The 121,081-nt window shown below is 52.3% G+C and overlaps 5 protein-coding genes across 10 annotated transcripts; 4 read left to right on the plus strand and 1 right to left on the minus strand.

Annotated features, from left to right (window-relative positions):
- The first annotated feature begins 1,992 nt into the window (after positions 1–1,992).
- Positions 1,993–45,972, plus strand: KCNIP2 (potassium voltage-gated channel interacting protein 2). Of its 5 annotated transcripts, XM_069019867.1 has the most exons (9): positions 1,993–2,077; positions 40,122–40,221; positions 41,266–41,437; positions 41,832–41,901; positions 41,999–42,069; positions 42,602–42,709; positions 43,101–43,205; positions 43,443–43,505; positions 43,836–45,972. In XM_069019867.1, exons 1-9 carry the CDS (start codon positions 2,005–2,007, stop codon positions 43,881–43,883), a joined length of 810 nt encoding a protein of 269 aa, XP_068875968.1. In that variant the 5' UTR covers positions 1,993–2,004; the 3' UTR covers positions 43,884–45,972. The 5 variants fall into 5 exon arrangements, with proteins under 5 accessions (XP_068875968.1, XP_068875967.1, XP_068875966.1 ...); XM_069019866.1 differs by lacking the exon at positions 40,122–40,221 and having other exon boundaries at positions 41,313–41,437; XM_069019865.1 differs by lacking the exons at positions 1,993–2,077; positions 40,122–40,221 and adding an exon at positions 31,158–32,102 and having other exon boundaries at positions 41,313–41,437.
- A 2,696-nt stretch (positions 45,973–48,668) lies between these two features.
- On the plus strand, positions 48,669–71,302 carry OGA (O-GlcNAcase). The gene is made up of 16 exons (XM_069019870.1): positions 48,669–49,206; positions 52,789–52,840; positions 53,166–53,263; positions 54,458–54,588; positions 55,255–55,426; positions 56,309–56,407; positions 56,562–56,846; positions 57,375–57,533; positions 58,792–59,402; positions 59,795–59,969; positions 63,490–63,575; positions 64,430–64,534; positions 66,145–66,230; positions 67,185–67,377; positions 68,185–68,344; positions 69,029–71,302. Exons 1-16 carry the CDS (start codon positions 49,020–49,022, stop codon positions 69,163–69,165), a joined length of 2,736 nt encoding a protein of 911 aa, XP_068875971.1. The 5' UTR covers positions 48,669–49,019; the 3' UTR covers positions 69,166–71,302.
- Positions 71,303–72,586: 1,284 nt separating this feature from the next.
- NPM3 (nucleophosmin/nucleoplasmin 3) lies at positions 72,587–76,919 on the plus strand. The gene is given in 7 exon segments (XM_069020438.1): positions 72,587–72,691; positions 72,694–72,805; positions 74,449–74,534; positions 75,234–75,353; positions 75,583–75,676; positions 76,089–76,212; positions 76,329–76,919. Coding segments are annotated over 6 exon segments (609 nt in total). The 3' UTR covers positions 76,181–76,212; positions 76,329–76,919.
- Positions 76,920–88,386: 11,467 nt separating this feature from the next.
- Positions 88,387–98,914, plus strand: FGF8 (fibroblast growth factor 8). 2 transcript variants are annotated; one of them, XM_069020439.1, is made up of 6 exons: positions 88,387–88,651; positions 89,301–89,434; positions 89,519–89,555; positions 91,597–91,777; positions 96,003–96,109; positions 97,106–98,914. In XM_069020439.1, the coding sequence occupies exons 2-6, from the start codon at positions 89,403–89,405 to the stop codon at positions 97,391–97,393; spliced, it is 645 nt and encodes a 214-aa protein (XP_068876540.1). In that variant the 5' UTR covers positions 88,387–88,651; positions 89,301–89,402; the 3' UTR covers positions 97,394–98,914. The 2 variants fall into 2 exon arrangements, with proteins under 2 accessions (XP_068876540.1, XP_068876541.1); XM_069020440.1 differs by having other exon boundaries at positions 91,630–91,777.
- LOC138112773 (collagen alpha-1(I) chain) lies at positions 88,982–89,392 on the minus strand. Its single transcript, XM_069020370.1, has one exon. It carries the CDS (start codon positions 89,390–89,392, stop codon positions 88,982–88,984), a length of 411 nt encoding a protein of 136 aa, XP_068876471.1.
- Positions 98,915–121,081: the final 22,167 nt, after the last annotated feature.

Consider the following 121,081-nt stretch of genomic DNA (forward strand, 5'->3'; position numbering starts at 1 on the left):
GCCTGGGGCTGCCCCATCTCACCCTGTGATACCCATCAAACCGCCCAGCTTCCCCCCTCTCCCTAGCCTGGCAAAGCATCTCTTGCTTGCCTGCCGGAACAGGAGCACTTAGCTAGGATAAAAATAGCCATGTTTGCCTCCCAATGGACCAGGGATGGCAGAAGGTGAAAACTTCCCTGTTGCAGCTCTGCTGGGCTTGCCACATCCATTGCAGGATGGGCCCCGAGGAAGGTGAAGTCAGTGGATGAGCGTGGGCACGGATCACGCAGCCCTCCCAACCTACTTCCCTGGGACACTGCCGGTCCCTGAGGACGGCGAAGAAAATGTGGCCAAGCACGTGGTGGAGAGGTTGGAGGAGGGAGGTTGAGGAGGCCAGGGAGCAGCCGGATGGACCAGCCCAGAAGTGCAGGGGATCTGTGGGCTGGCCAGGCTCCAGCTTTGCTTCTCAGGCGAAGCGGAGGGGGCATTGCCAGAGCTGTCCCGGGAGTTTCTCTCCAGCCAGTCAGTGCATGCAGGCTCCGTGCATTGGCCGGGCCACAGGGAGGGCTGGGGGAATGTGTTTAGTTCTCTGAGCATTTCTCCACTGCGTTTTCCTTGCTAAATGGCTCTTATTTTTAGATCCAGGCAGTTGCTAAGCATCACTGCCTCGCTAAGGCGGCTTCTTTCATGGCTTGACACCAAAGCACGCTGACAACACGCTGCCTCGTGAGCATGGCCCTCCCTCCTCGCTGATCTGGATTCCCTTCTGCCCCGCGGCTTCTGTGGGCCGGGCTGGGCACAGGGATCAGGAGGGATGCTTTGCCTCCTCCCGCAGCCGCTGCTCTCCTCTGTCTCTCTCTGCATGGGTGAGAGAAGGAAGGGAGGAGCTCTGGGAAGCGATGGGAGGCGGACAGCCCCCGAGATGTGCCCAGGACCCCTGCCATGGTGCAAACAGTCAGTACTCAGGCAGTGGCATGACAAAAGCCCCTGGCTTTGTCCATGGAGGGGACTCTCCAGCACAGTCTGCATCTCCCGGGGATGGCATCGTGCACAGATGGCAACAAATCACCAGGGGCAGCAGCGGGACATCAAGTTCCCAGTGCCAGATGTACCGGTGGGCTGTGAGCTCCTCTCTTGGCAGCACTGTGCCTCTGGAAGCCTCCCCAAGTATGCTGCTGCTTCAGCCTTTCCCTGGGGCTGCCGGGGATGGGGGTAAAATCCTGCTGGAGACTCCAACTCTGCGTGGAAAGCCATGCTCGGGATGGGGACGGCAGTGGGACCCGCTTCTGTGCTCGGCTGCAGGCAGGGGGACCTGGCCGCCCTCCCCACACCTCTCCTACATCTCTTGACCCCTGCCCATCCCCTCCGTCTCGGACCGATTTCTCATCCAGCGTCTCCCCCAAGGCGGAGATGCAACAGTCCCGCGGGACTGGGCAGGGCTGGGTTTCCGTCCCTGGGGGTCCCACGGCGCAGCCCGGCATGGGCACCGACACGCAGGGCTCGGGGGATCCTCGCTCCCCCGCAGTGGGCTGTGGGGGTCGGAGCCCCTCCTGCCCCACGCCTTCTCCATCTCTGTCCCCTTCTCCGTCCCTGCGCGGTGCCTGACCCCCGGGGCTCTCCCGAACCGCCGGAGACCGCACCTCGGTGCAGTCCGGAGCAGCTCTCCCCCTGCCTCTTCCCGGGAGCGCCCCCGCTCTCCGCCCCCCCCCCACCCGTGCCTCAGTTTCCCCGCGGTGGTGGGGCCGGGCTGGCGGCTCCCGGGAGGAGGCGGGGAAGCACGGGAGGGAGGGGGCGGCCGTGCCCAGCCCCGGCGGCGGCGGCGGGGACCGGGGCGGCTGCGCGCTCCTGCTGCCGTGCCGAGCCGTGCCGAGCCGAGCTCCCGGCACCGCCGGCCCCTTGCCGCTGCCGCGCTGAGCGGCGCGGGCGGCGGGGCGGGGGGAGGCGGCGGCCGCGGGCCGCCCCTGCCCGCCGGCGCAGCCCGTGCGCCCCGTCGCCGTTCCCCCCGCCGCTTGGCGGGGCGGGAAGATGCGGAGCAAGGGCAGGAAGGAGAGCCTGTCCGACTCCCGCGACCTGGACGGCTCCTACGACCAGCTGACGGGTGAGTGCCGCCTCCGGGGAAGGTGCAGCAGCCACTCGGACCACGGCGCGGGGCGGTCCCGGGCACCCGCTTCCAGCCCCGCTGAGCCCCGCTCCCTGCCCGCTCCGCTTCGCCGCACGCCTTGCTCGGGGAGAGGGGGAACGGCCGCGACCCCGGCAGGGGGACAGTCCCGACCCCCGGGGGGGAGGATGCTTCGAGGGCGATAGGGAGGCAGAGGTTATCCCTAGGCAAGGAAAAGGCCCCGGAAGGGGGGTGGGATGCTTGGATCGCTTTTGGCCATCCCCCAAGCTCACACTCCCTCACTGTTACTCCCAAGCCCCTCGGGACACCAGGGTCTGGTGCTGGGCTCTCTCTGCCATCCCTCGGCCCCCCCCCCCCGCACCCTGGGGTGGCACAGCAGCATCCCAGCAGCAGGTTCCCTAGGAAAGACAGGCTCACTCCACTCAGAAAACCCCAGCAGCACCACGGTGCCTGGTGTCTTCACCGGTCACTCGTTGTCCCCTAGAGCCTTCCTTGAGACGTCCTGCTCGTGGATGGGGGAGCTGTGGGACAGAGAGGATTAAGAGGACTCATTTGTGATCCTGTTGTATTCCCCTCCATCCTCTGCCCCATCAGGGAATTGCCGACCATCCCATATCCTGCAACATCTGTCCACCCGTCACACCTCATCCTCCACTGTCCGATAAGGAAGCAGCTGGGCTGGAGCTGGCAACACCCCTCCTTCCCCACGTGTTCTCCACAGATCAGGCCAAATCCTGTGCCCTTTCAGGGCCTCTGTCGCAGCAGCTGTGAAATGGGGCAGCAGTTCCCACCTGCTTCCTGGAACCCACAATGGAGCTGAACCTTTCCTTAGCCAGTGGGGTTCGGTGTCCTTGTGCCGCAGGCACTGTTGTGTGTGCACAGGCGGCTTCCCTGAGTCCCGGTGATGCTTTTTCTCTTGCTAAAGTCTGGGGTGGATTTCAGGATTTGCTCTAGAATTTCAAATAATTGGTGGTAGCAGGGCAGGACCCCTGTTCTGCTTTCCTGAGCAGCCCCACACATGGGAAATGCTGCTTACTGTCGGCCCAAACGTGCTGCAGGGAAGATATTTTGAGCTGTGTAGGAAATTGGAACCCACACACAACTTTTGGTTTCTCCGGTAACTTTAAAATGTCCATATGGATTTAAATCAAATCAAAGTTAAAAATAAATTCCAGTCTCTCCAAGCCTGAGACCTTTTATGCCTGGGCTTACCTCTGAGCCAGCTGTGCAGCAGGAACCTGGATGGAGTGGAGCTGTGCCACCATGCAAGTCCCTGCCCGCAGGGATGGGGCTTTGGGGAAGTCTTTGGGGAATAAGGCTGGAAATATCTGCCCCATTTCCCAGAGTGGGAAACAGGCCCTGTAGGGCATGTCACTCATTTGCTATCACTGTCAAGTCAGTGACCTGCCAGGGCAGAGCCTGCAGTAGCACCACGGAGGAGAGGGAGCTGGCCCCAGTGGCACTGATTTCCCCTGCGCTGGCTGAATGCGCTGAAGCTGACCCCCCTGTGGAGGGAAAGTTGTCCTTCTCCCAGAAAGTGTGGAAGCGATGCAGGCAGGAGAGGCGATGCAACCTTAGCTCTAGGGAGCATTTACTGTCTTGACCCCATGGCTTCTAACCTGATCTTGGCTCTCCTGATATCCTGGAGATGTGGTAAGGAGCCGGGACCTCCACAGTGCTGTAGCAAAGCCCTGGGGTGAAGCCGGCAGTGCCAGTGTAGGCTGTCTCTTCCTGCAGATGGGAGGGTTGCTGCTGGCACCTGCTGTTTGGTAGCTCAGCTCTGCTTGGGGTCAAGCACGAGCAGTTTGGGGTGTTCCTGCAGCTTTGGGGACCCCCATCCATCAGGGTGTGTCAGAGTTTAGAGGACATCTGCCATGCAAGAGTTGTTAACTGAGAGATGATTTGGTGTCAGGCAAGGCGACACCCCCACGGCAGCTCCAGCGATTGCTGGTGTGTACAGGGACAGCAGTCAGTCCTGCTGCCTCCCCATCACTGCCCGAAACCAGGGGTAAGCAATGTGATTCCCACCTATGCATGCCCAGAGAAGGATCAGCAGTACCCACTTCCAGAAGAAGGAGAGGGGCCCACAGGAAGCAGGGCCCCCAGCCATGCTCAGGGTAGAAACTCTCCACAATGTCCACTCATTCTTAATTTTAAAAAGCTGTTGAAAATGAGGGTGCAGTGACAGCCCCCACTCCCTGCGGCGTCTCCAGCGATGCCTATCTGCCCCGGCTATGTGGGCACGTGGATGTGTGTGTGAGAGGCCCGAGTGAATGAGAACTGCCTGCGTGTGAGCAGGGGGGAGAGCAGCAGCGCTCCCTGTGCCGGGGGAACACGGGCTGGCTGCTCTGGGGCGAGCCGGGAGTGCCCCTGCCTGTGCTGGCCCCGGTGCGGCGGCGCGGGGCAGAGGCAGAAAGCAGCTATGCCTGCCTGGCTGCTGAGCCTGTGGCTGGGCACCCACCTGGGGGTTAAGGAGAGAAATGTTTAGGTTACACCACCAGGAAATTAAACTGGTCAATTTCTGGGATATTTAGATGACGCTAGCGAGAAATAAAAGCCATCCATAAATCACATTATTCCTCCAGCCCCTAATGGCATGAGCGATTAGTGTGCAAGCAAAGCCCAGAGCCACTGTCTCAGGACGAGCCCAGAGCCACTGTCTCAGGACTGCTCTGGCCATGGCTCTCCATGCAGCAGAAATGCGAATCCAGTGCCACTTTGTCCCGAGAAGCGCAGGTACTACATTCCTGACCCTGAATGCTGGCAGTGTGAGAGGTGAGTGAACTCGGAGGAGGGTTTCCCTCCTGCCTGATGCTCCATAGGGATGTGTGGGCATCAGGGCTGCCCTAGATCCAGATGGGGAGCAGGGGTGGGTGGCCTGGGACTTGTCTTACCCCATTGGACAAGCCCCTCCAAGCCATGCTGTATCCCGTGAGTGGGACAGCATGTGCCAGCACGGGGTCAATATTCTAGCCTGTTTGGGGTGAGGCAAACCCCCTAACTGCCTTTTGGAAAGATGAGGGATTCATCTCCAGGGCTGTTTGGTCCCCAAAAAGGGGTTAGGAGGCTCACTTTTCACCCTTGCTTTTTCACATCTGCTTTTTTCCTCCAGTTGTCATGATCTGGGGACTCAAGCAACCGCTTTGCTCCACCCCAAAGGCAGCCGCAGCATTTGCAGGGTTGAGCAATTGCTATAGAGATCATCTGCAGAGCTTTGGGATCCTCCTGTCTCCAGAGACACAGCTGATGGATGGGGACTCCCCAAATCCTAGCAATTTTAGAAGCCCACCCTGTGAGATGAAAGCCATAGGCAGCAGCATAGCGGCAGCGCAGCATCTGGCTGAGCTCTACTCCCTGCCTGGAGGGAGGGTGTTTCAGAGGTATTTCTCCCCATGGCAGTAAGAAAGGAGAGGTGGAGCCAAGCTGTCCCCCACAGACACATCAGAGAGAGAACAGGCCAGTCGGGTCGATGGGAGGACAGTGGGAGCAGGTTCCGGTTCCTGCCATGGGATAAAGCTGAGGAGCTGCGTCCCAGCAGTGCCGTAGGAGGGTCCCAGGTGATGGGCAGATCTAGGGCTGTGCCAGGGGCTTGTTCTGCTGCCGGCAAACCTGGCAGCTTCATCGTGTCTGCTCACAGCCCATGATCAGCCAGGTGGGGGGAATATCTCCACCAGCTTGCCATAGCGTAGGACTTCCATCTGCACGGGGGATAATTTATTTCCCAGAGTGTGGAGGAGGTGTCAGTACTAGCCTGTCCCAAATAATAGCATGTGTAGGGGGAAGCGCTGGGGTCTGCTGGAGTGACAGGGTCACTGGGTGGGAGCAAGGGCATGAGCAGGCAGGGGCTGGCCAGGAGCCTGGCTGCAAGTGTGCACGGCAGGTTGTGTGCTGTGCCTGTCTGCTGGGTGGGTCCCAGGGAGGGGGCTGGGGTGGAGACGGTGCCCAAGACCAGCTCGCCCACGTCCAGAATAAAGGTCCTTCTCTTGTCCAGTTGCTTCCTCAGGAACAGCCCTGGGTGCACAGCCCTGCCCTCATGAGTCTGGCAGGGCCAGCTGCCTGCATCCCTCTGGTCTCTGCCAGGCATGGGCTGTCCCCTCCTCCTAGGAGCAGCCCCCAGGAGGGGTCACACCCACCAGTGTCCTTCCCCTGGGTGTCTGACCTGTGGAAACGGTGTGTTGCCCATCCCCCTGCTCCCCTGCTAACTTGCCTCCCCTCCTGCTGCTGCCCCATGCGACCTCCCTCTGCTTGCCCCTTCTGTTCCTGCAGTCTGGCAGTGAGGCTGGGCTGGAAGCCACGCTGACCCTCGAGCCAGGTCCCCAAGCTCCCAGGAGGTCCTGTGTCAGGGTGGGGTACTGTAGGGAAGGGTGTCCCCGTTGTGTGCCAGGGTTAGGGGCTCCCATGGGTCATCTCTGTGCCAAAGCGCCTTGCCCTCAGTGGCTGCTGCACCTTCTTGGGGTGATGGGACTGTTGCCTGACTCTGCCTCATCTCTGTCTGCTGTCTCCCTCCTTCTGGCATCTGTACCCTCTTCCTCTTCCCTTTTGCTGTCCTGGCTTGTCTGCAGTCCTCTGATGCTGATGACTCCTCTCTCATGGGGTGTTGTGGCATTGCTGAGATCCTGAGGGTCGCTGATGGAGGGGATGCTGCTCCTAGCCACACATGGGGCAAGCAGCATGTGAGTGATGCTGCTGGGTACCTCTGCTCATGGGCAGGTTGGATTTCGCAGGTGGAAAGGCTGGAGCTGAGGTTTTGGCAGCCGCTGCTGTATCCCTGCAAGCAAAGGCAGGTTGGAGTCCATGGGGAATTGGTGGCACAGGATTAATTGACAGGAAGTTCTCGGATTTGGTTGGGGTGGTTAAACGGCTGATCGCTACAGATGCTGATGCATAATTCATGGACTGTCGCAACTTCGGCCAAGGGATACAGCTCCTGCTGCACCGGGCTGGCCAAGCACAGGCTCTTTCACCATTTCTGTGTCTGGGCATAGAGTTTTTCCTCACTGTTGGCCATGTTACAGCTGGAGAAGGTGTCTCGACTTGGTGGTGCTGTTCTCATACTGTGTGTTGTGCTGGAACCAGTTGCCCTCACAGCTTTGGGAGCCAGGACATGAGGAGATTTGGTCCCTGGAGCAAACTCTGGTTTCTTCCAGGCTGTATTGGGTCCATATGTCCCAGCTGGAGCTGAGCCTCATGCCTTAACAGCCTGGACATCAGTGGGTTGTGCCAGCCCTGAAGGACAGGAGAGACCCCATCCATGAAGCTGCCCCTGCCTCCCTTGCTGGCTCTCCTCATTAGTGATGTTTTCATTAGGGGAAGTGGTTTGGTTTTGTTTAAGCCAAATTGCTGTGCTTGGGAGATGATAAATCCATCTGCTGGCAGATCGCTCTCCTGCCGCCGGGATGGATCCCAGCCCTGCTCTCTAATCGTGCCGCAGATAAATGAGCCTTTAGTGAAATGAATCTCCGTGCCATCCCTCGCCAGGGGGAGGCTGAGCTGGGTGGGATGATGCCATGGTGAGGGGCTCTGGTTTAAGGTGGGGAATCACAACCCTTCACTAACACTGTAGAACTCTGAGGGTGCTTATTGCTGAGCAGGTGAACTGCTGGGGCTGTTGGAAGCGGCTTCCCTAGGAGCAAAGGGGCAGAGGAGCCCCTTTCTATGGGGCAGGGTCTGTGGATGGGAGTAGGGGTCATGTTCAACCCATTGTCCATGCCAGAGTGCTCTGCTGGCAGCTGGGGCTGGGTGCATGCCATGCCATGGGGGTGAGTGGCAGGATATGGGGACGAGTGGCCCCGCTCCCAGCAATACCCCCCTGAGGGGGGTTCTGTGGCAGCCGGGCTGTGCTGGGTGGGAGGCTCTTACTGGGGTCCTCCTGTCCCCCAGCTGCCGTGGCTCTGGCTGCTTCTGGCTTTTAAGTAAATTTGTCTTCCGCTTCAAATGAAAATGGGTGGTGCAGCCCCTGGGGAGCAGTGAGAGTAATTAGCTTGTTTGGAGATGGAGCCCTGCGGGAGGGGAGCTGGGGGCAGGATACTGCTGCCTTCAATGGGATTTGACAGGGATGGGGGGTGTGGAGGGCTGCCACCTCCACTGCCTCTGAACCCGGGCTTCCTTGAATGTTTCTTCTCTGGTCCACACAGGGCAAGTCACTGATGGACACTCCTGGGCAGGGAAGGCACTCACTGGCATTGACATGCACTTATGTGTCCATGCCTTGCTCACCTCTCCAGCCCCAAAGGCTCAGCTCCATCAGGTTCCAGATGACTCCAGCCCCATTTTGGCAGGAAGCCCTCTGCTTTTGAACCTGTTGAGTAGGAGATGCCTCCTGTTCAGGGAGCTGGCACCCCTCCCAACCCCAGGCTGGTGTTGGCATTGCTGCTGGGGACTCTGGGCAAGAGGGTCAATGTCCCATCCATGCTGCTCCTGCTCACTCCACCTGGGGACGTGGGGGCCCTTGAGACCCTGAGGTCTGCAGGACATACAGGTAGGAGCCCCAGCTCTGAGCCTACGTGATTACCCAATTCCTGTGCCAGCTTCATCTGCAGTGAGTGTTTTAGGGGTTGTGCCTATGCAAGTGGGGGCACTGCACACCCCTGCATGCAAACAAACCCGATCCACTCTCCACTTAGAGAGCCCAGGGCCATAACTGGGACAGGCAGATGGCTTTGTTCTGGATGGGAGCCAGGTGTGGGGTCTGACTGCTCACAAACAGGTCCATCAGGGACCATGCTGCAGCAGCAGCAGTGCCCATAGGAAGGCAAGGAACACTCAGAGCCCCAAGGGATGGTGCCAGGCTGGCAGTGGAGATGGACAGCTTCACCTGCAGTCCTTCTCCAGGGAGCAGGTCAGGGACAATGATGGAGTAACTATATCAGCAGGTGGGATGGTGGCACAAATCTGCTGCTACAGCCACAGCTCTGCCCTGCAGAGACTTGAGAGCTGGATAGGATTGGACACCCTGGTCTGTCCTGCTGTCCCTGTGAGACACTTCCCATGGCAGTGACATTCCTGCTGGGGAGAGGCTCAACAATCTGAAGCAGAGGAAGGTTTCTTGGCAAGATGCTAACATGAGAGACTGGCATGACCCTGTCACTGAGCCTCTGTGGGGTAGAAAGTGGGACCCTGCTCCTGGCTTCAGGCACTGCCCCCAGCAGCAGAGCTGGGATGCACCAACTCCCTTACCTGTCCTCTTCCCATTACCAACCACACATCTGGACACCAAAAATGTGCTTTTTAGGGATGGAGTATTATTGGTGATGGTCTGGCCAGGATCTGAGTCACAGGGAAGAGGGGTTTCCTTGACCCACCTGGGGAAGGTGTAGCCCTGTGGGATGCAGGGAGGCACCAGAAAACTCTCACACCCATCAGGAGCCAGGTCAGGAGCCAGGGAAGAGCCGTCTGTCTGCTTTCACCGGTTACTGCAGCCCATGCAGCTGTGGTGCAGTGAAATGAGAACCGGCCTGCTCGCTAACGAGATTAGACAGGCGAGCCATTGCTCCTGGCCCCTTTGGTTAATTGCTTCTTCCTAGATTGAATTTTTTAAAATTGCATTGCTTACAGAAAGCCCCTGAATGGGTTTAAAGGCAATAATCCACCCGTCACTGCAAGGACCCCCCTGGGGCTACTTGGCAGTGGGTTGTTGAAGTCCCTGATGTGTCTCTCCACGTGTCTCTGGTGTCCCCAGGAGGTGGCTGGCAGCACTGGCCCTTGACAGCTCCTGATTTATTCCAGGAGGGAATACGCATTAATTTTTAATGGTGTGATTTAGTGAAGTCAGGGGTGAGGAGAAGGGACTGGGTCGGATGCCAGGCTCTGTACTGCAGCCCATGTGACAGGTCCCTTTTGCCCCCACCACTGCTGCCTCAAGGACTGTGGCGGGCAGCTGCCCATCCTGCTGGACTCCTAAGGGCATGCTGGATTTGGGTGGTTCAGCGCCCCCAGCCCTGGCTGCACTTGCTCGAGGTCTCGTCTGACCCTAGAGCAGGGAGGGAGAGCCGCTGGTGCCAAGTTCTGGGGTCACAGCACAGGTGGAAAAGGGATGTGGGGCTTGGGCAGCACAGTGACAGATGACATAATACGCTGTGGTTATGACTGATCCCAGCACCTCTTGGGAGCATCTCAACTCTCTCCTGAGTGGTGGGATCTGCCCTTAAGCACCTCTTTCTTTCCCCCTCACTCTGCTTCTAGAAGTTGATCTTCTGAGCCCATCCCCAGCCCTCTGCTGCTCATGCTGACCCAAACAAATTTCCCCTGGAGCCCGCCCTCCTTGCTTGCTTCCCCTCCGTCATGCAAAGTGAGTCACTCCCAAGCACCAGGAATCATTCATGTCATTTCCCCCTTTGCCGCAAAGTCATTAATGCGAGTGGAATAATTTGTTGCATAACGGAGAGGATCAGCGGGAGCGCTGCTCCGGCAAGCAATTACTGGCCCTGGCCACCACTACCCTGGGAGAGGGCAGCTTGATGGGATCCTGCTGGTTCCACGGCTGCCCCATGCTGGCAGCAATGGGGTCGGATCCCTGAGGCATTTTTCCAAAACCCATCAAGTCCTGACTGAAACCCAGCCGGGGGGGATGGACCCGTTTGTCATGGCCTTGGTGTCTGCTCACCCTCACACAGATCCTCCGAAAGGGGCGTGTTCCAACTCCCCCACAGTGACACAGGCAAGAAGTGTCCCCTGCATTGATCCGGGTGTGTATTGTGGCACCCTTCGTTCTGGCCACATCCCTGCCTCTTACCCACTCCAGCTCCTCTGAGCTCCCCAAGCTGTGGGGTCACAAGTGCTTCCCACCAGCAGCCAAATCACTCCTGGCTTCTTGCTCCAGAACTGGGGACCCCAAAGCGTTCTGGCAGAGGTGCAGGCAGCTCTGGAACTGCTCCCAGTGAGTTCCCAGCTGGCTGTTTTTGGTGTAAACCCAAGCACAGCTGGCGGTCTCTCCTGGGGACCTTGCAGCCTCCCAAGTAGAGGGTTGGCTGGAGGGGGCACTTGCCACCCCACCAGCTAAGGGGTGTCGGTGCTGAGAGCCTGTGCTTGAGTGATGCTCGCTGTGATTGTGGTAGATCCAGTGTCTCCCCTGCATGTCGAGTGGGAGAAGGGCAAGGAAGAGTGCTTTAGGTGATAAGAGGCATTGTGGAGGCTGCTCCCCCTTGCCAGCGTTAATTTCCTTCTATCCGACACTTGGCCCGGCATTAATTTAAAGATGCTGTAATGGGAGAGGGAGAGCATAAGAGGATTGGGCTGAGGGCAGGAGGATTTAATGAAGGGAAGGGATGGGGCTGGGGCTGGGAGCTGCACAGGGTCTGATGGTGCAGGATAGGCAGGAAGTGCCGTGCACTCCTCAAGACCGAGCCACCGTGACGTGTCCCAAGTGCCACTGTGGTGGTACCCGTGGTACCCTCCAACCCCTGGGAGTGAACATGGGAGTGAAGCTTTTTCCCTCCTCAGGGAGAGCTGCTGGTGGCTGGGTGGGGACGGGGCTGTGAGCTGCTTGTTTGCAGTGTGCCCGTGCCCCACGTTCCACCCCTGTTTGTTCTTTGCGTGAGACACCAGGCACAAGTTTCAAACCCAAGCCTGGAGTAACCCAGCAGAAGGACATCGTGCCTGGCTAGGGAGAGTAGGGGGGAAGGAGCAGGCAGAGCCCCTCTGGGGTGCCATGTCCCAGCTGGGACTTTGTCCCCTTGCCTCAGCTGGGCAGCAAGCCCCTCGGTGCAGGGGGATGCCCTGAAGCAGAAGGGGGAAGAAGGAGATGGTGTCTAATATTTCAGAATGACCCACTGAAAACCTGCTGTTCCTTGGGGCTGCTCGTCCCCCAGCATCCCCAGAAGGGGCTGGGATCGAGGCCACCCCAGCGTAAACTGGAGGGAGAGGCTCTTTTGGGACCACACCCATGGAGGCAAAGGAACCTTTTCCCCTCCTCCATCCCTCACAGACTCAAGAGCCCCACCTCTGCCCTGGACCCCCGTGCTGGGACAGGGACGCGGGTCCCAAGGGATTGTGGTGTCCCTCCAGCCCCGAACCGTCCTGTGCCTCCCTCAGCACTGTTTGTTTTCTCAGCCTGCCCTGCTGTAATTACAACCCGCTGTCACTCTCTGGATAATACATCTTCTCTTTTATCGCTGCTTAATTAAATAACTGTGGGGAAGTGAGGGGCTGGTAACCCCTCGTTTGCTGGGATGAACAACCCAGTGACACTGAGGAGATCTCGCAGGGCTGGCAGAGGAGCTGGATGGGAATGGCTGTGCCCTGGGCTGGGCAACATGGCTGAATGTGGGGTACCTGCATGCCCTTGGGAGGGATGAGGTGCTGATTTGTTGTTCATGGGCACAGGACTCTGGCACAGATGTTTCCAGGCCATCCACCCTGAGGAAGTGCCCTGGATGTGACCACTGACACCCTGTGTGTAATTCTCCCCTCAGCTTGGAGCCTTGCCCGCTGCCAGGCTGGGAAGAGTGTGCTGCTAGGCCAGCCACCTCTGCCCACAATTAGTTGGTGCTAATGAGTGCCCCTGGCAGGTGCTGCCAGGTCAGTGATCTTTGGCTGAGCATCTGCCAGGCTATCCCCCTGTGGGACCAGACACATGAGTCCCACTCCCTGCTTGGCAGAGCGTCCTTGGTTGTGCTGTTGCTCTCCAACACGGACATGGCTCCCTCTGCTCTCTCTCCATCCCTTGCCCCATCGCTCTGCTGTTTCTCTGCCTTTGCACCTTCCCCTGGAGGCTGGTCCCGGTTTGGGCACTGCCAGTGGTGCACCTCCAGGTGCTGCCCCTGTGTCTTTCTGCTCTGGGTGCTCTCCCCATCACAGCCACCCCACAAGTTGCTGTAGCAGTGGAAATGGAGTCTGCTATGACATCCTCAGGATATGGCCCTGTTTAAAAACACGTGGGCTGGGGTGGTAGGAGTACTCCCCTGGGCACTGCTCATCCTGCTATGATGGGTTGGGGATGAGATAGATGTACAACATGTCTGACTGGGGTAGACTGGGAAATGTCCCCCACTGTGAACAGCCCTGGGTGTCGGGACCCTGGCTTGGAAATGATCTGTCTGGAGATGGAGCAGTTTTAGAGGCACTCTGGGATTTTGTGGCAGGATGTTGTGGGAAGAGGAGTTCCATGACAACATTGGGGGTTGTGTACAGATGTGGGAGCATGGGATGACCTGCTGGCTCAGGGTAGCTCTCCTGGTGTGCTGCCCAACCTCACAGCCTGTCCTCCTGCCTGCCCTGGATTTGCAGCTCCAGACTTGACTGGCACAGATCAAAGCCTGGGGCCATCTCTCATCTTGGCTAACCTGGGTCCCTCCTGCCCCCAGCCCAGAACGCGGGGGAGGTTTGGAGGTAATCCTTGCAGACGAGATGCTGCTGGCTAATTATAGCAGAACCTCTCACTTCGTGGGAACCACGGCGAATTGTCCCTCGAGCCCTGGCAGCAGTGGTACAAATCTTCCGCTAATTAGACTTGAAAGTCCTCCCGTGAGCTCAGACACAGGATAGATATTTGATTATTAACATATTTATTTCTGCGTCTCTCAGCAGGTCTTGCACTGGGAGGCTGTACTCTCCCTCCATAATTGCCAGGCACATTTATTCCTATCAAGAATGCCTGGGGGCTCCAGGGAGGGGGGGCTGTTAGTCTCTGTGTGCTCATTTTTGGGATTGTCTCATTAAGGTGTGTAGAAGACAACTGAGAAGGTCTTAGGCAGGAGCAAGGTCCCCAGGCTCTGCCCTGTGCGTTCCACCACCCCTCTTCCACATGGGATGCTCCTGACCCTCCTGCCCAAGTGGGAGCCCAGGGATATCTCCCGAGCACAGCGGGTCCAGGCACTGGGTAGGCAGAGGAGGGATGAGGATGACCCAGTGGTGTGGAGCTGGTGCTGGGCGCCATAGCCCAACACAAAGCTGCTGGCCATGGCACCTGCAGGGAGAGCATCCCTCCCTCCAGTGGAGGCAGACAAACTGCAATGGAAACACTGCCTCTGAAACAACTGAAAATAGCTTTCCTGTCCCCAAAACGTCAGTTTTAAAAGGCGGTCTCTGAGGGCCCCCCTGGGCTGCCAGTGGGCTGAGTGGGTGCCCTGGAGACGCTGAGTGAGCAGCCCTGCTGCCCCATGGGGCAGAGAGCGCAGCAGGGTGGAGGGCTGAGCCATCACCCAGGGTACAAGTGGAGAGAGGGTCAGTGCTGCGTGGGGGGCCATTAGCCCAGCCATGGGGATGTGCAGTGTCTTGGCTAGAGGCTGGAGAAAGGTGCAGGTGAGCTGTGGACAGTTGGAAAGGCAGCACTGACCTTGTGTGTCTGCCCTTCCCTGAGCCACCCAGGTCCACCCAGCCACCCATCCAGGGGCTTCAGGCCAGTGCTGGGGTGTGATTGGCATGGGCTTGGTGAGGAGCCATGGGTCAGGACCTCAGTCCCATCTCCAGCACCACTTTGCTCTCCCTCCCTGCCTTGCTGCCGTGTTTCCCTGAGCTGAGGGCACGTTCCTCGTTGCAGTGCTGGAGTTATTAATAGCAGCAAACACTCTCGGTGCCTTCAAGCCAAGTCCATTTTGGGGGAGATTCCTGCCATTTGAAGTATGTTTCCCCTCCGGGCATCTTATCTCCCTCTCCCAGCTGTGCAGCCAGAGTGTGTCGGAGCCCCTGGATAAGCGCTGGTGCTAATAGCCCGTGTCACTCGGCACAGCAGCATCCGCCTGGGTGACAGAGGGTGTCCCGCTCCCTGGCCCACAGGCAGCCCCGGGCTGCCTGAACACGTGGGAGCCGAGGTCGTGTCCCAGCCTGTTCCCACTGTGCTTCCTCCTGTCACCCTGCAGAATCAGATCTGTTGGTGGCCAAGAGAGTGCTGATTGCAAGGAAATGAGCCTAGTGCCACCTCCCACTTGCTGGAGCCCAACCTATGTGTGATTGTGTGGAGCTCATTTCATTTGTCGCTGTCACTGTGGCTTGATGTTGGGGTGGTGAGGGTGGCAAGGCTGGAGAGATGCTGAGGACCATGTCCTCTCCTGGAGCAGACTTGGGGGCAGGGGTGGCATCGCTTGTGACCGGGCTGAGATTTTTCCCAGCCTCTCAATTCAGGAGACCCTGGTGAGGCTTGGAGTGGGCACTGGAACAGGGCTGGGGATGGAAATCCTTGCTGATTTTCATGGGGTGCCATGGGCATGGAGCAAGGTCAGCATCTGAGGGGCAGAAAGATTCGGTTTGGGATAAGGAGATGCCGTGTCTGTGCTGTGCCCCAGTGCGAGCTGTGCACCCCCCTACAGCAAGGTGCCCACTTGTGAAGACCATGCTCTTTGGAGGTGCTGGGGGCTGTGCTGCCTCACTGCCTGATATATCCTGATAAATGCCCCCAACATTGCTGTGCTTTTCAGACACAACAAGCTCTGAAATGCCCCCAGATGGTCCAGGCAGGTTATGGTTCTACTTGCTTACAGCTGCAGTCTTGATGTGTCAGCCCTATAACCAGGGCTGGGTTCAGCTCCTGGCTGCTTTCCCTTCCCTGTGCGTCTGTTTCCCTGCAGCTGTTGGTGCAGTTTTTAGCCTTCCCATTGCAGGACATGGAGACACTCGGGGTGCACCCCATGAGCCAGGGTGGGGGTTGACGAAGCCGTTCCCCCACCTTTGTCCCCTCCTACACGCCGCTTCTATCCTGTTCGTGGGGTCAATGAATTATTCATGCCCTGGCAGGCGCAGGTGTGTCTGTGGCCGCCTGTGTGATGCCAAGGGGGCTGACATGCCGCCGAGCACAGAGAGCTTTTCTGTGTAAATACCTAAAATATTTAGCAGAACTGACAAAAAAAATTCAGCTTGGGAGCAGTCAGTGTCTCAGGGCAACCTGGATGTCTGGGGGCCATCACGGGGGTTCTGGGGGTGATGGACACACCAGGGTGGTCCCTGGGGGGCTCTGACCTTCATCTTGGCCTGACACGCACCACCCAAGTTGGTGGTGGAGTTTGTGTCCGTTTGTCTGTCCAACCACCCATTCGTTGGGTCTTTCTGCTTGTGTCTGCCATCAGATTGTGGGGGTGCCTCATCCTTTCCCTGCATTGCAGAGGTGCTTTGGCATGTGCTCGTCCCTAGCGTGGTGCCACAGGCTGCTGCCCCGTCACCTGCTGCCTGCCAGCTGCTGGCAGGTGGGTGCTGCAGGACCAGCGCACAGCGCTGGGCTGAGTTCTTTCCCTGGCAGTGCCTTCCTGAGCAGACAGATCGCGTCACATGCATTTTTTAGCAAGATCCACCAGCTGAGAACGAGCTGAGCTGTCGTCGCATGTTTGTGATCAAAGCCAGACATGCCCTGGCAGCCCCGGGGAGAGTGGCCCTGCTTGCCATTCTTCTCCATCACATGGCCAATTTACTGGGCACAGCAGCCTGGGGATCCAGCAGTGTCACAGGTTGCAGGTGTGTTGCCCCTGCATTCCTGAATATACCAGGATGACCAGTGCCCTCCTGCCTTCTGGGGTTCAATGATTCCTGACCCGAACAGCTAAGGATGGGTGCTGTTATGATGCAGAGCTGTTGATGGTGTTATGCTTCACGTACAGTCCTACATCCCAAAAAATTGCACCTTCTGCTGGGAGTCAGAGTGAGCTGGGTTTGCTGGCAGCAAAGATTGGGGTAGGAAAGGATTTGTGCTTGTCCTGGGATGTGTTTTAGGCCAGGTTCACAAGGGACCAAGCAGATGTAAGGGATGCAGGGAGCTGTGGCCAGCTCTGGATGGGAAAGCACATGGAGCCAGCTGGCTGTGACATGGCAGTGCTGCCCTGCGAGGCAGCCTGGGCTGCTGGCAGCTTTTCCTTGGCCTTCACAAGCTCGTCCTTTCATGGATGTGCCTTGGCAAGGTGGGAGCTGTGTGCTGGCCCATGATCTGTACATCCCAGGGCCAAGCCGCAGGGTGTGTGGCCAGAGGCAGGAGGGGCTCATGGTTAGAGCACACAGCTCCTCCCAGGCCGTGTGCCCTGCTCCGAACCTTCCTCCGCCTCCTTGCTGGATTTGCTCCTGCCCCCCTCGCCTGCCCGGTGGTGGGGCGGCGGCTGCCTGCGGTGGGTGCCTGCGGTGGGTGCCTGCGGTGGGTGCCTGCGGTGTGCCCGCAGCACGGCTGTTTTGTGTTTCCCTCTGCAAGCACAGCAGAGCCCTCGGGCTGCACTTCGCTGTGACAGCACATCCCATGTCAGACCCGCTGCAAATCCTGACTGCTAATAGCTATGCAAATTACCTCATTAGCCGCCTTATTTATTTTCTCTGGCATCACGTTTTCAGCACTTCCCCCAGACCCGGAGGCTGCGGTTTCCCCGGGCTGGGAGGAGGCAGGAGCAGAGCAACAGCACGCGGGGCTGGCTGGGGCTGAACCTTCCTCTGCTGGTGGCAGCGGTGCTGGGATCCCACGGAGCCACCCTCCCCGATGTGGCGTGTCTGGAACCAGAAGCTCATGGCTCCTGAAGTGATCCATGCCGCCGGGGTGTTCACCTGCTTCTCCCTCATCATGTCCTGGCTCTGGGGTGAGTCCTGCTGAGCTCTCCCTCGAGCCAGGACCTGCTCTTTCCCTGCCAAGCAACTGTGGGTCTGGCATTGCTGGGATGTGTATGCCCTCCATCCCAAAAAAAGGGTGAGTTTGAATTATTTAGAGAGAGAATAGAGCATTTGCTCAGTCGCTGTGGGCTTGAGTGGTGGGTTGAGGCTTGGCACAGGGTCGCAGGATGTCCTGCATCCTTCCCACTCTGATTGTCCTTCCTTGGTAATGGAAATTTTCCTCCTTCCTTTCCTGATTGCCCTTCCCCATTACTGGAAATGTGCCTCCCACCCTGACAGCCCTTCCTCCCTGAGAGAAATGTTGGCATCTGCTTTCTGCCAGCCACGGGATGACTCCAGAGAGCCCAGAGATGCCCTGGCCAAGGTGGCCCTTGGCTGGGGCCCTGCTCTGGTTCTCTCCCTGGGCGGGGGGGGGTGTAGCCCAGGCTGAAATACTTTGAAGCCCAGGCACCATCCAGGGCTGGCACAGGCAGGAACAGCCTCTGACCACCAACCCAGCATGGTGCCCCTTGGTGATGTGCATGTCACAGGGCATCCCTACCCGTGCTGGACGTGCCTGCAAGGACTGCTTGTTTCCTGGCTGCATTTTCTAGGGGTGTTTATGTGCCCACGACACCTGTGACAGCGAGTCAGACTTTGCATGGACACCACGGGATCCACATACTGGTGTGATGACTGGTATAAAGACCTTGATTCAGCCACTCCATGGGCTTGTCACCACCGTGCTGAGCTGCCTGCAAGCATTGTGTCTTCTCCCCTCACACTCTTCTGTTTATCTTTTATTTCCCCCCTTCTCTTGGCGGCTGTGCTAATGAATATTTCATGGCCAGGAAGCAGTGTGAATTCCCCCGGCAGCTCCCTGCATTCCCTCGGCAGGTACCAGCCCGGTAATCGGTGGTTTAGGAAGGATGTATCTGCCAGGAAGCCATCTCGGGAGGAGAGGACCTGGGTAGGGAAGGAAGCAATGGCTCTGGTGTGGGCAGCTGTGTCGTGTCCTCCTCCTCGGCGGTGCTGTCACTGTCCCTTCAGCCTCCAAGGGACTGCCAGCGGACCGTGGTGGCCGCATGGCCTTTACGGTTCCCGTGCATCCTCTCACACGCGTGCAGGGCCACGCTCCGACACAACAGCACGTGTCCCCTCCTGTCCCCCGTGTGCCATCAGCTGCCACAGCCGTCTGAACGAGCCGTGTCCCCGGCTCACCTCCCGTGGCTCCGCCGCTCTGCTGCGCTGTACCGGGGCTCCTCTCAGCGTCAGGCAGCGGCACCGCGGCCGCACGGAGCGTGGGGCACGGAGCGTGGGCAGTCCGTGTCCCCACCCATGGCATCACAGGTGCGTCGCATGGCCTGTACTGCCTGTCCCGGCTCCTGTGCCTTTAAGCTGGAGGTGTCCCGGCACAGTCCGCAGGCAGGCATGGGACTGGGGAAGTGCGGGACAATGTTGGTCTTCAGTCTCTCTGATTTTGCCCTTTATCCCCTGCAGCGGGGAGCTGGGCTGGTCCCCAGCGGAGGCTCGGCATTAGGAGGTGCGGGCAGTATCTCCCTTTGCCAGGGTCTAATGGGGGGAGCATGAGCTGGAGACAGAGCCTGGAGCCATAGTCTTCCTCCTTCCCATTGCTGCAGCTCCAGCAACGGCATGTCCCCTTTGGGGGCCCAGCAGGTGCTCTGGGGGCCCAGGCTGACTCTAAGTATCTTTTTGGGAGATGATGTCCTTTGCCCCACAGTGAGGCACTGTGGGGATTGGAGTTCACCTGGGGCTGCAGCTGGGGCAGGGGCTGGGGAACCACTTAAGCAGGTCTGGGAGAACCACAGGCTGGGCTGTGGGGCAGGAGGCTGGCAGGATGCACCCTGCAGTGGCACCCGTGGTGGATGTGACCCAGGTGGGGTCTTTAGCAAGAAAAGTTGTGTAAGGGTGGCTCAACAGCTCTGCCTTGTGGCTTGCTTTTGATTTGTGCTGAATTCCTGCTCGGCTTCCCAGAGAGGAGCAGGGTCGGTGATCAGGATGGCCAACATCTGCTGCTCCGGAAAGGGACAGGAAATCCCCTGTCCCGCATGACCGTCACGACCAGGGTGCACAGGATGGCACTTTCATGTCTCACCCGCCCGGGACATGCTGGGATGGAGCAACTTTCCCTGTCAGATGGAGACTGGCTTCCAAGGAGCTGGGTATTGGGGTTTGGGATGGATCTGCGAACTTTGTTTGCTGTCACGTATTGTGGGCTCTGGCACCCTCCTGTGGCTGTTCTGTCACCTGTCCTGTATCCCGCGGGCCTTTGGGATGCTGCAGCTGCCTTGTTCTGAGCTGTGCTGGCTGGTCCCCGTGGACATGCTGCGGAGCTGCCCCTCTCCCCCAGCCTTGGGGACGGTGTGCATTTGCAGGATCTGGCCTTGCATCACACAGCTCACAGGACCTGATCACTGCAAAAAACTGTCCCAATGTGTGTTGTTGGGTTGAGCCAGGAGCAGAGCTCCTGGATACTGTGGGGTATCTGACGGTCCTAAACCCCAGACCTATCACTGGAAAGTGGCAGGAGTGGACTGGGAACTGCCGGCTACCCAGATTTCTGAACTTTCAGGTGGGGGGCAAGTGGTTCACAGGAGTAGATTCAGTCAAGGTATTGCATTCACAAATTATCTGTACATCTGTGTCTCTGACTGCTGAGCTGCCCACTCTGCCTCAGCTGGCCTGGATTGTCCCCTTCCCCTTGTGACGTCGATGTCCCTTGCAGCCTTTCCCTGGCCCGGGGCTTTGTGGACGCGAGTCCCTGCTGTGCTGTGTGTTGTGCCTTGTTTAGGATCTCTCCAAACCCCGCTCAGCAATGCAGTGACCAGTGCAGCATCCCCTGCTGTGGGTGCCCCCCACACTGGGACACTGTCATACCGTGGTGTGGAGACACTCTGTTGGGCAGCTGCCCCCCTTTTGCAGGGTCATAGCCTGTGTAAGACGGGGGGGGCTTGGTTTGGAGGGAATGACCCTTCTTTTGGGGAGCAAGGGGTGAGGTTCCACAGTACAGGGTTGGTGGGAGGTGGTGGTGCTCTTGCCCCTTCCCTTGGGGCTCCTTCTTGAGGTATTGGTAGGGACTGGACAGTCTGGCTGTTCCTGGCTGTATCATGGCTCCACCCTCTTTTCCATCCCCCAGAGAGTAGAAGCTGTAATTTCCATCAGGTCTCTTTTTGTTCACTTCCTTCCCTATTAATAAGAGATGAAATTTATGAGATTATAGAGCCTGGATGGATTCAGGACTGATAGAATCCTGCTGCTGTGGGGTGTGAATGCACTGTAGAGATGGAATATACCTGGGAAAATGGGAGTTGGGGAAGGGATGTTGTCTTGAGTCTGTACAGACCATCTCAGGCTGGCTCTGGGAGCAAGGAAATCCCACTGCCACCACACTCCAGTCTGTCTTCTGGCTCTGACATACTGTGTAAGTTAGCAGACTGCTGACAGGCTGAGTTTTGGATTGAGGAGCTCTTACCCTGCGTGGTCTCGGAGTCTGACTCCTCTTCCTCTTATCCTTGCACCCATCCTTGTCTCCTCCCTGGTGTGGAGCCAGCAGAAGTGGATGCCTGGAGATGCAAGACACTTGCAGGGCTGAAGGACTGATGCCCAGGGATGCAGGATGCTCTCGGTGCCGGCTTCCCTCCGGAAGGAGCATCCTTGCCTGCTCTTGGAGAGAGGCGGCCCTGGGATGCAGCGGTGCCTCATTGGTCAGCGGGACCTGTGGAGTCTGCGGGTTGCCATACCAACCTGCCTCCGGTTCCCGGCCAGCCGGGGCGTGAATTGCCGGGTCGAGCTGATGCCAAGGGGCGGATCAGGAGTCAGGGGCAACCCGAGGCTCTGCCAGCCAGGGAGGCGTCCATCCGCCTCTGCCGGAGAGCTGGCTGGCACCACCGGGCTCCCCGGCACTCCGCATCACCCTGACGTTGCTCCCCGCCGCTCCCCGCAACTTTGCGGCACGTAGGGGGCAGGCGGGCGGGCACGGCCCGGGGGGGCGAACCCGGACACCCCGCTCCCTGTCAGCGGTCAGCTTTCGTGAGCCTGAGCCCCGGGAGAGGCATCGCCGCCGAACCCTCTGTCCCACTGCCCACCTGCACCGGAGCATCCCCGCGCAAAACTTCCCGCTGCCCGCCGCCGGGGAGCGGGGCCGGCGGCTGCCGCGCTGCCGGGCGCTGCCGCTGCCCGCTCCGCCGGGCTGGACCGGGCGCCGATGCCCGCAGGCTCGCTCCGGGCAGAAAGGTTCAGTCCTCCACCGGGCATCGCCCGCTGCTCGGAGGAGCTGGGGGGCTGTTTGGCGGCCGGGAGGGAGTGCGGCTGGGTCCCTCCCCAGCGCTGGGAGCTGGAGCCATGAGCCACTGCCAGCAGCGCTGCAAGAGGCAGCTGGGCCGGGTGATCCGCTTCTTCTACCAGTTTGTCACCGGGACTCTCTCCCAAGGTACGTGCCGCCCTGGGGGACACGGGATCTCTGTTATGTGAGAGGGGGTGTCTGTCGGGTGATCTCTGTGGGGTTATGTGGGGGGAGAGAAATGCTGTTTAGGAGCTGAGTGCTTCAGCCTCTGGCGGAGTGGTTGTACTGAGCTCCATGTGGAACAGAGCTGAAGACGGTTCCAGGAGGCAACAAAAGCCCCTGAAGGCCCCCTGTGGCCCTGGGGTGAGGGGAACGTTTTATTTGGGGAGGGGACTGATGCAAAGTCGAGCATGAAAGAACTGCAGCTGGTCTGACTGTTCCCTGACATGTCAAGGAATCTGACTCCTCTGGGGCTGGAGCTGTGCCCTCCATCTAGCTGGGCAAAGAAGCCCTGGGTGTGCCCCATAAACCAGGGCACGGACACACCCTGGTGCCTACATCTACCGGTGCTTTTGTCCTGGGATGCTTGGTCCTGGGGACAGAGCTGCATGCTGTGTGCTCGTGGCAGGACCCCTCACCCCTGTGCCCGGTCCCTGCACTGCCCTGCCAGCTGCCCAGAACCCCCTCCTCTGGGTGTGAACCCAGAACCACCTCCTAAACCCAGTGGGCATATCTTGTGGAGGTCATCATGCACCTGTGTATGCTGGGACTCTGGGTGCCCTACTCCTGCCCCTGTGTCCCTGTGCAGGGACAAAGTTGCCATCCCCATGGCCTTGCCTTGCAGAGGACCTCTGGGCTGCCCCTCTGGGCCCCGACAGCACTGGGAAGGGATTCACTGTACTGTGAGTGCAGGGAAAGCCTTGTTAGGCCAATGTGGCAGCATCACGCCTCGGAGCAGGGCTGGGACTTGCCCTGCTTTTGCCAGGACCCAGCCTGCCTGGGAAACCCCTCCCAGGTTCTGTCCCTTCCTTGCATGGGGAAACCCCTGGGTCTCCACAGCCTGTGCCTATCCTTGGGGCCAGAGAAATGCAGGGATAGCATGGAGATGCACTTGGCACAGCCCTGGAGGCTGGGACGTGGGAGCAATATTTGACCTGTGAGCCATGCCCAGCTGGCATGCTACCTTCCTGCCCACAGGGACATGAGCCCTGGGATGGAGGCTCCCAGTCAAAGCAGGGGACAGCCCCCCAATCCCAGCAGCACGCCCAGCTCTGGAGCCTGGGTGTGCCGCAGGCAGTGCCAGGTCCATCCCCGCTAGTTGGCTCCATTGGGTACCAGCCAACTTGCCCAGAGCGGAGGGGGCAGAGGATGAGTCAGCTGAGTCCAGCCCAGGGCATGAGGGGCAGAGCTGCAGGTGATGGAGCAAAGAGGGAATGGGACCTCAGGATGCTCCCAAACCCCACCACCTGCAAGGATGTCCTGCAGGTCCTTCTCCCAGTGTCCTGGGCTTTCCAGCTGGGTGCTATGGCATTGGGGCTGTAGCAGGTGTCCCCTGGGACTGGGTCTCTGGAGTGGCCATGTGTGGTGCTGAGCAGGACCAAGGGCTTTCCCTACAGCCCTGCTGGGTGTGCAGGGGACTGGGATGGGCACAGAGGGCATGGCTGGCTATGGGGCTCTGACTACCCTCACCCTCTTCTTGGTGTTCTCCCAAGCTCTGGGACCGGCCAAAGTGGGGTGAAACCCAAAGCTGGGCAGCTCTGAGTTGGGTGTGGGGCTTGCACAGCCTTCTCCCCTCTGCAGCATCCCCTCTTCCCCAGCTGCTGCTCCAGTCCTTGGGTCACCAAGATACTGACCCCACTTCGGCTGCTATCCTACCCCATCATTCCCTTTTGGGGGGCAGTGACCCTCTGTCCTTCCTGCACAGGTGAAGGAGGTCCCATGGAGCTCACCGTAGAAGGCACTGGGTGCCTGACCGGGTGGGCCCAGGGTAAGGGGTCCCCTGGCTGGGTGCCCTGGGGAGCTGGCCAAGGACGGGTCGCCAGAGGGGAAAGAGAAATGACTCAATCAATTAACCAGATTAAAACTGTGACTTCACCTCCCAAAAATAGCATTTCACCAATATTTTAATGTGCTTATTAATAATCTGCTCGCGCTCTGATTAGCAGCAAGGTAATAAGGGATCAGCTTTAACCTAAATTTAACTCTCCCTAATGGATGATGGCCCCGAGAACCAAAAAAAAGGAGAAATTCCTATCCATCAGGCTGGCCCCCCAGCAGGTCAGGAGCACCCAAGGGACCTGGGCAGCAGCTGCCCAGCTGTGCTGAGGGACCATCACCTCATTGTGGCCCAGCAGGTCCTATGGCACATTTTGTGGAGGTAGTGCCCTAACACCCTGCAGCACTGGGTGAAGAGCACTTTAGGGGTAGCTCTCATGGAGGGCAGGGGTGGCTCTCATGGAGGGCAGAGCCTGGCCACAGTCAAGATGCATGGTCCCCTCCTGAAGAGACAGGTCCCTTGATGATGGATGATTGCCCTGCTCCGTCCCCATCTGCTCCATCCTGCAGCTGGGGACAGTTCCCCAGCTGCTGGTGGTGCTGGGAGGATGGAGACAGGGACCTGCTACCTGATGGCTCTGGGTGTTGCCCCATGTGTGCTTGTGGCATGCTGTGTGCATGGAGCTGCTTTTTGGGCAAGAAACCCCACTCCATAGGTTATTTATACACCACCCAGCAGGTGGCTGGCGGGATGTTTAAATTTAGCCCTGTGGCAGGGCTGTGCTGCTGGGCAACACCTGAGATCCAGGGTGAGGGTGGCTGGGTGGGTATAACTTCATGGCTGTTATTGTTACAGCCCAAAGTGGGACAGGCAGCATGGACTCAGTGCCAGCCTGGGCTGCCTGTCCTGGCATAGCTGGTCCTGGGGCAATGTTAAGGGCCTGCTGCTCTCTCCAGTGCTGAGCCATGGACACTTTGCCAACCTGTCCTGTGTCACCTGTGGATCCTCAGAGCAGCTGATCTTGGGGGAGAGAGAAGGGAGGGAGGGAGAGACGGATCTGGATGCTTGGATTCTGCTCCCTGAAAGGGGCAAAGCTGGGGCAGTGCTGTACTCCTCACCCACACCCGGGTGGCCACATTCCCTGGATGTGGGTACAGGGTAGAGATGGGACATCTTGTATGCAAAGAGGGTTTGGGATGACACACTTGGGTTCAGTGTGTTCCTCAGCCATATATCCCATGGGGCAGCAGATAGGGCCAAGTGCTGTGAAGTGACCAGAAGTGTCTCAGGCATGGGTGCAGCTAATCCCACGTGGTTTGGGATCTGTGAGTGAGTGTGCCCAAACCCACAGTGGCACTGTCTAAATGCACCCAGCATCACAGAGCAGGAACCAGGCTGGTTGGCTCTGACCCCAGGCTGGGAAAAACAGATGCTGATCGCAGACACCCCTGGGGAGGTGCTGTTGTGGGACACAGAGAATGAGATACCAGTGCCTCTCTGCCAGACCCAGCTCTCCAGGATGGCAGAACTGCAAAGACACCTTCCTTCAAGGCCCCGTGTCTGGAGCAAGGACGGACACAGGCATCAGCAGAGATCCTGGCAGCATCACTCCCAAGGGAGCCCCGTTTCCAGGACTCCCAGCTTCACCTGTCGTGTGGCAGCAAGGGGCTGAGCTCTGAGGATCCCAAGGTCATCAGGGAACTCAGAGCAGCCCTTGGGCTGTGGTGATGCCTTGCTGGCCCCATGGCACTGAGACACAGCCACACGTGTAACGAGCCCCGTCTGTTCTCTGCCCCCTGCTTCCTTCTCCTGGCTGATGGTGCCACTCTCCCCCCGGGCCAGGAGGGTTATTTTTAACTGTTTGCCATGTGCTGTCTGAGCACAATTAAGGTAATTGGTTTGGGAGCCTGGCTCTCACACAACGCTCCCAATTACCTGCCTGCCTGCCCGTGCGGCCCCCCGCCTCCCTGCCCGCGGTGGCCGGCTCCTCTGGCAGGGGGACTGCCGGGACAGGGCTGCCCCAGATAGCACGGCGGGGCTGGGTTGGGGGCGCGAGCAGGCACAGGGGATGGAGCCATGGAGAGGACATCCCTGCACAACGACAGCCTGCTCTATGCCTCCCTGATTGCCATCCTCCTCCTCATCTCCTATTGGTTCACCACTCGCTGCTTCAAAATCATCAGTGGCATTGAAGGTACGGGGCTGGGGACATGGGGGGACAGGGTGGCCCGCCCCATCCACTTCCACAAAACAAGTGGTGAGGCGAGCCACTTTGGTGTGGGAGAGGTGGACTGGGGACTCCCTCTCTGCCTCTCTGAGAGACCTCCATCTCCTCCTCAGCCACTTCATTTGTTCCTCCTGGCCCTTCTCTGCTGTGTGTGAGAGCAGCCGGTGGCAGCCCCGGGGCTGAGCTGTGGCTCAGGGCTCTATCCAGGGCTGCTCTGGGGTCCACCATGCTGCCTGTGTTTAGGTACTGCTGCCCCTTGCTGTGAGGTGGGGATGCAGATGGACTCTCTGGAGCCTCCCGCTCTTGTAGGGTGCCCAGGGCTCATGCTTGGGCCTCAATCTGCATTTTGGGGCTCTGGGTCCCTTTGGGCGTGACCCACATCTTTGATCCTCAGCTGGTGTGCTGGGGAGCTCTGGGATGTGGTGGGGGTCCCAGTTTCCCCGGTGAAGGGTCTCTCCAAGCCCCGCTGCAGGGGGGTGTGAGAGCCGGAGGTTTGCAGGGTGAGACTCCAAGGCAAGGAGCAGGGCAGGAGGGGTGAAACTGGCATCACGAGTCCGGGAACGTGCAGAGCCTCTCCTGCCCGGGGTGTGCATTGCTCCATCCATCCATGAGACTTCTCTCTGCACAGCTCAGCCAGGGCCTTGAGGCTCTTCGCACAGCATGGCCAAACGCTGACTGGCTGCAGGGGCAAGGAGCACCCCTGGGAGCAATGCCCCTCAGTGGGACGGGGGGCAAAGCCCTGTCCCACACTTCTGGTGGGGTATGTATGCTTTTGAGCATCCCCTGCAGGCAGCTGCGGGTCTGGCTCCATTGGTGAAGTCCCACGTGTGGTCCCATGTGTCTCCTCCATCCTGGGGGCAGCTCCAGATGGAGTAGCATCCCCAGGGACCTTGGTGAGGTGAAGGGGTGGTCCTTTGTCACACCTGGCTCATCTGGGGCTGCCCTTGGTTGGAGGGAATATGCTCTGGGAATATGCTGTGGGGAGTTTGGTGGTGCTGGGAGCTGGGCACAGTGTGTCACAGTGGGACATGGGACCAGTGCCGGGTGCCTGTGCCGGTCCTGGTGGGATTCTGTGTCATGCTGGCAGCAAACAGTGGAGGGTTTTATTAATGGCTCCAGCATGGAAATATGTAATCCTGACATGGTGGCCAGTGGGAGAATTATCACTGCTCCGCTGCAGAGGATGGCTGGCACGGGAGAGGCACAGGGGCAGGTGGGGAAGCTCCATGACTGACCTGCCACTGTGCCCTTCAGCCCCAGCATCCCACGATGCTGCCAGAGACACATGAGGGGCTGACGATGGCCCGTTCACATGGGCTGATCAGGTTCCCTTTGCAGAGAAGCTGCCCTAAACCCTCTGGATCAGGCTGGAAGGGCTCATCTCCCTCTATGTTTGGCCAAAATTAGGCTGCAAAAATAGACTCATGGCCTGCAGGGCAGGCATCGGCACTTGGAGCAGCTGGAGGCTTGAGGAAAGGATGGGTTGTAACTGGGGCTCAGCAGGAAAAGTGGCTTTAAAAATGCAGTTGACATCAGTGGGAAACTTCCTGCAGGAGTGCAACAGGTCTGTGCCACCCCAGCCTGGAGGGATTGACTGGAGGGCAAAACTGGGAGGCGGACACATGAAATCCAGTCTCAGTGCCTGAAAACTCACCTCTTTCCAAATAAAGGAAATGCCAGGTCTGAAAACTTGCAGCCTGAGGAATGTTTCCTGAGGGAAGACTTTCAGCTCTTTCCCCAGGAGGCCTCTGATGCATCTCTGGCATCTTCTGCTGGTGTTAGAACAACCGTGGGAGCGTGCCCCAGGTGGGCAGGAGATGCTGAGCCCAGTGGCATGGAGCCACTAAATAGCCAGGCTATGCCACAACCTGGGACTGACACACCAGCCCTCTCCATCCCCTGCCAGAGGACAAACCTGCAGCCTACTGGGCCGGTAATGGGGTTTCCTGGGAGACTGGCGTGGGGCAGCCCTGCTGGGACCTCTTGCTGGGGGTCTGCTCAATAGCCTGGAGATGGCCACCCCGCTGTAGCTGTGTCAGCTGGCCTTGCTCCTGGGGCGAACTGGGAAGGGTGGGGGGCAGCAGTGGCATGGGGGCAGCCCTGCTCCCTGCTTACCACACTCGTGCTGGAGTTAGGACTGGTCTTGCATCGTATGCCATGTGGGAATTATCCACCTGGAGATGGGCAGTGCCGGTGGCATCCCTGGGGGAAGACCACAAGGGGTGCTGACCCCTGGTGATAGGCAGTGACCGCAGGCACCTGGACCCCCGGTGGTCCCTGTGGCTTGTGATCAAACAGCCAGGCAAGGGCTGGAGTGCTGTTAAAAAAGAGCAGGAGAACTCAGTTTAGCCCCATTGGCTGTATGTGGATGTGCTCGAGCCACATGGATGCCAGGGTCACCCTCTGTTTCCAGCTGCTCTGTGACCTTGGCTGGGTTCCTAGCCCCTGCATCTCCTCCTCTCCTGCTCATTGCTGCACCACTTGGGGGTCTGGCAGTGTCTTGGGCATCCTGCATCAGAGCCTCTGCTCCCAGCCTGTTCTCCCAGACCTGCTCCCCATCTTCCCTTGGTGTTCGTAGCAAAACAGGTGGAGCCATCTGCCTGCTTGGAAATGGGGCAGTTGGAGTTGTTGCCCCAGACATTCTCCAGGAGGGAGACGTTGAAGTGTTCAGCCAAGCTGGTCCCCATGGGGCAGACACATGTCTGGGGCACAGAGGACAAACCTGAGTCATCCCCATCCTGGATGTTTTGCCAGTGCCCAGCGTCCTGCCCCTCCCCGTGTCCCCCCCTGGGAACCGAGTGCCTTTTAATATCTGTGGCCTGTTCCCTTAGCAACTGCATTAAGCAAATCGATGGAGGTGGTGTCATTGGAATGGGAGGGCATGCCTTCTTTTCCCCCTCGACCCCCCCATCCTCACCACCCCCCACGCCTCCCTCCACTTGGCCTCTCTCCACTCTTACTCACAGGCACGGCCCTGCTCTGCCTGGGCTCTCGGCCGTGGCTCCCTGAGCCTCCCGCCACAGCCCCGCGCTGACCCCTCACTCGCCCATGGCTGATGGCGGGTGCCCCTGAGTAGGGGGTGGCAGCTGAACCCCCACCAGGGACACAGGCAGGTGTCCCTGGGATGCAGGGTCTGGCGGCTGATGTGCTGGGGTGAGGGGGCTCAAGGGCTGTGGTGGGGAGGGCTGGGGGGTGAGGGGCCATGAGACACCCCCACCATGAACCTGGAAGGCCTTGAGATGATTGCAGTGCTGGTGGTCTTGGTCCTCTTCGTCAAGGTGCTGGAGCAATTTGGCCTCTTCGAGCCTGTGTCCTTGGAAGGTAACGGGTGTGGGCGGTGCTGTCACCTTCGGGGACACAAGGGGCAGGTGGTGGGTGTCCAGAGGTGCCCCCGAGGATGCTCCAAGGCTGCTGCATCCATGAGAGAGTCCTGGGACATGGTGTCCGTCGGCTGCTTGTAGGGGCACAGGGTGCAAGGAGCAGAGCATCCTGCCTGTCCCAGTGGCTGGGGATATGGGGAGGGGACAGGGCGGGCAGGGTGTCTGCTGTGTGGTGGTGACTTTGATGTGTGCTGGAGTGCTGTGGGCTGGGACTGTGCGTGAGCATATATGTGGGCACTAGGGTGTTTCGCAGCCCCTCCACAGGAGCAAGGTGTTCCCAGAGACCATGGTCACCTCAACCCTGCACACGAGATGTTGGACTCAGCACCAGGCTGCAGAGCAGCCAGGCTCAGGCAGGATGGGTGCATGCTGGGCTCCCTGCTCCTGGCTCTCCCCAAGGCCCCCTGTGACCCTTGGGCAGGGTGGGAGGACACAGAGGGAGCCGTCCAGCTATGGATGGGCTGTGCGAGGCGCTGAGTGGTGTGCATGGGACACACTTGGCAGAGTCTGGATCCACTCGGGGTACTCTGCTTTGTGTGTGGTGGGAGGGAGGTCAGGACTGCTTGCCTGGGTGCTCCCTGGGCTCCCAGGGTGTGAAGGGTCCCACCCAGCCCCTGCCCATGCCTGTACACTCCTCTCTGAAGGATGCCGCAGCCTGCCCAGCCCCTGTCAGGGCATGCACAGTGTGAGGAGGAGACAGAGAACTTCCCTGGTCTACTGGTGCCCTGGGATATTCCACTCTGTTTCTCCAGCACTGGCTCCCACATGGGCTGGGTGTAGTGGTGAATACTCCCCTCCACAAGCAGTGGAGCAGGCAGCACCCTGAGGCTGCACCTAGCGGTTGGCTGTGCCTGGGGATAGGGAGGGAGGGAGGGGGGCAGAGCAGGGGGATCTCTCCCTCTAACCCTGTGAACCTGATCGGACAGGAAAGATGGGTGCTTAACTGCTTGCTAAGTCCCTGTGCTCCAGCGGCAGATGCACTCCTAGGTGGATCATACCAGGAGGAAAACTGAGGCAGGAGCTGACCTAACTGACAGACATCCTGCCTTGTGAGTGCCAGGGGAGGGCATGATGACTGTGCCCAGGGTGGATTCCCCCTCCCCAGTTCTGCTGGTGATTTGGAGGTGCCTCCCCCAGATGCTGCTTTACCCCTTCCCAGTGTTTTTGCTTCCCCCTGTAGCTGCCCGAAGCTTTGTGCCAGAACCGGTGGCATTGATTGTAGCTGTTCTGCAGCTCCCAGGTGCAATGGAAAGAGTGGAGACAGAAAGCCCCCAGCCCCTGCAGCAACCCTGCTGAGGGGCTCAGGACAAGGCAGGGGCTGCTCCTTGCCTTGTGTGGCTCCTCTGTTTCCTGGGGCACACTCCTTGTCCGCCTGCAATTGACTTTTGCCTAGCATGGACCAGAGCGGGACATCCTGTGTCCACCCTTGTCCTGTGTCCACCCTGGTCCCGGTCATCTGTCACCCCTCCAGAAGGAACGGGGCATGCCTGTCCCCCTCCACCCACACTCTCAGGCTGAGGAGCCGCAGTTCCCTCTGGCTTTGCTGGAGATGCGCCCCAGCTGTGAGGGTGGGAATGGGATCCAGGTGCCCTGGATTGCCAGCAATTACTCCCATTGCCTAAAGTGGCCCAGAGGAGAGGGAAACATGTCACTTGAGGGACAGAAACTGGCTGAGGTTAAGCTGAGCCCTGGGCACTGTATGAGGAGTCCTGTGTGTGAATGACAGTGGTTTGGGATGGGGGTGAGATGCTGTTGCATGGGTTGCTTCCCCTCTTGACTTGAGAGGCAGCAGGTAGGATTTTGCTCTCCAGGGAAGGTCCCAGACAGTGTCTGGGGCTGGAAAATAGTGTGCCCCTCCAGGGGTTGTTTACAAGCCGTGGCTCGGTCAACAGTGACAGCCCAGAGACCGCAAAGAGCCTGAAACCAAACACTAATGGCTCGGGTCTGCTAATGGACACCAGGCTCTGCCACCTGCTCCGGAGCCATCGATGCTGCTGGCCATGCTTCCCCTGTCCCGGCTGCTGGCCCATGCTCTCCCTGCCCCATCCCTGCTGGTCCCCTGCCGTGGCTGTTTGTCTGCACAGGCTGTGCTGGTTGTATCCCATGGATAGATTGTGCTGGGAAGTGTCGTGACACCACAGTGATGGGCTGGGAATGGAGCAGCTCCAGAGGGGACCAAGCCAATCTCTCTAAGCCTGGGGAATGGTTCAGTGGGAGCATCTTGCAACAAGATGCTGGGGGAATTCCAGGCTTGCTGCATTCCCAAACTCAGCTGGATGAGGCCCCAAGCACCCCATCCTTCATTTGGAGCTGGCACTTTGCTGAGAAAGGGCTTGGACAGAAGTGCTGACTGTCTGCGACCCCTTGTCCTGTCTGCTTGGCGCTGTACCCCCTTGGATCCTGCCACAGGCTTGGTGGCACAGGCACAGCCATCGTCTGGCAGCAGCAATGGAGCACCTCCCATGAGTGCACTGTGCTCCAGGATCTTCAGGGTGATCAGTGCTGGAACTGACATTGTTTACCAGCTGGATAATCAATGATGGACTGTGTTACCCTGCCTCTGCCCTGTGCCATCGTGCCTGTCCCCAGCCCTGAACATCTCTTGGCAGACCCAGGTAGGAGGCTCTCAGACCCCTGCTGAGAGCCTGCTTTGGCCAAGTGCTCAGGATGGGGCAGGTGGAGAGAAACACTATCAATTTTGCCTCTTGAAGTGCAGCATCAATAATTCAGCGCAGAGCAATCGGTCCTGGCTGGGAGGAGGGATGGCAGGAGGGAAAAGGAGGGAGAGCCACCCGCGTAGCCCAGCCACAGATTAATATTAAATGAAGTTGCAGATTGCTGTCGGCAGGATAATTGGTGCCTGCCCGGGGCTGTTCCTGCCTTGGCTGTTCAGGGTACGTGCTGGAGGGCAGGCAGGATTTGGGGTGCCTTGGAGAGCCCCCAACATGGGGTGTGCTGGCCTCTGCCTTCCCTGGAGGCTGCTGCTGCAGAGCTCAGGATACAGAGAGAGAAGTAGGGCTGGGAGGGTGCCAAACCCTTCCAGAATCTGGGGAGAAACAGGAGGGAGCAGCATCATGCCTGGGTGCCACTGGCACCCCAGATGGTGCCAGGAGGGTGGTGGCAGTGAGCAGTATGCACACCTCCTCATGGCTGGCTCAGGGTGAGGGTCCCTCTGGAGAGGGGAGAAAGCAAGCATCCCCAAGGTGCTGGCGAGAGCAAAGTCCCGTGCCAAGCCCTGATTCCTCCTGCTTTCCAGGAACCTCTTTGGCAGGAGTGCTGCGTCTTGGCTGCAGGAGGGACTGGCCCTTCGGGGTTTGATGCTTTGGTGCCTGTGCTCAGGGCATCATCCAGCCTGGTGGGTTTGACAGACCCCAGAGGTCAAGGTGAGCTTGCTGCAGGGGGGTAGATCTTGGAGCATCGAAATCTAGCCCATAACAGCTGCAGACACTCCAGGCTGAAGTTTGGGGTTCCCTGGGCTGGGCTGCACCAGAGATTTCCCCATATGCAGTGGATTTAACCCTTGCCTTTCCAAGAGCTAGCAGGTTTGCCAGGCTCTAGGGCTGGGCAGGATGTGTTGGCTCTCCTGGCAGCCCTGAGCTCCCCAAGGTCCACAGCACCTGTAGTGCACCCTGTGCCTCTGCTGCTGCATGGTGACACATCCTGCTCAGCCCAGCCAGAGCTAATTAGCTTGTTGAATCTCTTCTCCCTCCGGCCTTGTGTTAATCACTTTTCACACTTCTTCCTTCCTGATTCCCTCTGGCCTGATTTGCTCTTACTGTTGCTGATGTGCCTGGAGAGGGGAGCAAGGGGACCCAGCTGGACACGGAGCAGGGCCCCCACTGTGTCCCAGGATGGGCTCTGAGCCAGCAGATGGAGGGGCAGGAGACCACTTAGCCACAGAGAAGTGAGAAAATCACAGGCTGGAGAAAAAGCAAGAAATCTAGAGAGCAAAGGAGCCCATTGGGACAGCCTTTCTTTATAGCCCTGCTCTGTTGGGGGAGGGTGAAACCTTCAAGTGCAGTGGGAGAAGTTGGCACTCTCTAGTGCAGGGTTGTGTTAGGCTGCAGGGTGCTGTGGGAGCTCAATGGGGTCTCCTTCACCTCTCCCCTGTGAGGGGCAGGACTAGACCCCAGGACTGGGCACAGGTGGGAATACAAGTGCCCTGGACTGGGCTCTAGGTAGTATGGAGTCCATGGTCCCCGGAGCGCAGGTAGCAGGACATCTGATGTGCCATCCATTCTTGGCTGCAGCATCCCCTCCCAGGGATACAGGAAAATGTCTCATTCCCCCATGGGTGCCTGCCCTGGGGCTTGTTGTGCTGCTGGGGCAGGAGGTGGCCTCGTCAGAAGCAGCTTTTAGGTGAGAGGTGCATAGACAGCTGCCAGAAAGAGACTTTCTAATAACCACTGTTGCCAGGCTGGAATCTGTCCTGCTGCCCTCAAAGCAGGACTTTGGCTGGGCTGTGGGGAGCACCCACCCTGGCTATCCCCGACGTGCTGCCCTCCCTCCAGGCAGCACCCTGTGGGGCACGTTTGCACCCTGTGGAGCACATTTCTCTCCAGCAGCAAGCAAGGTACCCAGGGCTGGCAGCCCCCAGCCGTGGCTGTGACTGACTTGCTGGTGCAGTGATGCAGAGGAAGAGGAAAGAGATGAGGGTTGCAGATGTCTGTGGAGGTGATCAGCAGACAAGGCTGAGCTCCAAGGCAGGGAACTCCTGCCATGCAAGGTGGGGACACTGTTGGGGGGAAGGTTTGATGGTTTGTGATGCGGCAGAGGGGATTTCCTCGGCAGAGCTGGTCCCTGGGCTGGTGGCAGCAGTATCCCTGTAGTGTGTGATGAGCTCGAGGGTCCCTGCAGACTGCTCAGCTCCAGTGCCACCACAAGCTGCTGTTGGGGTGGAAGTCAGTGCAGCTGATCCTCCTCCACCTCCACGTACCCACTGGTGCCAGTTCTGCACCCCTTTGTAGGTACCTGTGCCAGGCTGTGTAGTGCAGGCGTGCCTTGGGGAAGACCTGATCCCTAAGTCCCTTGGGAAGTTCCGTGGACTCTCCTTCTCTGCAGCCTGTGGTCCCGAGGGACCACAGTGGGTGCCAGGTCAGGAAGAGGGAGGGCCAAGGCAGGTCTCTCCTCCCCTGCCCTCCCCTCTCCTGCGTTGCTGGGTCTGTTGCTGCCAGAGCAGCTGCCGGCTGGGGCTGCGTGTCTGGGGGATGGCGGCTGAGGCACCCTGGGACCTGCAGGGGCTGCAAACGGTGGGCATCATCCTGCTGCTCTGCTCCAGCCTCAAGATACTCCATGCCCTGGGCATCATCGACCTCACCAGGGGAGGTGGGATGGGGACAGGGATGGGGATGGGGTTGCAGTGAGATGGGGATGTTGTGGTGGAAGTGCTCCTCCTATCCCAAGAGCTGCAGGGTGCTTAGGGGAGTTTTTAAGGATTAGTGTGGTTTAGGGCTTTTTTGGGGGGAGGGGGGCATTGGAGTGTCTGGCAGCATTAGGATGTAGGGAACTGGGGAAGTAGGGGTGTCTGGGGGTGTTTCAGAGTGTTAGGATATTGGGTGGGAATATTTGTGGACATTGGAATGTGTGGTGTTGGGTGCAGGATGCTAGAAATGTAGGGTGTCTGTGAGCATTAGGGTGGGGGATATCTGGGTCTTGAGGCACTGGGACGCAGTGATGTGTGGGGTGCTGGGGGATGGAGACTGTCTGGGCTATTGGAGTCTCAGGGCAAGGGGATGCAGAGGGCTAGGCTTTGTCAGATGATGGGGAAAAGGACTGCAGGTAACTGCGGCTGAGGAGGTAAGTGTGAGCTGGGAGAAAAGAGCCAGGGATGTGGGGTACAGCACCACGCAGGGCAAAGCTTTCCCACTGCTACAGGAACTGGTGGCTATGGGGGAAATGTGGGAAGAGAGGCTAGAGCCCCTTTGCCCTCCCTGTAGGGCTGTGCCGGGGCTGGGGAAGGAAGAGGATGCTGTGGGTGTTTTGCTTCCTGGATTGGCAAGTGGGTACTGAGGATAGGGCTGGATGTGGCCAAAGAAGAGGACCCAAAATATGTCAGAGCAATGGATACAGGACCTGTTGGTTGTGCCTGGTGACGGTGGGAATGCAGGGAGCTGCATGGTGCTGATGTCTTGTTTCCTTTGGCTGCCTTCCTCGACTGTGCCACGGACAGTCCCAGCTCAGACAAGGGCTGCCAACAGACTTTGCATGAATGTGTTTTGGGGTTGGTTTGCTGCCATCTTCTCTGCCTCCTTGCTGACACTGGGGATGCTGTGAGATGAAGGGACTGCAGATCACATCCACTCGGGTAGCCAGATCTCAGAATGGGAAGCTGTGTGGATAGGAGTGATCAGAGGAGCAATTAGTAGTAGAGCAGAGGGAGAGGAGGACATGAAGGTGCTATGCCCAGGAGGTATTTTCAACCCCCTTCTGATGGAGGATGTCCCTGAGCTGCCTGGGATCTGGCTGGGCTGTGGCTGAAGCACATCCACTCTTTGTCCCTGTGCCTTTCTGTGGAGGGTGTGGATGGCTGGGTAATGGGTATGCAGAGCACCAGCTCTCTTGTGGAACACACTGCTTGCAGCCAAGAGGAGCTGCTGCTCTGCTGAGGCATTTTTTTGGGTAGCTCCTCTGGCACCTTGGATGTGCTGGTTCCTGCTGCCAGAGGAGGTGCCGATGGGGGCAGGATATGTCCCTGTGTGTGGGTTTTGCAGCAGGGTGATGCATCTGGCTGTCCCATCCTGTCCCTTGGGGTGTGTATCCTGTTCCATTCCCTGCTCGCAACATTTTGTATGTGGTGTGGCCTGAAGAAATTATTATTCTGCAACATCTCCTTTGGGCACAGCCAGGCTATCTGGGAGCACTGTCACAGGCTGGGGATGGGAGTGGGGACAGCACTGCTGTGAGCCCCACTCGGCTCTGTGGCCCATTCTGGCCCGTGGCCCTACCTCCTCCCTCTGGGGTTTGCTCAGTACAAGGGTTGTGCAGCTGTTCCTACCTCTGGTACTGGGGAATATCCTGGTCCTGAGCCTCTGCTGTCCCATGAACCGCAGCTCACTTGGCAGCTTTGCTGCTTCCAGCTCTGTCCCACCCCCAGGACAAGGACTCTCTGGCCCCGGGAGATGGCAGCTCTGATTTCATTCCTCTGATGGATGACTGTCTGGCACCTTTGCTACACTTGGCTCTGCATTGCTGACTGATGAGGGTCATTTGCAGAGCTGCTGTTGGTGGGACACATCCTGGCCTCCCCAGGGCGGCTGGGGGGACTCACTCTTCCTCCTGCTGACCCTCATTGCAGACCCCAGAGAGTTGTGGTTGATGGCACTGCCTGAGGCTGGGTACTTCCCTGAGTGGCTGAGCCCTGCACAGGGATGACTGTCAGTCACAGGTTTTAGGGGCAGATGGGTTCAGATCAGCCTTGGGATACCAGCTCCTCCTGGCCTGCCAACTGACCCAATGCTGCCCCACGGGGCCAAGCAGGGGCTCTGGGTGCTGCGTGACTGGTGGGCTGCTGGTGCTCTGCTCCCCTCCTGGAATAGTGCTGTGCCCAGGAGCTGGGCTAGGGACACTGTGGGGGTCTTATCATGGGAAGCACATTTTCCACCCATCATGATCAAGCATTTATTGACAGGTTACTGACAGTGATGGGGGAGTTTTGGCACTGCCTGTTGGTTTGTTATTGCAGAGTCATTTCTAGCAGGAGGGTGCCATGGAAGGGGTGGGTTGGTCTCCCCATCCAGCTGTCACTGTGGGGGCACTGGTGGCTGTGGCTCTATGGGAGGACAGGGACATTGTTATGCATCAGACTGACTCTGTGTCCTGCTTTTCCTCTGGGGAGACCACGGAGCAGTCCAGGCTTGGCTCCTCTGTGGGATGGGGGTGTCAGTCCAGCACTGGGTAACCCTCAGCATGGTGGCATTGGCTGGATCCAGCCCCCAAGGACACATCAGCTGCTGGTGGCTTGATACAAAGTGGTCCGTGGCCATCCTGATGGCAATCATTGCTGGGGGCAGGGATCTACCCACTGTAGGTCCCCTTGGAGCCAGCCTTAGGGATTCATTTCAACAGCATGTGGAAGTGGGGATGTGAAATCTCTTCCCCTTCTGGTGCTGCTCATGGATGGAGTCTCAGTTTGTGTGTGTTTCGAAGTCGCCGAGCTGTGGAGTGATGCATGGGAAGCGACAAGCCACTTAACCCCGCAGACCTCCCGCCGCAGATAAAAGACTGCCAGCCCTTTTTGTTCTTTGCCAGCCACTGGATGGCCCTTGCAGAAGGGTGGAGAGCAGAGCAGCATCTGGAAAAGGAGCTGTTGCTGGCAGGGACAGGGCTTCGTGCTGCAATGTCCCTTGTGTCCAGAGTGGCAGCACACGGCTGGGCTCTGCTCCTCATCTTCGGGCAGAGCTGTTCCCCAGCAAGGGGGAGCTCCCAGACTTGCTTGTGGTTTGGATGCTGGGGACAGAAAGAGGCTGGTGTGTCCGACCCAGCAGAGCCCTTGTGTTCACTAAAGCCAGGACAGCAAAACCCCAGTCCTGGTCACCCCTCTCCTGTTGTGAAGCTGCATGTGCTGAATGTGCTCCCTCCCCTGCCCTGGGGACCCTGGAATCGGGCCCCCTTCGGTTTCCTCCTTGAGAAAACGCCCATGTTCCTTATTTTTTTTCTTTTTCCTTCTTTATAACAAACTAAAGTGTAACTTGCACCCGACCTGACCTACTGCACGTGCCTATACCTGCTGCCCCTGTGAGTCCAACCACAGTTTACTCTCTGTTGCATCTCTCTCGCTGTGTGGTTTCCCTCCTGCCCTGCTCCCTCCTGGGCCCATCACCCTGGCATTGGGTGTTGCTCTGCCCACCCTGTCCCTTCCCTCTCAGCAAAGGGGATACTTCTGCCTGCCAGGTCTTTTCCTGCAGCTCAGCTCTGCTGGAGGCACCTGGCCCCAGAGCATCCTTGGAAGGCTGAAAGGTGCAATTTCCCTTTCCCTCTGCAAATTAAGACCCTATAAGCATAGCTGGGACAAAATCATGGTTTATGTACAACTGATGCCCACTTCTAGGAAGGAAAAATCCTCTTTCCTCACCTGCCTGCAAACCCTGGAGCAGACAGGAGCCAGGTTGTGCTGCTCTGCCAGTGCCAAGATCCTGGTCCTCACCCTTGCCCCTGTCACTCCCTGACAAATGCCAGGGGGTGCGTTTGTTCATCCCTATACATTTGCACATCACTGTCGCCCTGCTGTGGATGCCACATCCCTGGGGAGAATTTACCCTCTTTGAGTGGCTTTGTGTGATGTCCTGCTGGAACCATGACCTCCTGGAGCTATTCTCTATCCCTCAGAATGATGGAGCCACCTTGGTGTGAGCTCAGAGGCTCCCAGATTCTGCCTGTGGGCTCTTTGGGGCCAACCTGCCTACCCATATCCCTGTCCTGGAGCTGGGTACCACAGAACACCATTTTCCTGGCATCTGGGGCTCAGCTTAGCCCCACAAGGCTGAGAAAGGGCTTCTGTGGCAGCTATCTGCTAGAACCCTAGAGAAACAACCCCAAAACCGGGGCTCAGGATGCATAGACATTGTGACCTGCTGCTTGCAGAGGTACAGGATGCTTGGAGCCAACACAGTGACAAACCAGAGCCCCAAAGGGACTTTGCACCTTTCGTCCCATTTGTCCCCATGCTGGTGCCTGCCTCCCCTTGGAGGCTCGAGCCCAGCATGGCCTTCATCCCCTCCTCTTCCTCCTTTCCCTACCTGCAGCATTAGTCCTGCGCTGAGTTTGCTGGCTTGAGGTACTGTGGGAAGGGAGGGAGGGGGTCTGCAGCCATGGGGCAACACCAGCTGGGAGAGATGGGGCTGAGTGAAACCACTGGGGCCCAAATGGGGGAACAGGGGGTGGCAGTGGGGTCAGTACAGGACCTACTATTAATGCAGGGCGACTTGGATGCAATGGCCATGGGCCAGGCTGCTGTGGGTAGTCCCTCACCCAGCCCCACAGCCTGGCCAAGGCAAAGCCCTGAGCCCCGTTCCCCGTCTGGCTGTCTCAAAGCAGGTCCCTGGGCTCGGGTCCCAGCACTGCACTGGGGTGGGGGTGCATGCTGCAGTCTGGGCTGCATGGGGGTTCCGGTGCATGCTTTGCCTTCAGCCCTTGGGTGCCAGCAGGATCAAACCCAGCCCGAGCTTGGGGAAGATGCAATGCCCTGGCTCAGCCACAGGCTGTTCTTGGGCTTTATCCTACCCTTTCTCCCTGCAGAGTCCCTCGGGGCAGATTCCCGGGGAGCAGGTATTTGTCCTCAAGGCTAAAGGACAGAGTCAGGCCCTGCCATTTCCTGACTCTCGGGGCTCCTGGGAGTCTCCAGTGCACCCCGGCATGATGGGGGTGTACAGAGGCGCTGGGTGTGGGTAGCCTAGCAGGGTTGCCCCCATCCTCCCCAAGGATGGATACTCCAGTGCCGGGTTTGTCCTGGGACTGAGCAGGAAGGCCGACCAGAGCCTGGGCTGGGTTTTGCCTTCCTGCTCCTCCAGCCTCACGCTGCATGTGCTGCCTCTGCTCAGATCACCCTGCGCCGGGTGCCCAACCCTGCTGCCCGTCGGGACCGGGGGCTGATGCTCTGTTAACTCTTCTTCTGCTTGGTGACTCCTTCTTTCTTCCAGGCAACCCGCCAGTCCAAACTAAAAAAGCGCTGAAGCAGCGATTCCTCAAACTGCTGCCCTGCTGCCGGCCCAAATCCATCCCCTCGCTCAGTGAAAGCAAGTGCTTCTTCTTGCCTTTGTGTGTGTTTGTCCCCGGCGGTGCTGCTGCCTGCTCTCCGCCCTGGCCCTGCCTGCGGGAAGGGGACGCCTCCACCTCTCCCCTGCCCTGGCTGTCAGGATCAGCCCTGCCCTGGAGGGGTCCGATCCCATGGGCTCTGCACCTACCTCTGTCTTTACCGGCTCACAGGCTGGTTTTCTCCCTCTTCATCTCCCTGGATCACTCCCATGGGATGCACAGCGGCAGGAACCGCTTGGGAGCTGGCTCAGGGCAGTGGGGCCCTCCCGGCACTAGTCTAAGGGGTGGGGGGTTGTTTCTCTAAGTTCAGGGTCGGTTTGGAGATGGAGGTGTGATGGGGGGATGAAAGAGTCTGAGCAGGGAGTGAGTGCAGAGTCCCCTAACCCCCTGTACTGGGTGTGCTTGGCCCCTTGGTGAGTCCAAGCCCCTGGTCAGGATCTCTCCCCGCTCCACAGTGCAAGCCAATTCCCCCTGGGAAGAGGTGAGTATGGAGGGGCAGGGTCTGAACCATCCCATAGAGAGGGGCTATGTGCCCCTCTTGGCTGAGTGGGGTCTAAGGGTGCTGGTTGCTGCAGGCAGGGGTTGTGCAGCTTGGCAGGTGGTGGAGAGAAGCCATCGATGAAGGTGGGAGCACAGTGGGCAGGATGGAATCTGGAAAGGCAGGGGGGGGGCAGCATTTGGGGCTGGGAGTTCTGAGGGGCAACTCTCCTGCAGGACATCAAGGGTCTGAACTCCACAGGGCAGATGCCTGTGCTGGTGGGAGGAGAAGGGCAGGCAAAGAGGGTTTCAGCACTGGGGGGTTTTCACACCTGTTTTCTGCCCAGCCTGGGCTGTACTGGAGGGGGGGTTGTTGCCCAGTGTCAGTCCCTGGTCTGCAGCCAGGGTGTCTATGAGTGTCCCCTGCTGGCATAGACCCAGCTCTGGCTGAGCAGAGCACCCCAAAAATGTGTCAACCTGGGCAGGTGGGAGACGAGGGGGTGTGCTGTGCAAGGTGCCTCTCCTGCCCCCTGGCATGACAAGATAGGGCAGGACAGTGCTGGCCTCAGCCACCCTCTCTTCCCCTGGGTTCCTTGCAGACAGTGTTGAGGACGAGTTTGAACTCTCCACCGTCTGCCACCGCCCCGAGGGGCTGGAGCAGCTCCAGGAACAGACCAAGTTCACCCGCAAAGAGCTGCAGGTCCTGTACCGAGGCTTCAAGAATGTGAGTACCCCTTGACCAGCTCTGATAGTCCCCACCTCTGCTGCCATGTCCACCTTGGGGTGGTGCTTTGTTTGTGAAGGTTTTTGGGACCTTGGGTTGAAGTTTATATAAGGCTACAGCCTGACCTTACCCGCAGGGAGCTCAGTGAGGAGACCTGATCTTGTTTTCCATTTCCTGGGGTGCAGAGAGCCCCCTTCCTGGGTGCCTGGGATTCAGAGCCCCTCCAGCAAGGGGTGCAGCCCAAAAAATCAGAGACATGCTCCAAGCAGCCTTTCTAGCCACCCCACCAGGCGCACAGGGCTGGGGAGGCAAGACAAGGGAGCCACAGGGTTTTAAGGGGGTGCTCAGCCCTTTTTTGCAATGTGGAAGTGACGCTGTGGCCTTGCCCTGGCAGGAGTGCCCGAGCGGCATTGTCAACGAAGAAAACTTCAAACAGATCTATTCACAGTTCTTCCCTCAAGGAGGTGAGTGCCCATCCCAATCCCTGTCCCCATACACGTGGGTGCCTCTGCGGGGCAGAGGGTCACACAGCACCCCCTCACGCTGTCTGCCTCCCTGCAGACTCCAGCACCTATGCCACCTTCCTCTTCAATGCCTTTGACACCGACCATGATGGCTCCGTCAGCTTTGAGGTGAGCTGTGGCCAGGGAGGGGGTGATGGGTTGCAGCGGGGCAAGGAGAGCACGTCCCTGCAGGGACCAAGGGCTGGGGTCAGCAGCATTGCTGTTGCAGATGGATGAAGAGCTTTGCAGGTCTAGTGGAGTTTATTGAATTCCCAGAGGCAACGGAAAACCAATGAAAAGCAACAAAAAAAGGGCTTTCTGTATTTTCTGGGTAGGGTTGTGTAGGTACCCAGACCGGCAAACACAGCCATGGCTGGGTCTTGTTCAGACTTTGGCTGAACAGCAGGTCGTGATGCACATTGTCCTCTTGGTTGCTGTGACCCAAGGGAGTAGTGTGGGAAATGTATGGGGTTAAGCAATTTTTTTCTCCCCAGACTCTTTTTGATACCCAACATTTCACCTTTTCAGCCCAGCCCCAGGGCACGTTGGCTTTGGGGCTGAGTTCCTCTCCGCAAGAGAATCAAGCAGGGCTGTACCCTCTGTGTCTCTGAGGCCCTTTGTGGCTGTAACTCCCATTTGCCTGCCTTGTCCACCCTTGCAGGACTTTGTGTCTGGGCTGTCCACCATCCTTCGGGGCACCATTGATGATCGCCTGAACTGGGCTTTCAACCTCTATGACCTGAACAAAGATGGCTGCATCACCAAAGAGGTGGGATGAAGGGGTCCAGACTGGTCCCCAGGGCCAGTGCCGGTCTGCACCTGGCAGGGACAAGGGCAGAACTTGGGGGTATTGGCTGAGCTCTGGAGGAGAGCTCAGGGGGTCAATATTTACTTGAGCTCAGCTTTGCAAGTGTCCCTCCTGGCCCCCTGGCACTGGTGGGACTCTGGGATGGAGGGTGGATGAATGGTGTGCAGCTTTGGGGCTCCACTGTGCATGCATGTGCACACATGGCCCCACAGTGTGCACAGAGCCAGCAGAAACACACCTGAGCACCCCACAGGTCCTTCAGGAGCATCAAGAAAAAGGTGTGGGTTGGGGACCAGGTGGAGGCAGAGCTGAACTGCAGTTGACACTGCAACTCTGTTCCCCTTCCCATCAGGAAATGCTGGACATCATGAAGTCCATCTATGACATGATGGGCAAATACACCTACCCAGCCATGCGGGAGGAAGCACCCCGGGAGCATGTGGAGAACTTCTTCCAGGTGAGCTGAGTACATCCTGGGGAAGCAGAGCTCCAGCACAGAGCTGCAGTGAGTGCGGTAGAAGACACCCCACTCAGGGGATGAAGCAGGGCTGTGCTGGTCCTGCTGGTGCTTGGGCATGCCTGGGGCAAGGGATGCACTGTGTCCAGTCCCTGTGGGATCTGGGCAGGGGGTACCAGGTTCTCCCTGGGGCTGGGGCTGGCCCTGCTATGCCCCCTGTGCTGTGCTTGTCTGCAGAAAATGGACCGGAATAAGGATGGCGTGGTGACAATCGAGGAGTTCCTGGAGTCCTGCCAGAAGGTAAAGTCACCAGCAGCTCTTCTCTAAGCTAGGTCACCACCCTCTTCCCTGGGGACCTTTGTCCCTCCTGCTTCCTTCCTGCAGAGAGGAGGTGAAGCCAGGGCTCCCAGGGGCAAGGCTGGAGCTCTGCCTTGGGAACTGTACCCATGCCAGCATCCCCGTACAGATGAGGAGAGCTGTGGATGCTAGAAGGGCTTGGGAACTGCCTGTAATCCCTGGGGATCTTGTCCCATGTGCCAGAGCTGCCATGAGGGTATAGCCAGGTTTGGGGGAGCTGCCCCGGTTGCTGTTCTGTGCCCAACTTGCCTGCTTCCCACCTGCTCCTGACAGGATGAGAACATCATGCGATCCATGCAGCTCTTTGACAGCGTGATTTAGCTCCCAGACCTGCCTCCAGACGAGCTCTCCTGACACTGGGCCCAGAACCTTCTTCTCTCTCTCGACTTTTCCTTTGAGACTCCCCTCCTCCGGCTGCACAGACACCCCCATGGAAAGGGGCCTTCCTTCCCTGAGATGCAGTCAGTGCCGAAATCTTCCCTTTCCCCTGGCCCAGCTCTGCTTTCCTCGGGGGATCCCAAGCAGGTGCTCCCAGATGTTGGAGCATGGGCATGGCTGGCACAGGATGAGCATTTCACCTGAATGGACCTCCCTGCATCTAATCCTGGTGGAAAAGATGCAGCCTTGGGCTGCAATAGAGATTTTCCCCATGCACACCACCCTGTGCAGCCACAGCTCCCCTACCCTGATCCTCCCCAGCCCCAGGAGCCCCCAGTCCTGGCTCCAGCCTGAACCCTCCAGCGACACTATCTAGAAACCAATAAAGTCTTGGAATGGGCACCAGTGCCTCGGCTTCCTCCCCTGCCCTGGCTGTGCCCTGATGTGGGGAGCGTGTCCGGCGTGTCCACTGTGAGCCACCGGCCACCCTTCTTGTCCTGACACTGGGCTGGTGGGTGGGCAGAGGGGGCTGTGCCTGGAAAAGGCAGCCACGTGAGCCCTTGGGGTTCATTGCTGCATGAGCTATGGGGCAGCATGCCTGATCCCAGGGATCCCAGTTAGAGTTAGGAGGCTTGCCCTGACAGGGGGAGAAGGGAGGCTAAAGGGACCCCAAGGTGACTTCTTGTGGCACTTGTCCCCCAGGATGGAGGATGCAAGCCTGGGAGAGCTGCAACCTCAGCCCCTGTCCCTCAGGTTTGGGGTGCTGGCACAGAGGGACCCCAGGGATCCACTTGGAGGCTCTGGTGGAGAGACACCCTTTCCAACACTTCCTGAGGACATGACAGCCAGGGTGTGGGGACACGTGGAAGAGGGAGATGGGCTGGTGCCTGGTGGCCATTCTGCCCCCATAGGGCTCACAGCTGTGTTTGTGGCATCATTTGCTGCTGACCTTGCCCTGCTCCTGTGCCCTGGCCCATCCCAGCCCACCTGCTGCCCGGGGGACTGGGGAATGAGCAATGAGGCAGAGAGGTGTTCCCACAGGCATAGCCCTGTGCTGGTGACATGGCTGAGCTAGCATCTCCTAGAAGAGAAAGTCGAGGCTGGGGTTAGACAGGAGTCGCTGCCATGCTGCTGGCAGGCTGGAGGGTCCCCTTGGGGCAGGGGGCTCATCTCCTTTCCCCAGCATGGCCATATGTGAGCCTGCTTGGAAACCTTGGGGATGGGGACCCTGGGTGTCTTTGTCACCACCAGCTCCTTGGAGCTGGGTGTGTGCAGGCAGGCCTGTCCTGCTCACACACCACTCCAAGTCACAGCTGGGAGAGTGATGCCCAGGGGCTAATGATCCCATGCCAACACCAGAGGCCCCTCACAGGCACTGGGAATGTACCCTGGCAGCCCCTAACTGTGGCTCCACTCTTCTGTATCCTTGGCCAGAGGTGGTTTGGGCTGGCCTGAGCTGCAATGTCTGGGATCAGCACCCATGCTGGGCCAGACCCAGGCTGAGCCCCTGGGGTTGGAGACATTAGAATTTAACCCCTTGGGCTCTGAGCCAAAACTACAGGGCTGCTTCCCAGGGGGACTGTCCCTGACCCAGCCCTTGCAGATATGATGTGTTTTTTAGGCTCATGCGACACATTATTCATCTCGCAGACATGATGTGTTTTTTAGGTTCATTCAACACACTGTTCATCTCACAGACCTGTTCCCGGGTTTGCTGTGGGGCTGAGCTCCCACTTGCATTCTCCTAAGGGTGGGAGGGCCTTACCCGTCCATCTCTTCGGCCCTGTTCTCCCTCCTCCCAGGCTCCCTGGGGTACCCACTGTCCCCTGCCACGTGGAACACATGCCACCTCCCCCCTCACGCTGTAGGTCGCATGGTGTGACCCCCTGACCTGGGGCATGGTGACCCACAACCTGCTTGGCATCTCCAGTCTGTATATTTTGTATTATAACAATTATATGAGTTAAAAAACAAAACAAAACAAAAAAAATCAACAAAAAACCAATAAAATCTAACCACAATCGCTATGCACACCACCGTTATGTCTTTGCATCTGTCAGCTGCCTGGGATGGGAGGGCAGGGAAAACAAGGGGTCTCTGCAGAGGGCTGGTATCCTTTTTGGGGTACTGTGGTTGCATGGGGGACAGGGGGCACACTGAGCTTGGCCAGTGGTGGCCCTCTAAATAGAGACTTTCCCCTGCTAAGAGGCTGTAAGTGTTAAGGTTAAGCTCTTATATCAAGTGTGTCACATTTCAGGAGTCAGGCTGCCAGGTGTGTTTTCAGCTTGTCACAGATGCTACAGGGTGAACCCAAGCTTAGGACCAGGTGGCCCTTGTTAGGATGTAGCATTTAAGGCTGAGCTAACAGGAACATGGTCACCTGCCACTTTGAGGAGGTAGGTAGGGACTGGGAAGGACTTTTTCTTAGTGACATGAACTGATGGGCAATCACTAGTTGTTGGAAAAGGCCAGCATTGAGAACTGGGAAAAACTAAGTAAAACAGTCATGTAAGTAAAGAAAGCAGTGGAACGAGAGAGTAATGGACCTGATGTGGGACAGCAAAATGGTCCAGCATTACACAGTCTGTGGTTCAGGAACTGAAAGCTCAATGCAAAGATCTGCCTGGAGACCAAACATCTTAAAAGGATGGGCTCTGGCCATGGGGGGAGTTACCATTGTGGGACTGGGTAAGCAGCAAGTCTGATCTTTCCAAAGCCTCTGATGCTCCAGGGACATTTTCGGGCTGCTGGCCATCGCCCAGGGCTGTGTATGGCAGTATGAATGGGCCTGAGCACGTTTTTCCCTCTAACTCACTTTCCCCGGTATATCCTATCCCCTGAGCTCTGTTTGGCTGGTTGCTATTTCGGGCAATGACATCCAAGGGCTTGATGTTCCCTCTTGTGGCACAGGGATGATGTGAGCCACTGATAGGATCCCTTGGGTCCTTGTCCCCAGGGAGAAGGGCAGGAAAGAGGCTGAGGTGACAAAGGGAAAAACAGCGCTGTGGGGCTCAGCCTTCAAATGCTGCAGTAGCCTTTTCACACCAAATGGGAAAAGGTTTGTGCAGGGATTGTAGCTGTTTCGGGTGGGGAAGCATCTCTGGGAGTCAAAAAGAAACTGTTTAGCTCTCCCCCAAACAGGCACTCAGGAAGGGACTTAGGGCAGGGAAGCCTGGATCAGCCCCTTTAGGTGTGCCATCAGCTTGCTATGAGAAGCTGCTGGGTGAGCCAGGGCTTTGGATGACCTTTGTTAGTAGGAGGTGGCATTGAAGGGTGGTAACAGCCAAGTCATTTGGTCTATGGCAAGAACAGAGATAAGAGCTGAAGGATCCTTGGAAAAGGGCAGCCGTGTGTTGTTTCCAGCCAAGTTTTTCCCAGCCTTCAGAGGAAAAATTATTAGTAGCTATGTGGTAAAACAGCTGAGTAACTGGATGAGGCAGCTGATGCAGCCTGGGGCAGTGATTCACTCCAGCATCCTGAATACTGCCTAGAAACACAAGCATTTTGTAAAACGATGAGATTCCAACACTGGGAGAACTAATACTGCAGGATTATTTTGGTATGATCAGAGATATCAGCACCCCTTCAGGGTCCTTTGTGACCCTGTAGTCACCGCCCAGCTCTGTAGGTGTATGAAAACCTGGGTGTTCTCCACCCAGATTCTGTGCATTTCTCCTCTCTAACCCTTCTGTAAAGTCTGGTCGTGTATCAATACAACTTAGCTGCTTACTATTTAGGGTATCTGCACAATTTCTATTTTTGCTCTTTGGAAGCTTTGGCCTGAAGATGGTGGTAACTAGAGATGCTCCTTGGCCACAGGCTCTGCTGCAGCTTCCTGAGCACAGGTACTGACGGTGCTGGAAACACAGCCGTCTTCAGTTTCTTGTCATGCCCGAACTGTCATCAGCGGGAATGTGGCTGAAACGGGATGTGTCTGCCCTCACGTCTGCAGGCATTCTGCAGCCCTTCCTCAGGAGCTGGGGTTTTCGGGAGCTCTTTGCGAACTTGTTTCTTGTTGGCTGGTACCTGCTGCAGCCTCCCCAGTGCTGGGAAGGCTGGCAGGATCACCTTGCCAGCCTCTCTCCATAGCCACAAGAGAGGTCATCTTCTCAGCCCTGGGGTCCCTGCCTCGTGCTCCCATGCGGCTGCAGCTTCTCCCTGGAGAGATGCTGTGTGACCTTCTGTGATCCACTGATATCATCTCAGCTTTGGATCCCACCCTGCAGCATCCTCGTGGCCTCTCCCAGGCATGGAAACCCCTCCAAGCGTGGCATCGGCCTTGCCGTGCCAGGAGGCTCGGAGCTTTCCCCCCCACAGCGGCTCGGTCTCCCCTCCGCGCCGCAGCCCCGGCGGGCCCTGCTTAGCTTGCGGGGCACCGCGAGAAGTAGGTCACGTCTCACGGGAGCCCGCGCGCCCTTCGCTCCCGCGCAGGCGCGCTCCCGCCGGGGCTCTGCGCCGCGAGGCGCGTGCGCAGACGCGAGGTAAACACTTAATTCCCCACCCTCCTTCCCCCCTCGGCGCCGCTTCCCTACACAAACCCCAGGGCGCATGCGCGTTGTCCCTCTGCCGCTTCCTCCTCGGTCCCCGCCGCCCCCCGCGCGTGCGCTGCGGGCGCGCGCTGCCTCCCCGCGCAAGCGCCCTGAGGCCGCCGCGGCCTCGCCCCTCCCGCTGCCGGCCCCGCCGAGCACGCGCAGTGCGCGCCCTCCCCCGCCCCGCGCCTGCGCAGAGCGCGCGCACCGCCCGCCCGCCTCATTCCCTGAGGAGTCTCCCGCGCCCCAGCCCGTTGTTCCCGCTCCACCGGCGCGGTCCCGGCCGCCCGCGTCCTTCGCTCTCTTCCCGCCGAGGGAGACGCTCCCCCGGCTCCCGCGGCGGTCCCTCGGAGCGGGGCGGCTGCGGGCGGAGCGGCGCGGACCGGTTGGGGCCGGTTCCCCGCGCAGGCGCAGCGCCCCGTAAACAGGAAGCGGCGGCGGCGGCGGCCCCGGAGCGGCGGAGACAAAGGGGCTGCGGAGCGGGGACGGCAGGGACGTGGCTCGGCTCGGCCCGGCCCGGCGAGCGGCGGCGCTGGCGGCGGGCGGCAGGATGGTGCAGAAGGAGGGGCAGGCGGCGCTGGAGGAGCCCCAGGGCAGTCCCAACCCGGCCGGGGTGCCCGGCGCCCCTTTAGAGCCGCCGGGCGCCACCTCAGGGCCGGTCCCGGGGGGTGAGGAGACCGACACCGAGACGGAGACGGCGCTGGGCTCCCGCCGCTTCCTCTGCGGAGTCGTCGAAGGTGAGAGTTCTCGGAGGGGGTCTCCCCTGGGAGACAGGGAATGCGGGAGAACAGGGGGTTCGGTATTCGCGGGAGGCCGGGGGTGGGCTGGTCCCAGCTGGCTTTGCTTCCCCGTTTCCTCTCCTCCCCCGCCCGGAGGAGCCCGCTCGGCGGGGAGGTGGCGTGCGGTTCTTGGCCGGGACTTCGCCAGGGTGGGGAGGAGCTGCGGCTCCCGGGCGGGGCTTCTGCCCCCGGGGCTTGTGCTGGAGCGGGGAGCGCCCTTTGATGGCAGCTGTGCGGCGGGGCGAGGGCAGGCCTGGCACCCCAGCGCGCCGATGATTCCTCAGAGGCTGAGGCAGTGCTGGGGCTCGCTTGCTCGTACGTGTCTAAAGGAGAAGTAGGAGAGAGAGCAGAGCTACCGCGCGATTATCCCGGCTGTACGTGGTCTTCCTGCACACTGGAGGCTCACATTCAGTCCTGAGTAGGGACTAGGTAATTCCGTAAATATCTGCTCTGTAATTAATATTAAAAGTACCTTGTTCTCTAAAGTGTTGTAGCTTATTATTTTAATTGTAGAACAGTCCTCTTTTAGCATAGTTGCTGCATTTAAAGATTTAGATTGTTGCTGAAGCTGCAGAAAAAAGGGACTTTTTGCAATTCTCAGTAATGTATTTCTGACAGATCAGTTAAGGTAGGTGGTTGAAAGCCAGCAGGAAAAGTGATTCATTCGCAGCGTAGCAGTTGGTTTTAAATTATTTATTTCCTGTGATCTCTTATTATTTCTTTACCTATAATGATTTTCTAGTAGGAAAACAAAATTATTAACAGATGGAATGGAGAGGGGAACAGGCAGTTTATCAAAGTCAGTATCTGCCATTGCTTTGCAGACTGTTTTCTGTTCATATCTTAAATTAAAAGAGCATTTGGCTTTGTAAATATCACTGTGAAAGGTGAATTAGGCCTACTTGATGCCTTTCTTTTTAGCACTTGGTAGGGTTTAAATACAGTCAGTGTGGAGGAAAATGCCTTTTCTTTGCTAGTAGACTTAATTCTGTGACGGTAGATGCCAGATTGAAGGCTTTGGAGACAGGTGACAGTGAAGAGAAACACAGATTGTAACAGCATGTTTTCTCATGTTCCTGCTGGTACACCTGGAACATCACTTGTTTGTCCAGGTTTCTATCTGAACCACTGAGAATACTGTAATAATCTTTCTTGTTGGTTGCCTCAGCATATATTTTGTTGCAGGTGTTCTTGAGTGTACTGTGCACAAAACAAAGCAAGAAAATGGCCTCTGCCCCATGAAGCTGTCAAACACTGGTTAGGAGTTACCAATCTAACAGTAATATGTGTATGGGGGGAAAAAAGGAATAGGGGAGTGTTAAAAAAAAAGACAAACAAAAAACCACTACCAACAGAAAAACAAACTTGTGGTGAATGAGGTAAAGGGTAGTGAGTGAAAACATCTGTCTCATTAATGACTCAAGGGTATTACAGAGTTAAGAGAAAAACAGGAATTAACTTCAGAAGTGTAGATAAATACTTAAACATAGTGTAGTAGTTAATACAGACTAAGGTATAGTGATATTAAAGCACTGAGATGGAAAATTTGGATCTTTGGTAGAAAAGGCAGAGGGCAATTGGCCAAATACTGGGTATGCACTCTAAGAATGTGAAGAGCCTATGTCACTTACCAAATTCACTGTTTTGCAGAGTAATAAGGTCTAAGAGATTGCTGAATGCAAAGCTTGGGTGCACTGCCTCTAGGACGTCCTGGCTTTTAGTGATGGAGAGCATAGTAATGGGATGAGGTATTTTGGCATGATCTGTTGACTTTGTATTAATCTGACACAGAGTCCTGAGGGAGTAATACAAAACCAGGTCAATTTTTTTAGTTGGACAGAAAGATCCAAGAATTGTCATCAACTGGTGACAGTAGTAACCTAAGAAATGTGTTGACAGATGAGAAAGTATCTCTTCAGATTAACCAGTTCTGTTCAGCCTTATTTGATTAATTTTTGGTAACTGATTTTCTTTCTTTTTATAATAGGCTGTCCTCTGCTTTAGGCTTGTAGGTCTGAAACAGTAGTATCATAAGTAAAGCAAAAGTCTTGTGAGCAAGTTATGAGGCATTAGGGGATATTCATTAGGTCTCACAGGATTTCACTTCTCTTGTGGGTTCTTCAGCTTCCTCAGGGCAGCATCAGTCAGAGTTAGGAAACCTAAGTGGAAATAAGAAATTCCTTCTGGGTGAAGTAAACTGGGAGGTTTTCAGGCCTCTCAGCTCTCTTGTTGTTCCGTGTTGCCCCTGGGCAGTTGTGAGGAGAAGTAGTTGCTCAGTTTTGCCACATTGTGGTGCCAGGCAGTTTGAGATCACTGTTTGAGAGAATAATTCTTAAAACTTGAGCCTCTTGCTTTAAGCTTCTTAAAAGAGCATTGTACACTTAACGTGTAACTGAAATACAATGTATAAAAAATGGCTTCAGTTTGGAGTTTAGAAAGGTGGAAGGGTGGTTTTAACCTCAGTGGGACTGAGTACTTACAGATTTATGAGGGTGAATCGCTTTGGAAATGAAGATACTGTTTAGCTTTTGAACTGGTGTTCTATGGGGACGTGTGAGCTTTGTGTATTAGTAGTATCATTCATCACTGAGTGGCCATGCTGTTTGAAAATAAGAGCTTATTAAATTTCATGTTATTTTAGTCTCTGGTCTTTGCACGGACTGCAAACTGAAGCTTTGTTTTGAAGTGCCCACTTGTGGTTGAACTGTTTGCACATAGGTCTAAGTGACTTGGCTTGACTAAGAGTGCATTGAGAGTGCTTTTTAAAAGTATTATGTTTCTAGAATGGAAAGATTAGATTTAAAGCCAGAAGCAGTTGCAATTTCCATGGAATTGTATGACTTTCAATACAGTCTACTTTAAAATCACTTGTGTAGATGCTTTTATATATGATTATTCACAGACATAGTACTAGCTTGTAAAATGTGGAAATGATAAAGTAGGATATCAGTTTGCAACTAAATTTTGACAAAAAGCCTATTAAACAGAATAAAAGAAATAAAATCCTAAGCATTTTGTTGGCTCACTTGCACATGTTTTTAATTACATGTCATCTCCTCCAATATGTATTTATATATTCTGTGTATATAAATTCTAGCCTGTACCACCAGTTAAGCATTTTTGAGCTGGTAAATATTTTCAGGTGTCTTCAGTGTTCACCTTAAAATCGAATCTATTTTGTAGGTGTCTGGAGTGGTAGTTTAATTAGGTTATAACTGCTCAGTCTGCTGCTATAATAATGCTGACTTGACTTGTCAAGGGCATATGCTCAGCAACACAGTTTGTATTCTGAAAATTAATTGCTTCAGTGGCCAAAATTATAAGACCTTAGATCATAAGAAATAAAACAAGTCATAATTGCATTTTAAATTTAGATCAGTTTAGGCTGTTACTATTTTATGCTAACTATTTTTTTTGCTTTCTGCTTTGGGAAGCTTTTTGACAAATGTAGCAAACGAGGAAGAAAATGGTGGGTTGTTATACAAAGTTTCATGGAGCAGGCATAATCTAACTGGATAATTCTAATGTTCTTGCCCATAGGATTTTATGGAAGACCTTGGGTGATGGAGCAGAGGAAAGAACTTTTTAGAAGGCAAGTCATGTTTCCTCTTACTGCAGCACATTCCATCAGAATGTAATCATAATCTTCCACTTAAGCCTGGAAAGAATTATTGTTCTAACCTAGAGCAACTTTCTGCCTAATATCTGTATTCTTGGGGGTTTGTATTCACCTTTTCATCTTGCATAAACCAAATTTGTCCAATATAATTTGTGCTTCAAATTTTGTGATTTAATGGTATAACACAATGTTCAGTGAACAAAAAAATAAATTAGATTAAGTAGAAGATTAAGGTGAAGTAAAACATAGAATTCCTGCATTTGTAGGCTATTTAAAGGCTTTTTTCCTGTGTTTGTAGGCTTCAAAAGTGGGGACTGAATACGTACCTGTATGCTCCAAAGGACGACTACAAGCACAGGATGTTTTGGCGAGAAATGTACTCTGTGGAAGAAGCAGGTAATTGCTTTTATTTCTGCTCTGTGTTTTCTATAAGGAGATTTTTGAATAAATTGATTATTGCTATGTATGCTTGTGTGTGTTTAGTCACAGTAGCCTTTCCCAAAGGTGACTGGAGATGTCGTCTTAATACCCTGTAGGTGTGTTTATGGATTTACTTCTTTTAACTATAACTGTAGATGATTTCTGAAACTGCTTTTAAGACTTTGTCTTACAAGATTTACTTTTTGTCAAGGGAAGGGTTGCTTGGACTTATTCCTCTGGCTCTTGAACATCTGGGCCATATTTTGAAGTAGAAATTATTTGCTTCAGAAAAGGAAAAAAAGATTGATGAGCAAATAGCATGTCCTTTTATGTGATTCATTAAGTCCTTGTCTCAATGAAAAGAATACCTGTTACAAAAACAGCTCTTGACCAGTTAGTCAGAACATAAAAGATCTGTTCATGCTAGTGTGAGTTGTTTCATCCACCTCTGGCATTTATGGGATTTATGATGGTTTATTAGACTGAGGGGATTATTCTTTTCCTTGGGTGAGGGGAAGAATTTTACTCTCGTAAAATTAAATAATCCTTCTTGGAGTCCTCTTTGAATCACTGCAGAAAAATAATCTAAAGTATACTGCAAGGTAATAGCCAATAACAGCAAAGATTGTTAAATATGATGAAAATAATCCTTTATTCATTCTATGAAAGAGTCAATTGCAAGTTTGTTTCTTAAAGCAACTACTTCTGCACAGTGGTGTTAAACCCCACTTTTTCATGTGCCCAAGCTTTAGTCCTGTGAGTAGTATGTGAACCACTGTCACACGATACTACTGCAATAAATTGTCTGTTAGTATGTGTGGAAAAATGAGTAATAATTCCAGAATTGTTGATTTACATACTGTGGAAATAGTCTATATCTGTATTTGTCTCACAGCACTGAGATTAAGAGAATTTTAAAATTATTTATAGAATTTTTAACATGGAAAATGAGAATACAAGGACAGTTGTTGTATTCCTCTTGGCATAATTGCTGAAGACTCTTCCAAATAATTTGGTGTTTTTTGCTGTGTTAGTTTCAAGAAATTCCAGCAAATGTTTTTTCTAATTATGATAGAAGAGGCATCTGCACTTTATAATGTACTCTAAATGACACCTGAGAATTTTTTTTAACTGTTGGGTCCTTCTGAACTATTTTAATTTGATTTCCAGAGCAGCTAATGACTCTAATATCAGCTGCACGAGAACACGAAATAGAATTCATCTATGCAATCTCACCTGGACTTGACATCACTTTCTCCAATCCTAAAGAGGTATCCACACTGAAACGTAAGCTGGACCAGGTAAGGATGACACAAACTTAGTACAGTTGCAGTCCTGCTTAATTTGAAAGCTCCAATACCCTGCTCACTCTTGCAGCTTTTCACCAGCTTCTTGAACCTTTTCAGCACTGCTGTTAGGTTGGGTGTCTCTGAATGGTTCTGATGGATGTGTTCAGGTTGTGTTGCAGAAGCAGCCAACGATAACTTAGATTTAAAAAAAAAATCCTCATCTTGTACTGGATGCTGAAGGCTGTTTTTGTCTTCAGAGTATTTTGGAATCTTGAAGCCAAGATGCACTGCTAAAGCAAGAACTCTTGCCCACAGTAAATGCCTGTGCAGGCAGACCTGACATGCACATCATCTTTGTTCTCCTAACTGACTCCTCTCCTTTGTCCAAGAGCTGTTACAGAATTAGCTTTTTTCCCAGCTGTCCATCCTGTTAGATCAGCTTTGGATGGTTAAAACTGGAACAGATTGCAGGTCTTTAAAGGTCTAATCTTTGAGAGAAGCAGAGCTATGGGTCAGAGGCATTCATTGTGAATAGAAACCAAAGTCTGTTTTGCCTCCACTATATCCCCCATTCCTATAGGTGTTCCCTTTAAGGTAGATTAGATTTTAAAATTCTACAGTTTGATTAAAAGAAACAGTTTAACAAATTAAACATTTTGCTCTTGTCTCTTGTATTAGGTTTCTCAGTTTGGCTGCAGATCTTTTGCACTGCTGTTTGATGATATTGATCACAACATGTGTGCAGCAGACAAAGAAGTTTTCAGTTCTTTTGCTCATGCTCAAGTCTCAATCACAAATGAAATTTATCAGTATCTAGGAGAACCAGACACATTCCTTTTCTGTCCTACAGGTAAAATGAGCAGAATTGTTTGGTTCAGCCTTAAATGAGGGGGAGTGTTATCTTACTGTTTGAAAAGCTGGTTTAATATTTAATAACTGCATTAAGGAGTATTCTGGGGTTGATTGAAGAAATGGACTTATAAAGAAAAGTTTGATTATTCAAATGTATGCAAAGATTTTTCCAAATCTATACATTTCTGAAAGGCTCAATGCCAAGCAAAGAAGGCAGCTTGATAGAACAGTTCAAGAAGTTTGAACTGAGAATTAGGCTAAAGGAAGATTTATTTTTTTTTAACTTGAACTGAAATCTTTGCTTCCTGAATTAGCAGGTTGTTAATTTCTAAGACTTTTTCTTTTTTTAAAGTAGAAGTAGTCTCTGCTTACTGCTGACCGTGGTTCCTTTTTAAAATAAAATTGCTGACTTCACTAGTCACTGACTTGCTTTATTTATAAAAAAAATATTTCTAGTTTATCCTCTTACACTGTAGTAGTTTGGTTCTATTGCAGACGTTAACTTTAGAGATGTATGTTCCAATGTTAATATTTTTAGGTATTTTCACTTTGTAATGAGTCTTGGGGTTTTCTCGTTCTCTTGGATACTGTTTGCTGTGACAGGGCCCTCTATTTATGGACTTGATGAATTTTTTCCATTTTGACACTTTAAATTTAATTAAAATAATTCTCTACTTTTTGTTTCTGATATTCATGCTAAGTGTCATTCGTAATGTCCTTTTTATTTATACTTTAGACTTTTGGGCCTTACTTGATTAATTTTATAAATGTTCCTCATTTCAAAGGGTGGTATTCTCTCAATGTGTTTGTGGGACAGTTGGGTATGTTGTCACACATGTGCATCCTTCTGATACCAGTGACATTCTCTTTTCCTGTGCAGAGTACTGTGGAACTTTCTGTTATCCAAATGTTGCCCAGTCACCGTATTTACGGACTGTAGGAGAAAAGCTGCTCCCTGGAATTGAAGTGTTATGGACAGGTAAAAAACTGTTTGGTTTGATGGCTTATTTCTTTTAATTTGTTGGTGTTAAGTATTTTCTCATAAGTTTTTATTAAAATAAACTGTCCAGCTACTCGGGGATTGAATCTTCAAGTATATGCAAAGCCCTCTGATTATCCTGTTTCCTGCTTAGGTCCGAAAGTTGTATCCAAAGACATTCCGGTAGAATCCATTGAAGAAGTTTCTAAGATCATCAGGAGAGCACCGGTTATCTGGGATAACATTCATGCTAATGATTATGATCAAAAGAGGCTTTTTCTTGGGCCTTACAAGGGTCGGTCAACTGAGCTCATCCCTCGACTAAAGGGCGTTCTGACCAATCCAAACTGTGAATTTGAAGCCAATTATGTTGCCATTCACACGCTTGCGACCTGGTACAAGTCTAACATGAATGGAGTGAGAAAAGATGTGGTGATGAGTAAGTATGCAGAACTGTTTGATCTATGCTTAAGCATATAAATCATACCAATTCTTGGTGGTTTTAATGATTTTAACTCTTCCTCACCAATTTTTTCCTCTTATGATCACCTAGCCTTTTCTGTCCCATAAGTAAAAGGCAGTTGCCTGAAAGATAATGATCTTGCTTTACTGAATTCCTGGGGTGTATCTGGAGCACGTGGTATCAAAGAGTTGCTTAGTCTTGAGAGATTTCTGTGGTTATGTAATTAACACTTTCGGAAAACAAATTTAATGCCCAAATTTGACATGTGTCCATGGATATGATTTCATTGGAATAGAAGCAGTTCAGATCAGAAGACACCCTGAATGCCAGGGTGTCTGGTTTCTGTGTTGATATTGATGGTGACCGTAATTTTCTTTCTTTTCTAGTAACTTGTCCTTTTTTAATTAAGCCTGTGAATGACTGAATGCCTTGTCTGATATGACTTTTATTTTTGCTATTTTAAATGAAACTTGCGTGATAGCTTCTAAAAATTTGTCTCTGTAGCTGATACTGAAGACAGCACGGTTTCGATCCAGATTAAATTAGAAAATGAGGGGAGTGATGAAGATATTGAAACGGATGTTCTCTACAGCCCACAAATGGCCCTGAAGCTGGCCTTAACAGAATGGTTGCAGGAATTTGGAGTACCTCAGCAATACAGCAGTGAGTATGATTTGGTCTCATTCTGGGGTTGGTAGAAAAATGGGGTTAGATGTTCAGTATTTGTGTTTAAATTAAGGATATTTTACAGATCCTGGCAATTCATACACTTCAGCTGGAAATATTTTCTGCCTTAGTAATTGGGGAACCTTAAAAAAGTAAGAATGCTTGATGTTCTGCAGTGTGCTTGTAATGCTCTGACTGATCAACAGAAGAAATCTTGATGTATTATCCTTTGGCACTTCTAATACAAGACAGGAAAGGGTCTGGATCTTGCTAGTCCCAGTTGTTACTACACTTCAGAGGAGTCTGAGAAGGAAAGAGTTATTTTTATTTTTCTGGGTTGATGTTAGATTGTCGTAAGCACTAGTTCTGGTCCTGAAGACTCCATGTTCTTCCAGTTGTTTTAAGATAGTTTTACTTTCTTGAGTTTCTGTCTACATAAACCAGCTGAGTTCCTTCCAGCATTGTACACCTTTTCTGTACTAGTGGGAGCTTGGGATCTGAGGTAAAATCTGTTTTTCTCTAATGTGGGTTTCAGATGATCAGAGCATCTTTCTGTGGTAACTGGTGATGGAATAGAAGAACCGGTTCTCCTGACTGCTGTGGTGCATTTATGCTTTTGAACTGCTGTAGAGTTTTGTATCTTTCTAAAACTCAACTGCAGCAGAAATGCTGGGTAAAGAGCAGTAATTAAGGTGTCAGTCTGCCTCCATTTTCACAGTATAGTTGAAGTTGGAAGGGAGCTCTTGAGTCTAACGACCTTGCTCAGGGAGGGTGAATTAGAGCAGGTTGTCCAAGACTGTATCCAGTAAGGTTTTGAATGTCTCAATTTCCCCCAGGTTAAAGACATTTTTGAAATTGAAATATTTAAGCATCAGTCCTTTTCTTATGAAGTGTCCTTTATACTCAAATACAACTTTGCCAAGTCAGTTGATGCAGAGGGAAAAATAGTGACTTTGAGAGCTTTTTATTCTGATGACATAGTTAAAAATGCTGCTGGCAGCACATAAATGTTAACTAATTTTCCTTACTTTTTCTTCATCCTATCTTTGCTTACCAGTTATGTGAAAAGGAAACTTGCAAAACTCAAAGTCAGTAGTTAGAATTACATTGACAGAAGTGAACAGGCAAAATACCAAAAGGAAGCTGTGCTGATGAGATGCTGTGGTAACAAAATCATCCATTGTTTGCAGGAGTTGCTGATTTGAATGTTAGTTGGCAGATATTGAAAACTAAACTTGTTTCTTCTTATTCTCAGGTAGGCAAGTGGCCCACAGTGGTGCTAAAACCCCTGTAGGGGATGTAGGGCCACTGGTGGCACCATCCTCTTTAAATGCAGCGACAGTGGTTACCACGGTGTACCAGGAACCCATCATGAGCCAGGGCGCGGCGCTGAGCAGTGACTCACCAGCCTTGGCCAAGGAGGAGGAGAAGAAGCAATCTGATGAGGAACCAATGGACATGGTGGTGGAAAAACAAGATGATGCAGACAAGAATGCAAACCAGATACTGACAGATATTGCTGAAGCCAAGATGGCAGAGGAGCTGAAGCCAATGGATACGGATAAGGAGAGTATAGTTGAGTCAAAGTCTCCGGAGATGTCTATGCAGGAAGACTCTGGTAGTGATATTGCACCTATGCAGACTGATGAACAAATTAACAAAGAACATTTTGTGCCTGGGCCGAATGAAAAGCCTCTTTACACAGTAGAACCAGTGACTTTAGAGGACTTACAGCTTCTTGCTGACTTGTTTTACCTTCCTTATGAACATGGGCCCAAAGGTGCACAGATGCTGAGGGAATTCCAGTGGCTCAGAGCAAATAGCAGTGTTGTCAGCGTTAATTGCAAAGGAAAGGATGCTGAAAAAGTGAGTGCAAATATTGTTTCTCTCCTTTTAAGTCAAAATCCCAAGCAATTTTATCTGTTGTCTGTAATAAAGACTGGTGTTCTACTTTGTAGGACCTGAAGGCTAGTGTATAATGAACCACAGGTCACAGTAATTTTCATTACTCCAGTGGACTCTACTGTTTTAAGCCCTGTAGTGCTACGTAGCTATGGAGGCAGTCCAGTGTCTGCATTTGACCAGTGTTCACTGTACCGGCCTCACTTCTAACAGCCATAGAGAATATCTGTGAGTCATGTGTGGTGTGGCAGTCCATCTTGGTAAAATGAAGTAATGAATTGTACGGTCTTCCTCCATACTTAGAGTATCTCTCCTCCCTAGGAGCCTGTGTTTGATCTTGTGGATCTTTTTCATAGATAGAAGAATGGCGTAACCGAGCAGCCAAGTTTGAAGAGATGTGCAGCTTGGTGATGGGCATGTTCACTCGCCTCTCCAATTGTGCCAACAGGACAATCCTTTATGACATGTACTCCTACGTCTGGGATATCAAGAGTATTATGTCAATGGTGAAATCTTTTGTGCAGTGGTTAGGTAGGTGCATTGGGAGCCATTATAATCCCAGATAGCATATTTTTTTATGTGTATTTTTAATTAGCCCACGGGGAAAACTGAAGTATTGGGCAAATGCGGTTTCCTGGACAGGGGGTCTGGTTTGACCCTGTTTTAAAGGTTTTCCTGTCTTGCTATTTGAAGCAATGCTTGCAGTGAGTTTGCTTTGCTATTAAAAGTGAAGTCTGCTGGATGCTTAAGATTGGAGACCTTGATTTTCTTCTTGGGCTAATGAAACTTGAATCTCATCTGACACGTAAGTGTTGACTTTAACTTACTCTTGACTGAATGCACACTGGACTATGCCATGTAACTCCTTGGATGCCCCGCTGTATGATTGGAAATGACACTACGAAATGTGATCACATCAGCCATCTGCTGTTTGCTCTGTCTTGATAACATTATTGCTGTCTTCAACAGACCTTTCAATGGGCCTGGCCATGAGGAAGGTGATCCTCCCAGCCCCTGTGCGCATGCGAGCTTTAGCATAAGGCTATTCTGGTGCAAAATAATTTCCTTTAAATGCTTTCCAAATTGCTGATTTTTTTTTAATTTTTTTTTTTAATTTTATTTTTTGGTAATGGGTGCAAATTGTGGAGCTCTCTGGACAGATTTAGTCTGAGACTTAAAATGATCTTAAAACAGATTTTTTTTTTTTTTTAAATGTGTGGCACTTTCATCTTTGTTTTGTTTTGTTGGTTTTTTTCCTGAAAGATTTTTGGGAGATCCTAAGTTGGCAGATAGCACCAGCATGGCCTGGGTAATTCTAGTGACCTCATTTCACTTTCAGGTTTCAATCCAACTGTAAGGAATATGCTGTGGAGTTGCTTGACATACACAGCAGACAGCAAAGCTGATGGTCTCAAGTCACACTTTCTGTAGCTGTCACAAACCTCACAGTGGCTAACCATTACACAAACTTGGTCTAATCCTAGTATTTGGATTGCCTTTAAATTATATTCCTAAACACTGCCAGATTTAAGCAGGGACAGAGAAGACCGTTAAATCATCAAGTTGGTCTGTGCCCAACAAATTCCTGTGTTTTGTGCTTATTAAATATCTGATGCCTAAACATATAGTTGATAAAGAAGAGAGCTTTTAAGACTGCCTTTTGCAAAATACATAGAAGAAAACTACTGGGGGAGGAAAACTCAGCAGCATTTTATGCAGTATTTTAACATTTCTCTAACAACTTCATGCTGTTTCAAAAGCCTTAGTTTGTGCATTTTTAAGTGTAACACAACTCCTCCAACTTTACTATGCTTGCTAGAATAGTCTGTTTAGCTAGACAGAATGCTCTCTTCTTGATAGCTTAATCTGCTTAAAACTCTAGGCCAAAGCTCTATAAAGGGAACAGTGATTCTTGTAATCTCCGAAAACATCGAGGGCCCAATGCAGACTGCATTTCAGAATTATCAGACTACATACTAAATTCAGCTGAAATTGTTTTCAGTTATCAGTGTCCCTGTAAAGTTGGGTTCAAGTCTCTAAATGCATCAAATATTTGGAATAGTTCACAGTAGAAGCCAACCCAGTACACACAAACTCTGTTAACTTTGGCACTGTTCTGTTCCAGTACTCACACTGGTATTAGATAGTTGAAAAATTCAGGGTTTTTCACACGTACAGTTTAATACTCTTATGCTAACAGTGCTTCTGTGAGAGGGGCCATTTTTGTCTTCAACTTGTGTTTTATCACTAGTGTAAATACAGAGTAAAGGTCTTTGATAAAATACCTAATTATGTAAAGTCAAGTACATTACAAATCCAAACAAGTTAGTTTTCACAGTGGTGTGCTCAATGGTCCACTGGATGTTCACTTTCTTCACCTCTCCTCCCAAGTCCAGCTAGCATTCAGTCCCTTAAATTAGTGTGGCTGTACAGTACTATGGATTACTAATGACTTCTATTGTCTTCTTCCCCATTGTGTACAGATGGGAGAATCCTCAGCACAAGTTTCTACTGCTATTGGATGGACAGCGCCAGATGTTCACAGCGCGTCGTCATTAATTAATTAAAATGGAAAGGTTTTGTCTGTGAGGCAGCTCAGATAGATTAGATGTACAGCAGGCATGAACTGAAGTCACATTTGCGCAGCGACTAAGGCATTAACTATGTTTTTCATTTATACAGCTCTTCATTCACACAGCTCTTTACTGTAATAATTGGAAGTGCTAGTTAAGTTGTAGTCTCAAAGGACAGACAGATACTGTCTTCCAAGTTATTGACTAAATCTCTTTGTGAAGGATATCTTCTTATGTGAGAACTCTAAAATGTGGGAGTAAACCAAATTTGAATTCTGGTGTTCAGATTATTTCTGAAATTTACCATACTGAGGGTAGTTTGTATTTAACCTATATTCCTAAACTCTCATAAATGTCAAACTTGGCACACTTTGGGACTCTCTGACTAGCACAACATACTTGTCTGTACTGATCTGAGACTGTTACTTGAACAGGAGGTAGATTGCTGTCCACAAAAGGAAAAGAGTATTTGCGCTGCTCCTCTTGTCAGAAAACTAGGTGGATAATTGAGGTCTCCACTCCAGATACCACTTGGCTTTTTTCTCTCTCCAGAGCTGTCATTTGTGTTACTTGGTGAAGGCTGCAGTGCCTTACTGGCAGAACTGTGTTTAAAAGTCAAACAGACAATGGAAGTTACTTTTCTAAAGTAAGTGCAAGCTAAAGCTGAGAACTGCAATGGGCCTGCTGCTTCTGCCTGAGCAGCAGGGTCCCTGGTGCATCCAGTATACTTGTGGAAGAAAAAATCAAGATACAAAAAGCAAAGCTAGTAGTGGCCACCAAGGTGTATTACTTAAATTGTGAGTTTATTCCAGTTAACACTACTTAGCTTTTTAATGTGCTAGCAGTGTTGTGAAGGTGTGGCCTGGATTATGTAAATCTGTGTAGTCTCTTGTAAGAATGCTGTTTCATACAGCTGTCCTGGCTGCCTGATCTGTTCCAGACTGTTTGCATATATTGCCAGTCCTAGTTTTCTGACAAGATTAGAAACAATCAGTACTAAAATGTGACTTCAGAAAGGTCCATTTTTTTTTCAGGGGCTGTGATAATGGCATTTGTTTGATCTGAAATTTATGGTAGTAGCTATTAAGCCACGTAGCTTCCAAGATGTCATATTTTCATAGATTAAATGAGTGTTTCTGACACAAATATGAGGGAAAAAAGTGTACAAAGTATGTGGGAAGTTTGCATAGTTGTGCATGGCACCATTCTTGTGCCTTCTGGTCTAGAATGAAGTGTGTAGCTGAATTGCCTCACCTGTCTGTTACAGGTAATCAAAAATTTGGAATACCACAATTAGTGTGCAAGCACAAAATCTTTATAAATTATACATTATTACAGCCCCTCCCCCTCCCCAAGCCCTGGATTCTAGCTCAGTTAGAGAGCTTTTTCCACAAGTGTATGTTAGCTTTTTGGACATGTAAGACACCCAGGAAATCCCCCTTCTCGTAACATTCTCCGCTTGGATCTGATCTCAACAGGGTGTCGTAGTCAATCTTCAGCACAGTTCTTAAGTGGAGACCAAGAACCCTGGGCCTTTAGAGGTGGTCTAGCAGGAGAGTTCCAGGTATCAATATGACTTCACAACTGAATGACGTTTTCTTTGTTTTATGAGAAACCTTTTGTTGCACATCAGAGGTCTGGAAGGATTGGTCTGCCGAAGGCTTTCTGGTCCAAAGCCCATTAGCCTTACAGCTTGGTTTAAAATAATTTTCCTCCCCTTTCTACAGTAATTTCTCAAGGAGATGCTGCCTGTCCCACGCGCATGCGAAGCGCAGCGGCTTTAGTTGTACATTTCACATTGTTTCTTTGCAGGTCGCACAGCATTTTTACCTGCGCCCGCAATTGCACAATGCGCGCATGCTTGTCTGCCGATGGGAATTCCATGAGCAAAAGGGATCGTCATCCAAATTTTGGTTCCTCTCGAAATAATGCTGTAATGTGCTTCATTGCGAGGAATTCAATTGGCAAATATTCCTAAATCGCTGTTTGTACCATGTGCAGATTTGTTCATGGATTTTTCAGGCGCTATACTTTTCCCCCCTCACAGGTGCTCTGCGCGCAGCAAATTGAATCAGCGCATTGCTTTTGGGATAAAGCGTCTCCTCTGGCCAGTTAACCCTCTTCAGACCAAACCTTTCCTCCTGACATTCTGTGTTCTTAGTGTAGATGTGATTGGTAAAAAGTATTTTAAAGCAGTTAAGATTAACAGACTCTTAATGTGCTGTTTCAATTGCATATTTTAGAACACCAATTGGATATTTTCTATTCAAATAAGGTCTTTGCATTTATAAAGCATACCAACCCCACCTTCTTCGGGGGTAGCAAGTAGCAAATGTTAATTTGGGAGTCTGCAGTGCACACCCAAGAGTGATGGGTTTTGTTGTTCATAGAGTTATATTAAGTATTTTGTTTTCACAGCGTTTGCTGCCTATTGATGGGGCAAATGACCTCTTTTTTCAACCACCTCCATTAACACCCACTTCCAAAGTGTACACCATACGACCCTACTTCCCTAAAGATGAGGTAACTGCTTTTGACACTTGTCACTTTTATTGTTAGTGATGCACTTCCTGTTGTGGCAACAGTGGTTACTGCTGAGTCCCTTCTTCCCCAGACGAAGCAGGTGTCCTGATAGCTTGCACAAGGCACAAATGCCAGCTCACAGAGGAACTGAGGTTTAGTGATTTGCCTCTGGTTCAGCAACATGCTGTGCAACAGTATGTGTACACCCACAGCTTGATTCCCAGCCTTCCACCCCCTCACGCTTTTAAATCTGTGTGTGCCTTCTCTATTTATGAAAGGCAAGTTAAATTTGTTCACAGCTGTTAGAAGAATTCTTGCAGCAGGGAGACATGCAGTGGGTTAACCTTAGAGGGTGGATGTGTATGCCTCTTTCACTCAGTAGTTATTGTGGTACCTGCTGGTATCTGCAGAGTTGTATAGGCAGAACATTGATACTGCACCTCAAAATAGAGCTGAAAAATGTGATCATGGTTCAGCCATTCATATCATTTTAGTTACACTTGGAAGCTTCTTGGTCTGATTTTGAAAGAATTGTTGTCAAATCTGCTTTGGAGTGTTTGATACTTTAAAACCAGGAAGATTTTGTTAGTCATTATTGATTAGTGCTTTTTATCTTTCTGTTTTCTGAACAGATCTGTACTGTAGTTTCTTTCCTATTAGCTTGGCATGGAGAATATTTGAAACTGAAGTATCAGCCAATAGTTAGTGAAGTCTTTATGGATACAGTTTAAACAATGTAGGGATTAATGCAGCTTGAAATTTGGTGTTGGTAGGTACATTGAGATGAAACAGGAGTTTCTAGGTTGAGTTTGCAGTAGTTCAAATGAGTCCTAACTTCAAAGTCAGTCAGACACGTAGGACTGGCACATGAAGACCTCTCTTTCCTGCCACTTTTAGGCCAGCTCTGTCCTGTGCTGTTCTCAGGAGCAGCCAAGCAGCCTTTTCCAAACTTTCCTGCAGGACTCAACCTAAGCTGACTTGTTCTTTTGTGGAAAATGGAATTGATATTTCTCAACCACCTTAGCAATTGGAGATGCAGCTAAGCATGCAGTCATAAACAGTATTTGCTCTGAGGAGTTCTCCTTTTAATGAAAGGAGGACAGAGTAGTGTCAAATGCAAAGCATTTTTGTTAAAAAAAGAAGTAAAGTTTCTTATTTAAGATGTGACTGATACAAGTTTGCTCTTTTAAAGAGATTCAGGTGAAAGCCTTTTAACATACAGGATCTGTCTGTCCCTGGTGGAGGTTGAGTTGCTGTACTTGAACATCAGAGGTTTTGTGAAGGGACTTTGTAGCAATGGTGTTGGTCTTCACTGAGTGTTTAGTACCTAGCTCTCAGAATTAATCTTGTGCTGTTCCAAGAGCAGGAGGTTGACCGCCAAGCCTTTCCTTTCCTTCCCAGCTATTAAACTTAACTGCAATGTTTTTGAAGGCAACTTCGAGTTACTTTCAGGGAAGAGGTGGAGGGAAGCCCCTTCTTTTGCATAGATGGATACTTTTGACCTCAGGTGACTTAGTGCCTGTCAGTACTAGGTTACAGCGTAGCTGTTAATGACACATTCTATTTTGAATGTGACTGATAAGTTTAAATCATCTATTTTCTCTTCTTAGGCATCTGTATATAAGATCTGCAGAGAAATGTATGCTGATGGAGCTGATCAACCCTTCCATAGTTTACCAGATTTAATTGGAGACAAGTATGTATGAGGAACAACTGTCTTGCAGAGGTGGTTCTGAAGGATGAAGTCCTGACATTGTATTTCATTTGAATTTTTAGAAGTGTGTGGGAAGAACACAAAGAACATTTGAAATAGATAAAATAATTTACCCTCAGGAAATTGGGGTTTTGGTTTCTTAAAGAGACTGTTGACAGTTGTGTCTCACTTCATGTGCTGGTCACCTGTTATATGCTGTTAGAAAATAAATTCAGCTGAAATCTCTCTATTATGAAACCTGTGTGTTGTAGTATCTTATTTCAGATTTTGTGAAAGTATATCATGGGAGTGTCCATTGTCTGTGGTTACCCTCTGATATTCTTTCTGACCTAATGTAGTTCTTAAGATAAAATTGAGGGGGTTTTTGAGGCACAGTCTCCCAGCCAAGTGCCGCAAGTTTTTTCTGAAGTACGTGTACAAACTTTTTAAAAGGATAAACAATGATAGATGAAGTTTAAAAAAAAAGGGGGGGTGGGTCATTGAATCTGAGCTGTAAAATGAGCTACTTAGAGTGGGGTTTTTTTGTCTCAGGTGTTTAATTTAGATAGGATTTTATAGGGAGTCTGCTCTGAGTGACAGGAAGGCAGGTAAGAAAGGGTGTGTAACTAGTATCAAATAATACCCAAAGGAAATGATGAACAAACAAGTAAATAATGGCAGCAGAGCAACTAAGGGCAAAAGCTGAAGAGCAGTGTGTATGGAATTAAGCTGTGGAATCCTGAGGTACACATGTTGCTTATAGCTGAGTTTTGATAGCTGATCAGTCAGTTAGAGCTTTGTCTGAACTAATTCCATGACTGGAGGACTCACTTCTTTGGAAGTGAGAGAGTGCCACTCCCACATGGAGTGGGAGTCTCCTCCATGGTAACCTGAAGGGCATACTTGGTCAAACTGACCTTCTTTTGACTGAATTTGCACTTTTTTTGTTTTCTGCAGGTTAGTTGGAGGTCTGCTCACCCTCAGCCTGGATTACTGCTTTGTCTTAGAAGATGAGGATGGCATATGTGGCTATGCTTTGGGAACGGTTGATGTGACTCCCTTCATTAAGAAATGCAAAATGTCTTGGATCCCTTTCATGCAAGAAAAATATACTAAACCAAATAGTGACAAGGAGCTGTCTGAGGCAGAGGTTGGTATAACCTGTGAGATCAGAACTATGTACGCTGAAGTCTTTCCAAAGAGGGTCTTTGTTTTTCTCTTGCATTTTGAGCTCACATGAAATTCAGTTTTTGCACCTTTCTGATGACTTTGAGTAGGTCAAAAGCATCTATGTATCAGAAGGAGGCAGTAAAATTATTCATTGCCAGTCAGATACAGCTATGTGCTGTAATACACCCGTGAGGTGTACTTTAGTAGTAATCAATGCAGTAAATGTAAAGCACCTTCATCTAGAGAGAATTACATTTTGGAAATAAAGTATTGCTCTGTTCTACTACAAAATGCAGTATTAGTTTCCTCATGCTGCAGGTAGAGCACTGAAAGTCACATCAGTTTAAGTATGGAAAACAAATTCAAGAGCACTTGGTTTTGGTGTGAAAATCTATGAGCTGTTTGTGGAGTGTGACAGCTGTAAATGGTGCAGAGCAACCTAAAACTGCCCATTAAAAAGGCAAAGAAACAAAAAAAGAGTATGTGCACAAACTATTGGTTATGTGTTAGCTTTTGTTTTCTTTCACTTGAAGTATGGGTCACTGAGAAGGAGCTTTGCATGCCTCCTTTGATGGTCTGAGAAGCTTTTCTGGCTAATCTTTTTGTCTGGAGTACAGACAGCAATTCAGCAGGTGAGGAACCTAAGTGGCCATCAGAGAGAGGTGTAGCTGAAAAGCCTGCTGGTTTGGAGGTACACTCCATGAGCAAAGCAGTCTCCCTTGAAAAAGATGAATGAAAATGAAAAGCTGGATAATTATTAAATACCTCTTTCCCATATTCTTTTCAGAAAATAATGCTAAGCTTCCATGAAGAACAAGAAGTATTGCCAGAATCGTTCCTTGCTAACTTCCCATCTTTGATAAAGATTGATATCCACAAAAAAGTGACAGATCCAAGTGTGGCCAAAAGTATGATGGCCTGCCTGCTTTCTTCTCTAAAGGCTAATGGTAAGTTTCTTGCACTCAGAATTCCTTGTTTCCTTACTACATGTCATTTCTAGGGTGCAAGGCAAACTTGAGAAGATTTGGGTAAATAATTACAAAAGCTTTTGAATAGCTAACTTCTGCTGCTGCCTTGAAAAAGGTTGCTTTTCACTTTAGCCATAATCCTGCAAATTAGAAGATAGGCAGAACTGAGGGAGCAATTTGGCACTGAGAGCAGACATCTTTACATCTTGAACACTGCACAAAAGTCTGTATTTTCCCTGCTGGCATTGGTAATGATGCCCTTTATGTTTGGCTGTGTGCACTGATGGGTAATTACCAAACCTTCAGCATGGGAAGCGCTTGGCTGCCTGCCCTGCCTGCGCACCCCACACTCAGAGTTCCTTTGTGCCCCTCGGTGCCCTCTTGTAATGCTGTTTTTGGAGCCAGCATCAGATATTTTTGTGTGCAGTGAAAGGTGTGCAGAGGGTTTGTTCAGACTGATGAGACACCTGCAGTGTGCAGTCCCCTTAGGGGACGGTCAGCTATGCTGCCAGAAATCTGGACTCTTGGGCACTATGCTCCATGTGGAATTGGATCACTGATTTACCTGTTAAAATAGGTGGAAACTCTAGTAATATTTTATGTCTGTGCTTTTTACAGTAACTCTTCTCCAACAGTATTTTGTTTCTTTTCTTCCTTCTTCAGGCTCCCGTGGGGCTTTTTGTGAAGTGAGACCAGATGATAAAAGAATCTTGGAATTTTACAGCAAGCTGGGTTGTTTTGAAATTGCTAAAATGGAAGGATTTCCAAAGGATGTTGTTATCCTTGGAAGAAGCCTGTGAAGTGCTTGACAGTGAACTGTTCCAGTACTGTAGACCCTTAACAGCTGGGCAGGTAGTGGTGGGGATCTTCATATGGTCTAACTGCACAAAGCCAGCAATAAGCCAGCTTGGTAAAAGGGGCTATGCGAAAATCACCCATCACACATTCAGACTGTAATTTGTTGGAAGGGGATAATGCTGCTGAAAACATTGTTATAACAAAGAGAAACCTTGTCCTCTCCTGGTCCTGTGTGAAGTGCCAAGGAATCTTGCATGGGCTATAGCTTCTCAGAGGAATTCCTCTCAGTCGGTGCTGTGGTTGATGACAGTTCTCTGTGTTCAAGTGTCAACAGAAAATTGGCCTCTGGCAGAATGCCTATAAAGTTGCAGGTTTTTTTTTCTCTGTCATAGGGCAGGATGTGCAACTGGAAGTTGCAGAAATAGGAGGGATTGCTTGTGTCAATCAGCATTTTTAAAGATAAGTAGTTACAGTTCTATTTTTTACTACCTTTATGCTTGTTGATAAAGCAATGACCCGTTGTCACGTCTAATGACCATTGGTTCAAGCTTTGTGTTTTGCTAGGGACGAATGTGCAGTGGTCTGTGGCAGAAGTCACTCAATGACAAACTTGTAAATCTCAATGTATATAAACTTAGCTGTATGCTGACTAACTTTTTGTTTACTAGTTTTTGTAACTTTTTCTTTTGAAAAGTGAAATGGTATAGGTCCAAGATGGCACTTTTGAATAATCTAAAACCACAATTGAGAACAAGTCTGTCCTCAGCACTGACCTTTCTTATTGTGCCTCATATCCAGGGCTAGGAACTGACCATCTTGGGAAAGGGGAGCAGATCCCAACTGACCCTTCCTTCAGATAGCAGTTTGTCACTGCTTGAGGGTATCATTCTCCTGGGACTGAAACAGCAGTTCACAGGATGCTTTGCTGAACCCGTTAATTTTGGTAATGTTCGCATGGGATTATGGATGAAAGATGGTGAGAGGGAGAGAGAGCTGGCCCACAGCTGGGATTTGTCCTTGGAAGAGTCACCATGTTTCAAAGCCTGTTCGTACTAGTTTGATTAAATCAGGGTCTTCAAGTCCTGCACATTTGTATCAAATAACTTTTCTATAAGAAATGCCACAATAAGCACATTTTTACACATTATTTAAATGGTTATCTAGTTTTAAATGTTCCAAGAGTTTACTGTTTTTACCCAGGATGGACATGCTTGGTGATGGGATGGAACCAGCATCGTATGGGACCTGGTAGTCAGGTAGTTGGATCATTTATGAAAATGGTATTTCACAGTAGTCCCAGTGTCCCAGACAGGTGATTGGACAACGGTAATGCACTTTGCAGTACTTCCACCTGCTGCCATCAGCTGTCTATATCTTATGTTTAAGTTTTCCTGGTGTTTTTTCAGTGGTGCACAAAGGAAGCTTGGTTACTCTTACAAGCCTCCAGCTGCATAGAAGTTAATTTGCAACCTGTAATGAATGGCATTAAGACTGCAGTAATGCTCTCTGCAACCTGTGAGGAGATGCTGTGTTTGGCCTTCTAGTGCAGTCCTGTGCAAGATGTTTTTTTTTTTTTTTCTTTTGCAGAATGTGAATGATTTTTAATGTGGTAGGGAAGTATTTAAGTTGAAACAAGTTCATTTCATTTTTAGAGAGAGGTATGGGGTTGTGCTGTGGGATTTCATAAAGTCTGAGCTGAATGCCACTAGTTTTTATACAGCTTTGAGTGCATGTTGAGTAGCTGATACCTTGATTTACCAGGTGGGAGAGTTTTGTTTCTTCATGGATACCAGACTCGACTTATTTTATCTGGATGCATAACATTACAGCATAGGATGCTTGTGGCCTTATTTCTTGGCTTTTAAGGAGTTGCCACATTTTCTCTTCCTATGAATTTGTTACTATTATAGAAGTTAATTGTCTAAGCCTATGGAATGTCAGGCCAATACCATCATTCTAGGATTGTAAAGTGATATGTTGACATATCTTTCATGGTTATGAATTTTCATTAAGGTTGGAATGCCACTTTCATTAATCTGTTTTAGATCAACAGTATCTGTAGCAGAAAAAGACCTGTAAAACTGTATTTGAAGACCATGCGAGAAATAGAATAAAAATTGAGAATTGAATGTAATTAAATGTGTATTTTGTGTATGAGCTGGTCCAGAACCGGAAGTGATTCGGCGACATACATTACACCCCACTGTAAGTGTTGGATGCCCTCAGCATCAGCTGTCAGAGACTTTTGTCTGGTTTTGGTGTTGGCAGTTGTACATCCACAAAATTGAACTTAGGAAGATAAATACTGAGATACCTAAAGCAAGTAGCTTCCTGCTTAAAATGACAGCTAAGCAAAGGGGTGGGCCAGGGGTATGAAAAGCAGCTTTTTCCTAAGGTCACTTCACAAGAGTTTGTCCACCTGCTGTACAAGTGCACAGGTGTGGTTCAGAAGCTGTGCAGAGTAGAGAACAGGATAACACACAAACTAAGCAAGGAAGTTAGCATTTTCTTCTGGCCCAGTAAATGTTCTCTGTTGAAACAAGTAATGTGTTGCACATAGGTGACTGTGTTTTCTTGAAGCCTATTTCACGAGGTTATGACAGACTTGCCTCTCTACAACACATCTTGGCCTGGGAAACGATATTGGACTCTGATCTTACACCAGACTCTTTTCCTTTAAGGGAGCATAATGCAGCAATGGATGCTCCTGCCTCCATTGCTCCAGGGTGGTGGCTGCAGACAGGTCAGGTAGGGTCAGGTGGCTGCGTGGAGCAGCTTCTGAGAAGCACATGGGTGTGCTTGTGTAACCATTGCTGCACGAGCACTGGCCGCTTTCTGGGACTGGTTCAGCTTTTCAAACCTCTTCAGTCAGGTTTTTCTTGAACCCATCCCAGCTTGAGCAAAGCAAGTGGCTGGCTGGCAGCGGTCTCTGCGGTGGGAGCAGAGCCAGGTTCGTCCCCAGAATCCAGCGTGAGCTCGTTGTTAGCGGGATTTGTTTTAATTTGTCTGCTCCTCTGCAGCACCAAGGAGACTGCTTCCCTTTCTGCTTTGAAAGGCCGGTCCAGGCTCTCTCCTCCCTGCCGTAGATTTTGAAGTAGGGTATCGCCTGCTGTGCTCAAATGCTCCTGTGCCGCAGTCCCCAGTGTCAGGTCACGCTGCTCTTGCCCATGCTTAAAGGGATAGAGATGAACAGGTCCCTCCCGTTGTGGCCCTCCCTCTGTCCTTGTCACCCTCCTGCCCCCCCCTCTTTATGCCCTCAGCCTCCTGGCTCTGTAGGTGCCCTGTATCTCCTCCCCAGTGCTGGGACGGCTGCTGCCGTGGGCCGGGATGGTGCCCAGGAGAAGGGCGATAGGGGAGCAGCAGCCCGTAGTAAGGGCCGTTTTTCCGGTGTGGCGTTTCCACAGCCGGCGGTGGGGTCAGTAAATGCTGACGGCCCGGGATGGGCAGGAAATGCCCGAGTTAAAGGCTGCGGGGCGCTGCCGCAGGACCCTTTGGTTCGGTCCCCGGGGGCGGGCGCGGGGCGGGGCGGCTCGGCACGGCTCGGCACGGCTCGGCACGGCCCGCCCCGCTCCCAGACCCGCTCCCAGCGCCGCTGCCTCATGGAGCCGCACGGGCCCGCCTGCCCCGGCAGCGTCCTCTTCGGTGAGCGGCCCCGGGCCAGGGGAGCGGGGACAGGGGCAAGGGGGAGGGAGAGACACGTGGGGGGGCATAGATGAATTGGGGAGGTGACTCACGGGGCGGGGAGTGGGGGGACGAGAGAGAGACGTAGAAGAGAGAACTGGGGGGACAGGAGAGACACGTTGGGGCAATAAATAGGGGGCAGGAGAGAGATGGGGCAGAAAGAGACTTTGGTGAGTAATGGGGACGGCGTGGAGGCTGGAAAGACAGTGTGGGTGGGGGGGGAACACGTGTGAGGGCAATAGGGCCGGGGGGTCGGTCAGAGAGAGAGCTGGTGGCAGCAGACACATCGTGGGGGGAAGGAGGCAAGAGAGACACGTGGGTCTGAAGAGACACGTGGAGGGCTTTAACGTGCCGGGGGGGAGGACGGTGCGGAGAGACACGTGTGCGACCGGGCTTGGGAGGGAACGGGCACATGCTGCGGGGCCCGGGGCGGTTTGGGGGCAGCCGCGTGGGGTCTTGGTGTTCTGGCGGCTTTAGAGGGCTGGGAATACCGGGGCGGTGGGTTGGCAGCCCCAGCTCTCGCCGGCCTCTCCCGCTCCTCCGGTTCATCCCCCGCGCTCGCACGTCAGCGTTTCGTGGGCGCCTGTCGCGGGGCGGCCGAGCCGCGTCCCTCCTCTCTGGGAGGGGTTTCGGCCGGGCCGTGGAAGCCCCGGCGCACGCGGCCCTGCGCTGCTCACCGGGGCTGTGCGGGCAGCGCCCAGCCCGGGCCGGGCCCCGCGGCTCAGCGCACGCTGCGCTGGGGGAAGATCGGAGCTGCAGCTCCCCAGGCCTTTCATGCACGTGGGGTTTGGTCCTCCCCTCGCTGAGTTGAATACATGAGCATGGGCAGAAAGAGGTCCTGCCTTGGGCTGCGTTCGTGAAGGCCGATGTCCTCTCCCTTGCAAATGCCGGCACTGGTATGCAGGGCTTAGCTCTGTGTTTTTCCGATCAGCCTCACATTGGTGAGTCATCCTGCAATAACTAAACGCACCCAGGGCAGTTTCGTCCCTCTGGTTGGCTGAATCCTGATCCTAAGAGCTAAGGACATAGTTATGCATCTCCCTTGTTTTTGTAACTGTCTGAAGAGGTATGTAATAAAATATGCCTCAAAACTTCTCTTGAGGGACTCCAGCTCCCTGTAGCTTGGCCTAGCATCCTCCCCTTGGGTTGTGTTTCATCATTCAGGTCTTGCACTCTGTGTCTGTTTCTGCTTCCAGACTCCCATCCAAGAAAAAGTTGTACTGGTGGTGGCATGAGCAGAGTCCCTGTTTTGTCTGCTCCCGCCTGTTTCCCACAGTGGTGTGCCCTGACTGTTCTGCTCTCTGGAGGGGAAGAGCCTTGCCCTGCCAGTGCTTGGGAACCTTGGGTGCCTGTGGGCATTGCTTTGTGGCAGCCCGCTTTGGAGACACCAGGTTTTGTCCCTGCATGGCGCAGAGGCAGATGCGTAGTTTTCTGGGACCCTGGAGCCCAGAAACCCTGGCCTGTTGCTGCTCCTCACATGAGAAAATAAAGAGGTTTAGGGATGCCATGTGCATGCTTGACCAGGGCTCCCCCTCAGAGCACTTTGCCCGTGGTGCATGGTGTTGTGCATTGCCTGCTACAGGTTTTTGATCTGCTCCTTCTAGGCTGTGAGCTGACTGCCAGTACCAAATCCTACACATTTCAGGTGGATGAAGAAGATGACTCTGACCACATTTTGGCGCTGTCTGTGGTAAGAGAAATGTTAATTAACTGTGCTTGTTCTCTCCTGTAGTCACCTATATCCTTAAGCCCCCTTTCCAGGCTCATCTTCCTTTCTTGGCTGGGCTGGATCAGGGAACTCCCTTGACTGAGGCCCCAGGACTGGCTGCTCTCAGGGCAGGTCATAGAGTGGTCACATTTATCCATCATACAGAGGTGCTTGTGCAAAGTCTGTGGTGCAGAGGACTGCTGAATAGGGGAATGCTCCAGGCAGGTGGTGAAGAAAAATATTTTTGCCTTGAATTTGACCTTGTTGGAGCCTCACACCAGATTCACACCAGCTGGGTCTCTGGCTTGTTGCTCCCCAAGCCCACATAGGTGCAGGGCTTCATTCCTGGCTCTCACTTGGATTGTTTTCTATCCTGGGAGCACAGAACCTGCCAGTGTGGATCAGATCAGCAGAAAATGCAGCCCAGGTGCCTCCCTTGAGGTAACTGCAAAAACAGCTGTCGCAGCTGGGACAGGCACAGAGCCCCCTCTGAGGCAGTCAGGGGACAATTGCTATGGGGTGCTTCAGTGCTCTCCCTGTTTTGTGGAGCAGCATCCTCACACCTTGCATGACATCTGGGCTGGTAGCATTGTTGTGGGTTACTTGTCCTGTGGAGAGCTCCAGCTGTCCCTGACGTGTCCCTTAGGAGAGCAGTTGCTCACAGTCTCCACTCCCACCCAGGTCTGCCTCACAGATGGTGCCAAGGACGAGTGCAATGTGGTGGAAGTCGTTGGGCGAAACCATGAGAACAAAGAGATTGCTGTGCCTGTGGCAAATCTGAAGCTGTCATGCCAGCCCTTGGTAAGAGGCTGATTTAAAGATTCAGGGGTGGATGGCTGCAGGGAACAGGACAGCTCTGGATGTATCCTGATCTCGGATCTGCAGCTCACAGGCAAATGCCCTGAATACCCTTGGCCTGGCTGAAGGTGCCCTCAGATGGACATGTTTAACTGGGCCAGGTGCTGGGAACTACAGGATATTCTGCTTTTTGCTTCTGCCCCTAACTCAGCTCCATCTCTGCTCTTTGCAGCTGAGTCTGGACAACTTCAAGCTGCAGCCTCCAGTGACCTTTCGCCTGGCAGCGGGCTCTGGCCCAGTGCACCTCGCTGGCTGGCACAGGATCAGTAAGGACTGAAGGGTGGGAAAAAGCTTGGGAGGAGTGAGGGCTAGGAAGGGGCTCCAGTGTCAACAACTGCCAAGGAGCTGCTGGGAGATGCCCTGGGTGCTACTTGGCATGCATGCTCTGTCCCTCCTTTGTCCCCGGGGGCCATCTCAGTGCAGGGATTCCTTCCCTGTCCTAAAGCCTTGCATGGGAAAAGGGGTCTGGATGTCTCAAACTGTCCCCTTTTTCCATGTCTGGCTGTCACCATTCCCCTCTGGGACCTCCCTCCAACTGGAATGCTGCTTATTTCCCACTGTTAGCTGCTGTGAAAGCTGCTTCAGTGCTCCTTGGGCTGTTCTGCTCTTGGGGTGTCTTGGGGGCCAGTTGTATTTGCACACACATAAATTGCTGAGTAACAGTTACTTGTGTCCCAGTGCACAGGGAAGATGCTTCCTTTGAGGAGGATGATGACTTGTCTGAGGAGGATGAGGAGGAGCTTCCTCCTATTATGCCAGCCAAGAAGTAGGAGGAGGAAGCAGTAACTTGTCTCCAGGCAAGGTGAGGGGCTGGGCAGCCTTGGAGGAAGGATCTGGGTGGCTGTGGTACCGGTGTGGCAAGTGTGGGTGGAACGTGCTGCTGGAGTCTGCTGGTCTCAATCTGATTCTTTCTCCTAGGTATTCACTGGGACTTCTCTCCCTGGATGGTTTTTACCTTGGACACCTCTTGCCAGGACCTCAACATTTGCTGCTTTGTTTTTCTTTTTATGCTGTTGTAACTTTTTGGGGAGCAGGGGCTGCTCCCAGCACTGGGGTGTCTCCTTTCACACATCCTTGGGAGGGTTATCCCAAAACTGGATGGATGCTGCTGGTATATCCCCTCTCCCCCATCCCTTTTCTGGGAGTTGGGGGTGGAGGAGGTGATCCTTGCCCTGTGCCTTTTTGCTGCCCTGGACCTCTGCTCTCTGCCCCCCCTTTCCCTGGCTGGGAAATACCAGTCCTGGCCCCTTCCCCAGCAGATGGGTGTAAAGCCAGGCACTTTCACTGATTCCAATGTGTTTGCTTTTGCTTGCTCACAGTTTGGTGTTTTTTATACACGTGGAAGTGTGAAACTGGGGCCCAGGCTCTGTTCTCGACTGCAGTTATGGTGGGGTGGGAGCTCACAGCCTGTCTCATTTGGGGGGAGGTTCTGGGTCAATCTGCATTGTAAAGAACTGTTCTTACACACTCAATAAAGGTCTCTCAGGCATCAGGTCTGAAGAAAGGTCACTGCTGGCTGGCAGGTTCTTCCCGTGCACGCTTCAGTGGGGAAAGTTTGAGCTGTGACCTTTGCTGAGGGGTTGTGTCCCCCCCATGCCTGGCTACCCAGAGAGGGCTTGATCCTTTCTGCACTTCAGCCAGGTGGCATTTCTTACCCGTGGTGGCTGGTTCTGCCCTTAAATATTTCACTGGCAGTTTCTCTGCAACCGGTCTTGTATTCTTGGCCCATGTGCTGATGCCTGTCCCAGTCCTCCTTGTCTGAGACACTGGATGTTGTCCCTGAGAAGCACCATGGGCTGTTCTGTCATGCTGGCTCATTTGATGCCCTCGGATAATGAGTTTCTCAGTTGCCTGGACCCATGTAGGAAATCCAGGGTGGATCCTCAGCTCAGGCTCCTTTCTAGATCATACTTCTCTCTGGGACCTGTGCAGCTCCTTTCCACCTACCCACTGTTTCCTTCTGACCCCAAACAGCCCTTACTTAGCTCTCAGAATGAGGCTTCAAAGCCCCTTGCAGCAAAGGGGAAAGGACTGAAGAGGAGTTGGCTCTGGGGAGATCTTTCTGTGGCATTTCAGTACTTTAAGGGAGCTTATCAGAAAGATGGGGACAGACTTTTCAGCAGGGCCTGTTGTGGTAGGACAAGGACTAATAATTTTAAACTAAAAGGGTTGATTTAAATAGAATATAAGGAAGAAAGGCTTTTTTCAATGAGGGTGGTGAAACACTGGCACAGGTTGCCCAGAGAGGTGGTAGATGCCCCATCCCCGAAAACATTCAAGATCAGGTTGAACAGGGCTCTGATCTAGTTGAAGATGCCCCTGTCTATGGCAGAGGGGTTAGACTAGATAGCTTTTAAAAGTCTCTTCCAACCCAAAACATTCCACGACTCCAAGTCCGCATGCATCCCGACCCCGGGGCACGCGACCTCAGCTGCCTGGGGGGCACCAGCGGAGAAAGCCGGCTCGGGGGAGCTGAACCCCCTGTTTCGCGCATGGCCCCCGCGGCAGCGCGGGGGGAGGATGTCGGGGGCTGGGGAGGCGGCGGGGCCCGGTGCGGCACCGCCAGGGGGCAGGCGGGCTCTGCGGCCCCGCTCCCGGGGCACCGGGAACCGCCGGGCCCGGCCGCTCCCGCTCCCGCTCCCGCCCCGACCGCCCGGCCCGCGGGGCTCGCCCGGCGCATGGCCGCCCTCCGCGGGCAGACCCCGGGATGCAAAGGGGGCACCCCGCTCTGCTGCTCCTCCTATCCCTGCGAGAGGGGGGTGCGGCTGGCAGGGGTCTGTCCCCGGGGAGGTGCGGTTCCCCCGCCGTCCCGTGTGCCCGGGGCTGGCGCTCGGTGCCTGTGCCCACAGGCGCGGTCAGATCTCTCGGGAAATCCCGTTGCCCTGGGAAGTTCGTAAGAAGCGGGACATTCCTGCCGCTGAGCTGGGTGGAAGGATGCCGTAGCAGCTTCCCTGGTGGCTGGGGATGTTTGAGAGGTGTTGGTGAGCACAGCGCACCAGTGGCCTGTGCTGATGGTACGGGAAGGGATGTGGGCTGTGGATGGAGCCATGGCTGGGACAGCGCTAGGAAGGTGCCCAGCCCCTGCCAGGGCTGGCATGCCATCACCTCGCAGATTTCCCTGGCTATGTGCACCTGGAAGGGGTCTGGGATGATCTGTCTGCCAGACCTTGACTGTGCTTGTGCTCTGTGGAATTGCAGCTTGACTCCAGGGAAACAAGAGCCAGCAGACCATTTTTAACAAGGCACTCTTGGAAGGGAGGATTGGGGGAGGCAGCTGGTACCAAGCCTGGTGAGGAGTGATGAGTGGAGGGAGTGGGCACAGCTCAGTTCGGGAAGGGTGGTACTGTTGCCTCACACAGGGTAGAAGAGGCTGTGCTGGCTGATGAGAAGGAGTATTTGGCCTCTTCAACGGTAAAAGGATATTATTTCAGGCTGCTGGTGTCCTTCATGGTGTCTAGGTAGCTGGAACAGAGGCAGGCAGGACTGTCCTGGCAGGGGACAAAGGTGGCACCATGGGGGACATGAAGATGGTGGCAGGAGGCTTGAGGAGGCAAAGCTTGCACACCCCAGTGGAGGACCAGCTCATCTCAAGGCTTTGTCATGAATGCTGGCTGGTCCCCAGTGCTGCTGTAGGGCAATGCCAGGGGAAGTGGATGCCCCAAACCCAGAGGGAGCAGTGCAGGGGCTGGGGGGTGTTGGTACTGCCAAGCCCCTTTCTAAGTGACTTGGGGAGGTTTGCCTCCGAATCCCCAGCAATGTCACAGCCTTGATGTGCTCAGCCTGGGGAGAGGGAGATGAATGCTGAAATGTCAGGAGGCTGGGAGGGGGGATGCGCTCACACACAGCACTTAATGGGGAAGGATGGGATTACAGGGGTCACGCTAGGTGAGCAGCTTCCTTCGTGGAGCTGATGGTATCAAAGCAGGTGCCCCTGGCTGCAAATACCTTGGGCAAACAAACAGGGCTGTCTAAGAGCAGGTGGGCTCGGGTATGGCTGGGGGATGCTCAGTGATGGTGGGGGGCAGGAGGCTCTCTGTGCACAGGGAGTTGAAGCGTGGGGCTCCTGGTATGAGGGCTGCCTTGTCTTCCATAGGGTGAAGGGGGTAATCGAGTTGTGTTTCTGTGTACATGTGTGAGCTCCCCATGCTGGAGACACGTGTAAGAGAGTGGAGCCCTTCCCTCTCCCAACGGGGGGTGGAAGTGCCAGTACCTGGGGAGCCAAATGATGCCCCAGATGAAGGCTCTGGGATTGCTCTGGGACCTGATTTGCTCTGAGCATCCCTCCTCTCTGCTGCTTCAGGGCTCTGCATGCTGCTACAGCTGGTGATGGATCCCTTCCTGCTCTTGCAGCAGCGGGGAGCCCTGCCCCTGGCTGAGCCATGCAGCAGAGAAACGTGGCTGTAGTGGGGCTTAATGTGGAGGTCACCATGCATGAGCACCGTGGCTGTGCACCCATGGTGCCACACACGCCGCAGCCCTCCCACACCAGCCTGCTGCTCCTGCTGAGAGGCTCGGGCTGCTCGCTGCAGGGCCTGGCTCAGGTGCAGCCTCACTGGGCTGGGGCTTGGCTGCCTCCTCCAGCTGGGTGGCTGGGCCAGGCCAGCAGCTCCCACAGGATGCTCTGTTTTCAGAGGTCAGGTTTGAGTTGCTTTTTCAGGGACAGAAAAGTAGGATGGGGAGCTGCTCTGCTGAGTGTGGCCAGGAAGTGGTTTTCCTTATGATGCCCCAGCCAGTCCTGCCCCATCAGAGTTCTGGCTGGGTTTCAACTCTTTGTGACTTAGACCACGGCCCCAGGGCGGCTGAGAAGCGCAGCTGTGACTGTGCTGTAGGTGGGGCTGGTCCCCTGCTCCATGAGCTCTCTGTTGCTGGTTCCCACGCTGATCTAGGGTGAAGCTCTTTTTCTTTGAGTCTCAGCTGCCTGGGCTTCGAAGGAAGCGAAGGAGACACCCCAGGATATGCAGCATCCCATTATCCTGGGGTTCAGTGGCTCTGCAAGGTGGACAGAGAGCCGTGTGGTACCTCGGTGGCAGCAGGAGCCAGAAAAATGGCCAGCGGAGCCACATTTAGCTGAGACTACCCTGATGGTGGGGGTGATGAGTGTCCTGTTCTCTGAAGTGTTAGCTGACTGTGCTATCCCTGTTCCATCCTGACGGGCAGTGGGCACGGGTACCTCTGCTGTTGCCTCAGGGAGCCACCAGGGCAGGGCGTGCCCTGGCACAGCTGAGCTGCGGGCAGATTGCAACCAAGACAGGCAGCAGCAGGGTCTGGAAGGGCCAGGCTGCCGCTAATTCCCATTCTCTTCCCATCAATATGCCTTGCAAAGGGAGATGGTGCTGATGCACTGTGTGGGAATGGCCACCACTGCTGGAGAACTGAAGCTCAGGTCTGGTGTCATCCCCTGCTCGCTGGTGCTCAGACACGTGCTGGGTCCTCCCAGGGTGCCTCAAGATTTTTGGGAGCATGGATGCGTGGCTGTTAACTCACTGAGTGTTCTGTGGGAGGAGAAGAGGCTCCTCCAGCTCCACAGTGGATGCCTGGATGCACATCCTGGCACAGGAGTTTGCTCATGCCCCGGGCGGTGGCAGGCTGTGATAATGTCGCTGCCTGTGGCGTGGACTCATGTCCCCAGCCCCACAGTGCCACCCAGAATACAAGAGGGGGCTGTGTCCATGAAGGTGCTGCTGTGGCAGCTGTGGCTTTTTGTTCTGCAGTGAGGGCACAGCTGGAGAAGCACAGGATAATCTTGGAGCAGGGGTGTGTGGGTTTAAATTCACAGACACTCCCAGACACGTAAAGCAGGTGTTAAAAGTGAATATGTTTGGGCTGTGGCAGAGAGCTCCATGCAGGACAGCCTGGGCTGAGGCTCCCTGCAGCTGTCCCACACTCCCCTGCTGAGCCCCCTGCGCAGCCGCCTCACGTCAGGGCAGTGTTGGCAGCTCTGTGCTCAGCACCCGCAGCCGAGATACCCGGAGGTCGCAGGTGTCCTGCCCTTCGACCCCTCCGAGGTGCAAATCTAATCACTCTGGCCTCGGCTGTCTCTGACACTGGCAGGACTGTCAGTACTGGCCACACGTCCCTGCCAGCCTGGTGGCATCCAGGGGAACAGGGCCTGCACGGAGCATCTGAGCTGTGTCCCAAGGGGATTTAGGATCTCTGAGTTATTCTCTCAGGCCCGTCAGTGGCAGAGGCCTAGGCTGGATGGGCAGGATTTATCTTCTGTGGTATCCTTGCTGGTGACGTCTCTGCATAGGGCCTGTGGGACAGCCCACACCACTCCATGCCTCCAGTGCCTACTCCCCTGACAGGCTCTTAGGCAGGCAGAGACCCCTGAGGTGCAGGGCATGAGGTTTATGGGGCTGAATAGGAAGGGCTGTTGCTGATGGGCAGAGTAGAGGATGAGGAGAGCAGAGGGGACGGGGACCTTGTCTGTGGCAGGTCTGTCCTGCTACACCTCCTGATGCTCAGCTCACAGGGAAAAGCAGCATGGTCTAGCAGCGGGGCTTGGCCATTGGGAGGTAGGATTTTGACTTCTGGGAAAAAAATGGCAGTAGAATGTTTGGAGAGCTCTCAGACTCCATCTGAACTCCCTGGGCTCTTGTGCCTGGCTGGCTCCCTGCATCCCTGACCCATCCTGCACACCTTCGAGATGGTGTCTGCACCATGATGGCAGCTTGGGTTGTGCATGCCGTGGCCATGCTGCTGGGTGGCATGAAGTCCCCTACCACAGCTGGTACTGGGGAGAAGCCAGTTACAGACTGTCTTTGGGCTCTGGCTGTTGTTTTACCTGTGACCATATGTTCCTCACCTTCCCAAAACACAGAGGTCTGTAGGGCGCACAGAGACCAGGCATGGCCTGGGTGTGGAAGCTGGAAAGGGGTGCAGTTCCTGTGCCAGTCCCATACCAGTGTGGGGTGGGGGCTGTAGGGCTGACAGAAGATGAAGGGCTGGGCTTGGATGAGGACTAGCAGGGGGGTTGGGGCAGGTCCATGGTGCGGTGGGCCACAGAAAGGGGGGGGGGCCTGCAGCCAAGCCTGGACAACAGCAAGTGCCATGGGAAGTGTGTCCAACCCTCCTTTGGGGTTCACTCCCATTGGCCCCACTGTCTCCCCCCATAGCCCCAGCTCTCACAGGGCCATGTGGGGTGCCCCAGGGCCTGGCTCCTCGGGGCCAGGGTCAGGAAGAGCTGTGGCTCTGCTGGGCTGGGATGTCAAAGGGGCCATAACCCTGGTGTTTTGCAAACTCCTGGGGTCAGCAGTTCAGCTGCCACTGACACAGAGGCCCAGAGACACACACGGGCATTTTGGGTGGATGCTGTAAGCAAACAAACTAAGGTAGAGTTACAGCCGACGTACAGCACCCCCCCCCGGGCCATGCTGTTGGTTTTAGGCTTAACCCCACTGCGGGCTGGGTGCAGAAGTCCTCTTCCTAAGAGGACCCAAACCAAACCAAATTGCCTGATGGGGCTGTCTGGGAAGTGAGGCAAGAAAGGAACAGCATTTTGTGTCTCTGTCTCAGCTACTCATGATACTGAAGGAGCCAAAGACCCCATCCCACAGACAGGACAGTGACACCTGGCATTGAGTGATGGCTCCCATCTTCCTGGGTGGCCAGTGGAGCCCCTTCCTACCCAGCCTGGCTTTGACCCCCCTCTTCCCAGCCCTGCCTGATGATGTGTGGCTGGAGACCCTCAGGAGGGTGCTGCTGCTTGGGCTGGGGCTATGACGCTGGGGAAGTTGTGCCAGCCAGGGATGTCTTGGGACCAAGTCCTAGAGGTGCTGTTTGGTCTGTACAAGAGGGTCAGGAATGGAGTGGAGCTGCCCAAGTGCCATGAGCACACACATCCTCATCCACATGTCCATGTGTGCCACCCCTTCCCCATTCAAGTGTGTCATGGCCATTCCTGGTCAGGCTGCTTGTTTGCTGACCCCTGTTCGATGCAGAACAGAATTGCAAAGAAATGCTCAACCTCGGGTTTAATCATGCAGGGTTGGAGATGTCACCTTCTCCCTAAGCTGATCCCATGTGAACTGGGAGCCTTTGGTTTTTGTTTCTGGCTTGCCTAGCTCAAGCCCAGCTGTGATACTCTGTGTGGGCCTCTTCCTGAGCTGGGTAGCTGCAGAGTCATCCCAGTTCTCTCTCCTTGCTGATGGATGAGGCCTGAGCAGGTGTCTCCCCTTCAGTGCCCTCCACAAGGCTTTGGCCTCGCTCAGCTCTGCCAGGTCGTTACCCATGTGCCTGGCTCACCCCAAGTGCTGGGTGGGGATACCAGAGATGAGAACAGCACTGGCCTCAACAGAGCCAAATGCAGGGGATGCTTAACACTATTAGAAAATCCATGTATGCATCTGTGGACCATCCTGGGTGACGGGATGACACCCTGCTCTGCCTGGAGACCAGGAGTGAAGCTGCCACATGCTGAGCTGCCCAGGCTGCCCCTGCTATGCTGGCAGCCCTGCTGTTGTGAGTGGTGACTCTCCTCCCTATTGCCTAGCCTGGATGGAAAGCAAAGCCCAGCTTTGTCTCCTCTGATCTGCAGGAGTGTTGCTGCCTGGGAGCCAGCACGCGGCCACTGAAGGACGGTGAAGCCAATATTGAGGCCCAAAATTCCAGGAGCACAGACTGAAATTATGGAAGCAAAGGTTGTGTTTCTAGAGCGCTGCTGGGCAGGAGGGACAGGAGGTGGTGAAGGGAGTCAGCCCAATTCCCTGAAACGAAGCTTTGAGAGCAGGCTGCTGAAAAGTGACCAGACAGGGCCACGTCACCCAGTTTGGTCCTGCACAGGGGTGGGCACAGCTCCAGGGGGCTGTGACCAGAACACAGGGGCAGTCTCCTGGCCTGGTGTTCCCACCGCCCACAAAACATGCCTCAGTCTTGCTGCTAGTAATTGAATAGAGAGAAGAATTAATTGTGAGTGGGCTGTGTCTCCCCTTCCCAGGGCTCCTCGTTTGCCCTGGGGCTGCCTTGGTGCTGTGGGTAGTGAAGACAAGGTCATTCCCATGTAACACATCCCAGTGGGGTTTCACCAAGTTCCTTCCCTTTGGGGGGTGGGGGCAGGTTAATGGTGAGCAGTGGGATCGCCCCAGGCTGCTCCGTGCTGTTCAGCCATGGAGGACTGCTGTTGCCTCTGAAACGCCCCATTAAAGCCACAGTGAAGGATCAGCAGGCAGGGCTGGGGGCACTGGACCGCCGGGCTGGGAAGAGTGAGGGTGGAGTGGGCTAGTATCCCTCTGGCTTCGCTGGGAAGCCCCCGTGTCTTTATTTTGGGGTGGAAAAAGTTGGTTTATGGCCAAGCATCCTCCAGGCATGGCTGCAAAACATTACAGGATCCTGGGTTTTGTGCATTTTGGCTCTTCTTCATAAGGTGTTGGAGCACAGAGAGATGCTCAGGTATTGGGCAGTGCTTCCTGTGCTTCAGTGTCCTCACCTTCATGTGTCCCAGCCTTTGGCTAACCCTCAACTCCCCTTCCTACATTGTCTGTTCCCTTTCACAGTCCCCAGGCTGTCTGAGTTCTCTGCACCTGCAGAGAGGAGCTTTCCTCGCCCTCTGGCTCGCTCAGTGCTGCTGTGTGCTGCTGCAGGTACTGCTCTCCTCCATCAGTCGGGATTAGCGCTGTGGTCCTGTCTATGTCCCTGCCTGGCAGGAGCAGGGAACTGTGCCTGTTGGCCTCTCTCTGTGAGTGACAGCAGTGTCCTGGTTGCTCCTCCACCTGATAGTTTCCCCTGAAACTATCCACTGGTAGTTCCCCCTGAAAGAGGTATTCATGGCAAAACTCCTGTGGGTGTTTTGCTGGCTTCCCCTCACCCCAAATTCTCCTAGGCTCCTCTTATGATATGAACTCCCAGTTTGCTAGGAGCCCTTGTTTCCATTCAGCCCAGTTTGGCCTGCTTGCCCCTAAAGCTGTGGTTGGTGTTGTTTTTCTTGTTTCTGCCTTTCTGAAATAAGGGATGCTAGTGGAGAGGTTTCAGGCTGATGCTCCTTGCTGGCTTTGATCTCTTGTGGGGAGCAGGAGCTGGCACTGCTGTTCGTCACCCTGCACAAGGAAGGGGGTGTATGTGGGCCATTTCTGACGTGGACTGGGGTTAGATGGGGGTGATGAAGAAGCAGGCAGGAAGTTGGAGCTGGAACCTGTCTGTGTCCTGCAGATGTGCTAAGGGACATCCTGGGAGAGAGAAGGCATGGTGCTGGGGTGGCTCTGGGTGTGGGGGTGCCATGCTGAGCATCACAAGGGGAATGGGAAGAGCTTTCCTCAGCACCCACTCTGCTCTCTCCAGTCTCTGCTGTACAGCGGCACAGACCCCTCCCAGAGTCTCACAGTCACTCTCCTGCTGTCCCTTCCTTCTCAAATCCTCTCCTGGTCTGCTTCCTATCTTACTGCAGTCTAGGCTGCTCCAGGAGCTGCCTCCACAGTTCCCAGCTGCCAGGAGGCTCTGCGTAGGGTGAAGGACATGGGCAAAGTTTGAGAGCAAGCCTGGACCCCAGCCAGGCTGGGACAGACACCTCCATGTCCTGATTCCTCTCTCAGCTCCTGCTTCTTGGTGTCGTAGCCCTGTGGCTGCACCTTGGTACCCTCAGCTTTGTGGGAACGGGGATGGGAGGGCTGCAGCTCACATGCCTGCTGCTAATGTTTCATCTGCAGCATTTAACATCCCTGATGAACATAAAACACACGAGGTCTTCTCTGAACAAAAACACTTCTGTACCTGACCAGTCTAAACATGGTCCCAGTTCTGCAGACCAGGGCAGAGGAGCAGTGGGGTAGCAGGGTGGGACCATGCTGGTGAGCCTCTTCCAGGGATCACAGCCCAGTGGCTGCTTCAAGCGCTGGGGGCACAGCAGGTCCCCAAGTCTTTCTGCCACAAGGGCCTTTCTTCCACCATCTCCACAGCAGTTTGGCCTGAGGCCCAGCTGGTCTCAGGAGCACAGGGCTGGAGTTTCTCTTCTCCCCAGGAGAGCCAGACAAGCCATTTAGTCTCACTGCCTGGGGATGGAGGGGACCCTCACCCCGTGGACTAGGGGGCTTATCTCAGATGGCCTGTGAAGGAGCTGACAGGCACGCGGATTTCCCTTGTGCTGCCTGGCACGGGAGAGAGCCTATCCAAAAAGGTTTTTTACTTAAAAACAAAAGGGGGTGGGGGGTGTCATGCTTGATACAAACACAGGTGGGCTGGGAAGCACCAAGGGAAGAAGGCAAATACCTCTGTGCAGGCACCTGGCTTCCCTGCGAGGAGCAGACTGCGGGCATGATCCAAGGCAGCAGCAGAGGTGGAATGAACCCAGCAGCCATGATGCTGCCAGTCCCTGGCTGTCACCAACCTGCTCATTTCTCTTCCCTTCCCGAAGGTGGGGTAGGATGGGGCCTGTGGAGGCTTTGGCTGTAGGCCCGGGGATGGCTGACAGGAGCATCGTCTGTCATCCGCTGTCAGGGGAAGTGTGGCCACTCCTGGGTGATCCCACACTGGCTTGATTTTACAGCCATGACTGGCACTTGAGCCTGTTTGCCGAGGGCAGGGGGCACACAGGACTGTCAGCTTGTGGCTGCCTCTGACCCCGTACAGGACACCATAAATCTCCCAATTTAAGGCAGCCCAGGCTGTTTTGGACACGGTGCTATTGAGTAGACTGTAGTGTGCAGGATAATGTGTACCTGATCCTGTGCCCACCAGGGGTAAAGTGGAGACGGCCGCTGGTGAAGGAGAGCAGCATCTGGGAAATAGACTAAATGCCTTGAATTTTTTATATATAAAAAAGTGGAGATTGTCTGAATTTAGAACATCAGGAGTGTCTGATGCTTTGGTTTTGCCTGGTTTTCCTTAGGCAGTGCAGAGAGGGGAATATGAGGATCCACCTCACCCGTGCTGTGGTACATCAGCTGTTCACACAGCTCATCCTGGAGGATTTTTCTCCTGACCATGTGCTGTAGTGATGAGCTGAGTGTGTGAATGTGTCCTGCCCTTGGAAACCAGCTCCTGCTTCTGCCGAGCACCTTCAGTGCCTGTCCTGCCTGTTCCTGTGGTCCTCCTAAATGCTTCCAGTTAAATGCAGGCTTGGCCCAAGACTTCTTTCTACACATAGGAAGCCCCCTCAGAAACATCCTTAAAATCTTTTGCACCAAAAAAAGGGAAAGAAAATGAACAAGGACCTGAATTTTTTGGTAATTTTGGCCAGCACAAGGCAGTTGCTCATTCTGTGCTGTACTGGGTTTGTTAATACTGATACAGGGACTGTTTTCTCCTTGGGCCCTGTGGGGTCAGCCCAGTGGTGGGGCAGTGCCCAGGCTCCCGCACCTGCCTGCAGCACCCCTCAGCAGTGAGGATGCTGGGCAAGATCAGGTGAGAACCCTGGGACATCCATCCCCAGAGGTGACAGTAGGCAGAGTTTTGGGGTGACTCATTGTATGGTGGGGAGAGGTGTTGGTGCTCTTGTGTCTAGGGTTGCTGGGTGCCTGAGCAAGGGGGAAGGTGCACAAGCTGGGTGTCAGCGTGCACACGAGAGAGAGAACTGTCCCGTGGCTGCAGCTGTGTCTGTGTGTGAGGCAGAAGGGTGTATTTTGCGGGTAGGGGTAAGCAAAGCGAAGGGTGAATAACTGTGCTGGGGGGTGCACAGTGTGCCAGGGGTGCAAGTGAGAGGGAGGGGACCTCATGGGAAAGGCTGCACGCATGTGCCAGCTGTGTGTGCGTGAAAGGGACTGCGTGGAGCCTGTGTGTGTGAAGGTAGCGTGCATGTATGTGCGTGTGCGGGGCCGTGTGTGTGTGCGGGCGGGCCGTGCACGCGTGTGTCTCTGTGGGTGTGTGTGCTGGTGCGGCGGGGCAGCCGCCGCGCTGTCACTCAGGGGCGGCTGACAGGAGCTGCCTCTCCAGCGGCGGCAGATAGCGCTGATTGCTGATTCGAGGAAGCAAAATAGCAATTGTAATTATGGGCTCTGATAAGATAAAGGAGGGCGCGGGGAGCGCGGGGACCGGCAGCGGGGCACGGCCGGCAAATTAGCAGCTGTCACTCAGCGCCGAGCAGGCGGCGCCGGCCCCGGCCAGGTACCGGCCCCGGGGGCCGCCCGCTGCAGCCCCGCCGCAGCCCCCGCCCCGGTGCGCAACAGGTGGCGGGGCCGGGAGGGCCGGGGCTCGCCGGAACAATGCAGCCCTCGGCGGCCCTGCCCGGGCTGCGGGGCTGAGCCCCGTCCCGCCGCCGCCGCCCGGCCCCATGGCCCCGCAGCGCCGGCCCTGAGGGCGCCCGCCCGCTCCACAAGGTAAGCGCCCGGCGGGGATGCTCGCGGAGAAAGCGGGGGTGTCCCGCTCCCCACCCCGGCGGAGGTATTTGCTCAGCCTCACTCCTTCTCGAAACTCCGGCCCCCTCCATCCCCCTCCTCCGGTAATCCTTTTAATGTCTGGCACGTCCCGGGAGGGCTCGCCCGCCCGCTCCCAATCCACAACGCGCCCGCGGAGCGGCGAACCCCCAGCGGGGGGAACCGCATCCACGACCCACCCTCCGAGCCCTTAAACCCCGTTTTACCGATGGGGAAACTGAGGCACGGGGTGGGAAGGGAGTCCCGCCGGCGACTGGCCGCGGAGCCCGGCCCTTAGTGGCAGCCCCGAACCCCGGCGACACCTGGCCCGCCGCTCGCTCCGCTTCGGCAGGTACCGCCGGGGCCGGGAGGGTAGCGGGCGTCCGGCCGGGCTTCTCCCGCTGCGGCTGCCGCCCCCGGGCCGCGCCCGCCCCCGCCGTCGGGGCTGCGGGTCGGCTTCGCCTCCCGGGGAGGCAGCGGGGCCGCGGAGCGGGGCGGGGGGCTCCCCGCGGCAGGGGCCGCCGGCCGAGGGCCCCGGGGGCTGGGCGGGCGGTCGGGTCCCCGGGGCCTTTCCTCTCTGTAGCCGCTTGTGCCCTCCTTTCTTTGGGGCGAGGACGTGCCGGCAGGGCGAGAGGAACCGAGGAGCTGAGGCAGCGCCGCGCCCCCCGGGCGCTCCCCGCCGCCGCCGGGCCCCGGGCCCCGCATCGGCGCCGCGATGGACCCCTGCTCTTCGCTCTTTAGCTACGTGTGAGTACCGGCAGCCCCAGCTCTCCCGCCCCGCGCCCGCAGCGCCCCCGGCTCACACCTCTCTCCCGCTTTTCCCCCTCCCAGGTTAATGCACTTGTTCGTCCTCTGCCTGCAAGCCCAGGTAAGAGCCCGCTGGGCTGCCCGGCTTTGTTCGCCCCGCGGGGATGGGGGGTGCCCCGCCGCCGCCGAGCGGCTCGGCAGGGAGGGAGACAGGGAAGAGGAGCCGTTTAAAACCCAGGAGACAAAAGTTGCCTGATCGTAAAAAGCCGGAGCCGAGGGGGAACCCACTTTTCCCGGGACGCAAAATGCGGTGCGGGGGACTCCGGCTGCGAGGCAGGGGGTACCGGGATTTCAAGGAAATACGCAGGGTTACCTTAAAGCCGCTTTAATTCCAGTCCCCCGACCTCTAATTACACTGTGGATACCCCCATCCTTCTCCTCCGTTTTTTTTCCCTCCTATATTGCTTCATCCAAAAAAGTAAAGCAGAATTAAAAACAGGAAAAGAAACCCTGCAAAAGCCTTAGTAAAAAGCGCAGGTTTTGATTCAGCTTAAAAGTGTCAGACTTTAGCATAGCTGGTTTGTATCGGCAGAGGCAGAAGTGACACGAATAGATTAAACGTCCCGGGCAGAGCTTGTGCAACACCCGCATACCAGCAGGCACGCGTCGCTGGGAACGGTGTGCCTCCAAACCGGGGTGAAGCCCCCCCTTCCCCCTGAGATCACAGGTGCAGAAGCTTTGTTTAAAATGCCCTTTAAGCTACTTTTTTTTATTATTGTTATTTTCCTGGAAGCTTGGGGGGGAAAAAATGGAATTTCCAGCTGAATAGTGAAGGGAATGGAGCACTGGGAGTGTGCAGTTGTATAAAAACATAGCTGTAATATTTTGGAGTATGAGATGGAGACCAAATAGCAGCATGGCTAATGACCTCTCCTCCACATGGTACCCTCATCAGAGCTGGGGAGAGAATCCTGCTGTATTATCCAAAACCCGTCTATAGGAAACACACATGCACAGGCAGAAGCAGAGGGAGAGAGATGACATTGTCAAGGGGAGATATCTCTATAAAGCTGGCTTTGGGAGAGCAGCGGCTTTTGCTTTTATTGTGGTTTTCTGTTGTTGTTTAAGACAGGAGGAAATCTTCCCATTTGACGTGGGGGTGGTGGGGGGTAGTCCCAGCCTTCTGATGTTGAAAGGAGCGATCTCCTAACATTTGCTCAGAATACATCTTTATAAATGTCAGGGAGCAGCGAAACTTTCCAGACTTAAAAGAGGGATTTGAGACGAGGGGGGAAAAAGACTTCTGTGCCAGCTCGCGAGCCGGGGCTGAGGGGGGAGCAGGTTTGGCTGCTCATGAAAGTCATTTAAAGCCCAGGAGCAGCAGTGTCGGGTCTGGAGAGGATGGGCTCAGCTGCAGCTCTGGGACTAACGGGTTGGTGGGCTGGGGACGACCCCGTGCTGGCACCAAACAGCTGACTGGGGATGAGGGCTGTGTTTGCATGGGTAGCATGTTGGTATCCTCAGGTTGTTATACCACTAAATACCTGGGCTGGGGTATGGTTTTCTTGTAATTCTTATACCTCACAGCTCTACCATCTCTGTGGACTTTGTGTTGGAAGAGCTTATTGAGTGGGATATTTGGGAGCAAATAAAGAGCCTGAGACCCAGAGGACAGGCAGCTGTTGAAACTGCTGGGGTATGTGCCTGGGGCAGCTGGAGTAGTAGTATGTTCCTGCAGAGGTGAGAGAGGTGTGGGATGAAAGCATCAGCCCCTTGAGAGGGCAACATAGTGCCATCCTGCATGTCTCGCCTCGACCCCCTCCACCTCCCAGCCTTGACGCCCATCTCAAGGTACCCCAGTGCCAGTTAGGACCCACTGAGTCCTGGAGGGGTCTCTGGGCTCACTAAGCACTGTTGTACTCCCGAGCCACCTGCCCCTCTGCTTCGGGCATGTCTGGAGCTCTGTACAGGGCTCTGATCACTGTGTCCCAGAGCTTCTTCTCCTGGAAAGATTTTGGTGGCACAGGAGGCACCGCCGCGGTCCTGGCTCCTGGCCTCCCCGTAAAGCCCAGCTGGAGGCCAGTGATCTCGGCTCAGCCCATTTGCCCCGCTGAGGAGTAGAGATTATAATGGTGTGTTGTATATTTTTTAATTTCCTAAAGGTAACTGTTCAGTCCCCACCTAATTTTACACAGCATGTGAGGGAGCAGAGCCTGGTGACAGATCAGCTCAGCCGGCGGCTTGTCCGTACCTACCAGCTGTACAGCCGGACCAGCGGGAAACATGTGCAGATCTTGGACAACAAGAAAATCAATGCGATGGCAGAGGATGGAGATGTGCACGGTAAGGACACACGATGTGGGCAGGCACGGGGGGAGCTGGGGAGGTGTTCGCAGCCCATCGTGGCGATTGATGATTTCCGTCCTGTTTGTTAGCCAGAAATCGTTAAAATCGTTCAGCTTGTGGGGGCTTGTAAAAGGAGAACATAGGGGTCAGTAATCAGCAGCTGTGTGATTCAAGGTGAGGGCAGGTTCCCTGTGCCAAGGGAGGGGACCAGTTCTTGAAGGATAGGCTCTGCTTCTTTCCTTTTAATTCTTGGTTTGCACCTGACTCAGAGGGCTCGGGGCTGTGGCATCCTGAACATCATCAGTCATTTCATCCCAGCTCTTTAGAGGGATGGGAATCCCTGAGACTTCCTTCTGAAACAGAAACGGAAAGTAAATTTGAAAAAGAAGAGGCAGGGAGGAGAAAGGGGGAATGACTTCTTTGGAAGCCTTCCCTGAACTAGGATTGTCTAAAGTGGCATTTTCCTGATATAGTCACATCCCTTCCTTCTCCTAACAAATCCCGAGCAGGGGGTCAGCGAGGCAGTCAGCTGCAGGTGAAGATGCTGCGGTGTCTCTAGAGACAAAGCAGGGACTCTGCAAGCGTGAGAGCCTGTGCTCTGCCACAGCCCCTCTGCATCATCCTGGCACCCTCTCCCCAAAACCCCCACCCTCTCTGGGGCAGGGGGACCGGTCTCTCCGCTGGGGACTCTTGAAGCCCAAATACTTTGGTGGTGTGAGCTACTGCCACGTTGGGATGGTCAAACGTGGCACAGGGGTCAGTGGGGCCAGCGAGCCCCGGCAGCGCCACGGGGCTGGCTGTGGGAGGCCTGATCCTGCACCCGGGGCAGGGAAGCACCTGCGTTCCTGTGTGTTGTGCACAGGGATTGCAACTCTTGTTCTTTGGTATTAGCTGCAATTTCCCTACCTTGCTTGGGTAGATTAGTAGGAACAATTTTTTTTTCTTTACCTTTCTGGGCTTTGTGGGCTTTTTCTTCATTTTGCTTTGGCTGAAAATTTCACCCTGGACGTTATCACTGCAAGCACAGTGCAGGTTCCATGTGATATTCCATACATCCAGAATTAATCTTGCAAATGAATTATTCCCATCCTGGAGCAGATCTAGCTTGAAAGGGCAGTAGCTAATTTCCCAAGCAAAAAAAGAAAATCCCATCTTGTTTTAGACCTCTAACGCCTGGATTTTAAAAAACAGTTAGTGCATATTTAAATAACAACCAGGTTTAAATAAGGCCAGAAGGAGGGGACTGGTGGTGGCTTGAAAAACTCTATTAAAATGTAATAAAGAAAGGTTAAGCATTTGAAGAGCTAAGGAGGAAAATGAAGACTGATCTAAACCAGAAAGAGAACAAGCAGTTTTTCAGATGTAAAGTTTTAAAAGAGTTGCAAGTCTGTAAATGTTAAAATAGAGGTTCAGGATTGTTCTGTATGAATCTCTAGGGAGGCCCCCATGTCTGGAAGAACTATTAAAACGCTTCTTACTTTCACCTTTTTTAACATTTCCTGAATACTTTCTCCTCTTCGCAGTCCAGTTGGGGGATCAAGTGTGTCTCGCTGCATTTTTTCAGCATTTACGTAGCCACTTTCCCTTCAAAGTTTGAGCATGAAACATAATTTTACTGGGATAAATCTGTCACTTAAATGAAAGAATGGAGTTGAAAATGTTAAGCCTCACCCCCTCCCCAAAAGAGGGAGGAAAAAAAAAAAGGACTCCCCCCAAATGTTATCTAGAAATCCACTTTTGCAGCAAGGATCCCCCCCTCCCCAAGCCGTTCCTTCTGCCTTTTTTTTTGTCTCATTTTTGGGGGTGGGCGTGTAAAAGGGGTTGATTTATTTTTGCAGATGACCCCTTTCCCCACGCTGACATTTTTACAGCCGACTTAACATCAAGTCTGGCGTTTTCAGTTATTTATCTTAATTGTCAATATTTGATTGACTTTTTTTAATTCTAAGGGAAGGTGGGCGGCCTTAATTCTAAGGGAAGCTGCAGCCCAGCTTGTCCCTCCCAGGCTGTGCCTGCCACCAAGAAAACCACTGCCAGCTGCAGCTTGAACTCAACCCCACAAGTGGCAGGGGAAACCAGCACAGCTCTCTGCCCCCTTGCTGGTTTTTATCTATGCCCAGGGTTTTCTGCTGGCTGAGGCTGGAGTTTGCAGGGTTCACGAGTTGCCTACAAGGGTCTAGGGGTGCAAGTCACTGGGGCCAGGTTGTCTTTATCCTCTGTGGATGAGGGGGCCAGAGCGACACATGGGCTGGGCTCGTGCAGGGCAGCAAACCCGTCTGGTGGCTGTAAATCACAGCTGCCCTTTGGGGAAAAAGGAAAAAAAAAGGGAAAAGTCCAAAAGAGAAGCAATGTGCATCTTTAAAGCAGGGTTTTGTGCTCACTGAGGCCAAGGCCTCCCACTCCCTCCCTCTCTCCCTCTTCATCCCTCCCTCCCTCCCAGCTCTTTCTATCGCTCAGAGAGAAAAATCAATTCTCCTCAAACCTTTTACTGCCTCCAAGATCAATTCCCCCTTTCCCCAATATAGATAAATAGGGGGTCACTGTCTCAGTGCTTTGTTTGCAGAGTGCCATCGCTCCCGTGGGTGATTTTGGGGATGCTAGGTGCTTGTCAGGCTCTGGGCATTGATCAGCATAGCCTGGAGTTGGCTCTTCCCAAATTTCCTGTCTCTGAGTTCAATCTGTGCCTGCCTAGGAGTAGGGGGATGTGAGTGCACAGTAGCTTGGGGACAAGAGATGCTGCAGGGTGATGCTGATGGGAGGGGGTGCCTGCATGCACATCAAGCTTGGCCTGCCTGACAGCACCAAATCAGTCAGCCCCAGCAAATTTGGGGATGATCTTTCCATTGGTCAACTCAGTGGCTGCCAGCACTGCCTGCTTGCTGTCCCCACCCCTGGTGCCATTGACCTGAGCAGCATCCATCATAACAGGGAACAGGATTGAGGCATTGCAGAGACAGAGGGGCCATTTGCCCCTCACCCAGAGTGTGATTTAGGCTCGTTTTAGCTTGTGTGTGTGTACCCACAGCCTCCTTCTGCCATTCAAAGCATCTTCCTGCCGAGCCTCCCGCTCCAGAGCCACGGCACTGCCCTCACTGGGGCTTGCTGGAGGCTGAGCATGCTGGGCTAGAGATGTGCAAGCTGCAGTGAACCACAGTCCTGGGGAACTGAGCAGCCCTTGTGCAGAGATCAGAGAGGATAAATAGGGCATCAACAGACTTAAACCCATGTTAAGAGTGTCAGTTTGGAATCATTGTGGCCTGTACTCTAATTGCCTTTTCTGATAGCACTTGTGGTACTATGGGCTGATGCTGGACAAGAGCTGATGGGGCAGTCACAGCTGGCTTTTCAGCACCGTGGGGAATTCTTTGGTGCTTGGCATAGCACAGACCTTTTGAGGTGCAAACAGGTAGCCACCATCCCCATCGAGGCTTGCTCTGGGGACAGCAGCTGCAGGACTGGGAAGAAGGATGTCCTGTCCCCATCCTCCCCCTTCCCTGGGGATGGATGGGCTTTGGGGCTTGGGTTCCCAGGGTGAAGGCAGGGAGGGAAGGTGACAGTTCTATTTATAGGCGGCCCATCGACCCAGTGATTTGCATAGCTCCTTCGGAAGTCGATCGATGCCTCCATTAAAAAACTGAGACCAAATCAATACGCCCTCTCGACTTGTGCAAAGGTGAAAGGCATTAAAAGGGTGGCTGTTACCCTTCACGCCTCCCCTGCCAGCTGCAAAGTCACTGCTCCTCCTGTAGCCCTGGCCTGGCAGAGGGACATGGAGCAGTGTCCCCTGGGCTGGGGACAGCTGGCAGCACGCTGTGCACTTCCAGAAGGTGCCTGCCTGGTTCTTGCCCACAGGCACACCCAGACCTCCAGCACAAGCCCTGCTCGCTGCCCTGACTCCATCTGGGACACCTCTGTGGCACCTGAACCACTGAGCCCCGTGGAGTGGTGTAAAACAGAGCTACTCCCCACCCAGCACAGCTCATGGTGGCAAAGGATCATGTCCAAGGTCATTCAGGGACATAGGGGCAGATTAAGGGAGGGACAAGGCTGTATCTTAACCTCATGTGCTGATTTTAGGGCTCTCTCTGGCCCAGTTGCCTGAGCTCATGTGCCTGCAGTGCTCAGCACCAGGGTTCATTGCTGGGGTCTCCATACCTGGGCTGGCTCTATCCCACAGCCCCTCTGACCTCCCTCCCTCTCTCCCCTCCGTTGCTCTCCCCAGCCAAGCTCATCGTGGAGACAGACACCTTTGGGAGCCGCGTGCGTATCAAGGGGGCAGCCACGGGTTTCTACATCTGCATGAACAAGAAGGGGAAGCTGATTGGCAAGGTAGGGTGCAAGGGTATGGGCAAGGCAGGGAACTGCTGGGGACACGGAGCAGGGACTGCCAGGAGAGGAGCTCTGACCTGATACAGAGCTACCTGTGTGGTGGGGAGGTGAGATGGGGGTCCTGGGGCTCAGCCAGCACTGCCTTTTTGAGGGCAGGGGGACAAGCCATCCTGCAGCCTGAGGGGGAGCAAGAGAGGTGGGAGGGTGCCGTGTGGGGCACATTCCTTCTATCTCTCCGAACAAATAGGCGGATTGCTGGTCTATTCTCCACGATTACATGGTACAAATGCCAGGAATGTTAAGATGCTCCATGGGGCTGGCCCCAAGGCCAGACCCCACCACCCGCTGATTTGTCATGCAGCTTCTGAGCCTCGATGCCCCTTCCCATGGCGGGGGGGCTGGATGCGCCAAATCCCTCCAGAACAGTGATTATCTGCAAGGATTTTCCATGGCAGCTGCTTCCTGGGGGCTGCCCAATGTGGGTCCCTCTCTAGTCCTGCTGCTGCCCATAAGGGGGGGAGCTCAGTTCCTGGCTACCCCGTGCTCCTCCCACCACCTGCATCAGTGGGCACCAGCACCACTGACCTCACGTCACTTCTCCTACCACTCAATGCTCCTCGATGCCCCTCCTATATTAAAGACCCCAGGGGGACAGGATGTGTGGGTGAGCTGGGACGGAGAGTTTGCTTATGGTTATGCCCAGGCACAGTGGAGGCAAAAGTTCCCTTATGGATGTGGTGGAAGTTAAGGCTGAGACCAGCTGCACTGGTACGTAAGCAGCAATGAGCAGTGTCTGTGTCACAATGCCTGCTCCCTGTGGCTTGTTGAGGGAAAGCAGATTTTGGGCAATTCTGACCTGTGGGAGAAGTGAGCCTTTGGTTGCCCGCAAGCACTGCAACCCTGTTGCCACCTCAGTCAGTCCAGTGTGGGGCATTGAGAAGCAGCCCTCTGAGCAAGTGCCTGTTGCATAAATCTCTGCTCCTGTCCCCTTCTCAGAGCAACGGCAAAGGCAAGGACTGCGTGTTCACGGAGATCGTGCTGGAGAACAACTACACAGCGCTGCAGAACGCCAAGTACGAGGGCTGGTACATGGCCTTCACCCGCAAGGGCCGCCCGCGCAAGGGCTCCAAGACCCGGCAGCACCAGCGCGAGGTGCATTTCATGAAGAGGCTTCCCAAGGGCCACCAGACCACCGAGCCCCACAGACGCTTTGAGTTCCTCAACTACCCCTTCAACCGGAGAAGTAAAAGGACTAGAAACTCCAGCTCCAGAGCGGGCCCTTGATGTGCCTGCCCCTGCCCCATCTGCCTGCATCTCTCCTGGAGGACGTTCCTCTGAGCTTGGTGGACTATATGTAGAGACCTTCCCTTATGGGTATTAAACAAAACAGAGAAAAAAAAATGGGAGGGGGAGGATAAAAAAAACTTACCTGCTCTAGTTGTTGATACTTTTGGGGGGGGTGTTTGGTTTTTACAAAAAAAAAAAAAAAAAAAAAAGAGGAAAAAAATGAGAGAGGCTCTATTTTTGTACTCCAGCTTTAAAAGTAATGAAACATTCAAAGACTGGTGAAGGGAAAAGAGCCCTTCACTTAGAAATGTTCTAGTCTGTTCGGGGTTGCGCTTTATTTTGTAATTTTTTTTTTTTTTTGGTAGCTCTAGGGGGAAAGGAGTTAAAAAATCATGTTTAAAACAAACAAGCAAAAAAACCATGGAAATCCAAATCTGGAAGCGATGTGCTACTTAAATGAACTGAACTAATGCTATGCTTGCTGGAGAAGATGGAGAGGCTGGGAAACAACTAAGGGGAGGGGGTTTATTTTGGAGGTGGTTGGAGATTTCCTAGGTGGTTTTTGCAGCCTGAGTGATGTGGGGGCACTGCCTGTGGGGGCTGACTGTGACGCCTGGGGTGAGGACCACTGGATGCTTTCTTTCCTTGGATGTGCCTACTTCTTTGGCTGAGCAAGGGGTTGCTGGAAGTCGCTTGCATCCTTCTGAGAACACTGCTGGCTTCACAAGTCTCAACTTACTTTTTTACTCAGGAGAGGACAGGGGTGATGGATTCCCCAGAGAAAGTCCTGAACTGACTTGGTACCTCTTACCCACGGGAGCATCTTTGGCATTTGGTTTGTTTTAAAGTACTAAGGTACAGCTGCCGTGGAGCAGGCTGGTAACTGGTATTATTTTTTTCCCCATGTGGAAAATGTGAACTTCTCACCAAAAATTGATATTTTTTTTCTGTCTATATTTTTTTATCAGATGCAAGTTTTCATCCATAAAATTAAACAAAGTTTACAAATTATTGTGGAGCCATTCCAGGCTGTTTTGTGGTAATATTCAGTATCATGTCATAACAGTTGGTGCTTCCATTGCCAACCGTCTCTTCCAGGTTTCCTCTTTGATAAGAAATACTGCCATCCTTGTCCCCCTAGGAAAGGAGGGGGTTTCTTTCAAAATTTCTGTGTTGACAGAAGCCCAATTTTCTATTTAGAAGAAAAAAAAAAAACCCAACCCCAAAGAAACATTAAATCTCTTGAGTGAACATCCTCAGCCAGCCCTGCTCTGCACATGCTGCCCTGGGACTGTGACTCTCTCCAAAGGGTTAAACCAATTATTCTTAACGGGGAGGGCAAACAAAGACACTGGATAGGAGCCAGAACCAGGGGTGACTTTTCATTCAATCTTTTTTGATTGTTTGGGGGTTTTCCTGTTTCCCTGAGGATTTTTGTTTTGTTTCGGTTGTGTACAAATTGAATATGAAATGATTGAAATATTTATTTAATATGTGCATTAAAAGTTTGTATTAGTCTGACAGAGCCTGATGCTTTCCAGGGATGGGTTGGGGCTGGAGAGACATGTTGGAGAGGGGTGAAAAAGGATGGCAGTGAGGTGCAGGATGGGGCTGAGGCTGCTGGTTGGTGCAATTTCCTTCCCAAGGGAACAGCTGTTGAAAGTGGGAGACTGCCCCAAGATTTTGAACCCAGATGAGTCCCGTGGAAATCATGGTTTTCCTTGCAGCAAATTCCAGGTTTAATGTGCAGATGCCAACTCCTTGACGGGTGGGAGCAAGGCCTGCTGCAGGCTGAATGGGGGCATAGTGCAATGGAGCCTTGATCACTGCTTTCAAGCACAGGATGAAGCTTTCCAAGAGAAAGCTGGTATTTGCTCCTCTCTTACCTGGAAGAGCTTGGTGGCTCTGCAAAGTGGGCTGTTGGGTCCCCTCCTTCAGAGAATACTCAACCCTGCTGCAGTGCGGGGTCTTGCTTACAGGACCTGATCAGGGATTCAGATACAGAGTGGTTCTAAGGTATGGAAGCATGCAAGAATAAAACTGAAATATGTTAAACTGCATAAATGTAGCAGTCCTGCAAGGTGAGTCTCACCATCACTGGTGGCAGCCCTGGTTCTGTTGCTGTGTTCAGGGGGTGCCTGTGACATCATTTAGTGTTCAGGGTGAGACTTTTTCCTAATGGCTTTGTGACAGTGAGTGAATTGGTGCCAGGTGCCTGCTCCAGGTACAAGTAGCAGAGGCACAGGACTGGCTCCATGTCTCCTGTCTTGTTTCGAATGGCCCAGCTATGGGAGGGCATGGTGTGGGTGCTCAACCTCCGGTAAGGCTGTTCCCCCATCCCTGCCATCCTGGGATGCAGCCAAGAGCTGGAGCAGGGAGCAGCTAGCACCCTGGGGTTTGAGGTGGGTATGGACAACCCTGTGTCCCTGCACAGCTCTGTACCATACTATCCTCCAAATCCTGCTGTCTGCTCTGCACCCAGGCCTGGCTCTTGGGAAGGGATCCCCAGTTCACTTGGTTCATGGTTAGTCAGCCACTTTTCATTAAAGGGCTTTTGGGGGGCCATGGACCACTACAGCTTGAGACTTTGTTTATTGCTCAAATTTGTCCAACTTTAGCTTCTAGTCAACAAAGGTTGTTACACCATTGCTTGGAAAATTAAAGAGCCCACTTCTAGTAAGTTAATGAGTAAATGAATTAATTAACGGTTCCTCATACCCTGTCCCTGCACTGGTACCTCTTAGTCCTTGGTAAGTCGGGAGGAGCTCATGCTCTTCCTGGGCCCTGCAGGGTCCTGTGCACATTGTCCCCAGGGCTGGTGGCTCCTACTACCCATGTAGGGAGGTGGGGACAGTCCCTGGTGGTAGCTGCTGTTCCTCCACAGTGACAGAAACCCTGGCTGTTATTTGAATGCATAGAGTCAATCATCAACCCAGGAATGTGGGACTTTTCCTTCTTCATCAGCAGGTGTGTGAACCAAGCTTGAGAATCACAGCCATCCAGAGGCCCTGGGGACTGTGGGATGCTGAGATGGGGCTGGATGCAGGAGAGTGCTGATGGGGAGCTTTGGGGATGGGTGTTTGCTTCTGTTAACTCATGCTGTTAGCGTGGGTGTTTTGGGCAGAAACCTCTGCTTTGAGCTAGCAAAGTCCTTGTGGTGGGCATGTGCCTGTTCCTAATGCCACCATTGTCAGTGACACCCTGAGCCCCCTCACTGCCCCCAGCTGGCTGGAGGGAGGTGGCAGATGAAGCAGCAGAGGAGCCTCGCTGCTCTGGCTGTTGGAGCAGGGGTGATGGCCCCATGCTGAGCTCCAAGCAGCGGTGTGTGCGTGTCCCTGCCTGGGCAGGGCTTCACCATGCGGGGCCATCCAGACACAGCGACGAGGCTGGAGCTGAGCAACGTTTGCGACCGTCTGCCTTGCCAGATCACAGGGAAGCCCATCTGGTCCAGCTAGCCAACACAGGGTAAGAAGAAAATGTGGGGTGAACACACCAGGGCAACATCAGGCAGGAGAAAGAGCTGTTTTCAGATCAAATGCTGCTGTGATTGCCCAGAGAAGCTGTGGGTGCTCCATCCCTGGCAGTGCTCAAGGCCAGGTTGAATGGGGCTTTGAGCAATCTGATCTTGTGGAAGGTATCCCTGCCCATGGCAGAGGATTTGGAATTAGAGGACCTTTAAAGTCCCTTCCAGTCGAAAACCATTCTGTGATTCTATGGCAGAGAAACAGAGTAGACAGGCAGCAGTAAACTGAAGTGGCAAGAAAACAGGCATGTGCTGTCTGAGCAGGGGCTGCACTAGGGCTTGATCAACCAAACCCCAAACCTTTTGGCACATGCTGTCTCTGCTCCCACCCCTTCTCTCAGTTTACAACTTTTCCACGAGGTCTGCTTGGATATTGGTGCCCACTGAGCTGGGTGGGCTGTGGGATGCTGTGGCAGGGCTGGGGCTTGCCCAGGCTCCCTTAGGCAGGCTCTAGCTTGGGAAGAACGACTGGGCTGTTTGTTTATTGCATGAGGCTCAGCTTTCAAACATTTCCCTGCCATCCCCCTCCCCCTCCTTTAATTAATTCTGGGTAAGAAGTTCTGGCTTTATTGTGCCACCGAACTGAGGGCTCCCTGTGGGAAAAGTCACACCTACTGAACAGCTTCTGATACCATGCAAATGAAGGACAAGTCCAGGAAACGCTTTCATCTCAGACCTGTCCAGCCCCCTGCCCATTAATTACACACATTTCATTTGTGTGAGAGCAATTCCTCTCGGGGAGGGGGGTGAGGGCTGGCTGCAGCTTGTGGATCGTCTCAGACCTCGCTCTCTAAAGACTCCTCCTTGGAAGGGGTTTATAGCCAGAAATGAGGATGCTCAGGGACTCAGTGGGGGATCTCATATTTAGGCTTCTCCAGACCAAACTGGCTTGTTGGTGGGCTGCATCCTGCCAGCGGGGAGGGCTCAGCACTGCTCCATGCCCTGCTCCATAGCAGCAAGCCCTGGCTGTGGAACTGAGTGGAGCATCCTAGAGGGGGACACAAGATGGAGCAGAAATGAGCTCAGTGCTGTCCCAAGGGAATGGCCCTGCAGGCCAGGAGCTCATGAGATAGATTACTTTGGGCAGGGTGGCCACAAAACGAGTCTTACGTATGGAAACATCCTTCTGTGCTGCAACAGAATCACATGTGTTGAGGGACAGCACCACGCTGTGACAGGGCACAAAATCTTCTTGGCCACAGGTGGACCAGACCCAAATCTCCTTTTGAGCCTTGGTCTCTCTCTCCTCTCTCCTCTCTCCTCTCTCCTCTCTCCTCTCTCCTCTCTCCTCTCTCCTCTCTCCTCTCCTCTCACCACAGGCTGCAGCCAAAGTCATCTGCAGGCTGGTTCCTGTTTTCTGGAGTCTGATGGGGAGTCTTGGGTCCAGGCCCTGGAGAAAGTGTAGAGAGAGGGGCTGTGGAGTACAGTTGGTTTTCACAGCAAGTTTCCTGGCCATAGTAATAACACTTAGCACTTCTGTAGCACCTGGGATGCTCCAAGCACCCACACATATGCTCCTCATTACCACTCTGCTTCCCATTTGCAGCCTTGCTGCCCCCTTCCCACGAGTGCCTACAGCACTATCAGTTCTCGCTTAGAAATGGGCCCACACTCCAACTGCTGTGGCTTTGCTGCAGAAGACCTTTGATGGCTGAGTTTGCTGTTTGCCTTCCTCCGGGACAAGGATGTGCTGTGACCTCTAGTGTTGACAAGTCCTTGGGCCCAGGGAGACATGGCCCCTGTGGCTTGGTGCACCAGAGGAGCTCTTGGGAGATGTTGGAGGGATATCTGGGACTTGGATGGGGGGTGTTCTTGGGCTTTGTGTGACTTACAGCATCTCTCCTATGTTCATAGCAGCTGTAACACTGGAATGTCCTTCCAGGCTGCGGGGTGTCCAAGATCAAATCTGTCGCTACAGAGTCCTAGATCAGAGACAGGGGAGGCTTGGCTGTGTTGGGAAGAACCACTGTAGCCATACAGAGGTATTACCACTTTGCTAAGCTCGTGCTGTTTGTTGTTGTGGACTGGAAATGGGATGGTGAGGGCTGTCAGAGCCTCCCCAGTTTGGTGAGTGCCTGATCTGTGCCCCTGCTCCCATCCAAGCCCTCTGTTCAGCCATGGAGTAAGCCCTTACAGCCATGACCATGGCACTGTGAAGGGTCCTTGTTTCTGGGGTAGCTTCTCCTGCCAATATGGCCAATAGTGTTTTCTAATTTTTTTCCTCTTGAAAATTTGTAGCAGGAGGAGAAGGAAAAAATCTCAGCCTTGCTCTTTCTCTGAGTGTTTTGCAAACTCCTTCTGCTGTAGTAGTACATCTTGGTGGCTGGAACCTCCTCTTTTACAAGCTGCTCCCAGAGTAAGCAGCAGCCCTTGTCCCAAAGACTTGATGTTTCCTATGGTCAGCTGCAGCAGGTGCCATAAGCTGCCAAGACAGACACAAGCACAGGTCTAGTTGCTACCACAAGAAAAGAGAGTCCTGAGAAGGGATTTGAAGGAGAGCTGGAAGGTGTCCCTGTGGAAGTTCATAGCAAATATTAGGAAAACTCCAAAGACAACATTCAAAAAAACCCTGTAAGAGCTTGCTGAAGTACAGGATGAGACCCAGGCTATACATCCATAGTAGAATTTTGACTGTCAAGATGTGAAATGGGAGCTTAAGTGCTGGCTGCGCCTGCTCAGGCCCTGGGCTGTGGCTGTGCTCCCTATCACCCCGTGAGAAGCAGAAGCCCAGCTGGGAGCCAGCCCTTTGGTAATGGCCTGCGAATTTCCCTGGACTCTGTTAATTGCCGCCTGGCTGCTAGTTACAACTCCAAGTCAATTGCTGGGAGTGTTGGGCCCTGCAAAACAACCCCTTGAAATCAGTTGTTAGTCCAATTAACAACCAGTTTGGCTTCGGTTCAGGCTGTTAACCATCAAACAGCTAACTGCTGGTAATGATTGATTTCTCAGCAGTTGGGGCTGCAGTGGAAGAGCCAGCCTGTGTCACAAAATGCCATTAAAACCAAGATTTTGTGAATGCATCTGGCTCAGGCAAACATTTGAGTTGTCCCACACCAGTAGAGCAGGCAAGGGGATGACCAGAATTTTCATCTATTTTGATTAAAGTAGGGGTCGTTGGCATGTGTTGGGATGAGCTGGCAGCCACCAGAGCAGTGCTGCCACCGTACTGTGCTCCAGGAAGGCAGCCACCACTGTTTGTAGGGCAACTACTGATATTCATTGGGCATCATGGTATTCAAGGCCCCCACAGATGGGAATTGCTCATTGTCCAGCTCTCTTCCATAGTTACTGTTCCAGCCAGTAGACCTGCACAGATTGATGTATCCAGTTTGGAAGTTCAGGTGTTTCCACAAATCACCATTTCCATCTGCACCACCAGCCAGGAGCTTGCACAGGGACAGCAGCTCCTATCAGCATATGCAAGCCTGGGATGTCTCCATAGCAGCCTGGGATGCTGTGCTTGCTAGAAGGTGATGTAGACTCCTCTGCAGGTGTGTGTATCTCTATGAAAACTATAAAATACTCTTTGGGTCCCAGGGTTCAGCCAGGGTTTGTTTAAGACTGCTGGTCAGGTCTTCATCCGTTTCCCTCCACAGTTTCAGGCCCTGGTTCTCCACTGTGCCCTGTCAGGCTCATTCAAACACGTTGCTGGTGTTGCATCAAGAGCTTTTTCCCCTGGGGATATTTTTTCCCCTGATCAAAGTGTCTGATTCAAGCTGTAGCATGTTTCAGGGAGGAGGAAGACAGCCACCTGTTAAGGAAAGACTTTGAAAATACAGAGGATGCACTGCAGAGGTTGACCTTGTGAAATGTAAACTTCAGCAGTGCAAGGTGAGGAGTGAGCACCCTGATGAACAACACCATGGTGGTTGTGCTTTTGTTGGTACTCAGGGACCTGTGGTCCTGCCAGGGCCTCAGCTCTGGAGCCTGAGCTCAGTTTCTGAAGCTGGGACCTGGTGCCTTTCAGCAGGATGTGTGCTCCTGAGACCCATGTAGATGTTTCAAAGATCTTCCTGCAGGGTTCCTCTAGGTGCAGATCTGGTTCTCCCCAGTGCCATGATCTTCCTGTCCCTTCACTGCAAGTACAGTCATCCCAGATTCCCACCAGTACATACCCTGGCATGGTGCATGTTTTTTGTAATCAGCTTATTAGATCCTTGGGGAAACAGGACAAAGTTGCTTAATTCATCAAATACCTACTAAAAGAAGCTGTGTTCTCTCCCACATTGGGATTACCTTGCCATCCATATTGGGGAGGCTGGGTTGCAGCTGAAACCCCCCCCACTCTGGGCAGTGCAGTGAGCTGCTGCAGCCAGGGGATCAGTCAGGGTTTCTCCTCCAGTCTGTACATGAAGAAACTGGTTCTTACAAAAGTAAAAATGAGGAGTTTGGAGTAAGCAGACAACCCAGTTTTCTCACTTATTGGTCTATTATGAGCAAATGTTTTACTTGCAGCTTATGCATTTGGCTGGGCTGAATTACAGCAGTCCCAGCCTGTGCATCTTGTGGGTGTCCCATTCCCTCTGAGCTTTTGCTGAACACACCCTTCCAGGAGGTGCTGATGGGTGCCTCTTGCTGGAGCTGGGTGAGCTCTTCCTGCTCAGACTTTTTGTATACCAGAGAAGGTCAGCTAGAAACAGAAACAATTGGTTTTGTTGGGGGCTCTTTTTAGACATCAAAAATTCTCCATCATCACCAGGCTGGCTTAGCGTTCAGCAGCCAATGCAAACACAGTCAAACCCTCAGCAGAGAATTTAGCAAGAGAAGTGGCACAGACTTTCCAGAGCTATTTTGCCAAAGTATCACATCCTCATTCCTCCTTATAATCTGTGCCACAGCAGTTGATGCTGTTCTGGGCTCTGCACAGACACAAGGCGAACACAGAGGAGCTCCCAGCCAGAGCTGAAAGCAAGTGGCATAGCCCCACTTTAGAGAAGGTGTGGGGGAAATCAGTGCACAAAAAGATTAAGACCTGAAAGAAAGTCTGGCTGAGCTGCAAATCAGCTGAATCAATCTGTAAGAGGCCAAGAAAAGGTATGGCAGTGGTCCAGTGGGAGAAGCAATGCATATATGCAACAATCTGAGTTATAAATGAGGTACAAAACCACAAACCTGTTTTTTTTTTTTCTAAACCTCATGTCCGATTCCCCAGCTTTGACTGAAGATTGGACTCTGTCCTGAATGCTGACTGGATTTGTACATCAGCAGATTTCAAGGTCGTGGGGAGTATTCCGTATGTTCGTCCCAGTCTTCTGCCATACTTGGATGAGGGAATTCCGCTCAGTGCCTTCTGAATGAAAGTCACAGCTCTTACTTAAGGAACAGGAAGAAAGAATATTCTCCAGGGACCCCATATTTCAATATTTTTTGGCCTTAAATGCCTAACTCCAACTCGCAGCACTTGAGCTCTCACTCTTCCAGCTTACAGTGTCATCCCACCTGACCAAGTTTCTCCAGGCAGAGCCGGCAGGCTTTCCAGGTCTCTCCAAGCTCTTGCAGGGATTTTTAAAGCTGATTCCTTTATGTCAATATCTCTTGTGAAGTGTCTTGGCCTCAGCATCTGGCAATACAGTCTGATGTTGGCTTGCTTGTGTCCAGGACCTTGAGAGGAGAAAAGATGCAGTGACCACCCCCTGGGGTGATGTCTCTCTGCTCAGAGCTGGTGTTTTCCAAGAGCTTCTTGCAGGGACTTGAGGAGCAATTGAAACCAACCATGGAGCTGTAACCCTCATTCAGATGGGACCACTATAACTCCAGTCTGTTTTGAAGAAGAGAGACATGGATGGTCCTCACAGGAGGTGCAGGTAAGGCAGTTACAGTCTCCTGACACTTATTTCCAGCTGCAATGCCCACAGCACATCTCCAAGGCAAAGGCACCATTTATTTTATTATGACATCTGAAATGCCAGATCTTGTGCTTTCCCAGGAGGACTCCATCTCCTGTCATCTAAATATTGATGTCTGATCTATTTTTGCTCTCAGTTGTGATGGGTAAAGCCACAGTCTTTCCTCTAATTTCACTAGAACCACTGTTCACATGTGAGCAGAAGGTGGTTTGACCTAATTATCCTCCATGCCCATGTCTGCAATTCTCATACACTAAGCCAGCACAGCGACAGCAGTGAGTGCACAAGTTTTCATATACTCAAAGGTTTTGGCAGAATGTGTGTTTCAGGAGCTGGTCACTGACCCCAGATGCTGTCCCACAGCACTTTTGTGGAGTGACCGAGATGTAGAGGGGCACAATAGGGCAGGAAGTGCTGTGGAAACTGCAAATTCCCAAGGCTGTAACTGTGGCTTGTGGCAATATGTTCAGCACCTGCTGCTCTGACCCAAATCCCACCACTATCACAAGCTGGTTAATTATAAGAAAAGCTCTTTCTTACTAATTGCTGCTGGCTGGTAAAGGGGCATCCCTAGCCCCTAAAGGCCTGGTGGGATCAAGAGTGGAGAGCGGTGGTTGCTGACATGTGCTTAGCCCTTGCAGCCTCCATTGTGGAGCCTGAAGAAGTGTCTGCACTTCACTCCCTCTCAGAGCGATCACTGCAAGGAGCTGAGAGTTTCACCACCTCCCCCTGCAGAGCCGTGGGTTTGCCGTGCACTTGACACCGGTGCAGGGGGATGACTTGCGCTTGACGACTGTCCCCACCACAGCAGCTGCCTGTCCTTCCCCAGTGCTGCCCTCCAACCTGCTTGTAAGAGTTGTGGCGCTCCCAGAATGAGGCCAGACTCCAGGGTGGTGCAGTGTGATGTGGAGGTGGCACCCCTGGGGCCATGTTGCCAGCTGGTGAATGTGACAACCTCCAGGCCACTATGGCTCCAGACACTCCAGTCACCAGCTAGAGCTTTCCAAATCAAGTCTGGGGCTCCCTGGGGGAGCCAGTTTGCCTTCAGCATCAGTAAGAATGAGAAACTTCCCTATGGGGAAGAGAAAACTACAGCTGAGATTTTTGTCCTGATGGCGATGCTCTGTGAGCTGGGATTTCAGACAAATCCTTAGTGCTGTAATGTGGGATCACATTGCATGTGGTGAGGACGGGGCATTTCTTTTGTGTATTTGCTACCTACGGTGTGGAAAGCTGGACTGCTGATGTGAGCAAAGGGACGAACAGCAAAGGGGACAAAGCAGGCAGGAGCGTAGACAAGTCCTACATGGAAAAGCACAAGCAGCCAGACTGGCCAGTGGAAAGGGGAGGTGGGGCTGTGGGTCCCATCCTATGCTAGCTAAAGTACATTTCCTGGGCATGAATATCTGTTGGAAGGAGAAGGAAGCTGGAGCCAGTTAGTGAAGCACATAGGCTTTTAGTCCTTCTGTCACTCAAGGGCATGCAGAGATGACAAATGTGGAGCCTCTGCTATTGAGACCAAGTGAACCCCTAATAGGCTGCTTCAGGGGACCGTCACTTAGAGAAATGGCAGTGTGGCACAGCTATTTCATGGCTACTTTACTAGGCAGCACCCACTGCTCACTGTTCCTCTGCTGCCTGCTCCACCCCAGAGCCAGGTTCACCCTGAGGCATGGCAAGCTGGGATGAGCTGGCCATAACCTGTCCTGATGAATTGTCCAGAGGAGTTGCACTGACTTCCTGGGGGAGATGTTGGACACTGAGATCAGACTGTGCTCCATGTCTGGGCAGCATCACAGGTACTGTGCACTGATGGGTACTTATGGGTCTGGCCTGCCCTGTTGGTGTCAGTGCAGGAAAGTTCTGAGTGTGCCAACTTGCAGGATTTTATGCATAGGGTGGATACATGCTGTTACTGCTGTTGTGTGGAGCAGGTTTGCAGATGTTACTTGAAGATGGCCATGTGGGAAGTAGTCATGATACTAAAGGCCATAAAGTAAAAGGTAGGGTGGGTGCCAGTGGGCCATGAAGAGCTCAGGATGGGGAGGGGGAGAGTCATCAACATAGCACAGAATCCTCTTTCGCAGAAACCTTACTGTGTTGCTTCTTGCTCTGATTTAAACCTATAGAGAACATGTGGAACTCTGAAGATATTTGTATATTATTTCAGGAATATACATTATGGGGAAGCAAATCTTTCCCTACCAAAGCAGTGAATCCATACCTCTGCCAACACCCCACACAGAGAAGGCTCAGCCCTAGATAAGACCCGAGGCAGCAGGTGAACATCACGACGCTGCAGGACCATAATACAGACTTAGCTGCAAGCTGGGTGCAGCATTTACTGCTGGGAGCCATCATGGAAGGCAACAGGTCTCTGGAGTTATTTGCCTGTATTGAGCTGCTAGGAAATGTCTGACCTTCCTTGAAACTGGAGTATGCAGAGCAGTCTGCTTACCCTCAGCAGTGATCTCTGGGCAGGAAGCTTAGACGTGAGCGATGAAGGCAGCAGCTTTGCTGAGGAAATGCATTTAATTTGATCTACACTGCAGTTTTTGTTGGAAAAAATGTTGATGCAGTAACATTCTGCACAGTAACTAGGGGTGGATTAAAGGTCATAGAGATAATGTAGCATGCTGAATTCACAGGTGGCAGATGGGAAGAGTCCAAGACGCACTGGGAAAGTCTCCCCGAAGTGTCTTCTCTGCAGCTTTGTCTGTTCTACTCAAGAACTGGGTTTGCTTCCCCTTCCTAGCAGGTTTCACTCTTGCCTGGACATTTCTACACACTGGGAATAGCTTGGCTAGCAGGGCTGCACCTGAATCTTTCCCCCATGCTTTAAATCATGGGGTGACCACTTGGCATGGTGAGGGTGGAGCAGGGAAGTGTCTTCTGGTTGGGATGCAGAGATGGCTGGGCAAACACAGCCTCCAAGAAGTAGTTTCCTGTGCATGCAGACAGGTCTCACTGCAGAAGCAGGCTCTTGGGACAGGGCAGGAGTAGGTTTCCCCAGTCTGCTGCAACTTTTGCAGTTATCTGAGGTGGATGCAAAATCTCCTGTGACAGACAGCAGGTCTGTGACAGAAGCATTTTAAAGGACTGTTCCCAGAGGAGTGAAATTCAGCACTGTGCACTGGGAGAACATGTGTCTCAATGGACAGTGGAGAGCCTCACTTGTTTCAGCTCATGACATGGAGCAACTGGCCGACCACCTGAGCTTCTCCTGCCTCCTGTGTGAAACAGAGCTGGTGCCACATCTGTCCACAGGTCACTGGAAGTTTAATGCAAATTTCCCAGAGGTTTTGGATCATGCAGTGAAGGATGTTGCAGTGCAAAGCATTGCTGTTTATTCCACCGTTATCACCTAGTGGAGAAAACCACAGAGTTTATTGTGACATCTACTGAAATGTCATGGGGGATAAAAGCCAACTGCCCAGCAGTGAAAACACTCTGTCCCACAAAACACAGACACCACCCCCGCCCCCTCCGTATTTTGTGCTCTGTCCCAGCAGAGGGAGCCCGAGTTTATTAACAAATCCCGATCCCAGAGATAGCAGCTATCAAGGTGGTACCAAACCCCGGGCAGGATGCTGGCTGCTGGAGGAAGGCAGCAGGAGTAGGGGTCTGGTGGTGATGTTGAAAGCAGGGCTGTGTTTCTAACCAGGGAAGCAAGCGAATGGTTAGCCAAGAGGCCCTGCAAGGAGCTCTGCTCCTGGAACACTGCAACCATGTCAAGAGATGTATGACCTGCAACAGCCAGCAGACATGCTTATTGCATGGGGAAAACATTTTGCATCAACAGATGCAGCAGATCCACTCTATGATGGATGAACTGAGTTTAATTTACTTCAGAGGCTACTTCAAGGCAGCCAGTAACCTGTGTACCTGCACTTGTACCGGGCTGGCCAGTTTTAATCCTGTCATCTGGACAGTTCTCTCAACAGTGCCCAAAGCCATTGATCACTGTGGTGCCAAACCCACAGCCTTTTGGCACCTTGTGCCTGAGTCTGATCCCATTTGGGCTGCATGGCAGTGCTGTATAACCCTTCAAGCACAGGACAGTGGCCCTGAGCCACCTAACATGAGCTTTTGCACTGATTTCCCTTGGTTTTGGAGGCTCTATGTTAGTGCACAGTGAGTTTAGTTGAAGGAAGCAGGAGCAGTTTTAGTGAAGTGCCTTCTCAGAGCTCATGAAGATGCCCTAAGTTTTCTCTACTGATAATGTTTTCTCTACTGATAATGTGAGATGAAATGGTTCCTAGGGAAAAAAAAGAATCCTGGCAGATGAAAGTGTGTTCTTTTTTACAGCCAGCAGTTGCACTGATGCCATGGATGCATACATGGATACAAGATTATCTGGGAGAGAAAAAGGTTGTGTGATTTGGGTGCAGCAGGGTCACAGATAATTTTAGGCCAAATCCAAAACCCATTAATATCAATGTAAAGCCCCTCATTAGCCTGAGCAAGCACAGAGATTCTTGTTTTAGAAGCTGAGTAACTGTGACATTTTAGGATGCAGGGATGGGAAGGCAAATGACTCGGGCTGCACTTTGCAGAAGGCAGCAGGCAGATATTTTCCGAGGCAACTTTTGAAAGGAAGGTTAAATTTCTCCAAGATAAGGAGAGCTCCAGCTCGCTGGAATGCATCGTGACCCCCCCCCTCCCCAGCTCATCCTATGATAACAGCTGTTGTGTTGGAAACCTAATGCTGATGAAAGAGTTAAAGGCTGGTTGATGGGCAATATCGGTGACACACCTCTGAATTGAGCATACTCCTGGAGTGAGACTGCGGACTGGTGTTACTCAATGAATAGAGGCCACTCCAAGGGAGTTTTTCCTTGAATAGAATGGGGTCAGGGAGCCGCTTTGGGGAACAATGGTTGCCACCGGCTAGCTGAATTTCTTACAATCACACACCATACCCCCTGATCAAATAGCTCCTTTGTCAGTCTGATATAAAAACATGTCATACAATGATGATCTGGAAGAATGACAAGAGCTGGCCTTTCAAAGAGATCAGAAGGGCTTGTTTTGCACAAAAAGAGCCCCCATCAGAGTCAAGACAGAAAAAAATGGAGAATAAAAGGGGGTGAATGGAAACAAACAGCAATAACAACAACAACAGAAAAGAGGGCAAGTTGGAAACTTAGGTCTGGCTTGTTTCACAGCATCCCGTGGCCACAGCAGTGCAGCACGGTCGAGTTGAATCTCTTTCAGTATGGACGTGGATGTCAGATTGCGCTGCCATTGGGTTCCCATTGTCATTCTGCACTGGGACAGAAGAAATTGCTGGATGGGAAAAGGTCACTTGGCCCAACGAATCATCTCCCTGCCCCCCTGAAAATGTCTCAACACCATCTCTCTCCTTTCTCACTGTAGTTCACTCCTCTGCCTTTTTAATACAATGTTCATCTGCTGTCTTTATGCTCCTATACAAAGTTCAGACTGCTGAGAAGGCTATTCTTGTCCATCTGTTCGTGTGAGCTGGAAAATGTCTTTATTTTCCCCTATTATCTTTAATATTTTTGTTTCTTGAAGTGTGTACCCCGTTTTCAACCCTCTTCCCAGGATTTTCAGGGACATAATTGAGATTCTGAATGGAGAGAAACAGTTTTTCTCCAAAGAATATTTCAAGATGTGTAGGGAAGTGGATCCCGCTCTGCTACTTGCAGGGGAGCTGCATTCCTACACTATCTGTCACAGGAGTCCCAAGAGATGGCATTTACACACAATCATTACAATTATTTGCAAGCCAGAAAAGCTCAGCAGACCTGGGAGTGGGCAACTAAAGCTGCCAGGCAATTTCAGCACCTAAAAGTGTTTGCAAAAGTTTATATTTAGATTTTAATCTGGTATTATATAAAATAAGAAGTCAGAACAGGCAGAAGAAATCACAGCATGTAAGACTGAGCTCTTGCGAAACTGCGCCTGAAAATACACTCACAATAACAACACACCAAAGCTTTGCCCCATGTTTAAATTTTCTTTATTTTTTTTAACCACAGCATTTTCTCTAAAGAAAAACAAAACCCAAAAATGATTGCTAATGCTTTCAGGAGTTTGCAAGACTAAGCACACTAGCTGGGAGGTATCTTGCAGAAAGGATAACTTCATGCACCTTTTTTTATGCTCCAAGACAAGTACCTATTATCATCTAGGATTGCCTTGTTGTACGGTATGTCACTTGCCCCTTTCTGCAGTTTTGTACAGAATCTGTTATACTCCTTTGCATGTTACTCAGCATACGTTCATTTTTAAGAAAAATACTAGGTAAACTGTATTTACACAATACACTGTTTATTAAATACAGAGAATATTTATAAACACACACACACCACTGACATGTATAAACCAAACAGAATCGATGCTGACCTGAACAGCTGAACTCTTCAATTCCTTTACCTAAAAGTTTGTATAGTCTATACAATATAAAATTAGGGTCATAATTAATCACTTCTTCTCCTGCAATAAAGGTCTGAAAAGCTGTGCAGCTGGCTGAAAATAACGGCCACATTCTGGGTGCAGGCAAAATTAGGATACTTAGGAGATACTGGTTAGAAATCCTGGGTAGGTTAAGTTTCAAGACTGTTACTACCAGTGTACTTGAGGTGGTAGAGGAAATACAGGACACGCTGTGCTGTGGTGTTTGGGAAGTAATTTGGAATTGTATCAAAATTTGTACCACAGCAGAACAGTGCAGAAGGTAGGTGAGACACAGCATATGTAGTGTTAGGAGTCAGAAACTAGATACTGGAAAAAGTATTTAGGCACCTAAATAAAATGTTTTCAGTGGTCTTGAGCACCCAACAGTTCTGCTTGATTTTCAGAGGTAGTGACAGACAAACGACTTTGTCAGTCAGAAAGGCAGGTTTTAGTGCTCGTTTTTATGGTTGCTCCAGATGGAAACCACACGTAGCAGAGAAGGTGACAATTCAGTTCTCAAATGGGATGTACCTGCCCTGGGACCAGCTGTTGACCTGACCCAAACTGAACATCTGGTAAGTGGTGAACACGTTTCTGCAGCACTGGTTTTGATCTAGCTGCCATTAAAGCCTCATCATTTTGTGGTCAAGTGGGGCTACATGAGAAGGAGCTTTTGGCATGCCATTACCTGCTGGCTGGCTGGACTTTGCAAGTCCAGTTTGGCTGGAAGAGTGTTATGCATGTCCTAAAGGACCGGGACTCTGGTCCACTGATTGTTGGTGATAACCTGCAACTTCACAGCCCCTTTATTTTTCTTACTTAAACTATTTCGAAATTGTGTTGTTTGGCTTTCACTGGACATTGCTGGGTTTTCTTTATTATGGCAGTCCTGGGTAGGTGGATAATTTTTGTGTTTTCTTTAGATGACACCCTGTTTCAATGTAAAGCAGCATAATTCTGTTAAACACAGTGAAAACTGTTGTTTACAGCACCCTCCATCTGGTCCTGAGACTCTGGACAACTCTGGAAAAGAAAAAAGTATGTTAAGGGAACACTCACTGTGGAATTAACTGTTCCAAAGATTGGAAGGCATAAGAGCCAGCTTGCACACGCATCTTAATTTTGTCCCTTTGTCAACAGGTTGTACAATCAAAATTTAAGTGACACTTCTGCCTTCTTTGAGCTGCTGGCTCTGCTGTGCTGAATCTCACCTGTTCAAGTTTCCAGTGAACCTTCTTGTATTCTCCTCTGGTCCTTACCCTGCAGTTATAACCTCAGTATTGGGAGCAAGCCTGGAAAATTTCAGAATGAAAACTGAAACCTTCCAAAAGGTAGGAGCAAATAAAAAACAGAGGATATTAATATAGCAACAGCTGGACTTCAGCTTTAATAATGTATATTTTTTTAGAGCACGTAGCAATTCAGATCAGACAGAGGTATTTCTGTGTGCTCCTGTTAAATCAGGCCTCTTGCCAATAACACAGTGAGAGGCTGGTACACTCTATTAAAATATTAATTACCAAGCCCCTTTCTTTTGATGGGTCTACTAAAGATACTTCAAATGGATATGTGAGAATTGATCAAAGATTCTGCAGGTTGTTGCCACTGCTCACTGGGCATTTCAAACTAAAGGAGAACCTGACTCTCATGAAAAAGATACTGTGTTTTTACAAGCAATAAAAAAACACTGGTCACTTGATTGCTATGGGGATGGATATAACTAAACCGGGCTTTCTTAAGGCAGAGAGCACGATCTAAGAGAAACAAAAAAAGACATGGGAGAGGGAGGGAAAGAGCGAGCAAGAGAGAGCTGAATTGATTTCAGTCTGTTCAGGTCTAGCTGGAAAACACAATGCAGTGAAACGGTCCCTTAGTCGGCAAGCTTCTTTTCCTAGGTTTTTCCCATGGTTTGAAGTGGAGAGGGAGGGATGGTATTAGAAAAAGTGTGTGTGTGAGAAAGAGAGAGGAGGCTGTAGGAAAGGCAGAGATAAGAGACATCGTTTGAAAGGGTGTAAAACAGTCCTTTCCTTCTGGGGAGTGGAAAACTTTGATGTCCACATCTCTGGTTTTAAAGTGGCAGTGTCAGGTTCAGGCTGAAAGGTCCTGGTATTTGAATCTTTGTGCTTGCACTCGGGACTTTGCCTGTGCACACACCTGCACATCCAAACACCTGCCAGGGCATCCACACAGCAAATGGGCCTCACCCTTCAGAGGAGCAACAGAAAATAAGCAAGGAGATGGCTTCACTGCTTCCTTGTACAGAGATTCATGCTGGGGAAAAAAGCCTGTTTGTATGTATGTGCATGGAAAAAGACATAACCAAAAGGGAAAAAGTGCTGTGGGCTTTACCTGCTTTAGAAAGCTGTTTTCTTCCTGGCATTACAAAGGCAGTTATTAGGCTCAGAGTGTGTTAAAAGGCTCACAATGGCTAAAGAGATGAAGAAGCACACTTACAGGTGAGGAGAATAAGCTGTGAGAAGCACTGTTTTGTCAGGCTTCACCATACTAGTAAATTCAGTTTCAAGAGTCACAACCTATGTCTGTTAATTAGAAGCCTTTTTTCCTCTTCAGGAGCATGGGCATCTTGCCCAGCCTGGATGTTTTGTTCTTGAAATGCATTTCAATATATTGCTACTAGTAATTCAGGCATACTAACAACAGTAAGTCCACTGCAAACTGGAGAAAAGAGAAAGGATAGGACAAAATGTAGCACTTGTTGCAGTCAAGTGACTTCTGGTAAGACTTGATCCAGTGTGCAAGTGTCTCTTTCTCCTTTTCTCCCTTCCAAGAGCAGGAAGGTTTGTGCTCATGGTGGAGCTGACAGGGCTCATGCTCTGCTGGGTAGCAAGCTAATGTCACTGGGATCTGCACCCAAAAACTGCACCATGTGCTGACAGGCTGCAAAACCAGAAAGGTATTTGAGAATTACGCAGTTTCAGAGCAAGCCCATGGCAGATGTAAATGTTACTGTGATGGCCTGGGACTGTGAGGTCTCTCTTTCAAGCCAGAATAGAAGCATACGTGCATGGGGTGGCTTGTGGGTCCTGATGGGAGACAGACAATGGATCAATCTATGTTCAATTGACAGACCTCCTTTACTGGAGGGGGAGATTTTGACTTGAATCCCTGGAATGTCGGCATTTTTCTTCCGAATACTCAATTTTCAGTTTAAATAGATAGAGTGAAAAGCCTATTTTCATGGCAGGTGGGCTGGAGAAGGGAGGTTTTAATGACTCTTTATTCTTGGATTTATAATCTGACACGCTGTATGCACATGTGTTTGTCACAAAACTGTGTGAGGTGCCCACCACCCAACCACGCATTGTCCAACAGATGTTAAAGCCATCAAGTGTGTTTGCTTCCAGTTCCAAAGGAAAACATTCTCTATTTTGGGACCTGGGTATTTTTTTTTAAACTGATCTAAACAAACAAATAAAAATAGTCTTGGAGAGTGGGGGCTTACATGATCATAAGAAACTGTGTAAATGAGGATCTAAGGCCTGTTCCCTGACCCATAAACTGGGTTAGTAATCAGTTGTTCCTGCAGTTTGTTATTGTCATCACTAAACACAAGGTTAGGCTGAGGACCATTTAAAAATCACGTGCACTTCCAATACAGGGTATCTAAACATGCACTTACTGCAGTGACAAAGCATTAATTGCTCCTTATAACAATACCTGAGAGGCTCAGTCACAGCAGAGGTGATGTCATGTGAGGTACTGAAGGAGCACAGAAAGGACAGTGCCTTCCCCAAGGTGGGTACAGCTGAAGACCCCAAATGTATTGTGAATCTGTGAGGTGGGATCATGCACAAGTGTGGTGCTTTGCTGCTGGACTAGGACCTACTGTGTGGACAGCAGGATGCTTTCCTTGAATTTTTGATATATATGTGTGCTTCATTTGTAAGATGAGAGAGGGTAAAACAAGCCTTATGGGTTGGCATAAGCTGAATGGAATAGAAAGAAAGGCTGTTTCTAGTACCAGCCAGATTCCTGTTGGTGCATTATAAGTAAGTCTCTCAACTTCAAATTAACGAACTCCGTGTTTCAGTAATAAGAAACAGAATTAACTTAAAATTAGTTAATTGATAAATAAAAAATGTCAGCTTCCTGATTGAGAAATCCTACTGTGCAAAAAAGGACTAATAGTGAAATGTTTCCTCTGACTGTAGAAAAAGAGAGAAGCAAGCCTAGGACTCTAATAATTTTGCACATTTGTAGTTGTTGCAGGTAATTAGGCTCTGTCTTGGTTCCCTGGTCAAGGCAGACCCAAAACTACTTGTAGGATTAGGTTTGCTCACTTTACTTAAACAAATTTTTACCTTGTAAGTGATATGACAGCAGTGAATCCTCCAAGAGCAATGAACCCCTCTGTACCCATGGGCACAGGAAGAGTCAGGGCACTGTCAGACTTGCTCATGGCAGGTGAGGAACTGTACGACATAGCCATGTAAGTGGAAGGAAAATGCAGGATAAAACAGTATCACAGTCACTGCTACACCAAAGATATTTATATTGCTTTATAAATACTCCAAAAAGTTTTGGAACTACCCATGGAATTAATGAAAACTGAGCTGAGAATCCCTAGAAACAATTCTGTACGTCTTGATCTCACTCCCAAAAAAGCCAGCGGGCATTTGAATGTTTAGTTCCTCAGGTTTTAAGTATGAAAGGAAAAAGCCCCTAAAATATCTTCATAGGTAGCCCCTATAAAAGAACAAGATTCAAAAGCATTCCTTCAGGAGATCAAGGACGGTCCAGCCTTTGAAGCCTGGAGGATTGGGAAATTTAAAGATCTTTGTGGCAATCATATTGTGCCATTAGAAATCTACCATTTGGAATTGTAAAGCGTTTAAAAGGAATGATTCCAAATTCCACAGCTGTCTGGTGAGTGACAACTTGATGTGGCCTGGGGGGGAGGAAGAAGGTCATTGTTGGGAAAACAGTTAAAATGAACATTTTCTGAACAGATGCTTTAGATAATACTTTGATAAATGAGGTTTAAAACAAATAAAATATTCCGGGTGACTTCCTGGGAAGAACAGCTTAGTAAAACAAACAAACAAAACTCAAAATGAAAAGACAAGAAATAGGTATATGGCTTGTATTTAGCAAATAGTAGAGGATTGTTCAAAATGAAATGCACAATAAACAGAGTCTAAACCAGGAAGATGAGACAATTCTGCTGGCTATGGGAGGTGATACATTTTTTTTATTGTACTGCAGTTTTGCCAAGCAAGAAAGATTCTGGAAGGCTCTGTTCATTTTGATACACTAAAATATTTGAGAATCCCTTTTTATTGCCTTTTTTCCCAAACCACTCAAGCAGGTCAGCTGCTGATCAAAATACAAAAGCATTGCATGTGCCTAGCAAGTGGATAATGAAAATGATCCCCTCAGTTTAGTATCTTTGTCAGCAGAGTGTAGTGAGAAGTAAACAAACAGCATCACTGATGACAAACTGATTCATGGAATTGTTTGTTATCATAATTTTCAGCATAATAATGACTAAAAGTCCCAATCCTGTGGCTGCTGAGAACCCTGTAGGGACAGCTGCTAGCTGTGTGCCATTAGTACTCATCAAAAGCTCCTTGTGGATAGGGTTTGGAATACGGTCTGTTGAGAATATCTTTAAGGGAAGATTTTTCATCTCCCTTTAGCAGAATCCATATGAAACAGCTTCTAATCCTCGTTTCTTCTGGCAAATATTTCACAGGTAAAACGAAATCAATATGTATAATTTGGGAGAAAATTTAAAAGCAGAAAATTTGCCCCCAAATTCAGCATAACCTTTTAATTTTATCCTCTTTAATCCTTTGATAATTTTTGTGTTTCTCCTACAGAAAAGCAATTCTGCTAATCACCTTTGTGCCAATCCCTGCATTCCTGACAATGGCGTGAACAGCTTCCATCAAAGTCTTTGATGTGGGAAAGACACACACACACACATATAATCTGAAAACAATTCAGCTCCTTGGTTCTCAATGGTGAGCACTCTGCTTTAATAGAGTGCAAGTTCTGTGGAGGTTTCTAATCCTTTCTGCCAAACAGAAGAGACACAGTCAGGTAGCACACCTTATTCAGAAGTTAAAATAACATGTTACTTGCTCTCAGAGAAAATCAAAACAACTCAAGATCAAAAACAGATTCCGCCAACCCTAACGGGATAGACTTTCTACTCAGATAACTCTTGATCTAAGTGTGTAACAAGTAACCTGCTTTAATCCCTCAAAGCGATGGTGTTACAGATAAGTACTGTAGTAGCAGAGGAGGTGTCTTAAGTTTCAGAAATACACAAAAGCATTGGTTGGAAGGAAAAACAAAACAAAGAGCTGTCCACATGAATGTGTCTTTAGCTGGAAAGGTGTATTTGAGGGCACAGCAAATAATAAAACCCCTTGAAGACAGAAAAAAAACCCGACAGGCGGGGATTCAAATGGTGTTTCTCCAAGCTGGATTTCATTGACTTATGATGTTAAGGCTTTACAGATATAAGCCCCCTGATTTTTAGATTATAAACCCTGCAAGTCATGATGTTGGAATGGTCTGCTACTTCAGCACAGAACCCAACCCCCTTTTCTAGGGGTTCAGAGCGGTCATAAGCCATGAAAAGGACTGGGATCTTTGTAAGATTTCGGAAAGACACATTATTATGATTACACTGCACTGAGCACCTGCTCTGAGTCCTTTATTAGAGTGTGAACAATGCAATGGAAATAATCATGCTACACATACAGTTTTAGTAATGGTTCAGAACCTTCCTTGGTTCTTGCTCCTGCAGACACCTACCTACGCACTTACTTTGGCATTGTTGGGAAGACTAAGGCCATGGGGTTCTCAGTCTGTGATGCACTGCTTTAACAGCTCTGCAACAGGCCATATCCAAAACCATGCCTGAGAAAGTGTGTGCAAGTGCATGCAGTTGCTGGTATATTTCTCTTAAAAAAAGATCCCAGAGAAAGTAATGGGTGACATCTATGTTTTGGGCAAAAAATAACTATTGTTACTATATTGTAAGACAATTATCCACACTTGAAAATAATGCCACATTTAAGAGCAATGTATAATAATTTTTTTCTTCGTACTGCTCTGTGTCCCCTGCTTGGAGCATAGCTGACCTTCTCCAAGAGTACTGGATGCAAACACCTTAACCAAATATTCCACAGTTGTTTATACCTTGGGTCACAAATTGAAGGGCACTAAGGCTCCCGTTCTTCAGATGCACTTGTCCATAACCTTGGACCTGGTATCACAGAGGGTCACACTGCACGCGTTACTTTGCACCCAGGCTTTCTGGTCTGTACCAAGTAGTTTTCCTCGGTAAAGCAGCACAGCCACAGGCTGGAGACTGTCCACTGGAATCTGGGTGCCACACAGTGCAGCAGATGTTGCCTCTGTAGAGTAAGAGAGCCTAAGACCAGAGGAGACCCCTTGGACTGCTGTGGTCTGATATCCTGAGTTAGGGCTCTCCAGGTCAGTTCCTGGTTAAGTTTTAGCAGTTGTGGTCTAGCCAGTCTCCCTCTCTCTAACGAAAAAACCTGAAACCAAACCCAACAAGTATTGTTTTTTATAAATCCAGTAATGGTGGATCTACCATAAATCTTGGTAAGCTGTTTCAACAGTTAATTTTATTCACTACAAGAGCACACTTTATTCACGAACTTGTTTCCCATCACCTTCTGTCAAGAGATCTTATCTCTTTGTCTGTTAAACAGAAGATTCAGATTTTTCTTCCTGTTTCAGTGCTCATAAGGTATGATCACCTCACACCTTAACCTTCTCTTTAGAAAGCTAAATAGACTGAGCTCTTTGGGTCTTACTACAAAACATGTTTGACAGTCCTGTAATCATTCTTTACTAGCCCTCTTTGAAACCCCTCTAGTTTTTAAACAT

This window comes from Aphelocoma coerulescens, chromosome 6 (genome assembly GCF_041296385.1).
Source record: "Aphelocoma coerulescens isolate FSJ_1873_10779 chromosome 6, UR_Acoe_1.0, whole genome shotgun sequence".
Classification (NCBI taxonomy): domain Eukaryota; kingdom Metazoa; phylum Chordata; class Aves; order Passeriformes; family Corvidae; genus Aphelocoma; species Aphelocoma coerulescens.

What these genes read in the sequence shown, in the direction of transcription:
- KCNIP2 (XM_069019868.1), top strand. Translation starts at nt 40,004, where the DNA reads ATGTGCTGCCTCTGCTCAGATCACCCTGCGCCGGGTGCCCAACCCTGC. An exon ending in ACAGTTCTTCCCTCAAGGAG is followed by an intron (nt 41,902 to 41,998) that starts GTGAGTGCCCAT and finishes GCCTCCCTGCAG; the next exon opens with ACTCCAGCACCTATGCCACC. An exon ending in ATGGCTGCATCACCAAAGAG is followed by an intron (nt 42,710 to 43,100) that starts GTGGGATGAAGG and finishes CCTTCCCATCAG; the next exon opens with GAAATGCTGGACATCATGAA.
- OGA (XM_069019870.1), top strand. Translation starts at nt 49,020, where the DNA reads ATGGTGCAGAAGGAGGGGCAGGCGGCGCTGGAGGAGCCCCAGGGCAGT. An exon ending in TGAAACGTAAGCTGGACCAG is followed by an intron (nt 54,589 to 55,254) that starts GTAAGGATGACA and finishes CTCTTGTATTAG; the next exon opens with GTTTCTCAGTTTGGCTGCAG. An exon ending in TTCTTCTCTAAAGGCTAATG is followed by an intron (nt 68,345 to 69,028) that starts GTAAGTTTCTTG and finishes TTCCTTCTTCAG; the next exon opens with GCTCCCGTGGGGCTTTTTGT.
- LOC138112773 (XM_069020370.1), bottom strand. Translation starts at nt 89,392, where the DNA reads ATGCGGGGCCCGGGGCCCGGCGGCGGCGGGGAGCGCCCGGGGGGCGCG.
- FGF8 (XM_069020439.1), top strand. Translation starts at nt 89,403, where the DNA reads ATGGACCCCTGCTCTTCGCTCTTTAGCTACGT. An exon ending in AGAGGATGGAGATGTGCACG is followed by an intron (nt 91,778 to 96,002) that starts GTAAGGACACAC and finishes TGCTCTCCCCAG; the next exon opens with CCAAGCTCATCGTGGAGACA. An exon ending in AGGGGAAGCTGATTGGCAAG is followed by an intron (nt 96,110 to 97,105) that starts GTAGGGTGCAAG and finishes TCCCCTTCTCAG; the next exon opens with AGCAACGGCAAAGGCAAGGA.